Raw genomic sequence first — 144,179 nt, forward strand, 5'->3', positions numbered from 1 at the left:
CTTGTTTGTTCCTTTGTGCATTTAAGCCCTTAGTTTCCCTGTATCCTTTGTTAGTTCTTGCATGTGTTACTATGTTCTGTGCTAGGTTTCCTTTGTTTTTTCTTTGTCCTGAGTTTTCCCTGTTTTTATTAATAAAAGCTGCATTTAGATCCACATTCTCTGCCTGCCTTCGGCACAGATTAATTGTGATTAATCACAGAAAACAGTTTTTTTTTAATTGATTCACAGTCCTAATCAAAAAAATATTTTAACTATACGATATATCGCCCAGTTCTTTTATCTCTATCTCCCTTCTCACTTTGCCTTTCAATAAAGTGTCAAAAGGGCAAAAAATAAAAATCAGAAATGATGTAATGCTCTCTGCAGGCCGGATGAAACAGAAGTTGCATGGTGACTCTTTTCACTGAAACTTAAGAGTCTCCCTCAAACCTGAATGTGATGTTACATGAGCATCTGTTGTATATTAGAATGGGCACCCTGGGCTATAGTTTTGTCTTTTTGAGTAATCTTTTATGGGTGTGGTTTGTAAAACTGTATTTTTTTTTTACTTTGGTGTTTTCCTTGAGGTTCACTGAAAATAAATAAAAGACAATATAGTATTAAATGACCTTTTTTCACCCTGTCTCTGGCACAACAAGGTCTGGAGCCCTTATTCAACACATTTATATTTTCGTTGGTTAAAAGCAAACTACAGTAACATTAGTACCACTTTCAGAGTTTGAGTATCTCAGCTGCTCTTTCGGTCAGTTCACCGTAAAATGACGTTTGTTGTGGAGGCGTGGATATTCAAATGAACACCCCATTCCTACATCACTGTTGGGCCAATTTCATTGTCGTTTTTTGCAGGGTCAAAACAATAAATGCTCTTTTCAGATTGGAGAGGAAGTTTGAAGTTTTGAAACTTGAAGAATGTTTTTATTGTTCAATGACCTCATTCATGTCAATATATCAAGGGATGTCTGATTCCTCTTTTTTCTGTTCAGACTACAAAAAAGGAGCTTTGAGGCGCCCAAAAAATCTGATTGTTGTTGTGTGCAGCGAAGTTATCTTAATCTGTATCTGTTGCAATGGCAAAACCGAATGTTGGTGTGGCTTTAACCAGAAATGTGTCACAAATAAATGAAAAGCCCATTTTTAAATGTATCTCTATTCTATTTGTTGTTTCCATATAGCAAATATGAATGAATTAATATGTTTTTATTTTATTATTATTATTACTATTATTATCATTAATTCTTGTTCACTCTGAAATAATTTAATTGAATTACAGCTTTTTCCATTCAAATAATGACATTTGAATATCAATATCAATATCAGAATTATGATGACAGAATAAAAAGCGCATTAAAATGATTACAATATTCACAATATTGCTTTATTTTATATCAACCGCAAAATCATTGTGATGATATCCCAGCCCTACACAAAAGTCTGTGCTTGTTCTTTGTAGGCGACTTGCGTTCACTTTGTTTTAGAAAGAAATAACTTCACCCCTCCCTCACCTAACACACTGCCTGCTCGGCTACTGGTGGAGCGAGTGAAATACAAATGTATGTTATCGCTTATCTCTCTCAAAGTTTTTTCAGTTTCTGGTACATAACTAGTTGTTGTCTGAATAAAGCCTACAAAAAACATTTACCCATTCATGAAGTCAGCAACATCAGTTAGCAACATGCACATCCACCCTAATCTGGACAGATGTGTTTTCTCTCATCCTTTGGTTCTTTCTGTACTTTTTTTCTGTACTTCAGATGAAGAATTACACACCACGTTAACACTCTGATTGGGTTTAATGTTCTATGTAATGAAGTCCCTAAAAGATTTTTGTCTTCTTCTATTTTCAGGGCCTCTCACTCCTGCCCCTCTCTAGAGTTTAAAATCATTGCAAAAGAAATGTTTAAACACCGGAAGTGTGCTCAATGGATGGCTGGATATTAAGAATTATGAGTTATTCTGCCTAAGTGAAATATTGCTAAGCCAAAGCCTCTTAAAATGCTTAAGCACCATTCAGTCTACTGTGAATTCACCCTACCAAATTCAGAGGAGCCGAGCTCCTTAATGCATTTTCTATCTCGCTGCTCTCTCCATGACTGCAGAGAAAACATACTAAACATGCAGAACCCTCAAGCATCACAATGCATACAAGCTTCCAAAGAAAACATAACACTCCTCAAGTGCAATGCAAGTTTAGTGCAATTTATAAGGTAACAAAATGTGAGAGAACATACAGATAAAGCTGTGGTCTCCCCTTAAGAAATCCTTTTCACAGTAAATCATCATTGTTCTCTCAAAATAGCTCAATAGGACAAGTTATACACCAAAGTTTAACAAATGAAATCCCTAACCCCAAGTATGAGCAACAGTAATAGTGGTGCTTGCCTTAGCAAGCAACATTAATAAATATGCTGAGCTTAATAGCAGGAAAAATAGGTAGAAGCCTGTTCCTTGTATCCCTGCAAGGCAGTTCCAACAAAACTAAAGCCACCCTCTGCCTTTTTGTGCCCACAGCATTCATTTCTGTTTTTCTGGTGAATAAAGCAATCCAAGTGTAACCCTGTATAATTTTACGAATGAATTCTAAAAAGGAATTAAATAAAGAGTTGTTAAAACTAACCAGAAATTAGTAAAGAGTGTAAGAAAAATTATAAAAAATCGGGAAAAAGAAATGCATGTCAGTGTGATGATTGACATCTTAATGATTGTCCAATTGCGTGAGATTTATGTTGATGTCCCGCCCCACCACGTTAGTTGCTGTATGGGGGAAGCCATTTTACTTATCTGCGTTACTGTGAGACGAGCAGCAGCATAACTTTGATTGTAAGAGTTAAGATCGTCAGAGATGATTGAAAAAGAGACATTTATATAATCTATGTTCTTTGGATTTGGTGAGTACACATTTTGAAATGTGTAAACTTTCATAAATGCAAATAATTGTGTACAGATGTGTTAAATTGAGAGAGAGTGAAATCGTATTTCTTTGTCAGCATGAAATGCTGATATGATCTGATGTTTAACGATCTGATGCAAAAAGTAATGTAATGGTAAGAATATGTGTATATGAGTTCAGTAATGTTCATATTTTGTTGTTGATCATATTGAACGAGTGATTTTCCTTGTTGAAGTTGCATAATATTATCTAAGCTGTCGAATTACGATGGAAGTGCAGCACAATATATTCAACAGGATAACAAGTGCTACTATTTTCTGTTGTTAACCTAAACGCACTGAATCTAATGTGTTATTGTGAATTAAATACTGCCTGTTACATATGCAGGTCGGGTTTTTTTGTACTATGCTGGAACTGCGTTCATTTCAGCATGACAACCCAAGATGGCGAGCCTTCCCAGCGAGATGAACATTGAACGATGCAAGATTTGAGTTTCAAACGAACACCTGTGGAATTGGGTAGGAGAGTTCTGATTGCCTGCTAGTTTTTTAAACAGGACTGAGTTTCGTTTTTGCAAGACTGCTCAGAGTATTTTATTTCCCTGCACAACCGATTTTTTTTCCCTTTGGACTATAGAATCATTTTTCCATGGTTCTAAGGAACTTTGGATTCTCCGAACTGAATCAGTGAACCGAGTCTTTTGAATCGGATCCTCTAACGAACTTGAACTGAACTTTTCGAATTCAACCCTTTTGAACTGATTAGTTCAAACAAGTCTTTTGAACTGATTCATTTAACTGTTTTCTCTGAACTGTTGTATGCATCTTGTTCAATTCGGATGAGTTATTTTTGCATGTGATTCAGTGAGCTGTCAAATTTACAATTGTGACCATTTGTAAATGTTTATGGGGTCGTATTTGATATTGATATTGAAAGTGTAGTATTCTAGGATATCCTTATAGCCTAGAGGGTGCACCCAACTAATCGAACAAACAACTGAGTCAAGTGAAATTGTTAATTGATTGTGAATTGAATTGAATCCATATAACTGTGGTTTGATATCGAGCAAAAAACTCACAATTTGTTGATTTATTTTTATTTTTATTTTTTTAATATCAACAATTATTTCTAATAGTTTGTTTAAATACAAAGATTTACTTTACCATTTAACCAGTGTTGTCTTCATTACACCTCCATAGTCGAACCTACTGGCCTATGGTTAATACTAGTAACAAGTGCAATATTATTTGACACGTGTGCTACATACTAAGTGGCGAGCCAGCCAGGAGGTGTAATTAATAGCTTTATTTATGCTTTACATCTAAAAAGGAAAAAAATCAACAAACGAGAAATTTAAATCAGTTTATTAGTGTGGCAAGTAAATTGACTTTGAAAACATGGAAATAGTACAGAAGGAAAGTGTCAAAGTTTTAAATGCTCTTCTAGTCAGTGGACCAATTAACACTCTTGAGGATGAAAAAGTCCTTGATCTTCTAAAACGTCATGGTTCCATCGCAAGAGTCCTTCCCATTAACGATCCTGAGTCCAAGTATCATGACCACACCATTGTAGAGTACAACTTTGGATCAGCTATTGAATCAATAAGTCCTTTTCTACCTCTTAGCTACACAGATAAAGACGACCCAAGCTTAACTTATCAGATAAGAGCCCTGAGCAGTGTCTACTCTTGTGAGGAGAGTTTTGGTGCCACAACCTCTTACTTATCCACCCTGAAAACCATTGCTAAGCAAAGTGGAAAATCCTTCAATGCTTTACTACGAGAGGAACTCTCGCGAGATCTCAAGCTCCTTAATTCCAGATGAGGTGGATGCAGATGAGCCTGCGCTTGATGAGCTCAATTCCAATAAAGAGCAGAATGCATCCAAGAGGAATGTCCAGAGTCCTTGTTCCATTCACAATGAGCCAACATTTGATCAAGATGACTTACCAAGGTCTGAAAAACAGTTGTCAGGCACCATGAGTCACGTTCAGCTCAATCCTGCTGAGGTGCAGAAAGTTATTGTGGAGCATATAGTTAAGAGCTGAAGTCGCTGCAGCAATTCCATCCAGTGCTGTAGTTAGGCTCCGCCCTTTCTCAGGGAGAATTCCCCAGCCCAATAATGAATCTGATTATGACACTTGGCGTTGTAATGTTGAATTACTCTTTGATGACCCTTCTGTGTCTGACTTACAAAGAGTAAGGAGAATTATGGAGAGTCTCTTACCTCCTGCCACTGATATTGTCAAGTCTTTGGGGCCTCGTGCTTCTCCCAGAGCTTACCTTAACGTGCTTGATGCAGCTTATGGTGCAATCGATGATGGTGATGAGTTGTTCTCAAAATTCATGAACACATTTCAGAATGATGGAGAGAAATCATCTAGCTATCTCCAAAGGCTACAAGTTGCTCTGAGCAAGGCAGTCAGGGGAGGTGGAATTAAATCGTCTGAGGGCAACCATCATCTCCTACGGCAGTTTTGCAGAGGCTGCTGGGATGACATCCTTATTTCTGAGCTTCGTCTCGAAACTCGTAGAGATGACCCTATCGATTTCCAAGACTTACTGCGTTCCCTTAGAACCAGAGAAGACAAGAGTGCACAGAAATGGTTGCGCATGAGAAGCCACAGCAGTGCTTCTAAGCAGAAACCACAGCCATCCCTTAGATCTGCTCATGCTTATAGCCAAGATGCTGCCATTTCAAGCAAACTTCCTCATGAGTCAAAGTTGTTGTCTGAGACCGCTGAATTGAAGAAGCAAATTGCTGAGCTAAAGGAACAGTTAACTTCACTGACCCTCCCGAAGTCCAGAAAGACTGTCAAACCCAAGCATAAGACTTCACCCTCTCCTAGCACTCCTGAGTTTATTGCTAAACCACCGTTTAAGTCAACCGGTGGTCCTGTCACGAAATCCAGACCACGCCCTGGTTACTGCTTCAGATGTGGTGAAGATGGCCACATATCTGTAACCTGCGAAAATTCTCCGAACCCGGGCTAGTTGAAAAGAAAAAAAACAAACTGCGGTTGAAGCAACAAGAGTGGGATAGAGAGAACAGTCATGTTGGTGCAGCTTCTTTAAATGCCTAACAGTTCCAGTTGTGGGACAAACTGGAACTAGTGAACCTAAAGGTTGTCCCCCCAGAAAAAATTCAGGCCCACACCACAAATCTCTCTCAAACCACAAATTCCGTATTCAGCGTCTGGTCGGATCCAAGTGTACAGCGCAAGTCAAAATCTCAGGGACTGAATGTCATTGCTTACTTGACACAGGGTCACAAGTGACCACAGTTCCTTGGTCCTTTTACCAAGCTTGCTTGATCAATCATCCCATCAAGCCCCTGAATCTTCTGCTTGAGGTCAGTGGAGCAAATGGTCAGCCAGTTCCATACAAAGGATATGTTGAAATTCCAATAACTTTCCCAGAAGACATGGTTGGATCTGAGGTTGAAATTTCCACACTGGCACTAGTCGTTCCTGACTTCAAACCAGAAAACCAATCTCAAGTCTTAATTGGGATGAATATGCTTGATTCTTTGTATGCTGAATGTTCTAACTTGAATATCCTTGAACACCATTCTCCACGATACGGGTACAGTGCTGTGCTCAAAACTCTGCAATTACGGCATAAACAGAATGCCAATGGATGCCTTGGATTGGTGAGACTACAAAGCAAGGAGCCCGTAGTGATTCCAGCACAGCAGACCGTTGCACTCTGTGGAAAAGCAAATGTGAATTGCTTATCCACTAAAGAATGTGTTCTTCTGGAGCCCCCATCAAACTCCTCCCTCCCTGGAGGTATTCTTTTTCCAAGAGGTGTAGTTCAAGTGCCACCATTCCCAACGCAAAAGTTGACTGTCCAGCTACGGAATGAGTCGCATCGGGATGTAGTACTGCAGCCAAATGCTGTGGTTGCTGAAGTGCATGCCATCGAGAGTATCATCCCTCAAGAACGCGAGGTGGAATCTGTACCTGCTGGTCAAAGCTGTTCCGAAGCAGGGATTACCTTTGACTTTGGGGACTCGCCGTTGCCCAAAGAGTGGAAAGATAGAATCAATAAGAAGCTCAGTGATATGTCTGATGTCTTTGCGCAACATGACCTTGATTTTGGTCGAACATCCAAGGTCAAGCATCACATCAAGCTGTTTGACAAAACCCCTTGTAAGCAAAGGGCACGCCCTATCCATCCTCATGACCTGGCTGCTGTCAGACGGCATTTGCAAGAGTTAAAAGAGTCAGGAGTGATCCGGGAATCTGAGTCTCCGTTTGCGTCCCCAATCGTAGTCGCATCTGAAAGAAGAATGGCGACGTGAGACTATGTGTGGACTACAGGAAGCTAAATTCACAAACTGTGAAAGATTCCTATGCTTTGCCTAACCTCGAAGAGTCTTTCTCTGCCTTAACGGGTTCTCGATGGTTCTCAGTTCTGGACTTGAAGTCTGGTTATTACCAGATAGAAATGGAGGAGTCTGACAAATACAAAACCGCTTTCTCTTGTCCCTTAGGATTTTGGGAATTTAATCGGATGCCTCAAGGAATTACCAATGCACCAAGTACATTCCAACGCTTGATGGAAAAGTGCATGGAGGATCTACATCTCACCGAGGTCTTGGTGTTCCTTGATGATTTAATAGTGTTTTCCCAGACCCCTGAGGTCACATGAAGAACGGCTTCTAAAAGTACTGCGAAGACTAAGAGAGTATGGGTTGAAATTATCCCCAGAAAAATGCAAATTCTTCCAAACTTCAGTCCGGTACCTAGGCCATATCATATCGGAGACAGGAGTCCAGACAGATCCTGAAAAAATCAGTGCTCTTAAGACTTGGCCAAAACCAAAGAACCTAAAGGAGCTAAGATCATTCTTGGGATTTTCAGGATACTATCGACGGTTCATTTGCGATTATTCCAAGATAGTGAAACCCCTAAATGAATTAACTGCTGGTTATGCCCCACTGAATCGTAAGACCATGAACAGTGAGCTGAAAGGAAGTTATTTTAACCCAAAAGAGTCACTTGGGAGCCGATGGACAACGGCTTGTGATGAAGCATTCAACACCATTATTTCCAAACTTACCAGTGCTCCTGTGCTTGGTTTTGCAGACCCGACCTTACCTTACATCCTCCACACAGATGCAAGCACCATAGGTCTTGGCGCCGCATTATATCAGGAGCAAAATGGAGAAAAAAAAGCCATAGCTTTCGCCAGTAGAGGTCTTTCTAGAAGTGAGTCTCGTTACCCCGCCCATAAGTTGGAGTTTCTTGCTTTAAAGTGGGCAGTGACCGAGAAATTCTCTGACTACTTGTATGGCAATCACTTCTCTGTAATAACTGACAGTAATCCTCTAACTTACATCCTAACTTCCGCGAAGCTTGATGCCATAAGTTATCGTTGGCTATCAGCATTAGCCACATTCTCTTTCGATCTGACCTATAGAGCAGGGAAGCAAAACCAAGATGCCGATGGGTTATCAAGACGTCCCCATGGTGAGCTGATCAATGACATGGTATCACAAAAGGAACTGGAACGGATACAGCAATTCGCCTTCAAGCATCTGGGTGGAGATAAAGGTGTTGTCATGGACTGTGCTGTTGTACAAGCTGTGTGGGACAAACATCTGATTCAGCAAGGATGTGGAACTTCTGTTGCTCTAGTGGAGTCCTTGGCAATGGAACAGGAGGTTATTCCTGGTTGTTTTGCTCAAGACCTGACTGAAGATGAGTCTGCAGTCCCCTGTTTAACTGGTATAGACCTGCAACGTGAACAAAGGGAAGATGTTGTCCTGAACCAAGTCATTAGCCACTTAGAAGAAGGCCAGATGCCATGCCGGACGGTGAGGTATGAATGTCCAGACTTTTCTTTGTTGTTGAGGGAGTGGAACCGCTTAGAATTAAAGGATGGAGTTCTGTACAGACGATCGACACTTGGACGAACATACAACTTACCAATTGGTGTTACCTGTTAAATTCCGTGCAACGGTGCTGGAGAGCCTGCACGATCAGATGGGCCACATGGGAGTAGATCGCACCCTCGACCTTGTCCGTTCTCGCTTTTATTGGCCAAAGATGAGTGCTGATGTTGAGAGGAAGATTAAGACCTGTGAACGGTGCGTGATGCGGAAAGCTTTGCCAGAGAAATCTGCCCCATTGGTCAACATCCAGGTTACACGGGCCCTTGAGTTGCTCTGTATAGACTTTCTTTCCATCGAACCAGACCGAAGTAATGTCCAGAATGTACTTGTCATGACGGACCATTACACCAAGTATGCAGTTGCCATACCCACCACCAACCAGAAAGCCAAGACTGTGGCTAAGTGCCTTTGGGATGGATTCATTGTCCACTATGGGTTTCCAGAGAGGATATTAGCGATCAAGGAGCCGACTTTGAATCTAAACTTATCAAAGAGCTTTGCGAGATGGCAAAAATTCACAAAGTACGGACAACTCCCTATCATCCTTGCGGTAATCCCGTAGAGCGCTTCAATAGGACGCTTCTAAACATGTTGGGTACCTTGAAGGAACAGGATAAGTCGCATTGGCATGACTTTGTGAAACCGTTAGTGCATGCCTACAATTGCACGAAAAATGAGACCACTGGATTCACGCCTTATGAGCTCATGTTTGGGAGGCGACCCAGACTACCGGTGGATTTAGCCTTTGGGCTACCCGTAGAAAAACCTGTCCATGAGTCGCATTCCAAATATGTCCAGAGTCTCAAAGCCCGACTTGAGGAGAGTTACCGAATTGCCACTCAAAACGCTTCAAAGTCTGCAATGAGGAATAAGGACAGATTCGACAAACGAGTGAAAGAGTCAACTCTTGAAGTGGGAGATAAAGTTCTAGTGAGGAACGTTCGAATCAGAGGAAAACATAAACTCGCAAACAAGTGGGATTCTACTATCCATATAGTAGTGGAACGAGTAGGAGACCTGCCAGTTTATAAAGTTCGTCCACAAGATAAGGATGTTCCTCTACGAGTGTTGCACAGGGATCTACTATTACCTTGTGGTTTCCTTACTTCTTCTGAGGAGAGTGTTTCTGCGGAGAGTGTTCCTGATCCAGTAAACATCTCCAAGCCGAAGACACAGAGCCAAAGACAGCGAGAACTGTTAAATGAGGAACAATCGGATTCAGAGGATGAAATTTGCATATTCAGTAGAATTCCTACTGGAAAAACAAAGATTACCTATGCATATGACACCACAAAGTCAAAAGTGGATGATGGAAAAGAAAAAGACTTGCCTCCGAGATCTGACTTACCTCAGGAACCAGATTTTCCTCATGAAACAAAATTACCCCAGCCTGTGAACAGTCCAGCTTACATTCTTCCATTGGATGATAGTTTAGGAGAGGTGACAGAAATGTATGAACCTACAGATCCTGAAGTACCAGAAACCGTATCAACAGGAAATGGAATTGAAGGAGGATACTTACCATCATCCGATCCAGCTGGTGATGAGGAGGAAAAAGATATGTCCACGGATGCTCATGATCTGGAAGAAGAAATGGAACAAGTTAATGCATATGCAAGATTAAGTGTAGATCAAAATCTAAGAAGATCAAACAGGGTCCCAAAACCTCCAAAGAAATTCCATTACCCACAGTTAGGTAATCCCCTTACCTCAGTAGTCCAAAACTTGTTCCAGTCATTGAGTGAGGCAGTGGTTAATTCAATGAGTCTTGCTGATTTACCTATAACTGATTGAGTGCTGCCCTAGAGTTACTGAAGGGTCAAGTAAAGGACAAAACGCAAAGAGACTTGCTTATCTTTAAGAGGGAGAATGTAACCCTGTATAATTTTACTGAATGAATTCTAAAAAGGAATTAAATAAAGAGTTGTTAAAACTAACCAGAAATTAGTAAAGAGTGTAAGAAAAATTATAAAAAATCGGGAAAAAGAAATGCATGTCAGTGTGATGATTGACATCTTAATGATTGTCCAATTGCGTGAGATTTATGTTGATGTCCCGCCCCACCACGTTAGTTGCTGTATGGGGAAGCCATTTTACTTATCTGCGTTACTGTGAGACGAGCAGCAGCATAACTTTGATTGTAAGAGTTAAGATCGTCAGAGATGATTGAAAAAGAGACATTTATATAATCTATGTTCTTTGGATTTGGTGAGTACACATTTTGAAATGTGTAAACTTTCATAAATGCAAATAATTGTGTACAGATGTGTTAAATTGAGAGAGAGTGAAATCGTATTTCTTTGTCAGCATGAAATGCTGATATGATCTGATGTTTAACGATCTGATGCAAAAAGTAATGTAATGGTAAGAATATGTGTATATGAGTTCAGTAATGTTCATATTTTGTTGTTGATCATATTGAACGAGTGATTTTCCTTGTTGAAGTTGCATAATATTATCTAAGCTGTCGAATTACGATGGAAGTGCAGCACAATATATTCAACAGGATAACAAGTGCTACTATTTTCTGTTGTTAACCTAAACGCACTGAATCTAATGTGTTATTGTGAATTAAATACTGCCTGTTACATATGCAGGTCGGGTTTTTTGTACTATGCTGGAACTGCGTTCATTTCAGCGTGACAACCCAAGATGGCGAGCCTTCCCAGCGAGATGAACATTGAACGATGCAAGATTTGAGTTTCAAACGAACACCTGTGGAATTGGGTAGGAGAGTTCTGATTGCCTGCTAGTTTTTTAAACAGGACTGAGTTTCGTTTTTGCAAGACTGCTCAGAGTATTTTATTTCCCTGCACAACCGATTTTTTTCCCTTTGGACTATAGAATCATTTTTCCATGGTTCTAAGGAACTTTGGATTCTCGAACTGAATCAGTGAACCGAGTCTTTTGAATCGGATCTTTTGAATCGGATCCTCTAACGAACTTGAACTGAACTTTTCGAATTCAACCCTTTTGAACTGATTAGTTCAAACAAGTCTTTTGAACTGATTCATTTAACTGTTTTCTCTGAACTGTTGTATGCATCTTGTTCAATTCGGATGAGTTATTTTTGCATGTGATTCAGTGAGCTGTCAAATTTACAATTGTGACCATTTGTAAATGTTTATGGGGTCGTATTTGATATTGATATTGAAAGTGTAGTATTCTAGGATATCCTTATAGCCTAGAGGGTGCACCCAACTAATCGAACAAACAACTGAGTCAAGTGAAATTGTTAATTGATTGTGAATTGAATTGAATCCATATAACTGTGGTTTGATATCGAGCAAAAAACTCACAATTTGTTGATTTATTTTTATTTTTATTTTTTTAATATCAACAATTATTTCTAATAGTTTGTTTAAATACAAAGATTTACTTTACCATTTAACCAGTGTTGTCTTCATTACACCTCCATAGTCGAACCTACTGGCCTATGGTTAATACTAGTAACAAGTGCAATATTATTTGACACGTGTGCTACACAAGCTCAACAGGAAGCAGCTATTTGAGCAGAGAGTGCGCCTCTGGCCTGTATTAGGTTAGTATCCTTCCATGAAAATGGCAACAAGGTTTTAACCTTTAGCTCTGCTGTGTTGTGCTGTGCCATATTGAATTAGAACAGTCACATGGACATGGCTGAGCAGATTCACAGCACTTCTTTCCTGGTTGAGTGGCACCACACTGGCACAACACTCTGGGCATGTGTGTATGCATGTGTGTTTGTATACAGTGGCTCCAAAAAGGGTGCAATTAAATTATTTGCTTAATAGCCGTGTAATAAGTGGGACGCTTTATAGTTAGCTGGCCATTTTTGCGAAATAAACCATCTTTTGCATCAGGGTGCTGATCGCCCTGCTGGGATTTATTTTGCAAGAATGACTTGTTGACTGTACATTACCTCTTAATTAATGTAATAATCTATGCCTGTGGTTACTCTGCTAGGGCATCAAAGTGAACTTGAGGGGAAATTACTTTATACATCCACTAAAAACACCTTGGGATCAGTGAGATGCAGTCAGATACCACTTGGCAGGATATTTTCTTATCTATTACAATTTAATTCATACATTAAGTATGGGGCCATTGTATATGTGTGTCTTATTGGTTGTGTGATTTTTTTAACTCTTTTTAACTATTTTGTTCGTTTAGTTTTTCTAAACAATTCTTTTTCTATTTTGTTTGTGCATGTACGTGCTGTGCATGTATGTGTGTGTGTGTGTGTGCAATGACGCAGTGGCCAGGAATCAGTATTTATCACATGGGTCTCCATACAATGTTTATCTTGGGGCACCAGCCTTGAAGTCCGGATTAATCTGCCCTGCTTGCAGCTGGAAGCGATAGCGGAAAGAAGCGAAATGGAAGATAGCAGGAATGGCAGACACATGTGTATGTGTGAGAGATGGAGAAAGTGAGAGGGACGAATTCACAAAACATTTGGACCATTTTTGCATGTGGTACTTCAGTGCAAAAACAGTGCATATTTACTAACCACCTGCAATCCAGTTTAACCAGGCACCATCTAGTAAATACCTAGTAAGTACCAGCCGTATTTAAATTAAGTAATTGTCATGCCTCCTTTCTTTGTAATTGAGAATTATTTTAGATATTTGTGCCTTACAAAAGTGAAAATTATTTGACCGGCACAATTAACACAGCTCTATTAAAAATTTAATTACATTTTAATAGATGTTTATGTACATTTTATAGTAAACATGGCAGCAGTAATTCAGCCTATGATGATAAAATGATGAAAATAAGCATTATAAAAGGCCCAAAATCCCAGATGTGTGATGTAGTTGAGCACACATCAGCAGTGAGGGTTTTAAATGCAACAAACGAAAGGAGTTAGCTAGCCTGAAGATAAATTATTTAGAGATAAGCATCCAAACACTAGTGGAGGTCAGTGAGAAAGAGAAGCTATCATATACTATTTCCAATGCGACTCCGGTTCTGGCAGTTAAAGGGAATCAGGGGAAATAGGTGACGACTCTGCAGGATAGCTGCAAGGCAACACATCACTACACTCCCATACCTGTTAGGGTTTCCAACAGGTTCTCCCCACTCACATGCACACATTAATAATCCTGTTGAAAGTGCCTTTAATGTAAATGGTGTCTTTTATGTATAAAAACTCTTATTTTGATTGTATTGTTTTTATTGTTTCCTGTGTTCCTGTTTCTTGGCATTCCATGTAAACGTAGCGTAGTTCTTGCGGGAAGACTCGCAGCTGTACATCATTGCACCATTATCTAGGTAACTCCTAGCCAATCATGTGTCAGCCATCGCTTTATAAGTCTGCTTACAATCTAGCACATTGCTGTTTCTGTGTGCCAACATGGCAAAATCATTCTATAGCTCACTATGTCTGACCTTGAGACAGATTCGCTCCACGACGAGCTTAATATCCAGCTCTGGACATGGATTTAGTCACTTGCCCATTGCCTTTTATCCAGGATCAGCAGCTCCTCACATCTTGGGAAGCCTGCTTTCGCTGCAGCACGCTTCTGCAATTTTCGTCTCAGTGGGATTGTGACCCTCTTGGAATGATAATAGATATATTAATGGCATCTATGCCAATTCCGATCTCTCTAGGCCACAGGTGAACCAGTTCACATAACATTTTGGGAAGCCCGCCTTCCGTCCACTACGATGCCGCCGCTCCATCTAAACATTCTGCATTAAACACATGGGGAGTAAACGATCAGCAAATAGAGATCTTCATCAATATCTCAATAATGTAGGAAACCTCCCTCAGTCGATCCACTGCATCTACTGCAATCGGAATACATGACCTGGTGCTGGAAGGAGCGTGTTCCTCACCAAGTCTGTCAAAATCATCGCCTCAAGGCAGCAGCTGATTTCCATCTGAAATAAGCTAAGTTCAAAATCAAATCCATCAAATGCATTTAGAGGATGGTTTGTGGCTCTTAGGCTTTCTGTTGACAATGTTGTCTGTTCATCATAACCCACATCTGCATCTGCATCAATATCAAAGTCATGTTAAGTCAACTTAACTCAGTGAAGGTTCACAATGCATGATTCATTCAACGTGTTAACTACATAAAAAAATTTATAGTTATTATAGTCTTTGCTCCATTCACTTTTAATGTGCTCGCTACAGTTAATTTTCTGTTCCTGCTGGTAAGACATAAGCTCCCTCATAAAGCTTTCTATGTTATTTCTACAACTATGTTTGCCTAAACAAATTATTTATAATTTTTTTAAGTTACCAATGCATTTTACTCTCCACTCCATTCTCTGTAAATATATTTGTGGTCAGGGCAGGTTACATTTAGCAGTTGGTAAGAAATATTCCTTCACTGTTGGTTAAAACTGCAAGATTAGCATTTCTTGCGAAGCAAAAAGCATGCTGCTGTTTGTAAAGAACTGAATAAGAATGTAGATGAAAAACAATCCTTTTGTATATAATTTTATAATATTTTGAGAAACATGGCAAAACAGATATGGGTCTATAGTTACTTAAACAACATGGATCATCTGCCTTAAATATTGGCATAACTTTGGCTAATTTCAAATACGGTTTATGTTGTCCCTGATGGCCAAAGCCTACGGTGCCGCTGGACAAGCCATCTCCGCCCTGCACACCATGGCTCTCCTGCAAGTCCACCAAGCCAAGGTGCTGAAAGAGCTGCACAAGGGTAATTCCGCCCTGGTAATGATGCAGGAGCTGCGCTTGGCAAACGACTTTGCCTTACGAGCAACGAAGGTCACGGCACGGACTCTCAGGCGGGCTACGTCCACCTTTGACTTATCCTGGTAGAGATGAGAGAGGTCAGCCTTGTCGTTGCTGTGTCTGGTGCATGCTTTACGCATCTATTTGGCTCTGTCTCCAAGCAGAGGATCGCCCATTGGATCATTGATGCCATTGCTATGGCATATCACGCCCAGCACATGCTGCCTCCTGCAGGGCTACAAGCCCATTCTACTAGGAGTGTGGAGGCCTCCTGGGCCCTGACCAGTGGTGCCTCTCTAACAGACATTTGCAGAGCAGCAGGCTGGGCAACACCCAACACCTTTGCAAGGTTCTACAATCTCCGGGTTGAGCCTGTATCATCCTGTGTCTTAGCAGGAACGAACAGGTAAGTCCGGGGCAGTTGGCTGGGTATATCGCTTGCGCATAGTGCCTTTCACCTCCGCTGAGCTGAAGACATGCACTGGTGAGTCCCAGTAGTGTTCACAAATGTGTTCCCTGGATGACTTCCTCCTAGCCCTGTGGCAGACGGGTTTGCGGAGTAACTCGCTACCGGCTCAGTACACGTGATAACTAAGCCCTGTAAGGGGTAGGTGCTCCGCATGTGCTGGTTCCCTGTAGGTAACCCCATGCAACATATATCTTCCGCTAAAACATTTCCCTGTTGGTAAACTGCTTCTTCCTTGGGCAGAGGCGGGGTGTGGTCTCTGCCGTATCGTCCCCTTTGGAGTGACCCCCCCCCCCCCTCCCACTCCCCTGACGTGGACAATGGTGGTACCAGCCGGTTCACAAATTTTCACTCTTTTTGGGGAGAAAAATAAAAAAAGGGAAAAAAAGGGCACGACTGGGCTGGCCTGTCCCTATTTTTTGGCAGTCGACCTGTCCCCAAAGCGCCGTTCGACACTCATAACAGTGTTAGGTGAGGTTACGTGTCAGCCTGGTGCGCTGGCTACGAGGCACACAGTAGTCTGCCTGTCTCACACCACCACTTCACGTAACTAGCTAGTTGTTTGTGTTTTTGTAGGGACCCCATCGACACAACATCGAGTGAGTGACAGAAAGGGAGCATCCTGGTTACTTCCATAACCTGATGGAGGGAGCGAGACATTGTGTCCCTCCTGCCATAACGTAACACATGTAGGGTATCAAGGTCAAGTTTGGGGAATGTACAATTAATTTTAAATGATCATAATCAATGATTAATCATACGGTTTGAACCAGATAACAATACATACAAAAACGCCCCAAAAAGGGCTTATATAGTCCAAGAGTCTGCTTCAAACATATATAGATAATTAAACACAACGAATTATAATTAATTAGGAATATACATTATATGCAGACAGGCTATATTAATTTTAATAACACCTTAATGGAATTGACCCGTAGGCTACCGCAATCAGTCAGTTCGTCCAGCGAACCGCTTTGCTAAATACTCTTGACCAATTCTCTTGAAGGTTTATTCTTAGTTATAAGCCTACTCATCAAGGCACGTTAACTTACCTTGATAATATCAGCTCGTAGCTTTAGATTGCATATTAAAGAGGCTTTGCTTTATGACCAACAAACACAGACAATCGAGCGTATAATTGGGTTTAATACAAGGAACTAGGATATATCACTACACTTAACAAACAAACATTTAACATAGAAACATAAGATAAACAGAGTAGAAGCAATAAGAAAAATAAAGAGATTATTATTATAAGGATAGCCAACTTATTACTACAATTAACCCTTTAAGAGCCAGCACGGAATTTATACACTGTAACGCGTTTGAATTCAGATGAAATAATACTTGCACAATGGACCTTTGTGTGTCACTGAGCAAGACTGCGTGTATGTCGTGTCCTCGTGGCGTTCGTGAGATGGGCTTCCTGTCGGTGTCTCCAGGGCGTGGGTTGCTCGCTGGAAGTTCGAAGCGTCTTAGAGGGTAACTGTTGAAGAGTCGACGGGTGTTCCGGAGAGTTGCAGGGGAGTCCTAGGGAGGGGAGAGAGTTGAAGGGTTGTTCCGAAGAGGTCCAGAAGAGCGGGGGAAGAGTGCAGAAGAGAAGAGATGCCGGGAAGTGAAGATGCAAAAAGAGTTGAAATGTTCAGCAGAAGAGAGGGAGCAGCAAAAGAGGCCGATTCAATACCAGATCTGGACTTTTAAGGTAGGGAGGTCACACCTCCTTTGGGAGGAATGACCCAATGAGGCCCCTCCGTTTTGGCGCAAGATGGTTCCCTTTGTCTTGTCAAGGCTGGTCATTTGCCTTAATTGATGACAGAGTCCTGGATGTGGTTTGAATCACTCAAAAGATGGTAACACATAGCAGAATACATTTTAATGTAACCATATATTTATATTCAGCTAGGACAAGTCGTAAGGTTTAATTTGATACTAGGAAACTTGTATTTGGTACACTTAAAAGTGAATAAATATTTTAAGACCATTTATATCAGGCCTCAGAGTTTAACTACACAGCTAAAACAATCTTAATTAGTTTAATCTAACAGCAGACATACACAAACATACAGGGATTAAACGTATTTCCTTAAAAATAAACCCTTCTAGGTTTTAAATAAAAGACACACATTCTGTTGCCAACTTTTCACGTGCCTTGCTCACATGGTAAAGCACGAGGTTTTGGAGTGTGTCACATGGGTAGGGGGTTTTAGAAGGACGAGGATTCTCTGTCAATAGCGCATTATACTTCCCAGACTAGCTGGCGCTATTTCAGTGATTAGAGGAGTTTTAACAGTGGGTTCTTTGTATTCAGAATCAATGAGTCCATGATTCCCCTTCATACTCTACACACAGTTCACTACCCGCTGAAATGGCCGGGACCTTCTCTCTCGGCTCCTCAGCACAAAACCTGAATGAACGGTTCGCACGCCAGCTCCTTTATACCCGTATGTTCAGGGGAATGGCAAATGCAAATACCATTCGCCAATTCCCATTGGCCTTTTATCAAAGATCAGAGGTGTCTCGAGCTCCCAAGAGTGACCCCTAGTGTGACTTCATCGACACAACGTCTCGTTCCCTCCATCAGGGAACGGAGGTTACGGAAGTAACCAGGATGTTTCACCTTTTTGACAAGGAATGCTGAAATATTGTTGTGACCAGTTTAAGATGTTTTTAATGAATCAATAATATCACTTATTTCTTGGATATCAGGAGGCTCAAAATTTGAGATAATTGGAAAAAATTCTTGGTATATAATCTAATATATTTCCATGACAAGCAGAAATGTTGCACACTTATTCATAACCAATATTAATAAAGTATTCATAAAATGTATTAGCTATATCAAATGGATTGTTTAAACAATTTTCCCCATCCAAAAAGATTGAGGGTAGCTCTGATTCATTACGTTCCACATGGTTTTAACATCATCATCGTCAATTAATAGATTTATTTCCATAAGATTTATAAACACTGTGTATAAGAGGAGTAGGATTTGAAACATTTTCTATACAATTTATTCTTTTTCCTCAACTTCAGTAAACCAACTGTAAACAAAGGCTTATTTAAGTTGTGACTGTATTTCTTAACAGAACTGCCAATTGGAAAACATTCATTAAATCTAGAGCTGATAACGCTCATAAAATTTTTATATGCAATATCAACAATATTTTCCCATGATCCCATAGATCATCCCATGAATTACTGGCTAGCATATCTTTACATTTCGAAATATTTGACTTGCTCATAATTCTTTTGTGCATAATTTTTTACTTAATTTCTTTATATGTTTGACTCTACTAACCTTAAAGAATAGTGGAATATGGGAAAATTATCTGATAAGTCTAAATACAAGACACCAGATTTCATTCCTTCACTCAAAGAGTTGCTGAATTCCCTTTAGCTTGTGTAGATTTATGTATAAGAGTGTTAATATAAAGAATGTTAAGAAAATCCCTAGTAAGGGTATCTAATTTATAAAAAAAAAAGGTTTATATTGAAGTCTCCTAAAATGTAACAGCGTTTATCCTCATTGTTTATCTGGTCAAGAGTACTGGCCAAACTTTCATTCATATCTATGATTTTGAGTCAGGTGGTTGATAAATGTCTCCAACAATAACATTCTTTCCACCAGAGAGCTCTACAAAAACAGATTCCACCTCAGCCCTATCTAACTTTAGAAAGAGATTATAGAGGAGATCTAGAAGAGATCAATTTTAAATTCATAGTTACCATAAATAAACAGAGATACTGAATTATATTTAGGTAGTTTAAAGTTTTCCCTAGAGTCCTCTGATCCAGGTAGACAGGGATGACCTGCCAGCAGATGGGTGACACCCCCCCTCCGGCCTGAGAGAAAGGGGGAGTAATGTGGCAGTGCGGAGGGGCATGATTCCGAACACCCGGCCCCTAAATAGGCTGATTAGCCCGAGAGGGATAAGAGCCGACTGGAGATGGCAGTGCGACAGTGAGAGAGAGATTTACGGGCAGCTGCCCATCCCCTGTGTGTGTGTTTGTATGTGTCTTTTTATTGAATTAAATATTACTTATATTGTTAAGCCGGTTCTCGCCTCCTCCTTTCCCTTTAACCCCTTTACAAATCCTTTATCCACTCAATAGATGCCTCTTAAATGCCATTAAGTGCCCCCTGCTGCATCGCCACCATCCGACTCACATCTCAATGTCATCATCATACTCACAGGTAACTCTGAAGGTCAAAGTCAAACCTTATTGTGTATGACTGTTAATGACAAGCCACACAGAACTGCATCCTCTTGCTGATCCTATATCGCATGCTGGATTACGGGATGGAAACTGCAATTTTTGAGTGACGTGGCAAATGAAACTGTGTCATTTCCAGATGGCTTGAAGAAGGATGGAGGCCACGTCAGCACGGCTCAAGCTTGCGGCAAACAGCTGTGTGCGTTTTCACGAGGACCTCTGATTGAAACACAATAGGCAGAGGGAGGTCACAAGCACAAAACAGGGACAATAGAGATGCAGTTTTATCTGCAGTGTCCTTCATCTCTGGGATTGAGGGAGAGATGACGTACAGACAGGTGTGTGTGTGTGTGTGTGTGTGCGTGCGTGCATGTGTGTGTGTGTGTGTCTTTGACCTCTTCAGCTAATTGCATCCTTCAATGGTCCTCCAATATTCATCAGTGAAAACCTGTCCGCTAGTGTGTTGTCTCATATCGAACATGCTTAAACCATGTAACATCCTATTTTATTACAGTATCTTTGGCCATCCTGCTTACAAATGATTTTTTCTTGTTTTAAGTATGTTTCGATATTTTAACAAAAACACTGCCTCTGCACAAAACCATGCACACACACAACCTGTTGACCTCAGCCAGTCGTAACACATACATGTAGTGCACTTGTATTTTTAGTTAAATAAACCAGCCTGATCTCACAGTGAAATCAGAAAGAGTAGACCGTCTTTTCTTTCATAAAATTCGGTATACGTTGACTGAAACTTTTAAGCACTGACCCCATTGGCCAAAGCGGTAAGTGTTGTAGGGCATATGGGCATGTGTGAGATCCATTTATGTCCAGGAGAGATTGCCAAAAGCTAGTAGTGAAGCAAGTTGTTTTCAGCTTTACAGGACATTATAAAATTAAGAGAAAAGCATATAATTATAGTTATACCATGGTCTGGGTGAATACTCGATTCTGATTGGCTGCAGGGTGTCCGTTAAAAAGTGATAGAGGACACCTAGTAAAGTAGTTCTGGTGAAACTGCCTGTTTACCATTCGAAATTAATAAATAAATGCGCTGCCTACAACAGCTGTGAGTAACCATAGCAACAGGCAGTCAAAGTATCCGTTAACAATTTGCTCTATCAAAACAAACATCTAATGTTAGTTAGATATTACATAGCCTACTAATACAACAATGAGCGACTTTGTTATTTCTTTTAACATTTATGGAGAATATGACAACTTTGACGACTGGGATGCTGCTGAAGAAAGAAAAAATTTAAATAAAACGGAGAAACGACACAAAGAGATAACACCGGGAGAATTGAATCAAATAGAAGACGAAAAAGATGAGATCAACACGAAAAAAAAATACGAAATGGGCAGTAAATACACTCAGAGACTTTATTGTTCAAAAAGAAATGGACTCCAGCTTTGAAAATTACACCGCTGCTGCTCTGAATGAGACCCTGCGGGAGTTTTACGCAGCTGTCCAGACAACCAAGGCAGGAGGAGAGTACAGCGTTTCAAGCCTAAGGAGCCTGAGAGCTGGTATCAACCGCCATATAAGGGAATTCAATATTATAACTGACACCAGATTCATGACCTGTAATGCTGTGTTTAAAGCAATAATTAAGCATTACAGAAAAAGCGGTAAAGATACCAGCGTTCACCATCCACGTATTTCTGAGTCTGATCTTGAAATCATAAAGAATTCACCTGTACTGTCTCCCGATACGCCCCTTGGCCTGGTCAGAAAAGTCTGGTTTGACATCCAGCTGTGTTTGGCTCGACGTGGCAGGGAGGGCAACCGGGAGCTCTCCATGCAGTCTTTTAAAGTCCAGAGAGATGAGGATGGGGTTGAGTTTGTCACCCTGGCTTACAATCCGCACACCAAAAACCACAACGATCCGAATGACCCAGATAAGGAAAACGTCCGAGGTTTTATGTTTGCCAGACCCGGGGATCCGCTGTGTCCGGTAAAAAGTTTCACGTCCTATGTGTCCAAATGTCCATCTGACGCAAAAGCTTTCTACCACCATCCGAAGCGCACCGTGACATCCGCTTCCGAAGTGTGGTACAGCCGGGAGCCGATGGGTATCCACTACCTCGGGAACATGATGAAAAAGATCAGCGAAGATGTATTTACAATTTATGTCAATATAAATGTATTATTAGGCCTAGTAGACCTACTTTTATTATAATTATAACTATTATTATCATCATCGTATTATCATAGGTGGTGGGTCTTTCGAAGGTCTACACTAACCACAGCCTCCGAAGCACCGCTGTAGGTCGACTCTCCGATGCTGGACTGGAGAGCCGTCAAATAATGTCGGTGACAGGCCATCGATGCTAGAGCAGTCTGCGGGCTTACTGGGCTCCGTCAGTCCGTGAGAGACGAAGCTGGAGCAACGTACTGTCTGCATCAAGTGCCCATCATGGGCAGTACCCAGCTTTTGTGGATCCTCCTTCAAAGGCCCCTATGTCTGACTGGCTGACTTTTTCAAATTGCACTATAAATGGAAACGTTGAAATTAATTGTAAATAAAAAAGCTAGCATGTAGGCAAATGACCCTCTCTTTGATCTGATTAATTTATTGCCCTCTATAAGCGCAAATCGCTGGAGCGCAGAACTAATTGTTTTTTTTGTATGATTGTTGTTTGATTAATTGTTTTATGTGTAATAAAAAAATAACTATGCCTACCTTTGTGTTTCATGAAAAAAAAAAAAATGAATTTTTGAACCTGAAGGGTTCTACAAGCTGAGCGGACTATAAATATATCCGGTTGCTAAATAAACCGTCAGGCAAGTTATTATTTGTAAAAACTAGATTTAGCCTAATTAACAATATAAACTAATGTTTTAAAAATGTTTTATTTGGCAAGTGACCATGGTATAAGCGGGTTAATGCCCTCCGAGATGTCCATTGTCAGGTTTTAATGGCCTTAACATGTCTGATAAAAATGCTGCATGTCAGCGCGTCGGAATACAGTCACCGATCCTAGGGTACCGGAAACATCATGAGCGATCATGCTGACTTCACATGTGATCATGCTGAATAAACAGTCAAAGCAAGTCACAACAAAATTCCCCTTTGCACTCAGTGTTCAAACCCAATCCCAATCCAAACGAGCAACTTTCTCTCACTCTGACCGCTGTTGTCTTTTAATTTATTTTTTTAATAAATGAAGGGAATAAGCGAGTGATACAAGGGAATAAAATTTAACATCACTCTCTCCCAGCACACCCACTCCAGGGCTTTCAGTGCACAAAGTCACCCAATTAACGCCTGCTGTTTGTATGCGTGTCACTTGTGTTAGATGCTGAGAGCGTGTGTCTCAGAGCGAGAAATGGATGAATTCATTGGTCTTTTTAGGGCCCCTGCCATTTTCAGTGTTAGGGTCAAAGGCAGAAAAAAGGCAAGGAAGAGAAAGAGAGCAAAAGATAAAGGGACACAGGAAGGACAAATGAAGGCGATATCTGTGGAGTTCACAGATGAAAGGAGAAAGACGCAGATCGAGGAAATGAATGAGCATGAATGAAGGTGACGTGATCAACCTTTCCTCTCCTCTCCACAGAAGTTTTTTGTGAAGAACATTTGTTAATATTGTGGATCTTGGTAATATATGATCGGGTGAAGAGAGCATTGTGTTTTGAAAAAAATATTTAGGGCCTGTTTCTACTTGGTATTAAGATGCGTTTTGGGTGATCCGATCATGTGGTCAGCCCTTAATACAGGTCTAATCAGGGTCTAAACTGTTTTGCGATCGGATCACAAAAAACACTTACGAATGTGGTCAAAAACGCATGTGACAGCATCACATTTCAGGCGTAAATGGAAATCCATCCTGTATGTGTCTCGGCAGCAGTGAAGCTTTGAAACCGGGCCTAGATATACAGTATATATAGGCTTCCATATTTTTGACTCCTATTATGTATATTCTTGCACGTTGCATGTGTCGCTGCAGTTTCCTGGTGAAATAAACACTTGAAGCACTACAAAAACAATGGCTATTACTTCTTTTCACAAAAATCACGAGAAAAACTTCAGATTATCAGTTCATAAACACAGTTGTCACCCAGGGGCAGGTTTACGATTTCTGAGGCCATAAAGCAGCCGATCAACCCAGGACCCTATTTTGAAAATTTCTGCTTAAATTACATACAATTTATTTTAAATCATAATTTTTAAATTCATCCTATCAACCGTTGTAGCCACATACATTAAAAAGTTTTAATCAAATAAAAATCTAGTTAAAGATAATTAATGCACGTTTTCATGTTTTTCTACAATACAGTGAAAAAAGGCATATATTTTTACAAAACACTTATTTTTTGTGCAAAACCTACTACTTCACCCAGTAACATTTTGAAATTCAGTTGTTATTTATTAAACTTATAACCCAACAATTATTTATTGCTGTCCAGTTTGTCATTATAATATCATACAGTATTATTATTATTACTTTGACCGATTGTTGTATACAGTTTTAATATATTCCAGTTTTATTTACATTACATTCACCTGGAGCTTATATTCTGATGCTGAGTCTATATTTTTTGAAAGCATCATAGGCGACATTCATACTAGTATTATAACAGTCAACATACAAGGCACGGAGGCCCCTCAGCATACTAGAGCAGAAGAAAAAATGCTATTTATCAAGTGATGAAATAATGTTAAACATTGTAAAAGTCACCTTTTTGCAACCTGAACTCGTTCAATATGTTAAATCTTTGTGACACCTGTGCTAAAAACCATCTAGACATAGTGCAACGTATTAAACAGAACGCTGGTGTCTCGACATGCATTTTTCCGATTAACACTTTTTATTGATTCACACAATTGACAAAGAAAAGGACATATATATTCACAGAATCAACATTTAGCCCCCCATTATTCCCTTTCCTCCTCCCAAAATAGTACAGAGCAGGTGGTGCAGCTGTAAATACCTACAGAACTGAGATCTGGGAATCCCAAAATGTTAAGCCATATTTTCAAAGGATCTCAACACTCCACTCTCATTTAGATCACCGAGCGTATTAACCTCCCACTCAATCCACTCTGACCAGCAGAAAGGGGATTTATTAATACATAATTTTGGGTTCAGCCATATGCTCAAGGCTACATTTAACTAAATGTCAGAATTAAATACTCTGGACACTTTTGTCCATACCAAATGCAAATGCGAGATAACAGGGTGTAACTTAACTTCTCCGGTAATTTGATCGAAAGGCTTTGCAATGGTGAAATAGGAGCAAGAACTTCCTGTTTAATATAAAACCAGGGAGGGGCTCTCTCAAGTGGAAGCGACCAATGAGCCAAATGTATGTGACCAAATGCATAATAATAAAACAAAACCTCGGGTAGGCCTAGCCCACCTTTGTCAGTCGGCCTATGCAATTTACTGTAATGTAATCTGGGACATTCCAAATTAAGGATTCACTATGCTATCAAATTGCTTGAAATAATCTATAGGGAGAGATTGTAGCAGGTAGTTTAATTTTGGAATACAATTCTTTTTAATAACCTTAACATTCCCAGTCATAGATAAATGTAATGAAGCCCTCCTGCCCACATCGCTCGAAAAGCTTTTTATTAAAGGGTCAAAATTAACTCTAATAAATCACTAAAGTGGCTGGGATGCCCTGTTTGGGTGTCACGATCCCCTGTTGTCTACCCTGTGTTTTACTTGTCAACTGTCATGAACTACACTTCCCATAATTCCCTGCCCTCATCACTGCCAGAACTCAGTCATTGTTCTCACCTGTATGTTGTTTAGTCCTCATCAACCCTGTGTATTTAAACCCTGTTGTTTCTCCATTCTTTGTCGGTCGTTGAATGTGCAAATGTATGTTTCAAATGTTTATGTCTTGTATACTCTGGTCTGTGTTCCTGCCTGAGCCCGTCGTGGATGTTCTCCCTTGTTTATATCTTTTGTTTCCCATCGTGGATGTTTTATTTGTTCCAGTCTTGTTTGTCTGGTCATTTTTCAATAAAACCGCATTTAGATCCTCACCCCTCGTCTGCCATCGTAACAGAGGGACACTGGAAGGTGCCCAGCTGAAAATGTGTTACCAGGCAGTACGCTGTAAGAGCCAAAGCTTTGGATTTAGACCAATTAATTCTGTATCATGAGAACTTAGAAAAGGAATGAATAATTCTGTAGAGGCAAGGCATAGATCTAGTGGGGTCAGAGACGAAAAATTAAATGTCATCTGTGTAAAGCAAAAGCTTATTCGCCACACCTCCCGCCATCACCCCTGGAAAATCATCCTCCTTTCTTATCGTGGCTGCTAATGCTTCCAGGTCAAGACAGAACAATAATGGGGAAAGAGGACAACCCATGCCGGGTGCCCCTATCCAAAGTAAAATAATCTGAAATTAATCAATTTGTTTGTACTGCCACTACCGGGTGTCTATAAAGTAACTTCATCCATCCAATAAAAGTATTCTGTACATTTCCAAAATTTTAAAAAGATAATCCCATTTTACCATACCAAATGCCTTTTTAGCTGCAAGTGAGATGGCAGCAATCGGAGTCTCATCATTCGCCACTGACCACATGATATTGATGAAACACCTAATGTTATCAGAAGAGCTACAGCCCTAAATAAACCCCATCTGATCTATATGTATAAGAGATGTCATAACTTCACTTAATCTGTTTTTGACATTTTTGACAATATTTTAACGTTTAGCTGGATCAGGGAAATTGGACAGTAACTCTTACACTTGCTTGGATCTTTGTCCTTTTTAAGAATCCGATTGACCTGGGCTTGTGTCATGATTGGTGGAAGCTTTCCATTCTTTAATGATTCTGTATAAACTTCTAGCAAAATTGGAGCCAGTTCTGTAGCATAAGATCTAAAAAATTCTACAAAATGTGTTGCTCCTACAACAGTTACGGAACAGAGTGCATCGAATCTCAATGGTTTATGTCATAAAAGGTATAAAACTAGAAAAGTGTGCAGAGCTCGCCATTCACACGTCCGATACTCACATTGCGTCATGTGACTCCGACATCTGCATGCATTTTTGGAACCTGAAGCTCTTATTAACTTGACACAGTGTCCAAAAATTTGCTGTGTTACCAGAACAAAATGTCACCTCTACATCGGATTTTGTGGAGCATTCCTACAGCCCCCGACATCCAGGGCCCCAAACAATTGCTTGGTTTGCTGGTTTTGCCCTGTTCCTCAATGCTCCACAATGCTTTCTTAGGACATAAAAACACTTTTACTTTAGCACATGACTTTTAAGGCAATATATTTTAACATTTACAAAACCAACTACATTTATAGGCTTGTTCAAGTGCAATCAAATTCTGCTGTAGCTCAACTGCCAGAGCATCACATTTGCGATGCAGAGGACTGGGGTTTGGGGAACATCTGTGTTTTTATATCACTGTGGTGATGTGGGCATGGCCGAGCTATGTCTGTGGAGAGTGAGGCTGAGGGAGATGAGATGTGAATGATTTCCACCTGTACTTAACACCTGTCTTGTGTTTCTGTGAGGAGTGACAGGGGAATTTAAGGAGAGGGGATGGTGGCAGACGGGAAGAGAGAGTCCAGCCAACAAGCTGTTTGTGTGTTGGCCAGTTAAAGTGACTGCTGAAAAAGTTGACAAGTCGTTGTCATTGCTTAACATCATCAAGGAGATGTTTGAAAGGGCGGCTGGGTGGTCGGGCTGGCCCAAGACACAGTGGATGGTCTGCATACTGCCACCCTTGTCGGGAGGCTCAGTACGTGGCCCAACAACTACCTGTAGCTAACTTGCTGGAGTACTCTGACCTGAAGCGGGCCATTCTGCAGTGGGTCGGCCGGAATCCAGAGCAACATTGTCAGCGTTTTTGGGCGCTGACCTACGGGGAATTGGTCGGCCGTTCGCCATTGATCAACAGCTCAGGGATGCCTGTCGGAGGTGGTTGCTAGTGGAAGATAGTGACGTCGGGGGGATTGTCAAGTTGGTGGTGCTGGAACAGTTCATCAACCGGCTGCCAAAAAAGACAGTGGAGTGGGTCCAGTGTCACTGGCCCACATTGCTGGATGATGCAGTCTGGCTGGCTGAGAACCACTTGACAGTATATCCGGGAGGCAGCCAAGTTTCTTCTCTCTGTCTCTCTCATGGGCAGGGAAGGCCTGTCACTCCATAATGGGTGCATTCTTTCTTTCTTTTCAGATGTCAAGTGTACATGTTTTTGACTTCCACGGAGTGCACTTTAGAGGTTTCTTTTAGTGTTAATCATGGAGAGAATACTTGTATGCAAGCACTGAGAATCTCAGATGTTTTGAATGTGGAGACCTAGGGCGCAATAGGGACCCGACAATTGATCAGGCCATCTACAATCTGAAGATAAAGTAGTCAGTATTGTTCAAAATATGGAGCAACAGAGAATTGAGCAGGCTGGAGAAAATACTGGAGGTGATTGAGAACAGCTGAAAAAACTGCAAATGATGAACAACCTGGTTGTTGTTCTGTTACTTATAAATCCATGAATGCAACTGATATTGCTGGTAATGATGCCGTTCAGTATGTGAGTCTACAGAGGTAGTATTGGCATGAGGCTCTGATAAAGGCCTATACGATGGTGTTGATGTTTTATCTCAGTGTACAAATGACAGTTTAAGAGATGATACGTTTTCTAATGAGATGAAAATGGCTGAAAGAAAATTTTGGAGTAACTTTCCTTCAGGAGACCCACAGTGATAGAGATAATGAGGTAAAACTGGGCTTGTGGTGGGAGGGAGAGTGTGTTTTTAGTCATGGTTCTAATGTGAGTTCAGGTGTTGCTATGGTTTTTTGTTCTACTCTTAAGGTGAAAATATTATCAAAATATGTGGTAGAACCTGGGCGTTTATTAATCATAAGGGATGAAATTGATAATACAATTTTTATTTTTGTGAATATTTATGCTTCTAATAGAGGGCCTGAAAGAGTGAAAATTTTTAGGAAAATGGGACAGGTTTTAAAAACTTATATTTGTAAGGAAAACATTGTGATGGGAGGTGATTTTAATTGTACTTTAGATTTTACTATTGATAGAAATGGTGAAGAACCACATTATCAATCATCAGTTGCTCTGAGTGATGTTATTAATGCATTAAATCTCAATGATGTGTGGAGAGCAAAAAACCCAACTTTTAAACAGTATACATGGGTGAAAGTTGTAGAAGGACGAGTCCAGGCAGCAAGGCTGGATAGATTCTATATTTCCAATAATTCAAGGAATAGAGTGTGTAATGTAGCCATAAGCCCAAATATTATCTCAGATCATAAGATGGTTACTACTGACTATGCATTGTCAAAGCAGCATAAAAGAGGGTCTTATTGGCATTTTAATAAGAAACTTCTAAAATATGTTTTTTTTTGTGCAAATTTTAATTTGTTTTGGAATACATGGCAAACTCATAAGAGTGAGTTTAGAGATGTTATAGAGTGGTGGGAAATTGGAAAAACACAAATTAAGGTTTTTTGTCAGCAATATACATATAATACCTCAAAAAGAATGGAAAATATTATTCAAAATCTGGAAAAAGAGATTTCTGAAATTGAGTATAACATGCTGAGAAGTAAGCCTGATTTAATAACATTTACATTTATGCCTTTGGCAGACGCTTTTATCCAAAGCGACTAACTGCGACTCACTTATTACAGGGACAATCCCCCCGGAGCAACCTGGAGTTAAGTGCCTTGCTCAAGGGCCCAACAGTGGCATCTTGGTGGTGCTGGGGCTTGAACCCCCGACCTTCTGGTCAGTAACCCTGACCCTCAACCACTGAGCCACCACTGCCCCTAATAAGTGTTATTGCTGATAGGAAGTTACAATTAAAAACTCTATTAAGAAAAGGTTAAAGGTGTTCTTGTTAGGGCCCGTTTTACTCGTATTAAGGATATTGATGGCCCAACAACTTTTTTCTTTAATTTAGAGCATAAGGTCTGTCAAGAAAAACAAAGGATATATTTGAAGGATGATTCAAATGATAAATATAAAAAAATATAATCACTTCTGATCATTGAGACGAGCAGGACACACGGAAAACCTGAAAAATATGCAATTAGGTGGGTGGAAGTACGGTATCTGGGCTTTCACTTAGATCACGGACAAGTGCGTCCCCAAATTGATAAGACAGCAGCCATTGCGGCTTGTCCGAGGCTGAAGACCAAAAAGAGGATGATACAGTTCCTTGGCCTGGCTGGCTGTTATCGTAGGTTTGTGCCTAATTACTTGGATGTCATCAGCCCGCTGACTGATCTCACTAAAATGGAAGTACCAGACGGTCCGGTGGACGGAGCCATGCCAACAGGCTTTGCTGCAAGTGAAGTTTACACTCTGTGGCAGACCACTTTTGCATTCCCCTGATTTCTCTCTCTCTTTTGTGATGCAGACAGATGCATCGGACAGGGGGGGTGGGAGCAGTACTGTCCCAGATGGTGGAGGAGGGGGAGGAGCATCCCATGCTGTACATTAGTTGCAAACTCTCACTGAGGGAGACTAGGGACAGCACGATTGAGAAGGAGTTTTTGGCCATCAAGTGGGCGGTCCTCACCCTCCATCTGTTGGGCCGTGCTTTCGCCCTCTGTTCGGCCCACACCCCGCTCCAGTAGCTGGGGGGGGGTAAGTGACAGGCCGGATGGTTCTCCGGCCTGATTTGGGTGATGGGGGTATGTGGTGATGTGGCCGTGGCCGAGCGACATCTGTGGAGTATGAGGCAGAGGGAGATGAGTGGTGAATGATTTCCACTTGTGCTTAACACCTGTCTTGTGTTTCAGTGAGGAGTGACAGGGGCATTTAAGAAGAAGGGATGGCAGTAGATAGGAAGAGAGAGCCCAGCTGACAAGCTGTTTTTGTGTTCGCCAGCTAAAGTGACTGCTGAAAAGCTGTTTTTGTTTCTGACATTATTCTGGCTATTATCTGTTTTTACAGTGGACATTTCACCTTGACACTGCCGTCATACGTGTAATGAACCACGTCATGTGATTTTGTACAAATCTCACCACAGTCACATAATTTTCACAAGATTAGGCTGAAAATAATTTCTTTACCTTAGATTGGTTCCCTGGCTGACTTTCTCAATTTGGATGAGGCTAAGGCCTCTAAGGCTATTTAAGGAACTAAATATGAAAAGATGTTGTTTATTTATTTACCAGTTATTATATTTTACAGTATTGTTGGTATTATTGTTGGTATTTTTCCTTCCCCCTCTTTGTTTTTTTTTTCCTCTTAGTGTGCATAATGTAGCTTGACGAGACCAACACAACTCCACATGTCATTGCCGAAATAATAACAGCGGAGCACAAAATATGACAAACAAGGCAAAAAAACAATGAGTGTGGATATATTGTTTGCAATATCTGACTGAATGATCCATTCTTGTCTTTTACACTGCTATAAAACCAGAGCTTCCTTCCAGATCTCTCTCTTCCTCTCACTGCGCTAGCACATCTGTGTGGGTGAAGGAGAGTCAGGCAGACACACAAACACACACAGCTATCATTATGAGGACTCTCCATAGACATAATGATTTTTATATTGTACAAACTATAGATTATATCCCCCAATCCTACCCCTACCCCTAAACCTACATTTTCAATAAAACATTATTTAGTATGTTTTTTAAGCGATTTTAATTATTGGGACACAAGAAATGTCCTCACAAACCACACAAAAATACATTATGATACATAGACTCACACTCGGTCTTCTTCACACATACTGAAATGGCAACAGCGTCAAAACCTCAGCTACGTTTGACGTACTGGGAGAAAACTCAATTATTTTTTTCGAAAGAAAGAGAGGGAAAAAGAGGTCAAGACAGAGAGATAAGACAAAAGTAGCGAAAGTAAAATCTGCCAGAATGAAAGACAGGCAGGAGAACATTAGCAAGAGAGAAAGCAAGCAAGAAAAAAAAGAACAAAAAAATGAATAAATGACAAAATTAAAGAAAATGTAAGAAAGAAAGAAAGGAAGAAAGAAACAAACAAACAAAAATGAAAATTTCAGAACTTTTTCATTTCTTTGAAGAAGCTGTGCATGTTATGACAAAGATAAAACATAGCACATCAGACACCTCTGTACTTCATGAAATCATGGAGTAACACAAATGGGAATATGTTTTGAAATTAATCCCCATCACCAATTAATCCTGAGAGCATGGGCTCCCTATCCCTAGCATATGTAAACCATGTTTCGGGAGGACTGATTATCTAATCATTGTAATTAATGGGTAATTAAAGTTGCAAAATTTGCACAAGTTGTTTATTACAATGGCTTAACTGAACTTGGGAAGCTGTTTAAAGAACGAACCTAGGCACATATACTGCATCTTCTGCTAAAGAGTTTTGCATGTGTGGGGATCTACTCAGGCAGGCATGCAACACAGCTGCAGCACATTCAATTAACACCCGGGATCACACGATCTGTTGTAAGGTCACATGACTAATTAGGAAGTGATAAATGTTTCTGCCTGCAAGGCAGATTTCTTTTGTGTTGATGCTAGACACTGTTGTGTGAGTTGGGCTCCCTCTTTTTATGCAGGTATTACTGGTCATTTTAGAACATGTTTAATCTCTGCCATTTGGATTTTAATACTTATTTATTTCATTTTATTAAGGGTAATTTTAGAAGCGGGTGCTTACTATTCACGGAGGACACAGGCTTTTGTCTGGGGGTTTAACCTTTATGCGATCACCCCCAGTGTGACTCGAGCTGCTGGGCTGCACTGGTAAATGCCTCAATATGTACATTTTCCATTTAATGTTTTATACTTGCATTGAAACAAGTTTTAACGAATTTCTCTTGTCAGTAGCAACGGAACGTTCACCTTTTCTCTGCATGTGTTAATGCGCTGTGGGACAGTTGAGTATACTGAAAAGTAGGCCTATATTTTTAGTTATGTTTGAGCTGACTATGCTATGCTGTTTTATGAGGTTGGTAACTAACATGCTTGGTTTCTCTTGAAAAGGGACCAGGCCAGCCACTGTTTTCATGTGATTTATAAGCATTTCTTTATTGTTTCCTGTTGTTTGATTTTTGTGGTTGTTTGGTTTATTTTGTCACTCATGTGCCACATTCATAGTAGCATTTTTATTTTCTTTTTTTCTTGACCAAGTGTTGCCATTTATGCTGGTGGTTCTCCTCCCTAACTATGTTTTCTGCGTAGGTTATCCGTGTACAAGGCCGGATCCATACTGATGCTTTGCCCCTTCTCTTCAGGGGACCACACTGGGAGAGACACTGTATTGGTGTGTACTTATAACTACAACACAGTGTGATATTTTGTAGTGGTATCTAAAGATCTTAAGTGTGTAGAGCTTGCTGTGTTGCATGTGTCGACTGGTGCTGGGTTGCTGTCTCCTGTTTCTGTCTCCCCAGGGGCCTCCTGAGCAGGGGTTTTGCATTGGCCGATCCGACCTTCCTAGATTGAGGAAAATCCACCAGTCATTTAGCCCAGTATTTTTACGACTCATTTTAATAACTTTTCTATGTCTTCTTGCACTAAAATATATAATAAATTTGGAATACATTTACATATCTGCCTCTTGTTGACTGTCCCTTTGCGGGGATAAACATATTATTAGCCACTCTACATTCACGAGAAGATATTGAGGTTCCTCCTGCCTATCATCAGGGGGTGGCGTAGTCAGTCTTGAAATAAGGTATACTGCATGCCAGGTACCACACATGCAAATACTGTATATGGTCATATCAATTGAGAATGACAGAACTGATATAGGTAAATTGTAGGTAAATGTCCTGTAGTGGAGGTAAAGATGGGGGGTGTTGAAGTAAAGTGTTTACTGGACACTGGTTCTATGATGACGACCATTACAGAGTCGCTTTTTAAGGAAGTCTTTCAACATTGGGGTGCACCTAAGCTCAAGTCATGTGGGTGGTTGGCTTTAAAAGCTGCAAATGGCTTAGACATCCCCTATGTTGGATATTTAGAGTTGGATATCCAGGTACTGGGTAGAACCCTTCCAGGACGGGGGGGTTTTGGTGGTGAAAGATGCCCCTCGTACATTACAACAACATTCTATTCCTGGGCTGTTAGGAATGAATGTCATTGCTCAGTGTTATAGGGAGTTATTTGCACAACAGGGTGAAGATTTATTTGCTTCTCTATGTGCTGTTCAGGCAGAGGCCTGTTGGGAGTCTGCTCTCCGCTACTGTCGTCACCAAGATGTGTGCCATTTAACTCATGAGGGTCGGGTGCGGGTTCTAGAAAGGGGTGGGGAGTTTATACCAGCGGGGTCACTTAAGTTTATTAAGGTCACCTGCCCAAAAGTTCCACATACGCCACCTGCCACAATGTTGTTGGAACCTGGAGGCTCAGATCTCGCCCCAGGTTCGTTGTTGTCCGCGTCGTTACTCAGTGTTACTAATGGTGTGACATTTGTTCCTGTAGTTAATGTAGGAGCCACTGGTGCTACAGTCCACTCAAAGCAGGTGTTGGGGATGTTACACTCAGTAGTTGACATTCCAGCAGAGCAGCTGAGGTTTGAGGGGGAGAATGGAGAGGTTGCCCTAGTTAATATACATACTTCTGGTGAGCCACCTGCCTCCATCTCAGAAGCCCTTGCAGCTTTACACTGGTCAGAGCTTTCACTTGAAGAGGAGAGTCAAGTAAAACAGCTGTTAGAGAAGTATAGTGATGTCTTTGCTAAATATGATGGAGATCTGGGTTGCACTGATGAAATTGTACATGAGATACCTCTTTTAGATGATGCACCCGTCAGACAAAGATATAGGCGACTACCCCCTACACAGTGGCAGGCTGTGAAAGACCATATTAAACAGCTTATGGATAGTAAAGTGATTAGGGAAAGTAGCAGCCCTTACGCATCACCCATTGTCCTGGTGCAAAAGAAAACTGGAGAGCTTCGGATGTGTGTTGATTACCGCCAACTTAACGCCAAGACAAGAAAGGATGCCTACCCATTACCTCGTATTGAGGAGTCTTTGGACGCCTTGTCAGGTGCCCAGTGGTTCTCAACCCTGGACGTGGCTAGTGGCTATAATCAAGTTGCTGTCGCTGAGAGAGACAAGCCAAAAACTGCATTCTGTACCCCCTTTGGCCTTTTTGAATTTGAAAGGATGCCATTTGGACTATGTAATGCTCCCGGAACTTTTCAGAGGCTCAAGGAGCGTATATTTGGTGACCAGAGCTTTCACTCAGTTCTTTTATATTTGGATGATATCATAATTTTTCTTCTTCTGTGGTCCAGCACTTGCAGAGACTGGAGATGGTCCTTAGTCGACTCCAACAGAAAGGGCTCAAGGCAAAGCTGAGTAAGTGCCACTTTTTCAGGAGGGAGGTGCAGTACTTGGGACATCGTGTGTCCAAAGAAGGTGTGGCCACTGACCCAGAAAAGATATCTGCTGTGAGTAACTGGAGGAGGCCCTGTGATGTGACTGAAGTCCGATCATTTCTAGGATTTTGCAGCTATTATCGTTGCTTCGTCAAGGGGTTTGCCCAGTTAGCGGCTCCACTTCACCAACTAGTGGCGGACGTGATTAAAGCTGCAAAGATGAGTAGGACCAGGCCAGCTGCAGTCCTACCCAGTATGTGGACTGAAAGATGTGAGAGAAGTTTCACTGAGTTGAAGAGGATGTTTACAAGTGTTCCCATTTTAGCATTTGCCGATTTCACCAAGCCTTTTGTCTTGGAGATAGATGCTAGTCACCAAGGTCTAGGTGCAGTCCTGTCCCAGGAGAAGGATGGGAAATTGAGACCCGTGTCATATGCTAGTCGCTCATTGCTTGGTTCAGAGCGTAACATGGAGAATTACAGCTCCATGAAGCTGGAGTTCTTAGCATTAAAATGGGCAGTCTCAGAAAAATTCAGAGAGTATTTACTGGGCAGCAAATGTGTGGTCTATACTGACAATAACCCTTTGAGTCATTTTCAGACCCTGAAGCAGGGGGCTACTGAACAAAGATGGGTTGCTCAGTTGGCAGCCTTCGACTTCACCGTGCATTACTGACCAGGTAAAAATAATGCTAATGCTGACTCTCTCTCGTCAATACAGCACTCAAGCAGAGACCACAGTTTTGGAGACTGACCAGCTGAGAGATGAATCTTTCCAGCCGCTCATTCCCGACAGAACTGAGGAAGCTATGTCTCATCAAATTGGAGTCTTTCTAAGTCGATCCAATACTGATCTGGCAACGTTGCAGGGGGCGGACCCTGTTTTGAAAGACTTTCTGTGTTTTTGGAGACTAGGAAGATCTCCCAGCAAGGAGCAGCGGGGCGAACTCACCAAGGATGTACAGCATCTCCTCCGGCAGTGGGATCATATCCTGGAGAAGGACGGCCTGCTGTACCAGAAGACAACTGCCCCTCATGGGGAGCCATACATGCAGCTACTCCTTCCCCAGTGTCTCCACCAGGAGCTTCTCCGGGGCCTCCATGACCAACATGGACATCAAGGAGTATGGCGGACTATTGACCTGGTGAGGAAACGGGGTTACTGGCCAGGGATGGGAGCGGAAATTGAGAAGTACTGCCAGGACTGCCAACGCTGTGTGCTGGCTAAAGCTGTTCAGCCAAGAGTAAAGACTTACCAGGGGGTTCTGCTGGCCAGTCAACCATTGGAAGTACTTGCTATAGACTTCACCCTGCTTGAGTCTGCAACAGACGGAAGGGAAAATGTCTTGGTCATGACAGATGTTTTCTCAAAGTACACACAGGCAATCCCAATCAAAGGTCAGAGTGCCAGTACAGTGGCGAAGGTCCTAGTTGACTGTTGGTTTTATCGCTTCGGAGTGCCTAAACGGATACATTCCGATCAAGGGAGAAACTTCGAGAGTGCACTAATTGCACAGTTGTGTCAGCTATATGGAATTGAAAAGTCTAGAACAACAGCATACCATCCCCAAGGGAATGGCCAATGCGAAAGATTTAACAGGACCCTTCATGACCTCCTCCGATCACTCACTATAGAAAAAAAAGGGTGTGGCCAAAGTACATCTCCCAGTTGGTGTGGGCATATAACACTTCTACCCACCGCTCCACTGGTCATTCCCCTTACTCATTGATGTTTGGCGTGACACCTCAACTCCCTGTGGATTTCCTCTTGGGGGCTACTGACACAGAGGAAACGAGCTCTTGGGATGAATGGGTCTTACAGCATCAGGAACGACTTCAGGTAACTCGTGAACTGGCCCGTAAGAACATGGAGGAGGCATCAGATTACCGGCAGCGAAACCATAACCAACAGGTGTGTGATAAGGGTTTTACAGAGGGTCAAATGGTCTACTTAAAAGATCACCGTTGCCAAGGTCGCCGTAAGATCCAGGATGTCTGGTCACCAGTACTGTACAAAGTTGTCAGGGCACCGACTGACCCTGGTGGGCCTTACACCGTAACAATGGTTGATGGAACTGGTAATGCCCGGCAAGTCCACAGAACAGAGATTAGAGCATCACAGTTAGAGACTATACCATCAGTACCAAAGGTCCCTCAGCCATGCATACAATCTACTTGCCCAGAAAGAAATTTGAATTGCAGTGATGAGGTTATCCTTACCTGGATAGAAGAAGTAAGACCTATTCCAATCGTTGTTGTCACTACAGATCTGCCACGAACGGCTCCAAATGAAGTGTCAGAAGTACCGGTAGGAGAGGATGAGGGTTGGGACGAGGGTGATGGTGAAGATGATGACGAGGTGGAGAACTCCCAACTTCAAGGCAGGTCGCCAGGTTTTCGACGCACCAGACGGGCAACAGCTGGGAAACACCAGAATCCTCATAATTTGCCAAGGTCCACAGTATCCAGTGTCAATTTGGGGATGGTAGGGGCTGCTGCATTCCTTGGGGTTGATGTTTGATCGTCGGGGGCGACGACATCTTTTGGGAGGAGTGAGTGTGGGGATCTACTCAGGCAGGCATGCAACACAGCTGCAGCACATTCAGTTAACACCCGGGATCACACGATCTGTTGTAAGGTCACATGACTAATTAGGAAGTGATAAATGTATGCAGATTTCTTTTGTGTTGATGCTAGACACTGTTGTGTGAGTTGGGCTCCCTCTTTTTATGCAGGTATTACTGGTCATTTTAGAACATGTTTAATCTCTGCCATTTGGATTTTAATACTTATTTATTTCATTTTATTAAGGGTAATTTTAGAAGCGGGTGCTTACTATTCACGGAGGACACAGGCTTTTGTCTGGGGGTTTAACCTTTATGCGATCACCCCCAGTGAGACTCGAGCTGCTGGGCTGCACTGGTAAATGCCTCAATATGTACATTTTCCATTTAATGTTTTATACTTGCATTGAAACAAGTTTTAACGAATTTCTCTTGTCTGTAGCAACGGAACGTTCACCTTTTCTCTGCATGTGTTAATGCACTGTGGGACAGTTGAGCATACTGAAAAGTAGGCCTATATTTTTAGTTATGTTTGAGTTGACTATGCTATGCTGTTTTATGAGGTTGGTAACTAACATGCTTGGTTTCTCTTGAAAAGGGACCAGGCCAGCCACTGTTTTCATGTGATTTATAAGCATTTCTTTATTGTTTCCTGTTGTTTGATTTTTGTGGTTGTTTGGTTTATTTTGTCACTCATGTGCCACATTCATAGTAGCATTTTTATTTTCTTTTTTTCTTGACCAAGTGTTGCCATTTATGCTGGTGGTTCTCCTCCCTAACTATGTTTTCTGCGTAGGTTATCCGTGTACAAGGCCGGATCCATACTGATGCTTTGCCCCTTCTCTTCAGGGGACCACACTGGGAGAGACACTGTATTGGTGTGTACTTATAACTACAACACGGTGTGATATTTTGTAGTGGTATCTAAAGATCTTAAGTGTGTGGAGCTTGCTGTGTTGCATGCGTCGACTGGTGCTGTGTTGCTGTCTCCTGTCTCCCCAGGGGCCTCCTGAGCAGGGGTTTTGCATTGGCCGATCCGACCTTCCTAGATTGAGGAAAATCCACCAGTCATTTAGCCCAGTATTTTTACGACTCATTTTAATAACTTTTCTATGTCTTCTTGCACTAAAATATATAATAAATTTGGAATACATTTACATATCTGCCTCTTGTTGACTGTCCCTTTGCGGGGATAAACATATTATTAGCCACTCTACATTCACGAGAAGATATTGAGGTTCCTCCTGCCTGTCATCGGGGGTGGCGTAGTCAGTCTTGAAATAAGGTATACTGCATGCCAGGTACCACACATGCAAATACTGTATATGGTCATATCAATTGAGAATGACAGAACTGATATTTACTGCAATGCCAGACAGGGTGTTTCAGCTAACCGTATTTAAATGATAATTAAATCATCCTGTGAACATGTCAGCAGAAACAACCCAGAAAGGACAAATCTGTTAGCGTATGAGATTTAACACTGTATTTACTAACAGGTTTGACTTTTAGGTCGTCCTGTCCTTACTGCAGATAGGAGTGGACTTTATTCTGTGTCTGTATTTTCACACAACCAAAGTTGTCTGTTCTGTTTAATGTCTGCTCAAACATTAAACAAGACCTTTGTCTCACTCTCTGATCACACAATGCCCAGATGTTCTTACTGTAAAGCAGTGGGGATTTCTTTAAGACTGCAAGGGAAGCTCAGCTTCCCCTATAATGTCAAAAAAATAATGGTCAAATATGTACTATTGTGTAAACAATTTATTGACTAAAAATGCGTTAGAACATGTTCATCTCGAAGACGAGTTCGTTCAGAATCAGCCACATTACATATAGCAGGTCGGCTGACTCGATTTACTTCTCATACATTCCCGTAGCGTCAGTGCATTTCCCTGTTGAAGCCGAAGCGTCCATTGACTTCAATGGGGCTGCTCTGAACAGTTTTTTCAGTGCTCGAAAATAGATGATCATTGGATAAATGCTGCGATTATGTCCCGCCCACGGACGCTCAGCGTCTCTGGGGGTGAATGAGGAGTGGGCTGGCCCGGACTCCGGGCTTCAGCGTGATGATTGGAGGATCTGTCGAAAGACTGCATCTCCTTTTGATTGACAGCGAATCTGTACTATAAGAAGTCACTGAAGCTATTTTAGCTCAGTCCCATCATGGATTTCTCAAGTGTAGTCGAAAGACAAACTGCTGCAACCTATTTCTTTATATTTGTTTGGCGAAATTGCTAGTCAATTTGCATAATACATTTCACACAATTATACACCACATTTCTTGTTTCAGTTTTACCAAGTTTAATATATTTTGTTTTAGAGCGTTCGTTCGTTCGTTCGTTCGTTTGTTCGTTCATTCATTCATTCATACAGTAGACTAGGCTAGCGTCGTACGGGTGAAACTGCGCACGATGGCAGACGGTACTAATATTGTCGACCTGATTTTGGCGAAGCCATTTGAAAGTCTTCCTTACGAGGAAAAAATTAGAATTAAACAGCAGGGCAGATCAACACCTAAGATTGATTTAGTGCAAAAAATAGGGTAAATAAGTTTATAATGTAGGCCGAAAATTAGCTTCCCCTCTTTGAAAGACCAGCAGCCGCCACTGCTGTAAAGTGTTTGAATAATAATACTATAAATGTATGAAAGATAACAGTTGTTCACAACCTCATGTCATATGTAAAATGGTGAGACAAACTGATCATACTGTGAATTTTGCGAATTGCATTTGGTGAATTGATCTGTGCCTACCGAAATTTGAATCATTGCCTCCAGTGGTCAAAGCTGGAAGTGTTGTTGTACGTATGTCAACATGTGAGCGCCAGTTTCTGGGTGAAATGTCCATAGAGTGGTTCCAAAAGTGAGTTGTACTTTTAATTGTAAATGATGTAATACAGTCAACAGGAATGCATATTTATTTTACCTCTACCTCCAAACCCAAACCCAAACATTTTCCTAACCATCAGTGGAGTAATGTAGGAGTAAAATATAGTTTTAGAGTGAAATGGCAACCTCCTAATCACACTTGCCATTATTTATGTGAATGCAATTAGTTCCTGGTTTCCATGGAACCAGAGCTCATGTTTCAGAGGTTGCTTGTGGAACATATCTGTAGCACAAAAAGGAAAGGTAAACATATTTTAATTGATGCAAAAATGTCTAATGGGGGATCCTGCTCAGTACTTTGGTAGAATTGGGTCGATTTCAGGGAAAAGGAACATTCAGTGTTGCAAACACTAGTTATCGACTGCAGTTCCATTCATAGTACATATATCTATGAACCAAACTTACTCTCAAAATAACATTTGTGACTTTTATAAATTTCTGGTAGTCACTTTGGTTGTAGAATTCTGTGGTCACTCTGTGGCCCCATTTCCACCTGGTATTACGATGTTGTCAGGTGAGTCACATGGCTGTTTACACCTGGTCACTTAAATGTGTTTCCTGTGATGACTTGTGTTCGGTTTGGGAGGGGAGGGTCTCTGTTTCATGATAACATTCATCAATCACTTTGTCAGTAGTGTGTGATCATAACCAGAGTTGCACCAAAGCCTAGTCATCCCCAAATGTTATGACCTTAGCTTGAGACCTATGGGCGAAAGCAAATGTCCTTTTTTGGGAGGATCCTCTGTCTGATAGACTTCCAAAGTGTTCAGCAATCAATAAGAATCAATCAATAAGAAAACATTTTCTTATTTGTATTTGCTGGCTAAAAGTGTAGAGTAGGTATAGGCGTATTGATACTCAATACTAAAGTTTCATACTTTCGATACTGATGTTGTATCGAGAATATCGATCCTCATAAAATCCAAAAAAAACTTTCTAGTGATATTATTTTGTTAAAATAAATTACAAATAATATCATAAGCTTCAAGTGAGAAAAACAAGTATATATTAGCAAATGATTGTGTGAGATAGGAAATATTTTTTCTTAGCACAAGAACTGTAGAAAGACATGATAACCTTTTGAAAATGAACCATGTTGTGCCGAGGAGAGCATGGCCGGGCCTTAAGGATGGATGCCTGGTGCTGAGTTACCCCAATCTGCCGGGAGGGGGATTAAGAGGAGCCAGAGATGCCAGTTAGAGAAAGAGAGCGAGAGATGGAGGCAGCTAGCGAAAGGGTGTATTCTGCATTGGGCTGGATGGCCAACAGTGTGAGTGACACCTGAAGCTGTGTGTGTGTGTGTGTGCCAGTGATTTTCAAAAGCAGTTTTATGTTGTGTTTGGTGTGTTAAAGTCTTTGTGATTGTTCACCCAGTTCCCTCTTCATCCTTTATAAGAGAGCAAATAACCTGCCACACATGGTTTTCATATAGTTATATTGTAGTAATCAAGACTGTATTTACCACGGTTTTAAGGTGGAAACCATGCTTTTACAATTGTAACAATGTAGCAACCATGACTGTAGTAACCAAACTGTAGTAACTGTGTTTTTTGGAAGAAACCATGGTTTTGATACAATTAACAATGGTTGTTCTAGAGTACTACTGTAGGATTCATAAAGTGACCATGATTTAACTGATTTACTAGCAAACAATTGTACAGCCACTTTCCAATCTCTAGTGATTTCATCGCTGTCAGTTTAATAGACCAGAACAAGGGAGTGGAGTCAGATTGGACACAAACTCTACTTTCAAGGTTGTGGGTTGAGTCTGGGCAGGTATTACCTTGACAAATTAATTTGCTGGGAGGCACTCTGTTCAACCCACTCATTTGGTTTCTCAAAACCATGTGTATCAGATACACACTTACACCACCCATGTACACACACACATTTTCATCCTTAAAAAATCCACTCAAGGCTAAATAAGCCCAATTTTGTTTGCATTACTGGTTATACTTCAAGTCCAGGAACATTTACTGTTCTAAAAGCTCTGTCACGAACCCCGCTCCCTCGCTCCGCCCCCTCGAGCTTCCATGCTCGTTCCGCCCCCTCGAGCTCGCGCGCTCGTTTTGCGCCCTCGAGCTTCCACGCTCGTTTTGCTCCTACGAGCTCTCATGCTCGTAGCAGGTCTCCCTCCTCGGGCTCACATGCCCGCTCCCAATGGCCAGAACATTATGACCACCTGCACTCATCTCAATCACCCCTTTATTCGTTTCACCTGCACTCGTCTCATCACCTTTCATTGTTTACACCTGCACCTTCCCCTATAAATACCACAGCACATCCATTTCATGGGTGTTGGTTATTGTATTTAGTTTCCCCCGAGACTACAGAGCCTGCCAGGTCGTCGCCTCGGGGACCTCCCACGGCGCCACCTCCATTGGCTCCACCTCCTGAGCCTTCCAGGCCTTCCCCCCTAAAGCCTCCTTCGGCTCCACCTCCAGAGCCTTCCAGGCCTCCGCCTCTAGAGCCTCCCACGGCGCCACCGTCATTGGCTCCACCTCCAGAGCCTTTCAGGCCTTCGCCCCTAAAGCCTCCTTCGGCTCCACCTCCAGAGCCTTCCAGAACCCCACCTCCAGAGCCGCCTACAGTGCCGCCTCTGACGGCACCGCCTTTCACGGCTCTTCCCTGGCCCCTGACCCTGTCCGGTGGCCCCCTGACACTCTCCCTGTCCTGTGGCCTCTTCCCTGGCCTCCTGACCCTGTTCCTGTCCGGTGGTCACCTTCCAGACCCCGGACCCAGTCCCTGTCCTCCAGTCGCCTTCCAGACCCCCTGACCCAGCCTCTGCCCTATGGCTGCCCCCTAGATCTCCCGACCACCCGCCTGTCCGCTATGTTCCCCCTGACCTTGCCTTGAAACTGCCCATTGACCCCATGGACTGTCTTATTTCCCTCTGTGCCCCTTGGACTGCCCTCAATTTTGTTTGTGTGTTTTGTGGGTTGTCTGTTCAGGGTTTTTTGTTTGTTGGGGTCGTCCAGCACCACTTCCTCGCAACCGAGCACGGCCGTCAGGAGCCGTCCGTTTTAGAGGGGGGAGTACTGTCACGAACCCCGCTCCCTCGCTCCGCCCCCTCGAGCTCGCACGCTCGTTTTGCTCCCTCGAGCTTCCATGCTCGTTTTGCTCCTATGAGCTCTCATGCTCGTAGCAGGTCTCCCTCCTCGGGCTCACATGCCCGCTCCCAATGGCCAGAACATTATGACCACCTGCACTCGTCTCAATCACCCCTTTATTCGTTTCACCTGCACTCGTCTCATCACCTTTCATTGTTTACACCTGCACCTTCCCCTATAAATACCACAGCACATCCGTTTCACGGGTGTTGGTTATTGTATTTAGTTTCCGTGTCTTTGCCCCGCTAGTCTCGTCTAGTTTTGATCCCCCCTTGAACTCCTCTTGATTACCCCCTTAGCTTGCCAGCTCCTCGTTCACCTAGTACCCCTGTCTACTCCCTTTGTTAGTTTACCCGCCTCTCGATCCTGTTTACCCCGGCTTTGACCCTCGCTCCCCTCGACTACTCTCCCGGATTTGCCCCCTTTACTCTCTTTGATTCCCTGGCTTTTGACCCTACGCTTCCCTCGACAACTCTTCACTGGATTTGCCCGTTTGTACTTTTGCCTGCTTTTATTGTTTCAATAAAAGCAGTTTTTTGACTTACATTGTGACTGTCTCATCTTGTGTGTGTGTGTCCGGGTTAAACTCGAGCCAGACATAAATAAAAGAGGCAAACTAGGGTCACCACAAGGCCAGCCGCCACAACCCAAACAAACAGAACCTAATTGGTTGTTATCAGATAAGTAATGCAACTAAACGTTGGAGTCAAAGGAGCAGTCTGTTTCTTCCCTCTGAAAACAACTGAGGATGTTTATCAGTGAGACATAAAGGACATGCCTCACATTAGGACCTCCTGTCTTGTGCTCAAATTGAGCCTCACTGTTTTGTGTGTCAGAACTTGACGCCTGTTCTAGGTCATTGATTGTTCAACAGCTGTTCTGAGACACATCAGCTAGTGGGGGCTTAAGTCATTCATCTGGCAACCAATCACAGCTGTCATAGGTGTACCACAGCAATTAAACGTGGGAGAGACAGGGACGGAGAGAGAGAGAGAGAGAGGGGGAGGGAAATAGAGGGAGAGAAAGTGAAAAGAGAAGAAAGAGTGACATAGACAGACAGACAGGTGTAAAGAGAGCCTGTGTGACATACAAGCGAAGAATAATATAAATACATCAAGAAAGGAGTCACAAGGTAAAAAGAAGGGGGGAGAGAGAGAGAGAGCAACAGATAGAGAGAGAAGAGCATGTGGCACACACAGAGAAGAGGAGAAAGAATAGGTACACTCTTGAACCCAAGCTCCTTAGACAGCAGCTAATGAAATCAGAGAGAGATAGAGAGAGCGAGAGCGAGAGAGAGCGAGAGAGAGACAGAGAGTGAGTGAGAGAGAGCACATATAAAACCTGAAATCAGCTTCCTGAGGAAACTTTCTGACACATACAAGACCATCAGAGAAAATCATTAGGTGGAAAAAGACCCCAGTCCGAAGAAAAGCTTGACACTTCTCTCACGGAAAATGATGTAAATGCTCAGACAATTGGACATGGTTTTGACCTCTGCGCTGACACCTTTCGGATGAAAAGGCTCCTTTAATGGATTTCTCATGTTTTCCTTTTGACAGTTCTCACCCAGTTTTGACTTTACGATAAATGCAATTGAACTACAGGTAAGTGTGTTCGACTTTTTATGTGTATATCAGACTCAAATGTGTATATCGTTGGATAATATTAATGATCTAATCTGAGACAAATTAACAAAATGAGGTAAACATAAAAAGATTAGAAGGTTGCTAGTTCATATCAGATTTGACATCTTTTCATTTTGGGCGCAGAAAAATTTGCCTTTTAAATTATGTAAATGACAAACCAAATCCATGAATATGGATGAGCACAGAATTATCTACAGTTCACAAAATTGAGACAGGACTTGTGATGTATCAGTAGAAAGCTTTTCTGCTTGATTGAATTCTACCTCTTTTATATCTGTTATGATATATTTGATTGCAATTAAACACTCAATTAAAAACTCTTTAAAATGACAAGCAAATTATGTTGAAATCCACTTAGACTGTGCAAAGCTGCAGTTTTGTTCATGATATCATAAAAAAATATATATATATATATATGTCACATTTTAAAACAGTGTATACAAAATAATTGACAGAGAATATGCAGTGATGTCCAAATGTCTGAGACCACAGGGAAAATCTGGGATTCAAAATCTAATTTAAACCTGGAAATAAAAAGAACATTTTAGGATTTTGACGGCGTAAACTGAATGAAATTTTGGTAACACAATAGAGTTCCATTTGTTAACATTAATAAATGCATTAGGTATCATGAACAAACAATTCATATATTTTTTGACAGAATTTATTCATATTTGTTAATGTTAGTTAAATCAAATAAAAATATAATTTTTCATTATTCGTTCATGTTATTTCATAGTGCATTAACTAATATTAACTAATACAACTTTAGATTTAAAAAATGAATTAATAAAAGTATACATCATTGTTCATGTTAACTAATGTTGTTAACTAATGTTAACATATGGAACATTATTGTAAAGAGTTACTGAAATATTTAAGATTCTGCACCATTTTTTAGGTCACTAATCAAATGTAAGCTCATTTGTGACTTTGACCTTGCTAACTGTTTTGTACAAAAGTTCTGATTTGCTTACATCCATTGCGGCACACAAGATGCTCTTTGAAAAATTCTCAAATTATGCTGGATAAAAGGATCATACGTTTTTGTGCAAACTTGTGGAGTCAATGCCAGCTCAAGTCTATGTTGTCATTAAAGTAAAAGGGAGACATACCAAATGCTAAGAAATTCTGAACTTTTTCTCTCAAATTATTATGATATTAATATCATTTGTAGTCCAAATACAATGTAATTTGAGTTTAAAGTGAACCCTACTCTATTTACATAAATACATTTACATACATACATAAGGAGATAGAAAGAAATTAAAATGGTCAAAGAAAATTTGCTCACAAGAAATTAAGATAAACAGAAAAATTATAACCAAGTGAAACAAGAATGAAACAATTGTAAAAACAAAAAGCCATTGAAAACAGGTGTGCATTTGAAATGTTTTCTTGAAGCTAAAGCAGTTAAATCAGACATTTTCCCTTTTTCTGATAAAAAAAGTTCTATAGATAACAGGGAATCATTAGAGCAATAAATAAGCAAGGACTAAAATTAAAACCTCAAATTAAACCTCAACATATATTATTCACATCCCTGATACAATTACACAAAACACCATACAAAAAGCTCATTCTAAAATGACCATGAGTTTTGGAAACCATAGCAACTAATTTAATTCACGCATATGATACCCGCACACACTGTGTCTGACCATGAGTCCAGTACCAGCTCAATATTTCCTCTCTGCCCCCCTCTGATGTCAAGCTGTTGTTGCTGTGCTCACAGCTGGTCAGAGAGCCACATCTAGACTGTTGTTTCCTTCATTGATGGACGTTCAATGGAGTGAGTCCAACAGAACCAAGCTGGTGCCAGCAAGACCAGACAGGTGGCAGTAATGGAGCAAGAGCTATTTAGCACCTGTTGCTCTGTACGCACAAGCATCTTATTAAGAAGTACTCTGACAACATGCCACCATACACAAAAAACGATGACTTATACGCCTCTGCTTAGCATCTGCAGAACTGTGATTAAGTCTATTAATATCTCTATATATAGGAGAGACTTCTGCACAGACTTTCATATCAGAGAACCCTACATACTGTGGGTATTATGATTACCGAAAGCACCATGCCCATTTCTATGTGCCCCCTCAGATAAAAAAAAGTTAAAAGTATCTATGATAATTAAAGTAGTAGTACACCAACATTTTTGCCCATCATTGCAAGTTCATGAGCGTTATGAGAGAGCTCATTCAGCGCTAAAAACAACGCAAGTTTTTATAGTAATATTATGGTATTTTTTAAGCTCACTATCAACTGCCGTTATATTGAAAAGACCGCACTATTATATTTTAGATCTTTTCATTTGGAAAGCATCACAATCTAATTAAAATCTGCTAAACATCTTAAAAAGATCAGATTTACAATCATTCTATATCATGACATCTCAAAGACATGCTGGAAGTCTTTTTACATCCGAGACATACTCTTCCAGATGTAAACACACACACATCATATAGACATCTGGGTGATGTATGTGTGCTATCAGGGAATATGAATTACAATTGTTCCTTTTGGTTCTGTTGTTTGGTTCTGTGGTTCAACTGAGTTGGGGAGTTCAGCAAGTAAAGATGCTGACTACCACACCTGGAGTCGCAAGTTTGAATCCAGGGCATGCTGATTGACTCCAGCCAAGTCTCCTAAGCAACCAATTGGCCTGGTTTCTAGGGTGGCTAGAGTCATGTTGGGGTAACCTCCTTGTGGTCGTAATGTGGTTCTCCCTCTCGGTGGGGCACGTGGTGAGTTGTGCATGGATGCCGCGGAGAATAGCGTGAAGCCTCCACACACGCTAGGTCTCCATGGTAATGTGCTCAACAAGCCATGTGATACGATGCGTGGATTAACAGTCTCAGACTCGGAGGCAACTGAGATTTGTCGGAACAGATGACAGAGGTAAAACACAGGGCAGACAACAGTGAATCGTGATAGTGTGTTTGTTTACATACAATTTTTTTTTTACTGTTTGAGCATTCATCAATGCATGTCTAGGGGATTTTGGGGATTTTTGGGGAGTCTGAAGGCCTGTGCCAATATTGGTGGATGTAGCTTTAAAGCTGTAGGAGTTACTCTTGATAATTTTGGTATTTGTTTATGGATTTTGCATAACACTAAACCAAGTTGGTAGAATGACTGTATGTTAAATTTGTTAAGCCAACATAAATATGGAGTAACCAAATTTTCTTAAAATAAGGTGTTGGATGTAGGCAAACTAAAATTGAATGCCTTTATTGTATTGATTTGAAATTCTTTTCATTGATTGGTTGGTCTAAAAGTCGTACCTTTTCATATGAGACACGTCATACTATATCTTTCAATTTGGTCATCTTGTTTGAATTATTACGAGTTGTCATGAGACTTTATTGTCATGTCTTATTTCTTCTAGAACACTAAATGAGCCAGGACTGCCACTGGTACCACTCAAAAAACATAGGTGCATGAATAAGCAGTTAACATTAAATGAAGTGACCCCCTGACCTGTGTTTGAGCAGACCTGTGGCTTTTAATGATATCCTCCATGTCTTTTCATGGCACTACTCTGAGCAATTATGACTCTCCTCACACAATGGGAAAGAAACATGGGCGAATAAGCGCCATATGTCCATCTGGCACTAAAATCCACAGGTTGGTTGCTATGGTACTGTGAACAACAAGTGGGCGGACTTTTTATTTATTGTCCACCCTACGCCCACCTTTTCCCCTCCTTCCATTGTTCATTGTAATACTGACAAATCTCTTGAGAAATTCAGGAAGTAGATCATAATTCTATTTTAGTTAATTGGCGATAACTGTCAAATGCCTCTGCAGTTTAGAATTGATTGCATCATTACCACATGCCTGATTTTGAGTTTGTAAAACAATGGTCACCAATTTGAAAAAGAACAAATGAAACTTCAGTCATTGTGGGGAGACTAGGGCTGAGGTAAAGAGCAAACAACCATAATAATAATAATAATTCCTTGCATTTATATAGCGCTTTTCTAGGCACTCAAAGCGCTTTACATAGTATAGGGGGAATCTCCTCAACCACCACCAGTGTGCAGCATCCACCTGGATGATGCGACGGCAGCCATAGTGCGCCAGAACGCCCACCACACACCAGCTATTGGTGGAGAGGAGAGAGTATAGTTATGTAGCCAATTCAGGGATGGAGATTAATACGATGCCATGGTAGATAGGGGCCAATGGGGGGTATTTGTTATAACCAACAAAGGATTTGGACAGTGGCTGTGATTTTGCCAAGTAGGATGTATTCCAAGATCAACATCTTCTATTGGTCCTGGAACACTATGACTGTCGAACAACATAGTTCAGCACTGCAGAAAAGACCAGGTGAGACCGCAATGGCACTTTATTACTACATCTAGGCAGAGAGTGAATCAGTTCATCAGTTTACAAATTGTCACAGACTTGAGTGGGAAAGATTAAACTGCATCTGGGAATATATTCTAAAATATAGCTGAATCCAGATTCTGGTTAAAAGGGCAACTCCCATTGTTGGATGCCAGGCCCTTAAATCCATTGAGTAGTTGAGATCGAGCAGGAAAAGGTCAGTCATATCTTGTACTTATAAGCCACTTGGCTCTGTTTGACACAAAGCCGGCAGGGATGTAAAGTCCTGCCGCTGGGATACGTAGAAGAGGGGGTACTCGATTTTAATCTAGCGAAGGGAGTCACATGTGTGTTTGAGTGTGATAGGGCAGAACTCACTCATTCAAGAGCTATTCATGCAAATGGTACCAAGTACATAGCAGTGCCACTCTCATAGAGTAAAACGTATAGATGATTCGATGAAGAAAAGAAAATTGTACAAAAGGGAGAGGAAAAGTGACAAGATGGGTAAAATGAAAAAGAAGGAATTCAGGTCACTATTCTAGCCCTCCTATGGACCTTAGGCCATGTCCACACTAATACGTCTGAATTAGCAATTCATTTAGTTTCACCTTACGCTTTGTTTACTCCTCTCATCCATCATTTACTCTACCCATTTGAGAACACTCTCCGTTTCTGCATACCTTTGTAAGCTAGGGTGATAGCTAAAACTGAGTTTTCAAATGAAAATGGATTATTGTGGATGTGGCCTTAGTCAAGGTAGAGCCCATGTTTAATATGACACAAATGAAAATAAGGCTGCGATGGATAAATGTACACTCCGTTCTTGTATTGTCTTAGGGGCCGTTCACACCAAGCAAATTTTGTGTCAGACAGTGCTGTATTTAATTGTTGTGCTATGTCTGCGTGCTAGATGGACATCTTTGAATGCTATGTTTTACAGTGTCTCACTCAATAGCAACATGTTTTTTGATGCCGTGTGAAGTAAAAATACCTTTTAAAATACTCACGTTCTGTTCCAATTTTTCGCACTGCGTATGTATTTTTTAGTACAAGTACGTTTTCTGTCTGAAATGCCCCTCAAGGTTGTGGGTCAAGTCTAATTTTACAACCCTTTTTTTTTTTTTTTAAATGTGTCTTGACATACTAACGTATTCTTATTGTTTTGTCAGCTGAACAATCAATGTCATTGTTTACAACAGAATAAACTAATGGACTGTAGCTTCACAGCTTCTTATATAGGATTAAAATGATAACAAATATATTTCCCCAAATCCTACCCTTAACCTAACTGAAATCTTTTTGCATTTTTAGATTAAATTAATTAATTCATTTTTTTTTATTTTTTTATATTTAAGTCACTTTCCTCTTCCGTTGGCTAATATGTAACATAGATTATGCATCTTAAATCCCTCAGAAAACACAAACGTTTTTAAAACCAAAAGCACGTACACTCCTCTAATCTGGAGTCACTACTACCCTCACTCTGTGTCTGATTATATATTTTGGACCAATTCCAGCCCATATTATATCTAATCTCATCCTGCCATCAAAATAATTTTCTCATTTTAATATTGGGTTGTCCCATCATTTCCATCTCAGAGCCTCTAATTGGGTGCTAACATCTGATAGAGTGTGACCTCGCACTAATAGTGGCTGTGCTAAGTCCACTTAACGGTTGAGTTTATACATAACCCTAATAATATTTCACTATGTTGCTGCCAACATTGCTAAAATGTTCCTAATTGGTAGGGGGGTTCCTGTTTTACTTGTGCAAAACACAAAATACCAGTTATCTCCATAACATTAGTACTTAATCTGAATTGGCCCTGTTCTCTTACAAGTCTCGATTGTGTGTTGAATGCTAAAAGGCCACTTGAGAGAGAAGGAGATTGTGTGAGCTGCTCTAGATAAGCCAGCAGTTGATCTATAAGTATTAAGACATTAAATTCAATGGCCAAGATATCACAGCAGGGCAATTTTCTTGAAGCCCTAATGGCAGATGGTATTCATATTCATGTTGTGTTTCCATGTTTTATGGGGACTTTCCATAGACATAATGGTTTTTATACTGTACAAACTTAATATTCTATCCCCTAAACCTAACCCTACCCCTAAACCTAACCCTCACAGAAAACATTCTGCATATTTTAATTTTCAAAAAACATAATTTAGTATGATTTATAAGCTGTTTTCCTCATGGGGACCGACAAAATGTCCACACAAGGTCAACAATTTCGGGTTTTACTATCCTTATGGGGACATTTGGTACCCACAAAGTGATAAATACACGCTCACACACACACACACACACACACACACACACACACACACACACACACACACACACACACACACACACACACACACACACACACACACATGTTGTGTTTCCATGTTTTATGGGGACTTTCCATAGACATAATGGTTTTTATACTGTACAAACTTTATATTCTATCCCCTAAACCTAACCCTACCCCTAAACCTAACCCTCACAGAAAACTTTCTGCATTTTTACATTTTCAAAAAACAGAATTTAGTATGATTTATAAGCTGTTTTCCTCATGGGGACCGACAAAATGTCCCCACAAGGTCAAAAATTTCAGGTTTTACTATCCTTATGGGGACATTTGGTCCCCACAAAGTGATAAATACACGCTCACACACACACACACACACACACACACACACACACACACACACACACACACACACACACACACACACACACACAATACCATCCTACATACAGTACATATACGTGCACACACACACACACATCATGACATTAATCATCCTTCCGCAAGAATACATAGTGTTTGACATACACCATAGCTTTATGAACAGCTGTTTCACCTCATAGCTGTTACTATATCATGTATTTCATTATAATATTTGGCTGGAACACTATAATGACCAATCAACAATCAGGACTGGAACTATTCATTTTATAAGCCTCATTAAGGCCTGCTATCTTGTGACATGATCCTCTGTTTTTACCCTGCCTCACGTGTGCACACACATAAAAACACACTAATACACGTTCGACTCCCTTCACACAGATCATCCCTCTGGAGATTTTGTGAATTGTCACTGTGAATGTCTCTCCGTTCATCTTTGCTTGCTCCCTAAAATATTTTTGTGTAGAGCCCCATGGCTATAAATCTTCAAAAAGACATTCAGCCACCCAAAGAAAATGCCACAGGCCATCACCTGATCTACAATCTCTCAACACCTCTCATGAATCAAACCATTTAAGAGCGAAAAAAAATTTCTGTCAGGCTTTATCCAGAACCTTGACATAGAAGGACAAATGGCTCAAATGTTGAGATGCCTCAGTGTGCTACACCGTCTTTATGCTTGGCATTCACTTTAGACTATGGTGCTATTTAAAAGAAGCCAGTAGAAGTCACCATCCTAACCTTTACTAATAAGGAAAGTATTATGCTAACATTTATAGTATGCAAACATATTACTTAGTTATTGTTCTTTGAAAAAATTATCACAAAGACAGAAGTTTTTGAACACCTCCAAAAAATTGACTAGCTTTGATTAGCAGAGAGGAAATAACTATAATAAAGAAAGAGGAAAGGCAGTAATTACCTTGATCACTCTTCATTGGTTATGTTATAAAAGAATGTAGAAGCTCTGAAATTCTCTGTCTATAATTAAAGATGACTTGTATCGTTGGTGAGGAAACCTGGATGAGCTTGGAGTAGACCAGCTTAACCTAGCCTCAGATGGTTTACCAGTCATAGCTAGTTTAAGCTGGTCTAGCTGGTTTCCCAGCTTGGCCAAACTGGTCTTTCTCTAGTCTAGCTTGTCTGTCAGCCTGGCCAAACTGGTGGAAAGCTGGTTTAGATCTTTTTTCTTTGGATGTTCTATGAGGTAAGGCCAACCAGTATCAACTCAAGCACTTAAATTACAAGCTTGAAGCAGCCTAAGATGGTTTGCTGGTCTTAGATAGTGTAATTTTGTCTAGCTGGTCTCCCAGCCTGGTCAGGGCTAGCTTTCGGCTGGTTTAGCTGGTCTTCAGCTGGTTTAGCAGGTATGCCAGCCTGACAAAGCTTGTGCTAAGCTGGTTTAGATGTTCTACTTTTGGACATTATTATAGATGGCACCAGTATAAACCAGAATCTACCCTGCTTACTGTAAATAACATGCTTAAACCATCCCAAGGTCATTTGCTGGTATAAAATGGTCTACCAGCCCGGCCAAGCTGGTCTTTAACTGGTCTAGCTGGTCTCCAACTAGTTTAGCTGACCTGCCAGTTTGGCCAAGCTGTTGTCAAGCTGGTTTAGATGGGTTTATATATATATATATGCTGTCAAAGCTTGGAGACCAGGCTGGAAGTCTAGCCAACCACCTTTTGCATTTTCAAAAAAACATCGTTTAGTATGTTTACTAAGCCATTACCCTCATGGGGACCACTGGCTGGGCCCCAAATGGTAGGTGATTTCAGGTTTTACCATCCTCCTAATGTAGTATAAACATGCACACACACACACACACACACACTTTGAGAATGTCAAAGGATGTGAAACCCCAAATGGGCACTTCCGCTAAAGGGATAAATTCTTAAATCATTCCACCTGTAATTAAATGACCTTTCTGCACAAACCTAAGCTCAATAAGGCATCTCGTATCAGCTCATATCTGCAAAATTAAACACAGTTCATGCTTGAAGGTGCAGCATAATGAGATGCAACTTTCCAAGTCGTTCTGCTCTAGGGCAGACGTCTATGTGACAATGGCATTTCAAACTTTCTAATGAGATTATTGTCCATGTCCTCAGTCAACAAGACATGGAAGGTATTTGTGCTTTAACGAGTTTTGCAGAGAGACGTTTAGGGACAGCAGGGAGAAGGTTGTTTATCTGTGTGCCTTGTATGAAACGTTCTGGTCTGATAAACTTACACCAGGGTGTGTTGGTTGGTTTTTCCTTGTCTTTTGCCTGCTGCTATCTTTACACAGCGATGTTCTGCCTCAGGATGACATTTACAAGCAGAACTCAGGGTACGATTACCAAAGTGACAACTGCCAGAGACACGATGTGTTTGTGTCTTTGCTTACCATTTTACTTTGGGAGATTAAAAACCCAGAACACACAGCTTTTTAGAGTTCTTGCTTCATAGAATGTGAGTCATGAAGCAAGAGAAGTATGCAAAACTGCTTCAAATGTAAAAAAAAAAATTATAATAATGACCCTAACCAGAACAAAAATATATTTTTTTATATAAAAATCCAATTTAAACCTAGAAGTATTGTTTTATTTATTTTTTATTATTTTTATTATAAATGAATAGGAAATATTTTAAGATTCTGCACTTTCTCTTGGTGAATAGTCAAATAAGTAAATTAACATTGACCATGTTAGCTCCTATGTACAAAAGGTCAGATGTTCTTGCTTCCATTGAAGCTCACAAGATAATTTTTTGAACATTCTCAAATCATGGTGAATAACATGGAAACATTTATTTCACAAATTTGTGGAGTCCATGTCAGCTCGAGTGCATGCGGTCAGCAAAAGTGGAACATACCAAATACAAAGAAATTCAATATAATTAAAAAAAAATAAATTCAGTTCAAATTATTACTCAAATTGTTGCTGGTAATATAACTCATAATGGGGAAGAAAAACCTCTATTCAAATGCAAAATAGAAGCATTTTCATGAGTCTCTTATGAACCCCATAGTATATCAGCTGACAGCTAAAATGAATAGCTTTTTATTCTTACTACTGAAGCTCTAAGAGAACAACCTCTAGGGAGGAAAAAAAACGATAGCATCGACCAGAGAGGAGACTTCTCTAATTGAGCATTTTCATTAGTAGCCAAAAGGTGACGTGAACTGGAACAGGCTTGATTGGGTTTTTTATTTATGTACATGCTCAGTATCTCCGTTCTTTATTGTGATACACACACACACACACACACACACACACACACACACACACTAGAGGTTGCTATGGCAACCTTCACCTGTTGTTGCGAGAAGGGTGAATTTCAAACAGTCCGTTATCATAGAAGCTGAACGTCCTCTGATCCCATACTTCAATTTGTTTCGCAAGGAATATAATGACATGAGAACTTGAGATAACAGATACATTTTTTATCAAAAGTCGATATCTAAAAAATAGTTCAAACTCACTTAAATTGACCCAAAATTACAAATTTCTTAAGGAAATACTCTGATTTATTATAAGTACATGCTATAATTCTATATAAAAAGAAACTATATGGCTTTACAACACTTCAACTTCTAATTCCAGAATGAAACAAAAAAGCATCAATATTAAAAGTTGCAGACTAGAATGATGTTAAAAAAAGTTATATTCCCTTCTTAGCCCCGTCCTAAACTCAATCCACTGTTTGAGCCAATGTTGGGCTGGTCGGGATTCTTAAACAAACAGAATAACCTTTTGATAGCACTAAAATGCTGCAGTGTTTGTAGTAACTCTCTGTATATTAAGTTCAGAGAGTATAACAATCAACTTTTGATTGTGTCTTCTACTACGTTTCCCACAATTGTGATTCCTAAATTTCATCTATGTGACCTCTGTTCAGCATTAAATAGTCGGTGTAATCTTACCTTTTTTATGGTATATATTTCACTTCTGATTCAGCTTTTGTGCCACCTTAGACGTGTAAAGTTTACTGTGATGCACGACAACAACCGCAACATTTGCACATTGCTCAAGTGTAAAAACCAAGGCACACAACCGTAAGGCAAAAACACTAGCAAAATGTGAAGACTTCTCCAGTGAAGCTCACTTGAGAATGCATCTGCTCTTTTTTTTTATTTGATTATCACATTCATGGATTTCTAAAAATGCCTATATAAAGCATAGATAGAAAATTCAATTAGCACCTCTCTTCTCTTTCATCAGCTATATCAAATTGTATGAATGAAGTGATAACTCTTCGAACATGGCCACCGTGTACCTTGACAGAGAGACTCAACTGTATCCCACACATTTTCAGAATGTGACTACCACACAAACTGATGTCAGACAACACTACATACTCTATAGAATTCTACAAAACTCTCTGTTGTCGACATTTTCAAGGTAAGAACTTTGACAAGCCTTTATCAAACTTATATTCAGTACATCATACAGGAAACATGAACACATCTGTATCCTGAAATGAGAACATTTTGTAGACAAACAGAAGAAAGAAATGAGAGAGAGAGTCAAAACAAATGAAGAAACTGTCAAACTGTGTCTTTACTGTCAAACGAATGGGAAGACATATGACGGCATTTCCAAATGCTATGCATACGAATGACGTTCAAATGAGGCCATTTGCTTATATTTACACTGTCTCATCTTGTCATAATTTCCTAGAAACATATGGACAGGAACACAAATCCATTTTTTAGCATATACTGTAGTACACACACACACACACACACACACACACACACACACACACACACACACACACACACACACACACACACACACACACACACACACACAAAGAGACCATTTGATCTCTACAAAAAACCAACAGTGTGTCTATTGTTGTCTCTATGTCCTCCACAGATGTTGAAACTGGGTTGGCAGCAGAACTTTGGGGCACCATGGTCAATGTGACGCCCAGTATAGACCCAGCGACGGACCAAGAGGGGTACAACTACTTTGCCTTAATATTTGGCGTGCCTCTCATCCTCATCATTATCCTGGGTAATGTGCTGGTGTGTCTCAGTGTGCTGACAGAACGTTCCCTGAAAACTGCAACCAACTACTTCATAGTCAGTCTGGCTGTGGCCGACCTTCTGCTGGCCGTGCTGGTTCTCCCACTCTACGTCTACTCTGAGGTGAGAACTGGATACTGAAGATTATATACAATAAAGTGAGGTTTTCATCAGTTGTATGTCCAAATTGATGGACCATTTTCACACTTCTGGGTTTTGGAATGCGGAAGGAAGCAATTGCAGGGTAAACTTCTATAGCGGTGAATGGGAGACCATGGTAAATATCATTTTTGCTTACCCATTTGCTCCAACATCAAAAGAAAAATGCCACTATTATGTTCCTCCAACTTTCCAAATGAAGAAGAAAATAGAGCGATGAATTATGACAAATTTACTGTTACTCCCTCAGCAGCTGTATTAGAAACCTCATCGAATCTGTTGTAACTCGCATTGTGCGACAAACATAAATAATCCCTCAAAGTTGCTTGTTGAGAAGAGGTCTGCAGTTGCTTTTCTACGCAATCATACAGACTATTTTTACCTGGTGGATGATAAAATAGGCAAAAAAGTCTAGCAACAAACTTTGGAGGTTTACGAAAAAAGATTAGAGCACTTCTAGGTCTTTTTCGGGAACACAAATTGTTCTGAACTTAAGTTAGTACATAAAAAGAAAATTGTAGTTTAAGGTGCACTCAGTAATTTTGTACTCATAAAAAAAGTTTTACTCCTTAAGAAATATATTTGAATTTTGAAACGTATGAAGAAAGTCACGAGCACTCACAAATCAAATTGTGTGAATGAGTTATTCTTTCATAATTTCTGCTGTTTTCTCATGAGAGAATAAGCACAAAGTCAACTTTAAAGGCTTTTTTAAAGTAATCAAACTGTATTTAATACTAATTAGAGGGGAAAAGTGCTTGTAAATTAGGGACTATCCTGGTTTTATCAACCTGTCTGGTCAACCTATACTGAGTACACCTTTAAGAAGAATGTTATTCTTATAAAACATTTATGAATTCAGCCCCAAAATATTACAGAGACTTGGGAGTGGGCTCTTTTGACTTTGGCCACCAAGAACCACCAAGAACCCTTGTAACCAAAGGCGTCCCACTGTCAACCACCCACAACACCCAAGAATTGTGGCAGTAACCTTTGCATAAGCAAGCAGCCATTCACATTTTGTTCAGAAAATGTAAAAATCTAGTTCTCTCAGACAACTAATGTATTATTTAGCGGATGGTTTTATGTAAAGTGACTTAAAGAATGTACACTTAGTACAGTGACAGTCCCCCTTGAGCATCCTGACGTTAAGTGCCTTCCTCAAGGGCACAATGGCAACAGTTCATGAATCATTTGTTGTATGGTTGGAATCTACTTCTGTATATTATATTAATAGACCTTATTTATGATGTTCAAGTTAAGGGAAAGCATTTTGAATTATAGATAAATGTTCTCAAAATTCTTTAAATTACGGAAAACTCTTGGTTAACGCAAACTCTGATGTCAGCCGATGGAGAAGGGCTGCGTCATGGTTCCTCCCAAAGTTTCTTCCTCATCTACTTCAGTTCACCCAAAAATGAAAGTTCTGTCAACATATTTTCTTTCTATTATCAAGACTTTCTTACTTTTGTGGAACACAAGAGGAGATCATTAAATTATAATTTCATTCAGTCCTGTTTTCTGAATTTAAAACAACGGCAGCAGACAGTGTCTCACTTCAATGCTTAATTAGGCACCCACAAAATGCCATAAAAAGTAGTCTGTGCATATTTTCCTAGTTATCTAAAGTCATATGATCACATTTTGCTATAAACAGACCGTAATTTAAGTGGTTTTCACTCTCAAATCAAATTAAGTCATTGATAAAGTATGTAAACAGAGCTAAATACAGTATTGCGGCACCGCTGATAACATCAAACCTCATTGGTTCTTGCGTGTCAATTTGAATTGGGGGGTTTGCTCACTGCCACACCACCTTGTGGCTTCTTAATATGTTGCTTTCCTTTTGTAGAAACACCTCAATGAGTAATTTTCCCGGGAGTCTCTCTCTTTATTGTATGGTTAATGTGCTTCAACAAAGGATTTGGTTAATTGTTTTGATAAATTCAACCTTTAATTGCAATCAATCAAGTATGAAGAGTATTTATCAAACACCCATCTGCTCCCATAAACATGTGAGATAATGACTTACGATAACACCTTTGACCTTGGATGTTGGGTTTTCCTGGGGGAGATGTGGATGAGTGTGTATCAGTGAGGTCTATAATACCTGGAGATCTGTTATCTGCTAGCATTCCCATTCATCTCAATAGCAATTTCTCGGCTGGCACATAATTAAATATGTTATTTGAATTCCGCAGTCGATGCTCATGGAAGCTTTTTTTTTTTTTTTAGTTAGTCACCTGAGCTGTAAATCCCATGTGACCAATTACTCAGGTGAAAGACGCCTTTGTCACCAAATCTTGTAGTTACAGCATCTACCAGAAGGAGCTAACTTGACATTGCTAACTAGCCAAACCATGGCTTCTTGCTGTGTATACTATTCTCTAATGCTGTCTCTCTCTCTCTCTCTATTTCTTTTTTCTGTGTGTGTTTGTGTGTGTTTTAGTTCCTGGGAGGCATTTGGACACTGAGTATGTACATCTGTGATGCCCTAATGACTATGGATGTGATGCTCTGCACTGCCTCTATTTTGAATCTGTGTGCAATTAGTGTAGACAGGTGAGACACACACACCCACAGTCACACCTGCACACCCACTTGGTCAAATATCAAACTTTTGAGTTGAAAATATGACCCTGCCTGCACCACAAATGTACACCATGAAAATGCATTGGCAACACATAGACTTCAGCAAATTCTAAAGATTTTATCAACAGAATAAACATGGTCAGAAATGTCTTGCAGTGCCCTCTGAGTTCAAACACTCAAGTAAACATGGAAGTTTGAGAGCTTTTGAAAAGTGCATGAGGAGCATGTTTATGGCCCTATCTCTGAAATATTAAATGTATTTTTCCATATAACAGAGTGGTCTATGGACAGTTTCTCTCCAGTGATATCCTTGCTGGAAAAAAGACACCATAAAATGGTCTCCCAGCCTTGCCATTTGGTTGGTTTTACAGGGGTTTTAGGCACCAGTTGGGCCCCAACTTAACCAGTCCGGGAGACCAGTTTAAACCAGCTAAGTTTAGACCAGAAAACCATTTTAGGCTGGTTTAAGCTTTGTTTGTTTTATCAGCAGGAATTGCACACATTTTTTAGCATATAAAATATGTGCAACCTGAATATATTTCGTTTTTTTGTGGATAAATCAAGCATATGACCCCCTAAAACAAGTTCGTACAGTGATTCTTTAACATTCAGGTGAATTTTGAACATTCAGTAGGTCTGTTATGTTCCCCTCTGAGTGCTCACAATGTGAATCTTAACTCGGTGGTTACACATGATTGGTCATCCCGTGGGATGCTAATGAAACGTAGCTCCCTTTTACGCATCAGCACGACGTGGAGCAGAATTTCATTAATTACTTGGTGCAGCAAGCAGCACCGTATCACGTAAACAATATAAAACAACTTGAAGAGGTCCCAGACAGAGGGAAAGCAGGGTCACTCTGTCTTTTACGCATACTAAAACAAAGAGAGCTCGTCTCTGAAGATAAAAACAAAGGTTTATGTTTGAAAAGATGTAGCTGATTGAAAGCATGAATCAGACTGAATGCAATCTCATGCAATTTAAAATGATTGCTCTGGAACCTTCCATTGCCTCAGCATGCACTGTGATTAAGTATTAAATACATAACAAATTTAAATTGTGATTTTATTCATGAATATAAGCTTTTTGGAACAAACTGCAATAAAACTACTGCAAAAGCCAACAAATAAATGTACAAATATAATGTATGACTGAACGTTTCCTTGATGAAACAACCAGCTTATGAATTTCCTACTGGTCTTGATTGGTTGATGTTAGTTAGTGCAGGTTTGGTACTGGTCTACCTTGCAGACCAGCATAGTCTTTCTGGTGAAGATGCTTGACCAAAGAAGTCTTGCAGGTTAAGCTAGTTAAGAAACTTTTTGGGGGAACCAAGACACCAGAATCCTATGTTGGTGACCAGTTGGTGACCAGCTATGCTGGTCTTTTCAGCCAGATGCATAAAGCAGCACTCAACATCAGCAACTGGTACTTCTTCAGGGTTGATTCACCAATCAGAAAACCTTCTCAACTTCTCTGTTGCAGGTACATAGCGGTGGTGGTCCCTTTGAAGTACAACCGTAACCAGTTTAGTGTCCGTCAGTTGGCCTTGATCACAGCCACCTGGGTGCTTTCCCTGGGTGTGGCCAGTCCTGTCATATTTGGCTTGAACCAGGTGCCCAACAGGAACCCTCATGTTTGCAAGCTGGAGGACAATCAGTTTGTGGTCTACTCCTCCATCTGTTCTTTCTTCGTACCCTGCCCTGTCATGCTCCTCCTGTACTACTGGATGTTCAGGGGACTGAAGCGATGGAGCTCTGGTCGTAGCCGGTCCCATCTCCATCAGGCACCCAGGGGGCGTAGAAGCCTCACTTTGCACCTGGGAGCAGCACTGCAGAAGGAGAAGGGAAGGGCGAAGGAGAAGGTGGTGTACCTCATGCCTGGAGGTCTCAGTCCCACCTCGCTCTCCGCCACCCCTCCTACTCCACTCTCTTCAACCAGCCCAGTTACCATTACCACAGATGAGCAGGTAAAATGTCAGATTCCGATTGCAGAGACCGACCCTATGACCACCCAGATGGATAGTGTATCAGATGCAGAGAACCCTGACCGGCCTACGGATGATGATAGTGGTCGAGAGAATGGGGTGGGGAAGAACCATCAGTCTCATAAAGGGCGACGCCACAACAAGAGCAACAGGGTGAGCAGACGAGAGCGGAAAGCAATGAAGGTGCTGCCTGTAGTCGTGGGTACGTATAGTAATTTAATTTACATGTATTTGTATAGTGCTTTTTATTATACAAATCATTCAAAAAGACCAGCTTAGACTTGCATGAACTAGAATTAAATGACCAGGCTAACTCCTAACTACCTTAGCAATCGGATGGTCAACCATGATGAAAAATATAGCTAAAATGTCATGCACAGCAATATACAAAACTCTATGCCTCAATGTTACACCTGCTGCTCTCTGAATATTAACATGAGAATTTCTTTTCTAAAAGAAGTCCTCTCAAGTATAAAGTGTATCTGGCTGTTTCCAGGGCAATGAAATTTTGAAAATGGCAACCATATGGTCACTATTGTTTCCAATACCTTACAGAGCGATATCTTGTTGAGAGATTAGCATGATCCAATACAACAGCTTAAATAAAAAGCTTAATGAAAAAAAGCTTAATGAAAGGATAACTGACACATTGATTGAGGTGCCCAGAGAGAACAAAATACACATCGGACTGGAAACGGTTTGCTCTTTTGCTTACAGGACTCTATTCAATCTATGAACATGAGATATTTGAAAAAGAAAGGGAAGAATTAGCTATGTAGATCAAGAGAAAGAATATATGTAAACTCCTCACCTGACCTTCTCATTTACAGGTGTTTTTCTGGCTTGCTGGACTCCTTTCTTTGTGGTCCACGTGACTAAGGCGCTGTGTCATTCTTGTGACATCGGGCCAATGCTGATAAGTGTGGTCACGTGGCTTGGCTACGTCAACAGCGCTGTCAACCCCATCATCTACACTGCCTTTAATGTGGAGTTCAGGAACGTGTTTCACAAACTTCTCTTTTGTCGCTCTTAAGATTGAGCGATTGCTTGTAGGACATGGCCAAACTTATCAACATTCAGGACAGTAATTTACACCGAAACATTATGGTTCAATACAAAGGTAAATGTCCACAACCACCTGGATGATCTACAGCGCACAGTCAGGGGTGCCCACAGAATTCTGATCCATGGTACTTACAAAATTGTAATCATTACTCATATATAAACCCCAGCAGATATTTGTTTAAATTATGCTTTCTTAATTCAAATGGTTTGATTTAACTTTAATTTAAATATTCTAATTTAGTCTTAATTAAAATAATTGTATGATAAACTTGCATTTAAACCTCTTAAAGGTGCATACAGTAATTTGGGGCTAATTTAAAAAGTTTTACACATTAACGAATAAATTCTGTTTTTGTGAAGAGTGATATCAATGGTGAACACTCACATGAAGGCTGTACTCATAATAGTTTTTTATAAAAAAATATATATATTATACATGGTGCGGGTCACCCCCATCAATGTCTGTCTCCATGTTGAAATCACATGACCTGCGGTGTTTCACTAAATGTCGAAGAGAATCCTTGCGCTCATTGGCTGCCACCTATGTAGATAAGCTTGGCTATGCTTAAAAGAACTCAATGGAACATACTTATTTATCGTGCTTTAGCAGCCGAGATAATGGGAGATCCAGTAGCTGTACTGCAGAAGAAGCAAAAAAGGACTGAAGCAAGAAGATAGAAAGACCGGCAAAGGGTAAAAACTAGAGTAAACATTGGTACGGCATACACAAGATGGAAGGATTTAATGGCGGAGAAAAATCGAGTAGTGATGATGATGTTGCTTCTTTGTTGTTGGACAGGTAAGGAATAAATAATTGTTTAGACCACTCTCTAAAATAGTATCAGTGGAATTTACAGTAAGCGTGTGTAGTCAACATATGTTAGTAATGGATAGTTTTCAGCAGTGTTTACAAATGCAGCAGGAAAGCAACGTGCAATTTTATTTTCTTTGTTATCACAGCTATAGTAAAGGGGGCCCATCTACCTCCATCTCAATTAAATGTCTTAATTTGTTCAGTGCAAGGTAGCTTGGCACAGTGATTGTTGTGGATTTTGTGTAAACCATGACTTTGGTTGCTGGGAAACAAAAAAAGTTTGCCAAACACAGTATTCATGGAAATGCTAAATTTGATCATCAAAAACAATTCAAATTTTTCCATTACCGTGACATTCTCTGGCTGTGTCTCATTTGGAAGGCTGCGTCCTCTGGAGGTTGCATTTTTCGGCCGCATACGTCATCAAGGCTGTCTTGTTTCACTTTTTTTGTCTTTCCTTTTCTTATTTTTATCTGTTGTCAATGCCTTTTACGTATATGCACTTACATTTATACAATTGTTAACCTTTTTTGCATTCCCAATAAAAAATGTAAATAAAAAAATTAAACGAGACAGCCTCGATGACGAATGCGGCCAACAAATGCGACCTCCGGAGGACGCAGCCTTCCAAACGAGACACAGCCTTTATCGCAAGATAATGAGGTTCATTTTACGCTAAGCAGTTCTCTAATAAAGGTAACTACTGTCTTTAGAAATTACTTGAAATGTAGACAGTCTCCAAATATTATAGATATGAGGGACAATAATAATCTGTCCTTAACTGTCGAACTCTGGTCACTTGAATTCTGACATTTGTTTTTAGGCAAAGCAATTATATTATAGTAGTAATAAATAACTTTAGAAATTACCTCAAACTCTGACATTTTCCAGATGCAAATGAAATTCAAGAGCTGTTGGGGGAAGCAGAGACGGTCATGCTGATCCACGTCGCAAGATGGCAGTACAGCATCTAACACCACTGTCACATCAGTACTTAAAGTACACGAAGAAGAGCAATGCTAACGCAAGCTAGAGAACTACTGAATGCCCTTTTTGAATTGACAGTTATTTTGCACAATAATTTGTATGTGCAAGATCTGTCAATTGTCCTGTCATCACAATATACATTACTAAAAATGCAATAGTCTTACATTTCTGACTAAATTAAGAAACCAATGCCTAGCTTACATTGAAAAGTTCAACCTCCTGTTCCCTGACGTGTCAAATTAATTTGGTACTTTCTCTTTTTATTTCAAAGCCTTTGTGAATGTTCGTTAGTGCCACACCTGTGAGGCACGTCTCAGTCTTGCAGGATTTACAGTATGTGTGCAAAAAAGTAAAAAAAAATTTCTCTGCATGCCTGTATTATTATTTTTAAAACTAGTTGGGTTTCCATCCAAATATTTTTATATGAATTTTGAAATTGCGCATAAAATGCGATTAAACCCTCAAAATTTACTTTAAATGTAATGTGCTTGGCTGAGGTGGATTTTCTAGAGTTTCGCATTTGTTAAAATATGCATTAAGCTGATGAAAACAGATGAAAATTTTATTTGCAAAAGGATGACATGTTTTGACCATTTTAGTGCGTGTTATGAGTGTGCGATATCGTGATGTGACTAGCCCAACAACATGTCCGACCTGGGCACACAGTTCTTTGAACAAAGCCCTTGACATTCGCAAATGTTTAACCAAAAGTAGGTCCTCACAATCCACCAGAACAGCTTGAGCGTGGGCGCTCTCAGGTATGTGCAGGCTGGTAGCGTGTGGGTATCGAAGCCCATTTCAGCCCTCATTATATGAGATATTACACTTATTCTATGGCATCTCCTGACAGCATTTAATAAAACAAGGTAAAATTGCAAAGTAAAACTTTCCCCGAAGGAAGTCATTCAGCTGCACCATCATGACATGGGATCAAGGGGACAAGCGATCCATCAAGATAATGTGATGGAAAGATCAAGAAATTGGAAAGAAACACGCAAGGATTCATATTTTCCTTAGTCGCATTTTTTGGAACACGCTTAAAAATGCAAAATGTTTCAATGGAAAGCCAGCTATTGTTAAACGAGAGGCTGTCACAAAACATTATTACAATTACATTCTTCTTGTCATCTCCAGATTAACAACCAAATATTTGTAGTGTCCCGCCAATCACATTCTTTCAAAAACAATTTCAATGTGTGGTTATTTTACTCAAAGCATTTTAACATAAAAAAAAAAACACACATCACCTTTCATTTATAAATGAAGTAACATAGAATTCATATTGAAATTCTGGTAATGTTGGGGTATGCAGTGTGCATACTCTGCGTACAGGCAGGGGCGCCACTGCGCCAAAACATTAAACATGGATTACTGAATGGACCAAATGGATGTAGACAGCACAGGAGTATGTACCATAGAGGAATACTTCTGATGCCTTAGTTTACTGAACTTTGAAAAATATTTTGTTTTTATTTATTTTTTAAATTGTTGCTTGAATATACTAGATAACAGAATACTGTTGATTTCATAGCCCAGAGGCATAAAATATGTAAAAACGTCAACACTGAAAATGACAGTTGTCTGTGTTTGATATGTTATTGGTATTGGTGTTGATTTAATTATTTTCTGAAATGGACAAATTGTCTTTCATATCTTTTTTTTTAAGGTGATGTTTGTGTATGAATTGATATACAGAGTGGACAGGCAGCTTTTTGGATGGTAGAGAAAGTTGAAACATTTATTTGTGATCATTCAGCTGACTAGAATGGCTGAATGGCTATGTTTGAAATGGATTACTAATATACTGCTAACTGCATAGTACATACTGTATGTATACTGCCTACAATTTTTTAAAAGAGCATGTCAAATAGTATGCCATTTGCAATGTAAACATTTTGTCACATGACTTCACTATGTTGTATGTTTAATTATGTGAGTGGAGTCCACTTAACATCTTGGAAATTAAAATGGTAATTTTGTTTTTGTAAAAGTGTTAACTTTTGGCAATCTGATCAAATAATGAGTCAAAGAAGAAATTGTGTCTGATATTAATTCCAGTTCACACTGGAAATTGAAGGTGTTGGCAAGCAGGTCATCCAGGTATTCTGTGCTTTCAGGAAATGTGGATACTGTACACAGTGTACATATTATTTAGTAGAAATTGTATTAGGAGTATCATAGTATGATATTCCAATCATAGCCATTGACTCTTAAAGATCTACTTAAAGAAAACATTTTATTCATAATTAAAAAAAAAAAAAAAACATCTTTAAAACACACCAGATGTGTAAACCCTGTGCAGTCTGAAGCCCACCTTGCCAAGGAAAGAGAGAAAAGACATAAACAGCCACACTAATTGGAAGTTAATGCCCAATAAAAACCAGTATATAAGATTTTGAAAGCATTTTCTTGCCTTCGTGCTTTGGCTTGCTTTAAACTCTATCAGTTACAACAAGTGGTTTAGGAAAAGTTCTTTGGCTTCATACAAAGTGGGAAAATGCCAACTGATAGGAGTAGATATTCAGTTGCCAAATTCAATGGATTCCTTTCTCTGCTCTAATGCACACCATCTGCCACTTTTGTTTTGTTGCAAGTGGGATTCACAAAACATATCAGTCAACAGTGACTGATAATAAAACTGCATCATAGCATGGGGGATTATGGATATTAAAGAGTTGGATTATAGTAATTGTGCTTTCGATGAATCGATGTTGTAAAGAGACTCGTGGAATCAGTATTGCTGTTATTGTATAGGATCATCAGTGCATCTGTCACTTTCTGGAGTCTGTTATTTCCTTAAATTGTATATAGTAAATACACACAAATGCAAATATATGATATAAAATATGAAGTGTGTGTGTATATATATATATATATATATATATATATATATATATATATATATATATATATATATATATATATATAATAGATCATTCATAATAAATGTGATAATTTCATAAGCCTGGATGATTTTAAAACAATATTGCAGACCAAATGAGAAAATATATATATTTGTTTAAAAAAATGTGTCTTATACTGAGCAACAAATTAATAAATTAATCAGTGCTGGCATAATTAACTTTGAAAGTCTCCAAAATTGAAGCATTGAAACAGCCTGACTGAAACACTCTGCTGCATGTGATTATGACACTGATAACAGTCACACCGCATTCCCAAAAGCACTTCACTATATTCAAACCATTTGAGCTGAGACCTGATTTATATCTATGAGTCATAAACAGGGCTGACGCTATACAATGTAACATAATTTAGCCGGTGATGTAAAAATCATTACTGCAGTGCCGCAGATGATATCACCAAAAAAAAAAAGTGGGTTTGAACTGGTGGGTTGCAACCCAGAAATGGTTTGTTCCCATAAGGTCGAGGAGAGCAGGGAAAAATAATGCTATATCCAAACAATAAAATGATAACTAAAGGGTCATTCACACTGAATGTGTCAATGTATCTGTCTGTAGTGTGGATAGAGAAAATGGAGATATCTGAAAACGATGACGTATTTGTTGTCATGTGATGCTGTCATGTGATCCGTTCAACCTAAAACAATCAAGATGGCCCATGTTGAAGGGGTGTTGTTGTGCCTGTTAACTTTGATTGTGTTGTGTAAGATAAATGTTACTTTGTACAACCTTGACATTGCATTTCTTCAAAAGCGGTGGGAAGTTTACTTGGAATTGCTGTCCAGCGATGGAACACGAGGACAATTTCATTTCAGACTGCACATGGAATTTAAGATGTAGGCGAGTGTAAACTGGTTCTTAGGCAAATGTGGTCATCGTCATGGAGTGTCAGTAAGGACAAAGAGGCAGAAATCCAAGTATTTACAAGGGGTATACATACACATCTGAATGTGTGTGTGTGGTGCAAAAGGAGAGAAAATATATGTAAAAGATTACCAAACTACAATAAGCATATTAGCATGGTTGATATTACACTTATTTACAAATAACAATGTGTAGTCATATACATACAGTATATGCTACATGCTTGCAAAAGCTTATAAAGGCAATTACAGGCATGTAAACATAAAGCTTAGTATACATGGTGTACAAATATTCATTTAGACTTACATTACAATAAACATTGCATTCAACAGACAATTGCAGATAAATATGCAGAAATTAAATCCAATTAGCCATGTATTATTTTGAGTAGCATGGAATGATCTCCATTACATTTATGTCTCCTTGAAAAACACACTCAGAGGGCAGAACTGTGTTTCTCTTGTATATAAGAGTTTTCAAAGGTATCCGGATTAATGTGGACATAGCCTAATTAGACAGATGACTTTGACAGTTGCGCTGCATCTCGCAGTTATTTCAGCATCTCTTGAGCGAGTGCCATGCTTTTTAGATCAAGTTAAAAAGAACTTCAACTTTATTCATCATTTGTTGATTTGTGTGTAGGTTTTTTAACACAAGAATACATTTTGTCTTAACGGCACATAATCATGCATAGTTAGGATATCAATATACATATGTATATTGATATCCTATATGTATATGTATATGTTGAATTCGGTCCAGTGTCTGTTACATATGTTAGGCTGGTAAATCACATTCCCCGTCTGTCGGTCACTTCGATAATGTGTCGAAATTAGCAACACTAGGGGACTTCTTTGAGGGCCTCGGTTACCCCTGAACTTGAGAAAAGGCCAATGAGAAATTGGCAGACAGAATTTGCATGTCCCTCCCCTGGATATACGGGTATAAAAGGAGGGAGTGTCTGTCCATTCAGATTTCTTTTTCAGAGCAGAGCGGTTGTGCGATCAGCGAGCTGAAGTCACTTACTCTTCCTCTCACCTCTGTAGAGCATATGCTGTTGGATCTATGGCGCATATCAGCTGCTTTCTCCTTCTCTGCACGGCAGAGTTTATAGTTATTTTCTCTAAAAGAGCAATACACAGCTGCCGTTGAACGTCCTTTTCAGGACGCGTCTTTATAAAGATGCCCTTCCGCCCCTGTGTAGTTCCTGGATGCGGTCGATTTCTCTCCGCTTCTGACGGTCATAAGAGCTGCCTCGTGTGCCTGGGCTGCGATCACATGCAGGCAGCATTTTATGAATGGTTCATGTTCTCAGTGCGACAACATAACCATGGCAACATTGTGGTCGCGGCTTTCTTTCCTCCGAGAGAAAGTCACTTCAGCCACCCCCGCGCTGCACCTCCTTCCTACGGGATTCGGGCCGGTGCGGCTAGCGATGAAGGGGATTTTGTGCATACAGCGGACACGGTTTCGCCAGGTAAATCCCCACGAACCACCCACTCCCCAGCATGCTCATTTGCTTCCGTTCGGGCTTGAGATGAGAGCGACTCGCCTCACGGCCAGTCTGTTTACTCCCTCGGACCCCGCGAGCTGGATGATGATTTCGCCGCTGCATCGGAGAGCGTCACAGTGTTGTCTAATGCTGATTACACGACTGGGCTGCCACCTCCGGGTCTGCTCGTCCAGTCTGAGCCTGACGCGCAGATGTCCACTATGCTTGCCGGGCTGCCATGAGTGTGGGGCAGGACTGGAACCCTCCGTCCCCCCCTCACCCCTCACGGCTAGACAATTTGTTCACCAGGTCAGGGCGCCACTCACAGTCATGCCCCCCCTATTTCCTTTCTTCCCGAAGGTGCATGACCAGTTGACGAAGCCGTAGATGGCACCTTTTACTGCCTGAAACCGGCTTCCTCACTAGCCCCCCAGCAAATCCACCAGGCCAAGGCACTTAGAGATCTGCACATGGGTAGTCCTGATCCTGATGTGCTGCAGGAACTGCGCTCGGCGACCGATTGCAACCAAAGAACTACGAATTAAATTAGGGTAATTTGTCTGCTATAAAAAGTTACTATGATGAAATACATATTAAGGAGCCTAATAAAAACTATGGGTTGTGGAGTAGATGTTCTCCATTGGCAATCTGATAGCTGAAACAAATACACAGTGGTCTTGTAGCAATAGCCTGTCAGAAAAGATCTCAAGCTTACATGACAAGCTCCTTTAGATGTAAACAGTCAGCTGTCAGTTGATTTGATGTGGTTTTATTCATATTGAAAAAGATCCTGCAGCGAAAATAAGCCACAAGCTGGTCTGCTTAACCAGGATTGATGACTCCTTCATGCCTCATGTGCTAGGTGGGTGCCCACACTCTCAGCAGTACACAGAAATAGATTAAAAGGATTGTGTAAGCACCAAGTGTGGACCTCCGAGTAACCAGGGAAACGAGGCGGAGCGAGGTGGAGCAGGGGCCACTCTACATCTGAAGGGCAAGTTGGGGATCTGAGCGATCCAGTAAAGCACCTGCATGCAGGTAATTTACAATGCTTAGCAGCCGCTGTGCCAGAATTAAATGTCAAATTATCAGTTAATGAACATGGGTTAATGAGTGAGGAGTTTACAAATGATGTTAATTTACCAGAGCTTCTGTGCTGGACTGTTGGTGTCATAGATATTTTGGATTCAAGTTCGCTCCATTACACAGAACTGAATTTAACTCTGTGTGAGTTAAGATCCACAGAGGGGTGTTTAAAGCTGATCATTTGTGACTGTACAATTTAAGATACTGCTAGGCTCAAGACCGCAACCGAAATAGTCACAAATTTAACATACTTTTGCAAACTTGTCCCACAGCCTGAATCGAATTTGTCACAGAGCACCTTGAGATACTGCAGGCTAAACATTATAAAAAGTGTTTTGAAAGACCAAACCATTTCCTTTAATTCATCAGCGAATTCAGTGATGAGGACGCCAAAGAGAAATTTAGGCTGTATCTTGGCAATGTTATGGCCTATTGAAATGAAACTATGTAGTATTGTGGACAACAAATTCAGTAGTGTAAGCCTACATCAGTATGCTTCATTAGGATCATGATCTGGAGATGACAGCTTGGTGTTTGGTGACAGCACCACCTATGGGTCAAGAAATAAAAAATGGCTATTTTTGCCCATAACATTTGAACAGTTTTTGGAATATCGTTATTTATGATACCAATTTGTCCATCATCTGCCATATCACCTGCAATCAAAAACACAACTCTAGAACATTTTGTCTTAACTCGATTTCTTGATTTTGGTTCTATACAATTCAATTTATAAAAATTAAGTTTACTTAATCAATTTGAGTTAGGACTACATGAAAATAGCATTGATGAAACTGGGCAGGGGATTTCCTTTTCCCAGTATGCTGTGCAGGTGACTGGCTGGGGTGAACAAATGTTGAAACTAAGTGTTATTTTATGCATTTTTGAGTAAGACAAGAATAGGAGGAGATTTGTTCATGTTTAATGTTGTGTTAAATTGTCATTTAAAAATATATTTTTTGTTAGGCTGGAGTTCTTGGAATTACCATTGTGGTGAAGATTGGTGCTTGTTAGGTTGAGGATGGACTGATGGACTGTTTGATTTGATTGCAGCTTAGCTCTATAAGCAGTTGCTATCAAACTGACATTGCAACAATTTCTCTGTCATTACACGTGTTCGCCTTGCATTTACTAATAGGTAATACAATTATTCCAACATTAAAAATTAAATGAGATCTTATCTAGTCGGTCAGACAAAATTTATTTAAGTTTGTACAACTAGAACAAGAACAAGTCAGTTCAAACCAATTCTTTCTTGTTGGAAAAATTACATTGTATTGCATGTAAACTTCTCTCTTTATTGTTTAGTGTGTCCACCATTTAAAAATTTGTCCGAAAACGATGTACCTTTTCATCGATTTGTGTATCGAAGCAAAACTTGGGGCGTGCCTCAATCAGGTCCCTAGTTCAATAGTCAGGGCACTTATCAGGGAGTCAGCCATTTCTAGGGTTATCCCAATCGTAAGATCATTCCAGTGCGCTGAAACGTTCACACCCTAAATATTCCCAGAATGCACTGCAAAAACCAGGGAGCATCGTTGCTTACTATGTTTGCTTACTGGAAATGTTGCCATATCTTTTAAGTCTGCAATAAGTTGTTAGAAGACGAGCACAAGTGTAAAACTATTAAGTCAAAACCTTATTTTCTCTTTAAAAGAAAATGATCTTTCATCCACAATGACCATGAAAGAGAAACAATCTTTAAAATATTATAGTTATTAGAAAAAGGCTAAAAATACACTCCTTAATATTTGTATTTCTTTATTTAAGTCAATTATCTTTCATAATATCACTGTACATTTGGATATTTCAAATGAAAATGCACAACAGTGCAATTTATACAACAATGTTGTTGATTCATTACTGGTGTGTTTTAATCATGTCACAGGTGATTGAGTCATAAGTATACCAATGATCAGTGGATCAGTACCCTTACCAGTGCCAGAATATTTGTTCACGATAAACCGGTTCACAAAATAAAAAGCTAGGGAGCTGATTGAGATGCACCATTGGTCAATGTTATTAGCGCCATACTGTACATACAGAGAGGGATAAACTCACGACCCGGCCCGCCCTTTCACAGTACCCTTCCTGCAGGCTCATCCTGACATGACACTCCAGCTTGACAATGCCACCAGTCATAGTGCTCGTTCTGTGCATGATTTCCTGCAAGACAGGAATGTCAGTGTGCTGCCATGGCCAGCGAAGAGCTCTCAATCCCATTGAGCACATCTGGGACCTGTTGGATCGGAGGGTGAGGGCTATGGCCATTCACCCCAAAAATGTCAGTGAACTTGAAAGTGCCTTGGTGGAAGTGTGGGGTAACATCTCACAGCACGAACCGGCAAATCTGATGCAGTCCATGAGGAGGAGATGCACTGCAATACTCAATGCAGCTGGTTGCCTCACCAGATACTGACTGTTACTGCATTTACACAAGTATATTATGTAATCTTACTTGAAACCTGTAATATGCCCAGCTCAACCATTGTCTGTGTTTTATGACTTTGCAGGGTTTAAATTAACACATTTTGTCAAGTGAAGTGAATTTCAATAGATATCTTGTGCTCAGTGAGTAGGAAGCAGTGAGCAATGTGTAGGGACCCTACAAATCAGAACACAGTCTTGTTCTCAATCCATGTGAGCTCACTTATACAAACACATACATGCTGTATGATAGCTGTGAAGAGCAGGTATATAATTTAATAGTGAATAAAGGATGACCATGACATCTTATTGTCCTGACACAGATCAGCCCTATTGATAGAGCACAACAGAGAAAAACCCATCTCAGGCTAGATTATTCACACCACAATGTCATAATGACTCACTGTGTCAGTTCACTCTTCAGAGCTTTTTTTTATTATTATTTGGTTCCATTTAAAGTAAGACACATATAACCTGTTATCCTTAGAGCTCTGTTTTCCATTACTTTCTTTTTCTGCTTACAAAAAGGTTACTGTGGCAGAACCAGTGTTGGGTAATTTACTCAAAAAGTCATTAATTGCTAACTACTAACTACTAATTACATATTCTACAGTGTAATTAGATTACTGTACTAATTACTCTGTCTGAAATAATGACTTATTACAAATTACTTTCTAAAACTAATATCAACCTCGACCAGATGAAAAATATAAGGATAGAAATGAAATTGTTATTTTAATTTTTTCAAATAAATCATAAAAAAATCTAATAAATTACTCATGAACTGGCCAAAGAATTTAAGGGGACTACATTAATTAGAAAACATACATTTTAACATTACATTTCGATTTTAAATTCAGTATTGTTTTATATAGAATTGTCCCATAATCTACATTTGACTGTACATTGCTTTCAAGTTAACTCAAATAATATTGTTATTACTACAGTACATGTTCAGAGCAAAATGATATGGCCATTGTACCATGATCCTTTTAATTCATCATAGTGTTGATTGAATACAGTGGGGTACAAAAGAGACCACACTGAAAATGTATGACATAAAATGGATTATTCATATGTAAGATTTCTAGGTCACTAATTTTGTTGCAATTACCATGTTAACTCCTTTTTACAAAAGGCCAGATTTATTTGCTTCCACTGACGCACATAAGATGCTCTTTGGAATATTTGTTATGTGCCCATTTAGCTATAATGACAATATGCACCAGAGCTGGCATGGTCTCCACAAGTTTATGCAAAACCTGGTGATCCAGGAACATTCTTATTCAAATGCTGAATAACATGGATCATCAGGTTTTGCAACTTGTGGAGTTTATCCAAAATGAGGACTTACCAAAATACTAAGAAATTCTAAAGTTCATGTTAATTTTGCAATTCACATTTTCACTCCAATTTGCATGCCAATAATATTATTTTTAATGGAAAAAAAGAGGGAAAAAAAAAATTTATTAGAAAATTGCAAAATAGTGGTCTTAGAATTTTGGGGCCCACTGTATATTATCGGTTTAATTTTTTTAGGAGTTTTTCACAAATACTTTTTATATCTGCACAGGTGGCAAAGAGGGGAAATTATTTTGTCAATATTCTCTAGGTAAAACAAATTACTGTGTTTTAGTTTACTTCTTGGGTATCATCTAAAACTAGAGGGGTAACTCTTGCATTTTAGTACCTCTGGCCTTCATTTGGAAGTACAAGAGAGAGGTGGGGAGCAGAGTGGACGAGATATGGAAGGAAAGGTGGATAATAAAGGAGAATTAAATTATATAGGTGATGAGAGGTGGTCAGTTTGTTCAGTATGAAATCAGACCGCAGTTACATTTACATTTATGCATTTGGCAGACGCTTTTATCCAAAGCGACTTACAGTGCACTTATTACAGGGACAATCCCCCCAGAGCAACCTGGAGTTAAGTGCCTTGCTCAAGGACACAATGGTGGTGGCTGTGGGGATCAAACCAGTGACCTTCTGATTAACAGTTATGTGCTTTAGACCACTGCGCCACCACCACTCCCAGTTAAAATCTCATGTCTAAATACATACGTTGTTCTATTCTAAAAATCATATTAGAGTAATAAAATCTCATATTTAGATAAGCTGCAGGGAAGTCATACCTCATTATTGATATGGGGTCACCTTGTTTTGTACTGTTATAAACCAATCTATATCTACAAAAACACATTCTCAAATTTCATTTTATGTGCACACACAGATTTCTGCAGGACCAGAATCATTCCTGAATCTTTTTTGGAAAAACAGACACCAATCTTCTGGGGTGCACTCTAGGTACAATTCAATACAATACAATTTTTAAAGATTTCAAAACTCAGTGCCTGAATTTAGTGTCTAATTGTGTGCATTAATCACAGGTGAAGAGCAATCTATTCATATTTTTAACATATTTGATCCCAGAACTTCCCTGTAAAAAATTATGCAAAATGTTACAGTCAAAACATGTCATTATATATATGTTATTTTACTGTAAAATATTACATGTAAAAAAAACTTAAAATTTTCAAAATTTTGTGGGGAAATGGACATGTATAAAATAGATCACATATGTTAGATTTTATGTTACAATTATATATTATCAAGTCAATGTGAATTACATTATTTTAGTGTTGTGTGTTATCATGATGGGTTTTGTCTTTGTGTTATTGCTGGTCACAGTTGCTAGAAGGGCTGCTTAAATATAGTAAATAGATTGGCCATTAGAACACTGAAACAGAAAGTAAACGTACATGAGCGAAAGCCAAAATAATAAATAAAAGGCCTTCTTGACACTGTTCTGCCATAATAGACAGGAATCAAACAATTTTGCTTCATTAAAACATTTTTATTGATTTTTCAGGCACTTAAAGCTGCACAGTGGCCCTGGGAATGGGAGACCTCAGCAGGGACGTGTTATGTAATGTTCTTAGAGCACAGATAAAACTTTCTCTCTAACACTTTGTCCTGGTTATGACCAGATACAAACAGATTGCTACACAAGACACACCAATTGCATACTGTAGAAACAATGTTTGTTGGAGGAAAGAGTAAGACAACAAATGAGCACTGTCTCCACTCAAAACATCTCCTTAAATGGAAGTTTTGTGGCTTTAAGTTTGTCATTTAGCTCTTATAGTGTACCCTTAAACATTGACAAAATAAACTTTTAGCAGATAAATGCACATTTTAAATATGTAGTCTTTCTCTTCCGGGAAAACAGATTTTATAAGTAGTGATGTCCTATCTTGAACTTAGGGGGCATATCCAATGTTTTGACCAATAAAATGCTCTCTAGAATGAGAATGTCCCTCCCCCAAATTTCACCTGCCACCTACTAGCAATAGAGCGCAACAGTCTGGTTCTGGAAGTAAAAATCCCATTCATTCATTCATCCCATAAATGAATTGATTTTCAATGAAAACTTATAAACCTTTAAAGACAGATCTACCATGAGCTATGAGGTTGTTCGTCGATTGTATATGTGTCCGTTGAAGCCATCCGGAAGACAGCCTCCCCTCCAACCTCTCTTGCAGGAATGAAAGCACTGACTGAACTGCGCATCTCTGCGAGTCTTCAGACCGGGATGAACACCAATTTCTGAGCAAGCGGCACTTAAGGGCATAAAGCTGCCTGATAGAGGGAGCTCTGGCTTGATTGATCACATCTACGACCGCAGGTGGTAGGTCACTCAGATCTTCCGCATTCCATCCAAGGGCCAGATGTGGAGGTTCTAGATGTCTGGGCACAGATGCCAGAGGGTGCCCCGTCCCTGAGAAAGCAGGTCGTTCCTCAGGGGAATTTGTCAGGAAGGAGCTTGAGATCCGAGAACCAAGTCTGAGTGGGCCAGTAAGGAGCCACTAAGGTGACTTGTTCCCCGTCCTTCCTGACCTTGCACAGCACCAGTGAAAGAAGGGTCACTGGGGGAAATGCGTACTTGAGATGCCCCCGGGGCCAGCTGTGTGCCAGCGCATCAGTCCCGAGGGGGGCCCCGTTAGGCAGTACCAGAGCGGGCAGTGGGAGTTGTCATGGGAGGCAAAGAGATCTATCTGTGCCATGCCGAACAGGTCCCAAATCAGCTGGACCACCTGGGGGTGGAGCCTCCACTCTCCACTGAGCGAGACCTGTCGCGACAACGCATCCATTGTCATGTTGAGGTTGCCCGGGATTTGAGTGGCGTGCAGCGACCTGAGTTGAGTTGTTACATATGACGAGAGCGCACACCGCCTTGGCGATTTATGTATGCTACCGTCAAGGGGGCCCTCTCCAGGAGCCAGCAGCTGCATGCCCATTGCACACGGCGCCCTACGTCGAACGCAAACCATAGGAAGGGTCGATGTCGAGGCAAAATGGAGACGTGAAAGTACCGCTGTGAATGAATCTAGATGCCGAACGCAGGTTAGAATCTGTTTCTGCGTGGCTGAGAGCGGCGCCCTGACCCGAGGTACCAATCGGCAAGCCGTGAAGGATGTGGGGAGGACGGAGGGTTCCAGTCAAACCCGAGGGAGAACGCGGGCTGCACTCACCTCGAGCCCGGACGGAAGCAAGCGTGTATGCCAGGGGGCGGGTGGTTCGTGGGGACGTACCCGGGGCAACCGAGCCCGCTGCCATCCCAAAATCACCTCCATCTCTAGCCGGTTCGTCCTCAGTCCCGTGGGAAGAAGGAATGAAAGCCGCGACCGCAACGTTGCCATGGTCATATTCTCACAGTGTGTACATGTACCATCCACAACCGCTGCCTCGGTATGATCGCTGCCCAGGCACACGAGGCAGTGTCTATGACCGTCAGATTTAGAGAGATATTGACCGCATCCAGGAACTACACAGAGGCGGAAGGGCATCTTTAAAAAGCGTTCTGTGTATTGCTCTTTTTTAGTGAAAATATACTCTTTTAGAGATATACACTCTTTTAACAGAAGCACTGTTGAAGCGCCCAGGGTCGTGGACTGCACAGTGTGCAGAGAGGGAGAAAGCCTCTGGCAATGCGCCGTAGATCCAACAGCAATGCTCTGCTTGTAGTGGTGAGTGGAACAGCGAGGGAACTCAGCTTGCTGCTGCACAACCGCTTGGCTCCGAAGAAAAAATCTGACTGACAGACGCACGTCCGCTTCCCTTTATACCCGTATGTCTGGGAGCGGGACATGCAAATTCTGTCTGTCAATATCTTATTGGCCTTATCTCAAATCCAGAGGTATGCGAGGCTCTAAAGAAAGACCCCTTGTGTCACTACATTCAACACAACGTCGAGTAAGTGACAGAAGGGGAACTGTTATTTCTACTTTGCATATAAACTATGCTTGTGGATTTGCTTTTAATGCTTCAAATATTGAATGTCAGAATGAAAAGCATTCATAACTTGAAATGTAATTCACACAGCTAGATGCCTACAGCATTCACATGTGTAATGCTCTACAATTGCTCAGTATTAAGCACAAAATTGCATATCTCGAATGATGCTGTCATTTGCATTGTATATAAACTGACAAAATGCAGAAATCGTTCAACAACAAAATGCAATCATAATCCAATCACACTGCAACACAGGCCAAGCACATGAACTATCGACCCATATTTCACCAATTATGCTATTCATGATGGCAGCAAAACAAAGATTTCTCCACACCCACTGGCAGAGATAGCAAAATGTCAGCACAGCTGAAAAGCAAAGTGTAACTCCTTGGAAATTTTGCCTTTGCAAATTGCTGAGTGTAAAAGAGACAAAATGTCACGAAATGCCTAATAAAGGAGCGCACAAAAGGTTGACTGGAGATTAAGCCATTAGAAGTATACTGTTGGCACATGTGTGTCTTTATTGCAATTTTTAGCACATAATTCTCCAGGTATTCTATCCCAACTTTATACATTAGGTGAAAATCACATCAGTCATACAATAAAGTTGAGCCAGGTTGAAATTAAATTAAATGGCTTGTTTCCCTCATCTGGGAAGGCATGAGAGGGCTAGTTGTGTCAATTTTCCAGCGGCACAATTCCAGAATAATATTAGTAGCTTTAGAAGTTCTGCTGAAGAAAGAGACTTCAATCTTTAAGGTTTTGAAATGCTCCTGTCACACTGGGGAAAAGCACTAAATGCCTTTAAGTTTTGATAGAGGGCAAATTTCATGGAAAAAAGATCTGTTCCGAGCAAAATGTTCTTAACTTGTGTGCCCACAGTATTATTTAATTGCGCTGCCAGCTATGAAGGAAAGGTCAGTGGATCAGAACAATGGCAGAGCAGCCACTAAACCAAATCAAACCAAGTGAGGAAATTGGCCTTTACGGAGATAAAAGACAGGGGATAGCAGGAGACAGAAGAGAGTATAAGGAGAACAACAAAACAAATAAAGGAAAAGGAGAAAAGAAAAGGAGTAAAAGACAGAAAACAAAGAGAGAGAGAGAGAGAGAGAGAGAGAGAGAGAGAGAGAGAGAGAGAGAGAGAGAGAGAACCAACAGTTAAAATAGCAATGGACTAAAACATAGGATTATCCTATTTGAATATGTTTGTGAAGTGCCTCTGAAACATTGCTCTCTGGTGATAAATATATTGCTGCTAAGTCTGGGGGAGTAAGCCAGACTTTTGATTTGCAGCTTAAAGTCTATTCCTCATTGCATGTTATTCTGTCCAAATACTGCCTACTTCCCAGCAGGAGATCATTCCTCAATGATCAAAGCAGAATATACAGTTTAGTTTACTTACTACTATATACCTCAGACAAAAATTTGATGCCGCTAACTTTACAAACTTTGGCAAATCCAGTGATTATCTGTAGTTCTTTCCCAAAAGTTCAAATTATTTCTAATTGTACCTTTAACTTTCTTGTTAACTTTCAACTTTCTTTCCATGTGGACTGACTAAAAACGTCTAGGTTACGTATGTAACCTCTGTTCCCTGATGGAGGGAACAAGATGTTGTGTCGAAAAAGCGACATTAGGGGTCTCTCTTGAGCCCCGAATATGCCTCTGATCTATGAAAAAAGGCCAATGAGAATTAGGCAGACAGTATTTGCATACCCCGCCCCCGGACATACGGGTATAAAAGTGAAGAAAAATGTCGAGTTCATTAAGGAGCCGGAAATGGTCCAGCCACCACAGTACGTGGCGTGTACGTGTACTGCTGCCACAAGAGCGGGCAAGTATTTCATGTGCAAAGGCGACCAGTTGTGAGACTGCACATACCCTTCCCCAATGCCCCATAAAAGTCGTCGGAATCCTTCTGGTTACCCTAAACAGGGGAACAAGGCGACGCTTGCCAACCTGGGCCCCAGCCGTTTGGCTCTGTTTCTCGCATAGAGCCAAACGGCTGGGGCCCTTACACGCATCGTGGGAAGGGGGTCTTACCCAGTTTCCTATTCTTTCAGGGGGAAAAGACCCTGCAGAGACCACACCTGCCCAGGGACTGGTAGGTAAAAGTGGCAAAATACATCACATGTGCCACCCAGGTCACATGTGGAAAAATAGCTCATACCAGAGCAGCCAATGGGAGGTCTCTCGGGAGGAAAACAGGTCTACCTGGGCCTTGTCGAATCGTTCCCAAATCAGCTGGACTAACTGGGGGTGAAGCCTCCACTCTCCACTGGGCCAGCGTTGTCGTGATAGCGCATCTGCTCCACATTGAGGTCGCCGGGGATGTGAGTGGCGTGCAGCGACTTGAGTTGCCGGCTGAGTTGCGGCTGCGTGCCTGTTGCATATGGCGCCCCAACCCGATCTGAAGGCGTCGGTCATGACCAGGACGCGTCGGGACACCTGTTGCAAGGACACTCCTGCCCGCAAAAAGCAGAGCTCTGTCCAGGGTTTGAATGTTTGGCGTCAGGCGGGGGTGACCATCAACGGCGACCGCCGTGGAGGACGCCATATGCCCCAGGAGCCTCTGGAAAAGTTTTGAAGGGACCGTTGTTCCTGGCCTGAAGGTGGCGAGGCATTCCAGCACTGACTGCGCACGCTCGTTGGTGAGACGTGCTAACATTGAGACTTCGCAGCAGGGTGGAGCCGGTAGTACTGAAGGGTGAGGGTCAAAATCCCTTGTCTCTTCAGATATATCAATACATATACAGGTGAAACTCGAAAAATTAGAATATCGTGCAAAAGTTCATTAATTTCAGTAATTCAACTTAAAAGGTGAAACTAATATATTATATAGACTCATTACAAGCAAAGTAAGATATTTCAAGCCTTTATTTGATATAATTTTGATGATTATGGCTTACAGCTTATGAAAACCCCAAATTCAGAATCTCAGAAAATTAGAATATTGTGAAAAGGTTCAGTATTGTAGGCTCAGAGTGTCACACTCTAATCAGCTAAACACCTGCAAAGGGTTCCTGAGCCTTTAAATGGTCTCTCAGTCTGGTTCAGTTGAATTCACAATCATGGGGAAGACTGCTGACCTGACAGTTGTGCAGAAAACCATCATTGACACCCTCCACAAGGAGGGAAAGCCTCAAAAGGTAATTGCAAAAGAAGTTGGATGTTCTCAAAGTGCTGTATCAAAGCACATTAATAGAAAGTTAAGTGGAAGGGAAAAGTGTGGAAGAAAAAGGTGCACAAGCAGCAGGGATGACCGTAGCCTGGAGAGGATTGTCAGGAAAAGGCCATTCAAATGTGTGGGGAGCTTCACAAGGAGTGGACTGAGGCTGGAGTTACTGCATCAAGAGCCACCACACACAGACGGGTCCTGGACATGGGCTTCAAATGTCAAACGTCTTACCTGAGCTAAAGAAAAAAAGAACTGGTCTGTTGCTCAGTGGTCCAAAGTCCTCTTTTCTGATGAGAGCAAATTTTGCATCTCATTTGGAAACCAAGGTCCCAGAGTCTGGAGGAAGAATGGAGAGGCACACAATCCAAGATGCTTGAAGTCCAGTGTGAAGTTTCCACAGTCTGTGTTGGTTTGGGGAGCCATGTCATCGGCTGGTGTTGGTCCACTGTGCTTTATTAAGTCCAGAGTCAACGCAGCCGTCTACCGGGACATTTTAGAGGACTTCATGCTTCCTTCAGCAGACAAGCTTTATGGAGATGCTGACTTCATTTTCCAGCAGGACTTGGCACCTGCCCACACTGCCAAAAGTACCAAAACCTGGTTCAATGACCATGGTATTACTGTGCTTGATTGGCCAGCAAACTCGCTTGACCTGAACCCCATAGAGAATCTATGGGGCATTGCCAAGAGAAAGATGAGAGACATGAGACCAAACAATGCAGAAGAGCTGAAGGCTGCTATTGAAGCATCTTGGTCTTCCATAACACCTCAGCAGTGCCACAGGCTGATAGCATCCATGCCACGCCGCATTGAGGCAGTAATTAATGCAAAAGGGGCCCAAACCAAGTACTGAGTATATATGCATGATTATACTTTTCCGAGGGCCGACATTTCTGTATTTAAAATCCTTTTTTTTTTTTATTGATTTCATGTAATATTCAAATTTTCTGAGATTCTGAATTTGGGGTTTTCATAAGCTGTAAGCCATAATCATCAAAATTATATCAAATAAAGGCTTGAAATATCTTTCTTTGCTTGTAATGAGTCTATATAATACATTAGCTTCACCTTTTAAGTTGAATTACTGAAATTAATGAACTTTTGCACGATATTCAAATTTTTCGAGTTTCACCTGTATATATATATCCTTTTATATCAATATCTATCTGTATTCTGTTGCTTAACTTCTTTAATAAAGTGATGAATTAACTATATGCATGATCACATAATCAGTTCTATTTTCTTATGCATAACTGAAATATACTTTGAATCATATGTGTGTTGAATGCTAACTAGTCTCTTTTAGGAACATTCCAGAGTCTTTCTCTCTGTCCTGCACGTAGGCTGAAGGTCTTTTGGGGATAAGCTTATCTGTGATGCTTTCCAGCCTCTCAGGGGAGGGGGCAGGGGGAATGCGTTAAACATAGGTTCCAGATGTATTCTGTGTTTGATTGTTACCTTTCCATGACTAATTATATGGTTTAAAGTCTTATGTAATAATACCTGAATAGTAGAAGTGTGATTTTCTCTTATTATTTCTTTAGGGAAGAAATGTATGTTATTTCTACCCTCTCCTCTGCCCGAGGAGTGAATATTTTATCTCTCTGTTTTGGTTTAAATGGCCTGATAACGTTGTGCTCTGGCTCTCTTGTGCCCAGAGAAGAACTGTCGCTCAGTCAGTGTTTTGTGTGTGCGTTTGACCTTCTACCCAGGTTTTGAACCCAGGGATGCACACCAGGCCGACTCGAAGACGCCCCGCGACCATCTGCGAGGTCACTTCAGATGTAAATCTCGGGCTCGGACGACAAGTGCACTGATTAATGTTGATAGGCCGCATAGCTGTCTATATGTTGTGACTTTATGGTCTTTTAGCCAATCAGGAGTAAATAATGGAATGTACGTCCTTGCAAGTGGTATAATTGATGTAAGGTACGAGTTGGCTTTCGATCTCCTCGTGAGACTTTTCCGCTGGCTCTACCAATTTCACTGCAGACTATACTTCAGTAAATTTTTGATTCTTTAATTGAACTTCTCGACTCCTGGTCTTCTTTCCCCATATCTGGTCCGGGTCATAACTGTTATACCCCTAACAGTACTGTGTTGGGAGGCGCGGACGCATCCCAAGGCTCTGTTGCAGAGAAGAGACGCGAAGCACTTACCTTGCTCCGCACACCCGGCAGGGGGCGGGTTAGTGACTGAGGAGGAGGTCCTGTAGCGGTGTCCTCTTGACTCCTCATAACCTGTTGAGGTATGGTGGCAGAGTGCCGTGAGAAATGCATTTTCGGGCCAGGTGACCCAGATACAAAGGAAATAGCTCTTTTACTGAGAACGTGGGTACCGCAGCCCTGTCTAGGGATGAAATAAATTAAACAAACGATTCTCCTCCCGGCCCTCCACCGGGGGACAGAGCAGTCTGCTTACCCGCTCCAGAGCCAACATCTTGGTCCCTGGGTAGATCGTCTCAGGAGCACCTGGGAGCCTTGCTGGTCCTCGAGGGGGTCCGTGAGGCGTCGATGCGTGGGCTGCATATCGGACATCTGCGCGTCAGCCTCAGCCTGGGTGTGCTGGCCCGAAGGCCAGGGGAGTCATCAGCGTTAGATGCCATGCTCTCCGATGCAGCGGTGAGCTCATCCACCTCAAGCTCTAGAGGATAGGCAGGCTGGCTGTAAGGCGAGCCGCTGCACGGATGGGAGTCAACGAGCGTGCCGGGGGGCGGGTGGTCCGAGGGGGCATACCCGGCGGAGCTGCACCCGCTGCCATCCCCAGATTGCCTCCATCGCCAGCCACACCATCCTCAATCCTGTGGGAAGAAGGAGCAATGCTGGGGCCGGCTGGAGTGGCGTGCTTTCTATTGAAAGTGAGCTGCGACCGCAAATTTGCCATGGTCATGTTCTCGCAGAGAGAACAAGAACCATCCACAAACGCTGCCTCGGTGTAATTGCAACCCAGACACATGATTAAAAGCCTGTGGCCATCTGAAGCGGAGAGCACTCTACCGCATCCAGGAACTACACAGGGGCAGAAGGGCAACTTTATAAAGACGCCTCCTGAAAAGGATGTTCAATACCAGCTGTGTATTTGCTCTTTTAGAGGAAAATACTCTTTCAGAGAAAATCACTCTTTTAAAATAAACTCTTTTAGTTTTTGCGCTGTTGAAGCGCCCAGGGGCAAACTGCACTCAGTGGTCTCATTGACTGGAGATCAGCCTGGACTTGTGTCCAACAGTGAATAAAGTTAGAGGAGTGAGTGAAAGATTGTGTAGGCCAATTGCCAGGAGACAGACAGACAGTTTCAAAATCAGAGAGAAAGAGAAAGGGAAAGTGGCTGGGTAATCCTTGTCAAAGGTAATTAAAGATGAGTCACCCAAACGAGCAATAATACCACAGCAACACTTTCTCAGGGAATGCCAAAATAAGAAGTTTGTTCTATTCTCTAGTGCACACGGTCTTGTTGCATGGCAACAGGTTCTATACGGCATGACAAAACTTGTTATGAAAGGAATAAAAGCAGCGTTGCATGCACAATGAACTGTATAAACAGGATAAACATAGTACTGCTAATCCAATGCTGAATCACCCAGTGTCTCTTACACACTGCTCTTTCTTTGAGAGGTTCCATACAATTCTCAAGGCAGGGATCATTTAAAACTCTTTTCTTTACTAGAGACACTTATAAAGGGTCTTTCAGTAACTTTGCCATGCAAAGCCAATGTAGACTTTAAAAGTGTTTGTCAGCCCTTCAAAATCTGTCTGCTGCATGTACTTGCTTGATTACACACACTGGCATGTTTGCAAGCAGGCCTGTGCGAATCTGTGTGTTTACATGTGCATGCATGCTGAGCTCTCTCGTCATCAAGACAGGTACACCTGTCAAACCTCGGCAGGAGCTCTAGAGCTGAGCTCAGTCTAAGATCCATCAATTCCAAAACAAACAGGAAAATCTCTAGTGGCCCCTGCCGCCCTGCAAATCATTACCAGATAACGTGCCTGAGAGGTGAGGAGCCGACAGGGAAGGGCAAGGATCAGAGAGCTGTGCTGAAGGCTAATTAACTCCTCCACAAGCCTGCCAATCGATGCAAACATCCCCTTGATTGATTCTAAGTCTGAGACCAGAGAAACTCAAGGGTTTTTCTTAGAATTTACCCCAGTTCTCAACCACCTACCTGTATAGTTGCTTTGCCTCTGTCCAATTATGGGAGGTGAATGTCAAATGTTTAATCCGTGGTGGTGCACATTCACAGAACTTGTGCCTAAGCCATTTATCTCCCCTTGCTAAGGAGTGTTAAGGAGTGGTCTCATTGACAGCAGATCAGCCTGGACCTGTGTCCAACAGTGAATAAAGTTAGAGGAGTGAGTGAAAGATTGTGTAGGCCAATTGCCAGGAGACAGACAGACAAAGTCAGAGAGAAAGAGAAAGGGAAAGTGGCTGGGTCGAGTCCCCCTTCAAATGGAGAGGAATAGAGAACAGTCTAGCAAGATATGGAGTGGATATTGTTTTTCACTCAAGCTCAGAGATAGAAGCAGGGAAATTCAGTTGATATCAGTTATCAACCAAACAGTTATACTACAGTTACACTTAACATACACTGAGTTACTTCAATACACAACTTCAATACACACTGGTGAATCTCACAAAATCTGCCAAGAACATGTCCAGGTTACTGGAGCTTTTATTGCATTGTCTCACAACAATTAAGCACATTTCCCCAACAATTCTCATTACCCTAATGCAAAAAAAATTATGTATTATTTAAATGGTAAAGTATTTATACATCATAGTGGTATTTGTAGTACTGCCTTTAAGCTGATAAAAAAAAATCATTATTTTACAGTAATATTTACTATAAAATCTAACGATAATCTAATTAAAAGGAATGAATCAACCTGATCACACGGGAAATCGACATGTTGCTTCTGAATTTTGTGTATCCTGTAATCAACTATTACTGCTAAATTACTTACAAGCACCACAACAAACAATTTCACCTTTCCTTGTGGTGTTACTGATAGCGAGGGAAGCACTCCCACAGGGAAGTATCTTGGCGCCAGTGCTGTTTAATCTGTATGTTTTGGACATTCCACCCACAAAGGCGTAAAAGTTACAATATGCAGATGATTTGGCACTAGCATACCAGGCAAAGACTCAGTTGAGTGTGAAAAGGCCCTGGAGCAGGAACTGTACATCTTGAATCAGTCCTTTCAAAAGTGGCGACTACAACCAAATCCAAGTAAAACAGAAGTATGTGCTTTTCACCTGACCACATGAAATGCACATGCAAATATTCATGTGAAATTTGATGATGCAGAAATCCAACACTTAGATCACCCTAAATACTTAGCCGTTATATTATGTAGATCGGACACTGACATATAAACATCATCTTGAAAAGTCACCTCCCATGTTAACCTATTAAGGAAACTAGTGGGTACAACATGGGGAGCCAGTGCTCAGACTATTTGCACTGCAACATTAGCTCTTGTCTATTCAGCTGCTGAGTATTGTGCACCAGTGTGACTAAACAGTGTACACACAACCAAGGTAGATGTTCATCTGAACAGCGCTATGTGCTTGATCTCAAGTGTAACCAAGTCAACTCAGTTATCTTGGCTGCCAGTACTCACCAATATTGCTGCATCTAAACTGAGGTGTGAAGCTGAAGCCATACATGAATATGAGGATTATAGAACTCCCTCCTATATCACATACTTTTAGATCTTCCGGATATTAGACTCTGCTCATGGAGACCAGTCTGGATAATTTACTGGGTTCAAGGAGGAGCAGAATTCTGTATGGAAGAGAGGTGGTGAGAGCAGTGGAGAGCAGGAACTCTTCCTTGTCAGTAAATGGCCACCTTGTTGCTGACCCAGTAATGAGAGTGCCTGGCTAGCTGTAGATTCCCCAGTGTGTGACTGTGGTGCACCTTACCAGACAACCGATCACACTGTAAATGAGTGCCCAATAAGATGCTTTATTGGTGGTCTTTGGGCGCTACATGAAGCAAGTCCTGAGACAGTGTAATATCTAACTGACTTGGACTTCAACTTACGAATACTTTCCATGCAGTGTTCACTGTGTTATTTTACAAATACTTTAATGACATACGGAATAAAAACAAAGTGATAGCGAGTTGCCTCCGCAATCTCAATGACATGAGTTCGGGCCTCGTGGAAACCAGGAAGTAATCAAATTCAAATAAAGAATGCTGAGTAAGATTTAGAGGTCAAATGTATTTTTTGCTCCACTAATAGTTAGGTCTAGGGTTGGGGGGTAAAGTTAATCAAATAAGCATTTCTGTTGACTGTATTACGTCATTTGCTAATATAAATACAACTCACCTTGGGCACCACACTGTGGATATTTCACCCCAACAACACTTTGAGTTTCAGCCACTGGGGGCAGTGGTCTGAATTTTGGTAACAGACCTATTTCAGCTGCAGAACTTTCAACATCCTGTCATTGAATTCAGTCTGAATTAAATGTCCAGACATATGACATTAATTAGAATATAGGGAGGAAATTTGCTTAATTGAAAATGGTGTCAAAAGATCTTAATGGTCTTAAAATTATAATTTTTATTGTGCAAAATTGTTAGACTCTCGGATCCGTTTGACCCCACACAGGATAATCTGTATGAGTGTAAAAGGCCCTTGGGCCCTTGAACCCCTAGAGTTCTGACAAACTTGCTGCAAATTTTCCATTCAATATTTTAAAATAGAAATGAGCTTGCGATATGCTGCAAATGTTTGCCCGAAGTTTGCAGCTATTCATCGGTTGTGGCGAACCTGCAGCAAACCTTTGGCGACAATGAAGAGTTTGCCACAATCTTTTCCATAATATGGCATTTAGTTTGCCAGAACTCTCAAGTATAATGAGAGACTAGAAGAAATTTTGCACACCTTGGACTGTATTAGTGCTAGTGCCTTAGCTAACATTCTCAGTTTAACCTTCCACCCAGCAGCCAGTTATCCTGCTCTGAAAATGATCTCTAAGCCCTCATTCAGCTGTGTGTGAGATCTCTTAATTCTCTCTAGCTAAACACATTCTCTCTCTCTTGCTCTCTCTCACCCTCTCTCACCAGCCCTGACTTTACTAGCTGGGGAAATCTCTTGCGGTTTGCACTGTGGCTACCTGCTGTCTTGTCTAGAACAGGATTTGGGACCCCACACAGACAAGACATGTGGTGTAGGATAGGAATGGCCACCACATAATGTGATAGCAGGATCTCATGAGCTGAAAAACAAAGGATAACTACCACTGAGCTACGGTGAGGACAATCCTGAAACTGTAGATGTGTGTCTGTTGTGTGTGTGTGTTTTCTAGAATGTGACTGTGTTTCTTACACTTCATAGAACATTTACAACTGTTGCTGTCTTGTTGACTGCTCACTTTTCCAGCATGCTGAGGCTGCCCTCTTGTTTTGGACCTTTAAATCACCCTGAAACCATAGAATGGTTTTCTGGGATAAATTCAATTTTTGAATCAAACACATAAGGGTAGGTGGTATGACCAAAATCTTAAATAAAGGTATTAGCAATTTGATTTATGACATACATATATCTATACAAGTTATACATTTTTATATATTGAATATATAGTACAAGTTTTATATTATATTTTGCTGCAAATTCAACTCAATTAAATTTATAATTCACTAGATTATAAAAAATAGACATAGTCCATGGTTATGTAATATATAGCCTCACAACCTCCCCTCTAATGGGGGTATATTTTAGAGCACTGGCCAGAAGTGGTGTTTTAGTGGTGTTATAGATAGCTGTATAGATGTGCAATCACCTCTTTAGATCAGTCTCAAAGCAATTACTGAAGCACCCATGAAGCACTTGGGTTTGATTTTATAAACCACGACAGAGAAAGCGATAAATGGCATTTTGACTTCAACAAGACCATTGCATCTATCTTTACTAATTATTTTAACCAAGCCAAGACAGTCTGTTATACAAAGACTTCACTCTCATTACCTCACCATGGTTGAGTCAATTTCCAAAGCTGTTCTAATGAGTCTGATAGGCTAGCCTCCTCTAAAGAGACAACTGGGGTAATTGTGTTTCTAAACAAGCTCAACTTTGTTTGGGTTGCAGGTGTCTTTCTATTGTGTTTCCAAGTTTACTACTCCACAGATTTTACATTTGACATTTAAATAGATTTTATTTTACGTTTTTGACAATTCTGTCATCATTTAGTATCTTTAAGGATTTAAGCAGACGTTCTTAGAGTGACTTACTGTACAAAAGCGCTTTAGCATTGTGTTTGACACTGTTGTAATCGACCGATGGCAAGCATGTTATTTCGATTGCTGTCTGCTAGGAAAGAAGTGATATAGTACAATAAACTACAGATACAACACAGCCAAGTTCAAATAAGCAAGCCAATGCAAGATGTCTAAACAAATCTTTTAACACTCTCTTAAAGTGTACTGTCAATCTACATTTTGCACACTTTCTCCATTGCAGATGACAGATCCATATCGAATGCTCTCAAGTGTGAGATTAGACTAATCAAATCAAACCAACATAATGAATTTAAATTGCATATATTTGTATACTTCTGCTAAAATTCATAAGAGCATTAATTTGGCAAATGTTTTCAATTTGCACTCACAATCAGACTCAGACAAACTTGCATGTTAAATAGCAAGCTGAGTGTACAGCAAGAATATTAAATCATATTGCATTGTAATCCCATAATCTTGGCTGTGGCAGAGACCTCCTTCCTGTTCCATTTAATCCCTAATCACATTGAGTCTTCATACAGTCATTCTTAGTGTATTCAAATTTAATAACACACTCATTGATTATATCTTGGCGAGGATACACAATGTGGAGGATACTTTGATTTTTAACTAGGCATAGGCAACTTGATAGGTTGAGGGCTGGGGTGAAGGTAAATGAGGATGATTCATGGTGGACAGAGTTGGGGAATGGGAGGTTGAGTTGTGGGGCGAAGGTAAATGAGGCCATATCATGGTGGACCGGGTTGGGGGATTGGAGGGTGAGTTGTTGGGCAAACATAAATGAGGCTGACTCACGCTGGGCGGGGATTGGGGATGGAAGGTTGAGTTGTGGTGTGAAGGCAGGGCTGGACTGATACTCTGGCATATTGGGCATTTTTCCGGTGGGCCGACGCACTTTGGGGGCGATCAAGGCCGGACTGGCCATCAGGAGAATCGAGCAGGCCGGTGGATCCTTCATCCAATGGGCCTTGATAAGCTAAAATGAGACGCCGTGTTATGCAGAAAAGAACAGCGAACACCCCCCTCCCCCCACCCCGCTCAACAAATTTTGGGCCCGTTGCTATGTAAAATCCCAGGTCAATTTATCTTCCCAGTCCAGCCCCACGTGAAGGTAAATGAGGCCAACTCATGGTGGATGGGGTTGGGGGATGGGAGGTTGAGTTGTGGGGCGAAGGTAAATGAGGTTGCTGTAAGGAGGGCCAAGTGATAGTCATGGTGGGCCAGAGGGTGGGGGAGGCTTGTGATTTGGGGTGGGCCAGGCTCGTGATTAGGTGGGCCATCCCAGCTCTGATGTCAGAGATGGACGTCCATGGTGGTAAACAACTATAAGCCAGCTAAGCAGTGAACTTGACCATAGCCAACTTAGTCTCCAGTATTTAGTGGAAAAGATGGGAATAAGATTACCCTGGATCTTATAGGGTCGCAAGGTGTATTTTTGACCCTAACCAGTTTAAGTACGATTGTCATTAATAATCTGACCAAGGAAGGAGTGAGTGATGGTGCCCTCTAGCAGCCATGTGCTATAACAACATTCCCGCAAATGAGTTTCTGTCCAACTGAAAAAAGTCTAATAGACTAAGAATATACAATTATGTTGTAGCATAAAAACAATCTGCAAGATTATATGATCCTTCTACTCAAATGACAAAGTTGTTTGGTTTAGTTCCGCCTGGTCAGGCAGCAAAACTTGGGAGGAAAAACAGCTCTTAGGCAGCTTAACAGGTATTATGAGGATTTGAAAAAGGTTTTATGTGGTGTGTTTGAGGTGGAAGGTCGCAGATAAAAAGAGCAACCTGGATTTCACATAACACATCACTGCCAGGCGGGTGACTTGACAGTGGCTAAAGACACCATAATAGGTACTAGAAAAGGCCCTGAAGTGAAGACTAAACAGGACTAAAGCTTAAACACAAGCAAACAAACGTGTGAGAAGAGAATGTGTGAGATTCTAGCCATTCTGTGTATTAAACTGTTTGATATATTACTGACTTATCTTAATAACTTAACTTATTGATATCAAGTCAACATCATGGCAACAGCAGCTGGTGAGACTCAACAGAACAATGGTGTGAAAAAGTATTTGCACCCATCTTAATTTCTTCTGTTTTTGTGTATGTCTCATTCTTAATTGTTTCAAAAATTCAAACAAAATCTAACATAAAACAAAGGCATCTTAGTAAACACAAAATATAGTTTTTAAATAATAATGTTATTTATTGAATAAAATAAGTTATGCAATATCAACTGGGCCAGTGTGAAAAAAGCTTTGCCCCCCTTGGTTACTAAACACCCAAATCTATGAAACTGCATTCATAATGGTGCTGGACTAGACACACCCAGGCCTGATTACTGCCAGCCCTGTTCAATCAAATCAAAAACACCCAAATAAAACTTTTTCAGCAGCATGAAGTTGGCTAAAAGATCTCACTCAGTAGCACACTATGCATAAGTCAAAAGAAATTCCAGAAATAATGAGGAAAAATGTTATTGAAATACATCAGTCTGGGAAGGACTTTAAAGGCTCTGGGACTCAAAGAACCACAGTGAGAGACATTATTTCCAAATGGAGAAAACTTGGCACAGTAGTGAACCTTCCCAGTAGTGGCCGACCTTCCAAAATGTATCCAAGAGCACAGCGACAAATCATCCAGGAAGTCACAAAAAGCCAAGGACAACATCCAAGGAACTGCAGGCCTCTCTTGCATCAGTAAAGGTCACTGTTCATGACTCCACTATCAGAAAGACACTGGGCTTAAATGCAATCCATGGAAGAGTGGCGAGGCAAAAACCACTGCTAATCCAGAAGAACATTAAGGCTCAAAATTTTGCCAAAACACACCTTGATGATCCTCAAACCTTTTGAGGTGTCCTGTTGCATCTGGTGTAAATCAAACACAGAATTTCACAGAAAGATCATCATACCTACGGTCAAGTATGGTGGTGGTAGTGTGATGGTGTGGGGATGATTTGTTGCTTCAGGGCCAGGGTGACTTGCAATAATTGAGGGAAACATAAATTCTGCTCTCTGCCAGAAAATCCTAAAGGAGAACATCTGATCATCAGTCTGTGATTTGAAGCACAAGGGCAACTGGATTATGCAGCAAGACAATGATCAAAAGCATAAGGGTAGGAGTAAAGTTTTGGAGTGGCCTAGTCAAAGTCCTGGCTTAAACCCGATTGAGATGCTGTGGCAGAACATTAAACAGGCAGTTAATGGTCGAAAATCTTCCATTGTGTCTGAACTAAAGCAGTTCTGTGATGAAGAGTTGGCCAAAATTCCACCATAGCGTTGTGAAAGACTGATCTCCAGTTATCGGAAGCGTTTGGTTGCAGTTGTTGCTGCTAAAGGTGGTAAAACCAGCTATTAAGTTTAAGGGGGCAGTTAGTTATTTACATGGGTGATATAGGTGTTGGATAACTTTTTTGCTTTAATAAATGTTTACTAAGTTTGCCTTTGTTTTATGTTATATCTTGTTTGAAAATCTAAAACAATTTAGTATGAAAAATGCACAAAAATAGAAGAAATCAGGAAGGGGGCAAATACTTTTCACAGCACTATATATATATGGTTTGGCAATCTTATGATTTCAATTGATCTTTGACTGAATAAGAAAATCTGTTCTTTATTAAATGAAATTGGAGCACTTTAAATCCTTTTGAGTGATTTACTGTCAGGGTTTGGCTTTTTCTTCCACAGTTGGGAGGAGACGGGAGCCCAGGGGAACATTAGCCATGCTGACGCCATGGAGATTGTTTCTCTGCCAGATGGCTCTAAACATATTCTATCACATCGCAAAAGGTAAACACATCTTTTAAAATCAGAATGTTACAACAGCTACATGACTCTGAATCTGTGCTCTGGGATAATTTGACTGTTAGTGAACTAATATATGTGCTACAAATGTTTATGAGGCTTGAACTACTCTATTCTAGTATTGAGTATTATTGAGCGTCCACTCAAATGCCTGTAGTCTTATATTATTACAGATGTTTTTTTTCTTTAAAATGTAGCTGTACAGTCTGTTATGGATTGATTTTGTGGATGATTTGTGCTGTTCTAATAATCTAATCAGTCTCTTGTCTGAATGGCAGCCAGCCTATGCCTTGGTGGTCAGGATATATTTGCCACGGTCAGAGAGAATAGTCCTACAGGAGAGTTCATAGCCAACTTCAGTATCAATGGAGACCCAGGAGCCAATAGCATTCATCTGTGTCTCACAGGAGAGAGTGCTGATTGGTTCTACCTCGAGGGCCGAACAATCAGACTGAACTCATCACTTTCTAGGACCTTAGATCGAGAGGTGATTAAAACAAGTGTTGTGATATCATCATATGGAAGGACTTTTTAACAAAGCAGGAAAGCAGTAGAGGTGTTATGAGCCAAAGTGTTTGTTGAAATCCAGTGGTCATTTGTTGATTATATTTTAGTTAGAAAAGATGTTAGTTTAGTAATAAGTATAATTATTGAAATGATTAATTCTATGCAAAATGTACACTAACCTGTCCATGTAACCTAATAATTTTTTGTTGTTGTTGTTGTTGTGATCTACTGTATAGGTCCTTGGATCAGTCCTGATAGCTGCTTTGGCATGTTACGAAGATGAAACAATACGGGTACCATTCTAAAAAGTCTGTTTTATCAACTTAGTATACTAGTATACTAGCCTTCATATTCTAAAACTAATGATACTCAGTTATACATTAATTAGTAGTGTATCCTGATTTTGAAAGCCTATGGGCAGATTTTGTTTGTTTTATTGTTATATTTAACCATATTCAAAAGAAGCACTGCACACTCAACCAACAAGTGTCCAAACTTTTGACTGGTTGTGTACATGAAGCATTTTTCCAGTAAAAAAGTAACTAAAAACACTTAGAGTATTGCTGTTATTATGTTATTCTTATTCTTATTTCAGAGTCGATACAGAATCATGGTGGAGATATTGAATGAAAATGACAACATGCCACACTTTCTTGAAGACACCATTCAGCCGAGATACATAAGCGAAGTAAAGTAATTTCTGTCCATCTTTATGGTGTATTCACATCAAGTCAGAATTACCGTAATTACAAGATTCCAGCTTATAAAAAGTGTTCACGTCTTTGTAGAACTCGTAATTACGTTGTAAACTCTGAATTATATGAAAGCTCCGACTTCACAGTCATGACCTGATACTCGAACTCACACAGTCACTCTTCCCACAGCTGATGGCTGTAAATTCGATGGTGTTCACAGTGAAAGCCAAAGATGCTGACGGAGACACGATCACTTATATGACTGATAAATCCTCAGTGAGTGACACATATAATAAGAACAAAATTACAGGGGACAGGCTGAGTAAAAGCTCTGCAGTAGCCTAGAATCAATCTATCTGCTCAACAAAAGCAGATAAATACAAGTAAATATGTAAAAAAATAAAAAAACAGGTGTAGTTCATCACATAACTGTGCTTATCTTTCTTTAAAATAACTGCCACTTGACTGATATTTTTGCAATAACATTTTTAATTAGATTAAGTGTCTAAATACCTTTCAGGCCATGAACATTTGCCCTTATGCTAGGCATTCTCATTATACTGTACGTATACATGATATACATTTGCTGTGAATCAATATATTAGCTGACTTCACCTTTAGTGAATTTGACTCACCACAATCCACGAGAACATTGACAGCACTGTCTCTGTCATATAGCCTGATGCCAGCTACTTCAGAATAGATCTGCCCAACAGTGGGATAGTGATTCTGGACAAACCACTAGACTTTGAGACCAAAACCCAGCTGCAGGTGGTCATATATGCTCTGGTATGTGAACAATATATGAATCAATTACATATGCACACACAAGATATTCGTGTGGTTGACAATAAGTTTGATTACAAAACCCCAAAAGGTGGTACTGTTTCTGGATTATTTTTTATTTTTTACATTTACCATCAGGAAATGAACACAAAAGAAAAGTACAGCACAACAGCTACAGTCACAGTGAATGTTCTAGATGGTGATGACCAGTATCCACACTTTCTGCCCTGCGCTCCTGTTTATGAAGATGGTGATCATACCATCTGCACCAACCCTGTCTACACTGTCAACATCACAGAGACAGATGAGGTATATACTCTCATTTCATTATCCAGAACAAAGCTTGAAGGGGGTAATGTAACGTTTGAGAGGTTAAGTGTGGGTTCGCTGAAATGACTTTATATCCAAAAACAGAAACTGTATGTGCATTCAAATGTAACGTTTAAACAGGCTATACGCTCTTCATGTTGCAGGATGCTGTTCTGTATTTCTCACCTGGTCCCATACATGCTGAGGATGGAGACAAAGACATCCAGACTCCTCTGGTCTACTGCATACTGTCTGGTGAGTTAAATATCACATGTGAGCTCTAAGAGCTCATTAATGCTCTCTATTTACCACTTATATATTGCTATGAGTTATTATGGGCCAATCAACTTGTTATTATTATTATCATTATTATTATCTGGCTGGGAGTCTGTGTCAGCCCATAGAACCCTTGTGAGGAAAGTTGTGAAATTTGGCACACTGATAGAGGATAGTCTGAACAAAAACCAAAGCAAAATTGAACTCTCTAACTCAAAACATCTAACATCACCAACAGTTCAAAGTTGCGTCACGTTTTGGCCTATACCTTTTAAACCATATCCTAAAAGCTCTGCCCACTAAATGTTCTGCCATTTAAGAATTTAATTCTTTCTTAGGCCGTATGACCGACTTACATTACATTTTTCCAAGTACCATCTAGGGGTTCTGGTGAAAAAAGTAATCAAAAGCTTTTTGATAGACCATACCATTCTTGAATAACGCATCAATGAAGTCGACAGTGAGTACACCAAAATGGACTTAAGCTGTATCTGTGCAGCTACTGGTCAAGAGATATGAAATATGGCTATTTTTGCTTATAATTTCTGAATAGTTTGGCCTAAAATCATGCAATTGGTCTCTTTAGATTCCTTTGGGCATGCAGAGACAAATTATACCAGATATTCCTAGGTCGGCCATATTGGGTGTCAGACATGTTTTATTTAGTTGCAAATTGCTGTATTTTACAAAAGAAATGGCATATTGTTACAAAACTTTGTTAGCTTCATCGGTATAATGCCCTGAATGTATCTGCAAAGTTTGGGGCCAGTGCCACCTTGTGATAAAAATATATTACGAAATGTATAAACATGCTTATAACATTCAAATTGTTTGGCCTATTGCCCTGTGACTGCACTCTATAGATTCCTTGCATCATGCCGAATACGGTGATATCCAATTTGTCATGGTCATGCATACTTTCTGTCCAAAATTTTAAATGTAAAACCTACTTAAAAACCTTTAAGTTTCAAAAGATTTTGTATAGACAAACGCATCAACGAAGTAGATGTCAAGATGCCAAATAGGATCTGAGGCTGTATCTCTGCAACACTTTGGCATATTGAAACGAAACTTAGTATTTCTCATCGCCACCATGCCCTGAGGGTTACTGAGCCGTGTGGGCGGAGCACCACCCAGTGGTGCAGAAATTTGGAAAATTGCTTTTTTTGCTTATAACTTTTGTATACTTTGCTTATAACTTTTGTATACTTTGGCTAAAATCAGGATACCAATAACAAACCTCACACAAACCTTGACCTCATGATGATGCACTGAGATATCATTTGAAATTCCAGGATGGCGCCACCTAGTGGTTAAAATGTATTAAAACAAATATAAAATTACCTTCAAACTGCTTGATTTAAAATGATGATTTGGGTCTCACTGGATTATTCCTATGCTTGCTTAGCTGCTTAATCTACTGTTTAAGTACTTGGCCCCAGAAATTGCTGCTTGGAGCTACACTCACCTAAAGGATTATTAGGAACACCTGTTCAATTTCTTATTAATGCAATTATCTAATCAACCAATCACATGGCAGTTGCTTCAATGCATTTAGGGGTGTGGTCCTGGTCAAGACAATCTCCTGAACTCCAAACTGAATGTCAGAATGGGAAAGAAAGGTGATTTAAGCAATTTTGAGCGTGGCATGGTTGTTGGTGCCAGACGGGCCGGTCTGAGTATTTCACAATCTGCTCAGTTACTGGGATTTTCACGCACAACCATTTCTAGGGTTTACAAAGAATGGTGTGAAAAGGAAAAACATCCAGTATGAGGCAGTCCTGTGGGCGTAAAATGCCTTGTTGATGCTAGAGGTCAGAGGAGAATGGGCCGACTGATTCAAGCTGATAGAAGAGCAACTTTGCCTGAAATAACCACTCGCTACAACCGAGGTATGCAGCAAAGCATTTGTGAAGCCACAACACGCACAACCTTGAGGCGGATGGGCTACAACAGCAGAAGACCCCACCGGGTACCACTCATCTCCACAACAAATAGGAAAAAGAGGCTACAATTTGCAAGAGCTCACCAAAATTGGACAGTTGAAGACTGGAAAAGTGTTGCCTGGTCTGATGAGTCTCGATTTCTGTTGAGACATTCAGATGGTAGAGTCAGAATTTGGCGTAAACAGAATGAGAACATGGATCCATCATACCTTGTTACCACTGTGCAGGCTGCTGGTGGTGTAATGGTGTGGGGGATGTTTTCTTGGCACACTTTAGGCCCCTTAGTGCCAATTGGGCATCGTTTAAATGCCACGGCCTACCTGAGCATTGTTTCTGACCATGTCCATCCCTTTATGGCCACCATGTACCCATCCTCTGATGGCTACTTCCAGCAGGATAATGCACCATGTCACAAAGCTCGAATCATTTCAAATTGGTTTCTTGAACATGACAATGAGTTCACTGCATCTTTGGGATGTGGTGGAACGGGAGCTTCGTGCCCTGGATGTGCATCCCACAAATCTCCATCAACTGCAAGATGCTATCCTATCAATATGGGCCAACATTTCTAAAGAATGCTTTCAGCACCTTGTTGAATCAATGCCACGTAGAATTAAGGCAGTTCTGAAGGCGAAAGGGGGTCAAACACAGTATTAGTATGGTGTTCCTAATAATCCTTTAGGTGAGTGTATATTTGACTAATTCGTTTAGTGAATTTTCATCAGACCAAGTCAAGTTTTTTTATTTGTTGTAATAATTAAGATTTACATATATACATTTGGCAGACGCTTTTATCCAAAGCGATTTACAGTGCCCTTATTACAGGGAAAATCCCTCTGGAGCAACCTGGAGTTAAGTGCCTTGCTCAAGGACACAATGGTGGTGGCTGTGGGGATCAAACCAACAACCTTCTGCTTAACAGTATAGTGCTTTAGCCCACTACACCAGCACCACTCCACTAGATGACTAGTGCAGTTTTCTTTTCTGTGTCGAAGTATGATATGTTGAAACAGGACATTTTCCAGGAATTCAGTATTCAGGATTGGGGGAACCAAACCTAAAATTGTAAGAATTGAACATTGAAAGACCCATCCCTCTCAATGTCTATAGTAGCTATGGCCCTGGAGGGACATATCAAATGGGTTGTCCCTTCTTTTTTTCTTTTAAGTAGACAATATCTTTTAAATTGTGTGACAGACATGACAAATGATTTGCTACTTGCTATTGAAAGTCAGATGTGCATGATATTAGGGGGAGCTGATGTTCTCATTCTAAAGAGCATTTTATTGGACTATAATTTGGTTGATGAAAGATATGTAATGTATATTTTTAGTTTGTTTTCCCAGAAGAGAAAAACTATATATTTAAAATGTGTGTATCAGCTAAATGTTAATTTAGTCACATAGCATTCTGTATATGACCTCAATGCTACTAGCCACAAAACTCCCATTTTGAGTTCACCTAGTCTTTGAATTTACTCTTTAATATTGATCAAGATTACAACTTAATGTATATATTTTTTCACAGGTGATGACAATGGGAGATTTACAATTGACCCTGAAACGGGAGAGATCACTCTTCGGCAACGTGTGGAAAACAGACTCCTCACCCCTTCGTTCAGGCTGCGCATAATGGTATGGTAAAGATAAATGGTAATTTTAACACATAAATATATCTTATAATTTAATGTGTACAGATAATAAAAGGAAATTGATTTGAAAAATAAATGTGCTATATTAAAGTGTCATATTGAGTGACTCATAATTACTGTTGATGTAATTTGCAAATCCCAACAGGTTGGGCAAGTGAACGACCCCAAGAAATATTCTGTGGCAACAGCACTAGTACATGTGATTTCTGAAAACCAATTTGCTCCTTACTTCAACAAGACCATCTACAAAGGGTTCCTCATCGAGAACGCCAGCCCTGCTACACTGGTCACTACCTACAGGAATCAAGTCCTGGTTGTCCAGGCCATCGATAGAGACTTCAGAGATGTACAGTCAAATTCTTTTTAAAACATATATTAAAATAACCTTCAGAAATATTCTTTAAATAGCATTAAGATGTCAAAGAATCATTAATTAAATGATAGTCTTCACAAATATGTTTTATCTGTCTCCAAACCTTCATTTAAAACATCATTTATCATTTGTATTGCTGTTTTGCAGGGAATCAACCCAAAAGTCTACTACACAGTGAAACCCATGATGGGCACAGATAAACTGTATCACATCACCCAGGATGGCATTGTGATTGCAAAGACTGACCACCTTAGAGCCTTTGATCGACACATCATGGAGGTGACAATGGCTAAATAGAACAATAGGTCCTCAAAAACTACACAGGAACTGTTCACAGCCTTAACCATATACAAAATAGCAAGACAAGAGGTTCTATTAATATAGTCTCCATTGATAGGATTACTCATTTCATGGTATCCCTGATGATCAACCTTTACCACAGGTGATTGCAATAGATGAAGAGTCAGGTGAGACTGCCCATGCTTCAGTAGACATAGAAGTTCTACAGATGGGGCAACCAGGTAGGTAAATAGAGTGAAAATATATCTAAACACCCTTTAGAGACATTCTTTGTTAATTTTAAAATTTCTGTTTAATAAAGATCAAACCTTAAGATGGATCATTCTCAGATGATGGTCCATCTGTTTGATTTGATTATTCCTGGCTGATCTGTAAGAGACTTGAAGTATGTTAAATTAGATTTACTCTCATTTTGTTCTCATTATTACTCTGCCCTCCTTCAGTTCTTTACTGCCTACCCTTTTGGCAGTAATTTGGTTTAAACTAAATAATACATCGCTGGAAGGTGTAAGACACAAAACTGACAAATAAGGAACAATATAGACAGTCTACCCTACTTAAAGGAACAGCAAAAATGTCCATGTTTCCATGGTTTAGTCCGGGTCTAGTTGGTGGACATCATCTTCTTTTTCTGCTCTAAACTCTCTGGCAGTTCCCAGAAGTCAGTTTGGAGAAGAACAGCCATCTGGAGACATGAATGTGGGTATGGCTGGTGGCATTGCTGCTCTTGTTCTGATAGCGGCCATGACAACACTTTTTATCCTCCTCTGGCTGGCAAAGCGACGGAGAGAAAGACAGGATCCAGAAGACAGGGGCTCTGTACCACTGGGAAAGCACCCTAATGTAGTAAGTGCTGATTTATATCAAAGTAACTGTCTTCTCAGAGCATACTGTCAAAAATCAATAACTGTATACACATGTGTAAAACAGTACTTTATAAAACAGCCCACTAAAACAGGTAAATGTGTGAAAGATTCGAAACTGATCAGTGCTTTTTATTATCCATATAGCATTGGGATCAATTTAAAACTGATGTTTTTGGGCGACCTGCTTCAATGTACAGTATGAAAATGTATTCATCCTAACAAAGTTCAAGTAAAACCTTTGCAGTAACTAATAACTAAATTAACTAATAAACTATTAAATTAATTAACTTAAAATTAACCAAAAGTTTTTGATTGGAAGAATTGTTGCAAGACTTTCAACAACAAATGAAATACTAAAAACACTATATCACTGCCAAACAATAAAAAAACTCCTCCTGTACTTGTCAGCTTCCCCTTACATCCCTCTTTAATTCCTCCTATGTAGAGCTTAAGATGGTTCCAGCAGGTAAGTACTTGACATTAAGTAGCTAGACGTGTTCTGAAGTGCCACTGTCCCTTGTGAAGGTGAGATGTGCTTGCTGGGAAAGTGATGTGCACTCTTTATAAAGGCTGGTTTAAATGAGTTTTTTAATGTGATGGATTTTGAAAAACATCATTTAATTTGGTACAACATTTAAGCCGGTCACTATACAGAGCATGATCCCCTGTGTTTGATATGTGGAATATTGCACTTTGTAATTGGTATTGTATATGTATGCAAATTGAATTGTGTTTCATTTTCAAGTATTTTTAAGTGATGTTGTGCAATTGTTATCTAGAAAAGGAAAGTTTGTCAGGACAAACTTTGATGTTGGCTTGCCAAAATCCTTGCCCAAAAGTTGGGATGGTTCACAGAAAAATGAAAATTACCTCATCATTTTTCTCACACTCACTCCATCCTAGATGTGTATGACCAAATTCTTTCTAGCAAGTCAGTCCACTATCGTCCATCTTTGCTCTCGGGAGGCTATTCGGGAGGCTATTTCCAGTCATGCTAGTGCAGCTCCTATTTACTTGAATAGAGAGACCAAAATTAAAAAAAACGGTTGGTCAAGATTACATAAAATAACTTATATCAAATCAGAAATAAAATCTGACAACACAGTTATCACAAATTGTGATGCTTTACCTCATATTACACTTATAAAACACAATTTTCCTGGCTTGTATAGATAATACGCATACTTGTTCTATAATTGATTGCTAGGTGATGTTTGTATCTAAAAGCTGATTGGCTTTTTTACTGTAAGGAGGGACTTCCCTTCTACATCCGTTTACAGTTGGGGGCTCAGAGCTCCTTGGATGAGTGTTCCAATTTCTCCCATTCATTTTAAAAGAAGTGGTCCATCTATGCTAAATAATCTCTGGACGACTTTCTTCTGCTGAACACAAACAAAGGTTTTTAGAAGAAATACATTTCTCAGCTCTGTAGGTCCTCACATTGAAAGTGAATGGTGGCCAGAAGTTTGAAGATCTAAAAAGAAAATAAAGGCAGCATAAAAGTAATCCACATGACTCCAGTGGTTAAATCCATGTCTTACGATATGATAGGTGTGGGTGAGTCCTTTTTATTTCTAAATATTGATCTGTTTCTCACCCAAACCTATTATATCGCTTCTGAAGACATGGATTTAACCACTCTTATGGATTACATTTATGCTGCCTTTATGCTCTTTTTAGACCTTCAAATGTCTGCCCACCATTCACTTGCATTGTATGGACCTACAGAGCTGAGATATTTTTCTATAAGTCTTTGTTTGTGTCCAGCAGAAGAAAGAAAGTCATACACATCTGTGATGGCATGAAGGTGAGTAAATTATGCATGAGATAATTTTCATTTTTGAGTGAACTATCCCTTTAAATTATTTTAAAAGCAAATTTTAATTTTGACATTGGGATTTTAGGTGTTAAGTGTTCCTAAATCCATATTTGCAGAATAACAGTTTATTGGCTTTGTCAAGCAAACATTTTATATATATGTTTATCAATTTAGACAAAGGAATACAGGTATACATTTACTGTAATCAGCACTGGACCTCATCAGATGAATTGCAAGGTTATTCAAGGAGACCTTACATGCCCTTTCTCTGTGGTCAACAGGTCAATTCAGGATGTTCCATTCCACTCATAGAGGACGCCTCCTACCACAATGAGGCATACGTCGGCTATGAATTCCCAAGTTCCAATGGTTTGACTGGAAAATATGGACTGTACACTAAAAGAGATGAAATCCCCTCTCCACCAACCAGAGCATGCGGCTCTAGAGAGTCTGATAGCCCCATGCCCCTCCAAGTCATGCTACCCATCCTGGTGATTCCAGAAATAACATCAATAAACAACTCATCCTCTGTTTTGACCTATGAGAAAGCAGCTGAAACGTCAGTTTCTTTTAAGAATGAGGAAGGTCAAGAGATTTTGCCCAGAAAAGAGGAAGGGCAGATTTTGATCAGAGATAGTCAAATGGAGACAAGAGAGGATCCTTTCATGCCTGTCTTACAGCAGTCTACTTTCATCACTAAAGCAATGGTGATAGAAAATACTGCTGCAAATTCTGAGAAAGTTTCAGGTAATCACATCTGTTATCCAAATCCTTCTGTAGGGTCCAGAGAAAAATATATACTACAAGGCGTTGCAAATTATGGAGATGACAGTGATGATGATGGAAATCCATACAAGGACATGCTCTCTGTCATATACAGCAGCGTTGATGAAGACACACTGGATGACGAGCCTAATGAACTAAGGGACTATCACAAACATGGACAAAACCAGTTTACAATGGACCAAAAGAAGGAAACTGATTGGAAAGAGAAGATTCAATAAATCATTTGAACAATTGAAATCAAATGATGAACCCACAGAGCAGATGAATCTCAAATCTGACTCCTCAACCACAGGAATGTTAACTTTTGTGGATGATTCGATTGAATTTTAATATTTTAAACATGTTGCTATAATGAAAAAGCCAAATCCTTCTACATATAAAAATATGGAAAAGGATCCAAAAGGGAAATAGCAAAAAACTCATAGAAAAATGGTAGTGTAGATATTTACGCAAATTACATTTTATATTTCTCTTCTCTTCATGTTGGACTGGTCAAAGAATGCTATGTTTTTTGTGGACTGCACATGATCAGCCTTAATTAAGCACATGATCGAAGCTTGGGCAACTGCCATTAAGGAAAAATTGAAAAATGCTCTTGCTACAGTAAATTTGCATTGACATTTGAATATTGTATCCATCTCTTGTATTTTACAGTAGATTAAGATATTCAGATTGACATTTCTGTCAAAAATGTAAGTAGACGGAGTACATAATCTAAATAAATTTGTACTATGACTGGAATTTTCTGATTTAACTTGACATTGATTTAATGAACAATAAGACTCAAACAGATATGTTGTAGGTTTAAAGAGTCAAATGTTGCAGTGACCAAATATGCGGTTAACAAATGTACTGTAATTTTTCCTGACACAATGAATTGTAGCATTAGGAAAATAAATACTTATAGAGTAAAAAATGACAATAGAGTAATATCCATGTTTGACCTGCCCAAAAGGTAAAACTTGTAAAATATATTGCAATATGATTCAATTGTAGTTTGGTTGTAGGACATTCTGGTGCGTAGGGCTTTTGGAGATCTTATGATAGGTACAATGGCAATCTTAGTATCTCCACATAATCCTGGAGCTAATCTGAATGCTTTTGCTGGCTAAAGAAATCCCTGTATACTGTATATAACTGAACAACATTTTCTGACTGTAATGAAATGAAAGTGTTCTTTGCAATGATTTCAAAGATGTGAAATAGCCACACTATAAACGATCTCTTGTGTTTTATTTTTCTGTCTGTCAACATTACCCACGTTCCATGGGAATGAGGTAGCAACATCACAATCATAGTTGTGAAATGTCTCGGTTACTGTCGTAACCTCCATTCCCTGATGGAGGGAACGAGACGTTGTGTCGATGTAGTGACACTAGGGGTCGCTCTTGGAAGTCCCAAAACACCTCAGATCTTTGATATAAGGCCAATGAAAATTGGTGAGTGGAATTTGCATGCCACTCGCCGGGACATACGGGTATAAAAGAAGAAGGAATGCACACTCTCGTTCAGGTTTTGTGCTGAGGAGCCGAGCCAAGGTCCCGGCCATTTCAGTGGCTAATACAGCATCATGGCAAGAGGGAACTCGACGTTGTGTCAACGTTGTGTCGATGTAGTGACACTAGGGGACCCTATAGAAAAATGCCACAACAGCTGAACCGTGTTACGTGAACTGCCTATGCAGGTGCAAGCAAGCTGCTGCGTGTGTAATAGCATGTGCATCTGACTGCACGTAACCTCCCCCGATGCCCCAAATGACGTCATGTAGTTCCCCGCATCCCTAAAGGGGGGAAGCGACTTAACTAGTATGGGAGTAGGCCGTGCTAGCCATGGCCTTTTCTCTCTATGTTTTCTCTCCACAGAGTATTAGATTCGGCTGGGGCCATCTAATGCTATTATACGCATCGGGGAAGGTGTTCTTTTCCTTTCCTATTCTTTTATGGGGAAAAGACCCCGCAGAGACCACATCCTGCCCTAAAGGGGAGGTAACACGTGGCAATATGACATATAGGCTCACCAGCCACACGTGGAAGAGGAGCAGTGGTAGGTCCTGCCTCGAAGGGGAGGAGCTCTACAAACACAGCAACCGGGGGCAGAAAGAGCTCTGCCAAGTGAGATGCGGGTCTGCCAACAGGGAGACCATACCACGGAAAATATATCACAGGGGGTTACTGGAGTAATCGTCACCTCTGGAGCACTTATCCCAGTACAGTTCATATTAGACACCGTAGTGGGGCTGGCTGCGAATTCGTGAGCCACAGGTCTAGGGAGGAAGGACATACAGGGTCCACGAATTCGTTAACTCGACTGGGGGTAAAAGAGCACGTTTTGCCTCAGGGAGAGGAAAGGTGCAGCTGTTCCGTATTACCAAACTCTACCTGTTCGTACTTGAAAGAACATGGGACGAAACCGGCTCAGCCCGGAGATTGTAAAATTCTGTGAAGGTATTGGGTGTTGCCCAGCCTGCTGCTCTGCAGTTGTCTGCTATAGAGGTGTCATTGGCCAGTGCCCACAAGGATGCCACACTCCTTGAAGGGTGTGCTTGAACCCGCAAGGGCAAAGCAACGATAAGGCTGGGTCTGCCTCCTCCCGGGGCAGCACTTCCCGGCTCACCACCTGATCTACGTAAATTGGGATAATTTCTTTGATTACACATACTAAAATTCCCATATATTTTGCTATAGCTGTTAGGGTAAACTGGTTAATACAATAAAATCACTCTGGCATGTACTCAGCCAAGGGTACATTTTAAAATGAAGGTAGATTTATAAAGAATTATGAAGAGAATACTGGTTGTCCATTCCACACGTGCACATTACAAGTCTCTGAAGCCATATGAATTGTTTTCTTTCTAGAAAACTATCCTTAAAGAAATAGGTTCAATACAAGTTATGATCAAGCAAACGTATTTGTGGCGTAATACTGATTACCACAAAAATGAGTTCTTCCTTTTCTTTTTCGTTTCAGTGAGGCACTTACAATGGAGGTGAATGGGGTCAATCCGTAAACGTTCAAATACTCACTGTTTCAAAAGTATAGCCACAAGACATAAACAATATGTGTGTTAACATGAATTTAGTGTGATATATCACTTACTAACCTTTACTGAGTAAAGTTATAGCCATTTTATAAACTTTGTTGCCATGACGATGTTATGTCTACAAATCCTAAAACTACTGTAAAATGACGATTTAAAGAACTTTACAGCTCTAATAATACATGCGTTTAAACAGAAGAATTAATGTAAGTGCTTTTATAAAAATTATCAGCTTCACATTTCTGCCTTTAAACCCTCCAAAAATTGCCCCATTCACTTCCATTTTAAATTCCTCACTGTAATAATTTGTGATAATCAACTGTGATAATCAACATTATGCCACAGATGCTGCTTACTGACCTTAACTTCTATTGAACGTGGAATATTCCTTTAAGGATGCTGTTGGTAAAATGCTAATCTGGTTGAAATTTGTGGTATAGTATTTTTGGGTATGTACATCATGTTAGGAAAAGCTGACAACAATATGCTTCATGTTTCACCTTAAATGATCTGTGACACTCATTTACTTTGTGTCTGGGGTCATTCCTACTATGCAGTACATTTCTATGTCCCCATTGTGTATTATTATATCAGATAAAATATTACACTCATGGTGCATATGTAGTTTCTACAATGATTGTTAAAAAGACCAGAAACTAGCAAACAATAATAGGTGGCCATAAAAGATGTTCCAGAAAGCTGTGAATAACCATGAGAGATACCAAAAGATGTCTGCTGCCCTCATGTGACTGTGAGAGGAAACAAGCATTTTCCCCATTCTGCTACAGGTGGTAAGGTAATCATCTAACTTATTTTTAAGACATTTTTTACTTAAAAGATGTGCTTGCATTTCTTTAAAATAATTGCCATGTGCTTTGATATTTGTATATAAGGCAATGACATTCATACATTTATTAAGTGACCAAATACTTTTTGGGGCCACAGACAGACAGCTAAAATTTTAAATGCAGCAACATATGTTTTCTAGTTTATTTAATATTTTTCATATTTTCATGCAGTGGTTATAAAAATTGATGCACATGATTTTGATTAGTTGTCAACAACAATAGTAGCCAATTTAAACAAAAAATCATGCTTATCATCATGTCTCTAGATGGTGTGAATATTTGAACTTTTAACAAAGGTTTTATTTCTTTTTATTAAATATAACCTTAACAATATATATTTTTTAACTTCTAATAATATCTTGTTTTCAATTACAATATTAATCGTATTTGTAAAAAAAAAAAAAGCTTTGTCAAAAATCAGAGCAATATAACAACATTCCTTTTCTGTATCAAACAAAAGGACATTGTGTCTCCCTAATGAACACTTTAAACACAATGTCTAGGTTACTAATGTAACCCCCGTTCCTTGATGGAGGGAACGAGACGTTGTGTCTATTGTAGTGATACAAGGGGCTTCTTTCGGGAGCCTCGGATACCTCTGAATATGAAAAAGTCCAATGCCAAATTGGCGAACAGAATTTGCATGTCCCACCCCCCGAGAAAACAGGTATAAAAGGCAGGGATCGTGCATCTGTTCAGTAAGGTACTGCACTGAGGACCGAGAATAAGGTTCGGCCATCACAGCGGCTTGGTGTTGTTGCAAGGGGCACACAACGTCTCATTCCCTCCATCAGGGAACGGGAGTTACACTAGTAACCTAGACGTTCCCTTTCTTTCACTCACTCGACGTTGTGTTGATTGTAGTGACACAAGGGTTCCCTATTCAATAGCGCCACATACACTGAACTGTGTTATGTGATCTGCTGATACTGGTGCAGCAAGCTATAGCTTGCCAAAAAGTATGGGCATCAGACTGTACGTAACCCTCCCTGACGCCCCACTAAGATGTAATATTGTTTTCATTAGGTTCCCGGCATCCGACCAAAGATTCTTTTGGGGGGTGGGAACACACGACCTTGCAAGCATGGAATATCTCTCTATATGTTTCTCCTCATAGAGTGTTAGATACGGCTGGGGCCATTTAACGCTATAATGGGCGAGGCGTTCTTTTCCAACTCCTATTCTTTCAAGGGGAAAAGACCCCGCGGAGACCACATCCTGTCCATACTGGGGTGAGGTTAAATGCGGTGAATACGTCACATGGGCTTTCAGGCCCCATGTGGAAGAGGCATAGTGGTAGATCCTACCTAGCGAGGGAGGAGTTGCTACAGACACAGCGACCAGGGGGAAGAGGGGGCTGCCTGAGGGAGACGTGGGTCCACCTGCAGGGGGACCGTACCGCGGAAGATACACAGAGGGGGATTAATCTGTGATGGCCAAACCCTGTGGAGCACCTATTCCAGTACAGAGTAGTTAGTACCCGTAGTGTGTCTGGTCGGGAATTCCTTTGAATTCGCTGGCCAGAGGGCTAGGGAGGAAAGACATCCAGGGAGTGCGAGTTAGTTGACTCACCAGGGAGAAAAAGCACACGTGTTCACCTCAGTGGAAGGGAAATGCGCTAGCGCAAGTTGTACACCCGGTCAGTCGTCCAAAACCGACACAACCCGCAAATAGTAGAATCTCGCATAGGTATTGGGTGTTGCCCAGCCCTCTGCTCTACAGATGTCCACGAGAATGCCATACTATTTGTAGAGTGTGCAAAGGGGCGGGCACCGCCTGGGTCTGATGGCATCGACTACCCAGTGGGGAAGCCTCAGTTTGGAGATGGTGTTCCCTTTATGCTGTCCACCAAAGCAAAGAAAGTGCTGCTCAGAGAGTCCAAAGCTCTTTGTTGATTTTTGACAAAATTTTGGTTCAATTAGGTGTGCAAAGCACGCACGGAACACAGCAATGATAAGGCTGGGTCTGCCTCCTCCCGGGGCAGTGCTTTCAGGTTCACTACCTGGTCCCTGAAAGGTGTCGTAGGAACCTTGGACACATAGCCTGGTCTAGGTCAGGTGCAGGTCTCTGACCCTCTTGATGGAATCGAGCGCAATCAGGAGGGCTGTCTTCTGGGAGAGGGCACTTAGCTTGACTGATTCTAGAGGCTCGAAGGGGGTTCTCTGGAGGCTGCAAGGACCACGGAAAAATCCCATCAGGGGAACAGTGATGGCCTGGGATGGTTCAACCTCCGGGCGCCTCTTAGAAACCTGATAATCAGGTTGTGCTTTCCTAGGGACTTACCGTCCACCGCATCATGGTTGACCGCTATAGCGGCAACATATACCTTTAAGGTGGAGGGGGACAGCTGCCCCTCCAACTTTTCCTGTAGGAATGAAAGACCACCGGGAAGAACACCAATTTGCGAACAGGAGCCACTTTAGGGCCTAAAGCTTCCTGTTAGAGGGAACTCTGGCTTGGTTGATGGTGTCTACAACAGCTGGTGGTAGACCACTCAGGGTCCCAGTCCAGCCCCATGCTCACGGCAGCCCGGGCAAGCATATCGGAAAATCTGAGCATCAGTCTCGAACTGGGATGGCAAGCTCGAAAGCGTCAGATGCCGTGATGCTCTCCGATGCAGCGGCGATGTCATCATCCTGCTCCATGGCACCGACGGAGACATCAGACTAGCCATGAGGTGAACTGTTGGAAGAAGGAGCAACGCGGGGGGCGGCTGGAGTTGCGTTTCTTTTGGGAAAGCCGAGACCACAACTGTGCCATGGTCAGGTTCTCGCAATGAGTATATGAACCATCCACAAATACTGCCTCGGTGTGATCGCGACCCAGACAAACAAGGCAGTGCCTATCGCCGTCAGAAGCGGAGAGATATCTGCCGTTTCAAGAACAATGCAAAGGCGGAAGCATTAACTCTTTTATTTTCTTTGAGGTTAATACTCTTTTAGAGGGGTTTTGCTCTTTTAGAGGATAACTGTCGAAGCGCCCAGGGGCGTGGACTGCACTGGCGTGCAGAGGAGGGAGAAACTCTCTTACAGAAAACTCTCTTAGAGGTGAGTGGAACAGAGTGAGTTTTCAGCTCGCTGAACACACACAACCGGTCGACTCAGAAGAAAGAACAGATGCACGATCCCTTTTATACCCGTATGTCCGGGGGCGGGACATGCAAATTCTGTTAGCCAATTTGGCATTGGCCTTTTTCATATACGTATCCGAGGCTCCCGAAAGAAGCCCCTTGTGTCACTACAATCGGCACAACATCGAATGAGTGACAGAAGGGAACCTAAAATAATTGAATGTTTTGGATAAGTCCTTTATTTTCCTTTGACTTAAACAATTCCAAGACAAAGCTATACTGCATTTTAACATATGGACCCATGCTGCTAAGAAAATAATCCAACAAAATAGTAAGTAGGCACAATAACATCAGAAGAGTACCTCAATATCTTATATAATTTAATGTAAAAGAAAAAAAATTCACTATTAATTAAAAACTTTAGGTTGATTAAAAATATACACATTTAAAACATATGTTAAGTGCACTTTTACATTTACATTTATGCATTTCGCAGACGCTTTTATCCAAAGCGACTTACAGTGCAGTTATTACAGGGACAATCCCCCCGGAGCAACCTGGAGTTAAGCGCCTTGCTCAAGGGCCCAACAGTGGCATCTTGGTGGTGCTGGGGCTTGAACCCCCGACCTTCTGGTCAGTAACCCTGAGCCTAAACCACTGAGCCACCACTGCCCCTTTGAAAACTTTGAAAAGTTTTAAACCCCCCAAAAAGAACATGGCAAATAATTTCTTAGATAAGGGCAAACGAACATCACATTTCTGAAACCCTATTGGAAATTCTTTAGGGAACCCAAATAGCCTTAGCACGTTACTAGTCAGTTGTGTACAAAAATTAAACAATGGATACGTTACTGGAAATGACATTTTCATGACATGTAGCATTTAAGACATATATAGAGAGAGATTTTACTAAATTCCATTTATTTTCCAGTACTGGTGAACACTGTTGAGCATTAGATGTAATTGTACTAAGAAGATGAACGTATAAAATACACTCTCTGACCACTTTATTAGTGTCACCTGTACACCTACTTATTCATGTGCTTATCTAATCAGCCAATCGTGTGGCAGCAGTGCAGTGCATAAAATCATTCAGATACCGGTCAGGACCTTCAGTTAATGTTCACATCAACCATCAGAATGGGAAAACATTTGATATTTACTTTTGCGTTCCGCAGAAGACTGAAAGTCATATGGTATTGGAACAAAATAAAGGTGAAAAACAATGACAGAAGGTTAATTCTGTTTTATGAACTGTGACCACAAGAGGGTGCCATTAGATTGTTTTCTTCCTGTTCTGACTGACACGTCAACTTCTGGAGCTGTGTGAGCAATCGTCAGATATTAATTAATGTCAGAAACTAATTTTAAAAGAAGCAGTCTAATACTCATTTAGCTTGCGGTTCTCTGTGTGTAAAATATGTAGGGTGTTTTGCAACAAGTAACGTTTACAGGACATGCGCATGCTCACAACATCTAGAGATGCTATGATCTCCAAATGTCGTAATAATCCTGAAGCTACTATACACGCTTTACGCCCCTTTGCTTTTGTCCTGTCTGAGGAAAACACTGAGCAACTTTTACTCAATGAGTGATACCAGTCAAGGTAATTAGTGGTTATATATGAATAATTTGGTTCAGAGACTTAAGAAGCTACAAAAAAAATTACTGAGTGCACCTTTAAGCCTCAGTGGTCAACCAGATTAATTAGAAAGATCATGGCTGATCCACCAGCTAGACTGCAATAATAATTCATGCAATTGTAATTGACAAATATACAGTATTTAGAGATGTTTATGTTTGTATGCTAAGTAAATATTTCTGAATTTGTCTGGAATTTATTTATTTTATATTTGGATAAAGAATTACATGTATGTATTTTGGTTTTTATGTGTTATACTGTTTTCAGAAAGAGAGAGATAGAGTTCAGTTCAGGGGCATTTAGTGGTGAACTTGAGAAAGCAAAGACTGAAATAGTATTACAAATTTGAGAAAATAGAGATGGAGAAAATACTGTAAAAGAACTCATCAATGTCCATGGATTTTATTTTTGGATCCACGATATCAACCCAGGACAGAAGCCCCCTAAGTACCCACACACAGCTATAAAAAAAAGTCATACAGATTTAGATGAAATATGGGTGAGTAAATGAAGACAGAAGACGGCGATTTAAAACTCAGAATATACTTTTTTTTTTAAATAATAAAACACATTCGCTCAACAGTGCAACGATACAGTTCACTTTACTCAAAACTCAGTGTTTTTCTTTCCAACACTCTGTAATGGCAGCGTCTCCTTTAAAGCCCCTGTTACTTCTCACTAAAACACAAGACAGGTGTTAAGCACAGGTGGAAATCATTCACCTTTCATCTCCCCCTGCTTCATTTTCTACAGCATGGCACTTGGCAATGCCCCCGCCTCCACATAAGGACTTAAATATTGATCTGTTTGTTACGCACACTTATTATATCCCTTCTGAAGATTTAGATTTAACCATTGGAGTCTTATGGATTACTTTTATGCTGCGTTTATGTCCTTCTATATCTTCAAAATTTGGTCCGCATTTACTTGTATTGTGAGGACCTTCAGAGATGAAATAATCTTCTTAAAATCTTTATGTTCAGCAGATGAAAGAAAGTCATAAACATCTTAGATGGCATGAGGGTGAGTAAATTATGAGATTTTTAAAAAAAATCTTTGGGTGAACTTTACAACTGGGTAAACCTGACATGTTTTTGATTCTACCACTAGGGGCAAAATTTTCACAAGTTTTGTGGACAGGCGCCAGAGATTTTCTCCAACAGACAGACAGGTGTTAGTTGGAGCTCTGGGTCTGCTGGGTCTAGAAGATTCTGTGGTGCTCTCGCAAAGTGACAGATGCGTGCAAGTACCTCAGCAGGACATCAGTCTGCCAGGTGGCCATGATGGATCACACCCCTTTCTCCACCTGCTGTGGGCCAGCAAGCTTTTCTTGTTTATGCGATGCATCTGCAGCTGGAGAGCTACACCATCTGTCACCATCAAAGTCTTCCATGATCTGGGGAGCGATGTCTGAAATTGTTTAGTCCAAAGTAAGACTTAATAATAGTCCCTCAACTACAAATGAGACCTAATTATGTATAAAGATAGAATAGAATGTGTTTTTAACTATTTTTTTTTGCCTAGAATATGTTATTGCCCAGAGCATTTTGAATCTCACGGAAAAAGTGGGAAAGAGAGTGAGCGTTTGTATATGTGTGTTATCTCAGTTAGTATGTCTATGACACATACCCAAGAGAGCCAGAGGGAGATGGCTGCTTATGCAAGACTGTGATTCAGATTCAATCTCGTGTTATTCAGTGTCATATTCATCCATTGTCATACAGGAAATTGGTTTGTGCTGTATATCCACAATTGTACGATAAGGCTCATTTGGTGATGGCAACATCCTGTTATAAACAACATTTATTTTAGAATAAGACGCTGAGATCTTTATAGCATGTCATCTTTAATTCAGAGCTTCCTCTGCTGGTGTCTGCCAGATGAGGCACATCTGCTGTTGCGAGCTGAGAGACACAGACATCTGTCTGCAATCTTGAACTGAAACAGTCAGCCATATCATTTGTGTCCTAACAGGGGACTGGAGTCTTACAACTGTATTTTATAAATGTCATCAAATGTCAAAAGAAAAAGAAAAACTAAAAGAACATGGTCAGGCTATGTGTTTGATGTTTCCCTTTTATTGGTCTAAAAACATACTCTACACAATTTTCAAATGTAGACCTGACTGCTTGGGCCACACTTTGGGGTATGGTCCTGTTCATTCTTGCATTGCTGTGGTAGTAAAAAACCTCAGAACTCAAGCGGACGACAGAGGTCACATGTCTGTTCCATTGATCCAAGGACGCTAGCTGAACATATAGATAGTAGCTGTGTTTCCATCAAAATGTTTACCCTTATTTTAAACACATTTCTAAATATTTTACTAAATGTGAATTATTGTGGGAGTCCATCCACTGCGTCATTCACATTATCTTGAGGGAGTCCGTGTTGTCATGATGGAGCATCTGAATGAACTCCTTGCATCAGGGAGAGTTGTATTCGTTTTATTAAATAGAATGAGTGTATTATCTCATATAATGAGGGCTGAAATGGCTGGTTTGCCCGTATGTGGCCAGCCTCCATATCTGGGAGCGCCTGCGCTAAAATCTGTTTTGGTGAACCTTTAGCTGCATAATTGTACGAGGTCTTCATTGCCGTATGACGTGCTATAGAATAGATAATATATAGTAATATAGAATGTGCGCCACACATTCTCAAGTGGAGATGGTCAGGACTGCAGGCGGGCCAATCTAGCACCCACACTCTCTGCTTACACAGCCATGCACTTGTAATCCGGGCAGTATGTGGTTTGAATTTGTCCTGCTGGAAAATGCAGGGATGTCCCTGGAAAACACAGTGCTGGATGGCAGTATATATTGCTCCAAACTTTTACATATACTGTATATTGTTAATTGTTTGTTCATGATACCTAATGCATTAAATAATGTTAACAAATGGAACCTTATTGTAAAGTGTTACTGGCTAGTCTGGACGTTGCCTGTGAATGCAAGTTGTACTTATGTTTCGTTATGAATTGCATTCTTATATATTCGAAATGCAGCAACATTTCAAATTGAGTTGGCGTGGTTAGATATTTTTGCATTCATGTAATAATATAGAATATGTTTTGGAACTCAGTGCTGCTTTCTAATCCTCTCTTTTTCTAGAATGGGATTTTCAAGAATGTTCTTGCAGGGCATATTCAGGGTTGTGACTCAATGAAAGACAGTAGCCTCTTGATTTATTTTCATTTCAGTTATGTAATACTGTATATTAGATTTGTCAGAGATGGCAGGAGAGGCAACAGAGGATGAAGGAGATTTGTTGGGTGTCCACTTTGTTTAGGGGACACCTGTCTGTCTTCTCCTCTCTCTCTCTCTCTCTCTCTCTCTGTCTTTCATCAGCATTGCGTCTCTTTTCAAAGGTTTGTATCTGGACTTCTAAAGGCTGTTTGTTTTTCAAAGATCTGCATTGATGCTGTTCGGCTTTGATGAGTCAGACTCCCAAAACCCCACACTTCTGACAATTAAAGGCTTGTTCCTCTGTTTACGCACAAATTACTGTATTGGCCAACAGAAAGGTACCAGCATTGGACAGAGATCTGCATGTATAGATTGTATAAGATACATTTTTAAGATAAGTAAGATATACTGTATTTGTAACCATATTTCTCATTAACTGAGGTATGTTCAAAACAAGGCCCTTCCTGCTCAAAAGACCAGCTTAGACCAGCATTAATTACCAGGCTGGTTTGGTTTGGCGGACCAGCAAAACTAAGCTGGTGAGGCTGGTCAACCAGCATGCAATTGTAAGCCTGATAGAAAAGAAGGGGTTTTGTGTGTTGAATCATACCAATATGATTCACAACCTCACCAGACACAGCTTCTGCCGTGCATCATGATTATTTAAAACTAGCAGCCAGCCTATATCTGGCTTGCCCACTCCCTTGCCTGCCTGTCTGCTCTCCCTCTTTCTTGGTATGTGACGAGCCATATGAAGTGAGCCATTAGACATAGTAACACAATTACACCACAGCTGCCTGGATAAACAGCCTGCCCGTTTGAGCTCTTATTGAATGAGCAAGTCTATACTGATGGGCTCAATGCTTTGAGACAAACTCAGTCTTAAAGGTACAGGTGTCAGATACTGAGGGCTGTGCTTTTTTTTTTTTTTAAAGCGAATAATGTCAAACCAGAGAGGCAGGAGAATGTCAGACAGATCCACACATCTCAGAATATGCTTGTTCTGACTGATGTGAGTGTTTGTGTTTGAAGGTTTTGTTTGGTCAAGATTGAGATCTGACAGGTGAATAGACAAAAAATTGGGTAAATTCAATAAACAGTTGCACCAAAAACCTGCAACTTCTTCATTAACTGAAATCTGGTTTAAGCGTCTTGAGAAAGATATTGTCATTCCTTTCTGTGCAAACACGCCTCCTTTCAATGTAAATTAAGCTTATTGTAGATTGCGCTTAATTCGCAAAAATGTCCTTGCACAACTTAAATTGCGCTACTACCGCCAGATGAAAACAGGCGGTAATATTAACTATATAATCAGCAGTAATTCATCAAATAATGATAAAATCATGTAGAAGAGCATTATAATCTGGATATATCCAGATGCATGTTGTAGTCAAGAGCACTTTCTGCTGAGTGTTTACTCGCATGTTACATCTTTTTAATATATAAATTAGAGGTCTTAACTCGACCCAGGACTGACTGGACCTGAGAAACTGACGGGTTTTGGGCCGGGTTCAGGTTTAATTTTAAGGCCAGTGCAGATCAATAATCTGTACTGCTTCTCCAACGAGATTAAATAGAGATCAAATGCTCTCTTGTTTTTAAGATTAAGACCCTGCTAATCTTACATGTGTATTCAGTGTGTTTCAGATGAGATCACAACAAGTGTCAAGATACCAGGTCTGCAATCAAAAGTCACCAGTCTCAGCACTCAAGCATTTCTCATTATGGGGCTTTCCACTGCACGGTACAACTCGACTCAACTCGACTCACTTGGGGGTTTTCCACTGTGGATAGTGCCTGGTACCTGGTACCTGGTACTTTTTTTGTACCACCTTGGTTGAGGTTCCAAGCGAGCCGAGCCTATACTAAATGTGTCGTCAAAACCTTGCAGATCACTGATTGGTCAGAGAGAATCGTCACTGCCAGCGTCACTGGATTTGCGACACGGGATATCAAAAATATTTAAAGATAAAATCATTTAAAGTTTGTAACAGCTATAGCAGTATCTTTTGTCCACGCGACTTTTGAATTGTAAAAAGAAATGGCTGTGCGCAAAACCACGCCGTGGTCAATAAACGAGGTGCAGTTGTTCCTCTCTTTAGCGACGAACAAAACGACACACAACAAAAAAGTATTTCAGGAAGTGTCTAAGCTGTTGGCCGCACATGGCTACCATCAGACCTAAAAACAGTGTAGGGAAAAGATAAAAAAATCTTAAAAGTGACTACACATCAAGGAAAAGTGGAAGTGGTTCGACCAAATGGACGCTATCAAGACCATCAAGCAATGGGAGGGAGAGTACCCTGGCCCATGATGGAGGATGGTACGTAACGCTATACTCAGCTTGAAAGTTGAACCATAACGTGCAGTGGAAAAATGCCATTAGATTCCTCCAAGACCAAATTATCTGAGGTATTCTATCCACATTCATTTTTATAGCTCTATACTCTTGCTGAAACAAGTGTCTCACTTGCTTCTATTTTTATTTCCCCTAAAAATGTTTGAAGAAACTAGAAGAAACATCTGAGACATTGTTGTAATGGCCCCTTGGCATCAATAAAGGGGACACAGAGTGTTTCTGATGGGTGCCTTTACCATTATTTTGATCATATAGAGCACCATTAAGCTACACTTCCAAGTTGCAGCACTGTAAAACTGCACAAAGATATGACAAAATAAATCTAAACGAATAAAAATGGACATAAAAAGGAATTAAATCAAATCCATAAAAATGAACACAGAATGTTAAAAAAAAATCACAACAGATGATTTGGACCATTTAAAAAAATGCTCAAATCAGTAATGCAAACAAAGCTCAAACCACAATTAAATAAACAAAAAGGACACAACACAAATTGAGATGATTTACTGTACCTCGCTCCAGTTGCCAAAGGGTGCCAAGTTATATTATACAAATTTTAACCATTTCCAAAGGATTCTTCGAACTCAAAATCAGGAACATGGGGAAGCTACACAAATTACTCTTCAATCTACTGTGACGTCGCTAATTTACATTACCCTCGTTTCATCTTTTGTATGCAAGGTTTGTTAAATAAATTTAAAGTGACTAAGTGGGAGGTCATTTACAATAGTTTGAAACGTAGGATAAAGTCAAAGTATTTCTAGCAATCACACTGGCAGACATCTTTGGAACGCTCTATGGAAGCTATTACCAGTTATTAAAGTGCAGCTCCTCTCTACTTGAATGGGGGAACAAATCTAACTGAAATCTAAAAAAAACGGTTGGTCAAGATTGCGATCAAAGAACATACACTAATTTAGCACTTTATTAGGAACACCTACACCTACTTATTCATGCAATAATCTAATCACCCAATCATTTGGCATCAGTGCAATGCATGAAATCATGAAGACATGGGTCAGAAGCACAAGTTAATGTTCACATCAACCATCAGAATGGGGACATTTTTTTATCTCAGTGATTTCGACTGTGGCATGATTGTTGGTTCCAGACGGGCTGGTTTGAGTATTTCTGTAACTGCTGATCTCTTCGGATTTTCACACACAACAGTTACTCCGAATGAAGAGAGGTCAATGGAGAATGGCCAGACTGGTTTGAGCTGACAGAAAGGCTACAGTAACTCAGATAACCACTCTGTACAATTGTTTTGAGCAGAATAGCTTTTCAGAATGCACAACATGTTGAACCTTGTGGCGCCTTTCTTTCTACATCCAGTTGGGCGTCCATCTCTGCTAAATAGCCTCTGGTTAAGTATGATAATATCTTTGAACAACAACAACAACATCAGCACTCTACTTATTACATTCACAATTCTGTTTTTGAATTTTTTACAATACAACTCTCATTACTAAGATTATCTGAACATGTTACAGTACATATCGACAAAGCGGCATTAAAGACACCTGTTCAACATGTGCACCTGTCATATGGTGTATAGTCACAAAAACTGCTTTAGATTAGCCATATGAGACAGATAACAGAGTACCTTGTGCAATGAGATCACACAGCAGCTTCTGTCACTGCTAATCTTGCAGTACAGGGAGCTCACAAGCTTGTTTTTCTCTTTTAATGAGATAAATAGCATTGTGACTCTTGTAGTGGTCTCTTGCAGAATGTAATTGCTGAGGTATTTAAAAATAAATGTGCCTTTCCTTAAAGTATCAGTGCTTTCTGTTCAGCATTTTGCCATGGGCTATTTTGCATTTGCCATCTTTTTTGTGGTGAATAGTGAATGGATCATAAGCAGAAGGGAATCAGCACAACATTAGCCAGGACAATTTGATTATCTTTCTTCTTGCCCAGAAGGTTGCAGTCAGAGCTGTGTGACTGCAACCAGGTCACACTAAAGATGCAGCTTATTCTATGTGTGTGTGTATATATATATAATGGCATTTTATTTAAAAAAAAAAAAAATTTATTCAAATTTGATGGATTAAATACAGTATCTAATTTCATATGACATTTTAATCTTCTGTGACATTAGAATTAAAATGATTTGTATTGGCCAAGTGTGCTCATACACACAGAAAAACCACAACTTGTCATGGAATTTCAAGAACAACAAACCTGTCAGATAACACTCAAAAACTCTTATATAACTTATGGGACATTAAAATGTGGATGTCCTCATTTGCCTTAGAAACAATCACCATGGGACAGATTAATTAATAAATTACACTTGGCAAGCCATGAGTAGAGGAAAGGCATGTTTTTGCACATCATTACTTTAATATTATTTTAATCTTCAATTGGATTAAGAGAAAATGTGTTGCAGCAACAAATGCTGTAAACATACCAGTAAATGTTATGATATAAAAACAAATAATTATCTGTGGTTTTAAGGTTGAATTTGTCCCAAATTATACGCTACAATCCTGAGGCCTAAAATTCCAAGAAGGGCAGCCAATTAAAAGGACAGAGATGCCCTCCATTATATTCAACTAAAGTGTCTCTGACATGCAAACAGTTCTAGTCCAAACATTTCACATTGCCTTCTGACAAAAGTTTGCTTTCATATGGTTTACAATGCATGGTTTACTATGTACCATCAGCATTGAAAGCAATAAGACACACACACACACACACACAAAGATTTCATTTATTCTGGTTTAAAAAGTCTTTTGACAGAACAACATACATTTAAAAAGAACAGTTTCAAAATTATTATTATTATTTACATTTTACTGCTCTGGTTTTAGACTCAAGCAGGAATAACACCAATGCCAAACCAACACAATGGTTTTCCAAAACATTGCCTTAATATGTTTATCATAATTTGTATCTATAATCTGACTACAGCTCCATTGCTAAATGAATGTACTCACACCTAAAGCACTAATCAAGGACATTTATTAGGCCAGTATTAATTATTAATGCACAATCATTAGTTACTGGGACAGAGACAGAGCACAAGGTCTGGCCTGCCAAATGACTGTGTTAAAAATTCAAGGAACACATACTGTCTAAATATATACTGTACTTATTATTATCTTCATCAGTGTAGGCTACAGATTATAATTTCAGTTAACTCAATAATACACATACTTTTTCAGTAAATACACACTTTTTTCAGTAAATATCACAAGGGGCCCTAAGAAGGTAGACTATTAATGTGGTTGCTAGGGGTCAGATGTTATTAAAGAGGGAGGAAGTGTCATAATTATATTTGCCAATCCATTTTCTCTGCCTCATTTGCTGGTTTTACTGAAAGTACACTAGATTATTTTTTCAAAGCCAAACAAGCACATGGTTTGCACACGCAGTCCTGTGTATTCGTTCCATGTCTAAATTCATAATTAATGACCGCATAATATTTCAACAATCATCCGAACAATGAACCAAAATGTACTGCAGTTTCTATCCCCTGAGGTTATATTAATAAACCAAAGGCTGGGATCGGTGGGAGTGCAGCATTATGGGGACTACAGGACAGATTGTTGTTAAGAGCATGCAGCGAGTATACAGCAGAGCATTAAATGAGTAGTTAACCCCAAAATTAAAAGGATAATTCTGTCATTATTTACTCATATTGTACATTTTGCTGTTCTTTCTTTCAACAAAAGTTGAATTTTGAAGAATATTCACAGACCTCTTTTCCAATACAATCCAGTTCATACTGATAAACACGAAATAAAACTCCAAAAGTGAAAAACAATAAAAGTCATACCATAAAAGTCAATTTTAGCCCACATGTTTTGTTTGAGGAATGACTGGAATGTAAGTAATTTTTCACTGATGATCTTCCCTTCCATTCATAAATGGAATGACAGACTTGACATGAAAATGTGCTGTAACCGAACACGCCAGTTTGAAAATGTGGGATGGTGAATGAGACATTTGCTGCCTTCAAGTGCACCTTGGCCTGAGTTGGAATTTATTATTATGACAACTCATGCATTCAAGTAGGAAACAAAATACAGAAGAAGCCAAACTAAAGCAATTACACAATGAACGATAGCAAAAGCAAATTTTTCTATTGAACCAGTAGAGAAATATAAGCAAATACACCTGAAATAACTTTACATATATGGTTTATTTAATGCATGCAGAAAATGATTAATTATGATTTAAATAAAACAAACTGCAAAGTGCGAGAGAGGAAAATACATTCTAATAAATACTTGAATCTTCCAATCAAGTTTGGAATGACATGAGCGTGAGTTAATAGTGACTAGATAGAGAGAGAGAGAGAGAGAGACAGACAGTCAGACAGATAGACGGACAGACGAACAGATAGATAGATAGATAGATAGATAGATTGATAGAAAGAACGAAAGAGGTGCCTGTCTTTAATTAGAAAAGAGAAAAGAAAAGCTGGGATGTTAATAGATTTGTAATAACTTTTGCAGGTTAAATTCCTCCATAGGGTAATGATTTCTGTTTTATGAAAGGATATGCATTGTTTGCTGTCTTGATACAGCTGAGGGTAGGTGAGCTCACCGGAGCGTTACATTTACTGAGCAAATAAGCAGCTAACTTTGATCTCAGCAAATATGAGGATTTACACTAGGGCATATTTGAGGAACTGTGTGTGAGTGTGTGCGTTGGCACCTTAAAAACGTGAGGTGGTTTATTCATTGTGAACCAAAAACAGAGAAGCAAAATGAATAATGCTTAATGCAAATAAAGAGCATTTGACACATTATCCTACAAAGTATCTAATATAGAGAGAGGTGATTCTTAAGACTGAATGACAGACATGATTGTCAATAACATGAATTTATACTCATCACTCATCTATTTAAATTTTTCCCCTCCTACTTTCTGTTGAAGTGTTTTCAGTTTCTTCAGTGAGACACACAGGTCGCTGTAATACAGACATAATCTCATTCTCATAAAAGCATCTTTGCAAATCCAGCAGCACCCTCATAACCTCATTTTAAATGGATTACAGGGCTTTAGTTAGATTAGGTGGTATAAGCAAGAAGCAACACAAATGAAAGCAAAACAGCAGTGTCAATCAGTGACATTGAGAACCGTATCAGGAGCCATAGTTTACACTGAGAAAAGCTTGACATTAACTAGGACAATTAAAAAAAAACAACTAGATTTTATTGCATTTCCTGAAGAAAATAGGATTGGTGCCTATGCAAACTCGCCACAATGCTAAAGTGGTCTGAGTGGTTTGTTAATGTGTTGCTAGGATGTTCTGGGTGGTTTCTATATATCTATTTACCAGTGTTGGGTGTAATCTGATTATAAAATAATTAGTAATTGTAGTGTAGTTGAATTACTGTTTGTCTACAAGTAGTGTAACATTTTTGTAATCAGATTACTGTTGCTGACTTTCAATTAAGGATACTAGAGTTGTCAGGATTAATGCATTACAGAACAAACGCATGCAATTGATTTAAAATTTTTACATATTATTATTTTTTGATCGGGATTAACACATTTACCATTAATACAGCATAAACTAGCATAAACACTTGTTGGAAGGGTTGAACCTTTGTAATGTGTCCACCCAGATTCAATTACACACACTTCACATCACACATAACAGCGCTTCCCTTTCAGTGATAAAATGATGAAGAAAGGACCTCTTAGCTCTATTTGATGTATAACACAAGCCCAGATGGGATTTGTGATAGAAATCAAGCATTTTTCAGCCTATGTAAGGCACATTTGAATTACCACAGAGCACTATCAACTATCAACAAAAACGCAGAATGGACATTTTGGTCAGCAAGCGCTTTTCATGTGGAGTTCAAAGTGACTCTTGATGCTGGCATAGATGCTCTAACACAAATCATGAATGCAGCTTTGGCAAAATTTGAAATTTGGACAAACAGACAAAGGTACAAGACTGTGTACTTTCATGAGGGCACAAACTACAATCCCATGCAAATGGGTAATTACTATGGGTAATGTAGTTGTTAATCATGAAGTCTTCAATCAAACACATTTTGCTTGAAAAGTAATCATGTACCTCTTCTCTCCATGACACATGATTCGAGGTATCATTCATGTCTGTAGCACAAACAGTTTGTTCAAATTCCTAACCATAATTATGTGCAATTGTAACAGTGCTTTTGCAAGCACCACTAAAGAATTTATTTTAATATCACAATAAATTGCAATAATTGATGAAAGGCCTTTTTGATGCCAAGAATGATTTTTGAAGTGTCTTTCACTGTGCAGGAAAAGACCAGCATGCCTTTTCTTTCTTTTTTTATGTGCATGCCGTGGGGTCATCCAAAGTTTGAAGTAAGCCCCCCAGGACGTGAGTTAGAGAGAAGGCACAGGTAGAGCAAATGCTGTATAGACTATCCACAGATTAACTGATCTCAATCATCACCTAGCAACACAACACCATCACTTTACAGCCACTGGAGTTGCTCTAGTCAGCCAGACTAACCAGATGAGGACACAGTCTTAAAAAATTAGATGTATGAAAGATGGAAAAATAGAGAAAGTTAGCATGAAATCACAGGAGCAAGAGAAGCAGAGTGAATTGTAGGATGAGTATTGGCATTTATGTGCAGGGAAAGTGGATAAAAAAGCCAACATGCCCTCTCAGTTAGTCTACTCAACTTCCACCAAATGACCTCATTCAACCTGGCAGGCAATGTCAGAGAGAGCATGGTGCATTTACTCTGAGATCAAGGTGTGTAGTGCTGCTGTTATGGATCCCTCTGTTGGGATTACACTGAGTGATGCAGGTGGGGGTTATTGCCGCTTGGGGATGATGCAATACGTAGATGCCTCATTCGGCTGGTTCGGATACTTCAACCATGCCGTCATCTTGGAACGGTCAACAAGGAAAGCTTTTTGAATGTTAAGTGAATGGAGAACAATCCTCAGACCGTTTGCCATGGTGTATTCATTTGAAAAGGCCTTTATTTGCAGTTTGCAAATAAGAGTCAAGTCAGGATTTTTTCATATCATCTAAAATACAATGTTTATGGAAAATCAGATAATCTGAAATTTGTCTGGAAAAGACAATACACTTTTGCAGACAGTATCTGTCAATTGACGTGTGGATCTTGACCTAACCGATATGGCGGAAGTGCCAACATATTGCGGTCCATAGAAACAGCTGCTAATAAGGTATCTATGTATAAATATCTATGCAGAGTGCAGTCTGTATAAAGATGATAGCGTAAAATTATGTTTTCTATCTACTTTATCTGTTTTTAGTCATAGCAACGAAACGTCAGTTATAGGTAAAACTTTGTAACTTTTACACTGGGTTCACATATCCTCTGTGAGCGTGGCATGAGTGTGACATTCACATTGGCCGTGTCTCTTCCATGAGAAACTGCACAGACAATAAAGTTATCTATGGGGCCCTATGTCAATTTTTTTTTTCTTTAAAAATGACATAATAAGCTGAAGTTATTGCTGTTTCAAGGACAGTCAAGCAGTCAGGTGCACTTCATCTTTATCAGCACACTTGTTGTGATTGGTTTATTATGGTGTGTCTATACACCTGTATACACAGAATGGCAAAAGGTTCGGAAGTTTAATATGTTTACTTTCATAAAGACATATACACTGTAGTGTACCGTAAGTTCGATTTGAATACTTTTTATTTGCTTTTGTGTCTTTTCTATAATCTCTTGATTATTTTATTGTTGTATGGCACCTAGAGCCGCTGAGCTCACCTTGAGCCGTGCAGCAAAAATAGGCTCAATGCTACACGCGACTCACGCTTGCAGTGTGAACGGTGCAATCTGTTAATATGGACGCAGAAACGAAAATCCGCCGCTCACGGAGGATGTTCAAAGACAAACGCTCATTCATGCCTCCCAGACTGTATCATTGTATGTCTGAAGGCGGGAGGCTCGACCACCTTGTATGGAGAGACGCGCGTGATCGCGCGCAGATGGGGTGGGGGCGTTTGGAAACTGATATGCTACAGAGCCCACAGTCTGAAACAGAACCGGAGAGAAACGCCCCTCGCCGGATTTCCACTGACGGTCTCCACATCTCTGCAAAATTCAGCTGTGAAAATAAAGTTAACGTTGAAGTGGCTGAGAGGGACTAAACGCATCTGTTTGTGGAAGTGGCGCTGATGGCGGCTGGGTGGCTTCTTTAGGAGGGTCACTTCAGAGTATTCGTAGATTTTGCTGGGAGAATATAGCGTGTTGGATGTCATTCAGAATAATGGATACGCTCAGACTGTCCACCGCTCTTCTCATACTTCTGTCTTCTGTCATCAGCTGTGGAAACACTATACAGTTTCCGGACTCTAAACTGTAAGTAGCTTGCAGAAAACGTACAATTATTGTTATAGTTTTTGCAGACGTTGCAAATTTTCTGTTTTAAGTTTTCATATAATTTAAAGACAGCCCTGTGGTGTAGATAGACTGGCTCTTTTTCAGCCACAAGTTGCGTCTGAAAGCACTGTGTGGGGCGTTCACACATGTTTTTGCACTCGTCTGCGCTCATTTGTATTTTAAGTCAATGTACTGTACACATTGTGCCGCGTTTTAAGGTGTCGCATTGAGTTAAAAGTTGTTAAACTTTTAAAAACGCGTCTCGAGACGCCTGCGTTCAGTGCTAGGGGGCATTCACATCGAAAGCGTCTTTACGCTAAAAAGGCTGTAGCAGGGCCACGAATAGAGCAGAGCAGGTTTCTCGAAACGCGTTAAAAAAAAAACAAGTTCTTTTTAACTTGACAAGGCGTCTAAAAACGCGGCGCTCCTATTTCACAAAAAACTAAACAAAATACAGCGCGGACGGACGCAACTCCGTTGCAATGTAGCGTTTTGTAAACGCAAGAACGCATCTTACGTAAACGCCCCATAGCTTTCTAATCCCGAAACGCAAAAACAGTAAAACAATTAAGTTTTAATATCACGAGTCACGACAAAAGTCGGAATAAGTAGGCTATATTCTCAAACGAGATCAATTAATGCATTGAAGTATAAAGGTGTGTATTGAATAAGACCGATTTAGCCTACTCTTCTCTAAAACGCAATGCGAGTCCTTCAGCAGTGGTTGCGCTCGCTTTGCGTCGCGTCATATTCAAGCGGAGACCTTGACGTGCGCCGTATACGACTTCGTTCTTGCTGCGTTCTCAGCTGCTGAAAATGTTCACAGATTCTCTCATTTACTGGCCTTAAACAGTTGTTAACTGTCTTGATCCTGGTGTTTAACCACATCTTCAATCTGACATAAGTGCTCCATATGACAGAATCAACCCAAGAAAAGCTTAAGGCTTATAAACAATCAGCTGTTAAATTCAACAAATCAGACTCCAGTTAGCTTGAGATTATTTTTGTTTGTTTTGTCTGTAATTCACAGTCTTATGTCTTCAGGATCGTGTCTGATCTGTCTACAATATAAATGCATTATTACATTTTTAAAAGGTTGTACCTGATCTAAAAAGTTAATTAAAATGTCTATTAGGGGGTTTCATTTTTACAGATGTCACTTGGTCAAATGCCACATTGCAATTTTCTATATTACTGTTCTCTGTTCTTTGCATCATCCCCTTTGCCTTTTTTTTTGTTGCTGTTTTGAGCTCCTCTTCCTCCCTGGCACTAATCTGTGTGACTACATCTTTGTGCCCAACCCCTAACCTCTTAATGCCAGAGCCTGTCTGCTTCAGCTGTTCCATGAAAACACTACTCTCTCTCCTTTGCAATCAACCCACCCCTTCTTAGTGTCTTGTTGCTCTTACTGTGCTGAGAGGCAAATGATTAACGTCCTCTAGATCAGAGTGTCCATCAGACCTGAGTCTGATTTCACCCGTTCCAGCCCTGAAATCTTCTTGAGAGAATCACAAAGCAGGTAGCGCATCCATGAATATTTGCCATGTATTTGCTGTGGATTATCATCTTTGCCTATTCTGATGGTTTGGGACCTGTCATCGTCTTGAAGCAGGGATTTCAACCTCTACTGAACACCAAGGCAGGCACCCCTCATACAGACTCTTTGCAAACACATGGACCCCCAGTATAAAAAATACAATATATAAATATAAAACAATATAGCTGCACAACGTAAGATTTATTTGTTAAAAATGAACAAATTGCCAGTATTGACAATACATAAATAATCAGTGTTCAAAACAATTTCCTTACCTTACCCCAATTCACTAAGGTAAGCCTATAAAAATGACTTGTATTTTGAGCTGTTGGTTCAGATTTGGCATAAAATCGCTGGTTTATGTCGTTCATCCTTACGTCATTACGTCATGCCCGTAAACACTGTAAAATAGTACCGGCTGTCTCATGTTTTGCCTGTCTAGCAGCACGTGGATAACAAATTGAAACCATATTGATACTATAGAAGGACATTTTTAAAATTCTGGTATCAACTGTCCTTTTGAAATTCCTAATATAATGCTTAACAGATCATTAATGTTTCTTATTTAGAATATTTATATATTTTAAAGTGTCACGGTCCTGTTACCTTGTCAGGTTGAGGTTCTATCTGATGGGACCGTGTCAATATCGGCCTCACTTTGAGTTTTGTGTTCCCCCTTTGTGTGAGCTCACAGTGGTCACAAACAACTGGACCCATGCGCTCGCACATAGGGGGAACACAAAACACAAAGGCAGTGTTACCACCGTGCACCCTCTGGTGATGTCATGGTCCTGTCAACCGGTCAGGTTGGGTTTTGTCTGACGAGGACCTTGACATCATAATCCCCTGTCTGTCTTGTGTTTCATGTTTGTGTTTTGTGTGGGTGCATGGGTGTGGTGGTGGGTTATTACTGTGCACGATTTGCCACTGTGCGTCCTCCGGTGATGTCACGGTCATGGCTCTTTGCCAGGTTGTGTGTTTCGCCTGTGGAGGACCGTGGTATCATCATCCCCTTTCTGTCAAGTGTGTCGTGTTTTGCGTGGGCGCACGGACCTGGCGGCGGTTTATTGCTGTGCACGATTTGCCATCGTGTGCCCTCCGGTGATGTCACGGTCATGGCACATTGCCAGGTTGTGTGATTCTTCCCTTGTCTGTTTTGTTAAAGCATGTTTACTTTTTGCCCTCATGTGTTCAGGTGTCACTGGCATGCTGAATCAGTGATTCCATGGGAACCCTGATTGTTTCCATGGGAACGCTGATCATTATTACCGTCAGCTGCAAGCGTCATCTGCCCCTTCTTTGTTCCTCTTATTTAAACCCTGCGTGTGTCATGTCCGATGTCGGATCATTTTTGTGTGACAGTTACTGTTTGCTGTCAAGTCTAAAATGTTTCTCTTGTGTAATTTATGTATCAGCTGGTTGTCTGTCTATTGAGGTGCGGTTACCTGTCTGCTTGAATTTACTCTCACCAGTTGCAGCCCAGTACTTTGGAGGAGGATTACTCGAATTCTGGCCATGTACTGTTTGAGTTGTAATTAAATTCCCATTGAACTTTCCCTCTGCTTATGAATCCTGTCTTCCTCGCACTGTGACAAAAAGGAAATCCTATGTGTTTAATCTGTCCACGGATGTCTTTTTTCCCTGTGCTTTATGCTAATGCACATACTTTTCTTTATATAAGATCTTGGACTTTGGTTTAAGATGTTGTTTCACAGCCCACATGAATATTGTCTCAGTCAAGCTTGATTGCTGATTGCGTCCTGTCATGTTTTTTTGGACCTGGAGCCTGTCTCATGTCTCTGGGCTTCAACCCAACATTGTTAGATCAGTTCGCCTTTCCTCTGCTCAGAATCTCACATCTACACCATTCCTGTCCGTGTATTCGCCATGTTCCACTTTGACTACAAGCGTAATTAAATTTCATGCTTAAGCAGTTCGATAGATGGGCCTTTCCCGTTACAAGCCTTATTCATCCCATGACAGTGTGCAGAGCAAGGGTTATTTGCCCTCTGGTAATCAGCCAGCTCATACCCTTTTTAGCATGAGTTTAACTCAAGAGTTTTTGATCTTCTAAAGAAATAAAAGTTTTGCTTGTGTATTAAGTTCTTCTGCTGTGAATGTGTTTTTTTTTTAAAGTTGAAGTTAATTTTAACTTTACACATTGTCTGAAAAATGCGGATCTTCAGTGTGAGACACTGAAAAAAACAGCAAAATGTGGTGCAGTGATCCAGGACATCCATTAGCACATGTTTACGTAGAAAAAACATTGAAAAACAGTGTAGCCAGATACAAAAACATTTTAAAAGCCCCATGGTTGTTTAAATGAGGACATACCATAGACTTCTATTGCTTTTACATAAAGTTCCTTCCACAATACTAACCCATGCCCACATATATTATTAGCTAATTCTTCAAAAACAATTTCCTGTTCATTTGATTCTCATAGTTGTAATTTCAATGGGTTTAAAGCATTTCATTTGTAGCAAAAACTTGAATCTATAAATATTAATGGAGTAATGCTTGCAGTTGTAATGTTTTAAAAAGGGGTTACAAACTTAAAACCAATAGAAATATTAAATGCTCTTGGATTTAAGCTCTTAGTTCCATCATAGGACATTACTCTAAGCCACGTGTAGGACGTTCCTAGAAGAATTAATTGATTCCTGTTCCCCCCAACAAGCTAGCCGGAAACTTGGCAAATTGCTTAAAGATGGTTTTCTTTTTGCTTACATTCTGAATTAATGTCCACCCCTTTCTCTACTGGAAGCACATCTACATTGTTTCCACCACTAATATTATAATGTATGTAGTGCAGAACTCCACAGGTGGAGAAAGTGGCCCAACTTTTCAAATGCATTTACAGTTAGTGCGTTGTTTCTATGAGCACTAATGGAAACTTGCTCTGCGGGCCCATATCCCAGAACCCTTTCCACATGTGTGCTGATGAGAGAATCCATTATACTTATAATAACAGATCAATGGATCCTCAGGCTTTTTGTGAGAACTTGTGGCTTTTGAATAGAGGCAGATATATAAGTGTTGATGCCCTGCAGCTCATTAGGAGTACTTTAGAAATATCAGTGTTTATTCTCTTGTGTCTTGCTCTTAAAAATGGTTGTCATGATTAAACAGGTGTAGATACAAACACAAGTCAATTTCTTTCCATGTAGACCACTGTAAAGTTGGGTGATATTTTCTCCCACATATCTGTTTTATTCGACATGCTGATTTAAATTCTTCCCTTGAAATAGCTGTTTAGGGCCTTGGCCCCTGTACTGCTGAATTAAACTCACTAATTGTTTTGGTATTATCAGAAATCAGGGTTGTTTTGACAGAATGTGTTTGACTCTGTGGGATGTCTGCAGAAGAGCTTCACCACATGGAAATGTACAGCCAGCATTCAGACAGCACTCAGTCTGTGCTTGGCCAGTGTTCAGTTAGCATCCAGCTGGTGCTTAGCCTGTGCTAAGCCAGCATTCAACAAGTGTTCAGCCAGCGTTCAGCTTGTGTTCAGCTAGTTCTCAGTCAATGCTCAGCTAGCGTTTAGCCAGTGTTAAAACGCAAAAGAATGTGATTTTATAAATAAATATGCTATCTGCATGTTCTGCGCTCTTTATAGTGAATGTGTGAAGCCCGCTCATATGCTAAAATTGCTGCATCAAGAGCAACTTGAGTGATTTGAGTGTTGTAATAAATAACAGAACAGAGTGGTTATTCACTGTGAAGTGCGTAGTGCCTGCAGAGTATGTTTATATAATTAAATCACAGCATTTTCAGCTACTATTAAAAACTAAAAAAGCCTTAATGTCAAAATAAAAGCTTGATTTAACTTCCGACAGAAATACAGTATCTTAATACTGTATAATGAACTGTAATATTTACTAAAATGTTAATTAAATAACAGCCTAATATTTAAGAAATATCTCACAAGCAAGAGTGATGCTATACTGAATAAAGTTTTTATCAATGTTTTCAATTATAATGAGATGCATTGTGGTGCAATATTTAACAAAGACCAGTGTTGTGTTTTAGATTATGCTGTGAGGATTTTACAGAAGCACTTCCAATGGTATGTTGAATAGCAGTAGTTTTATTTTAATAATAAAAACAAATGTTATACATTTATTTGGTTAGACACCATTTTGATGCTGAAGTTGAATTAAACTTTAAAACATGGAATTCAGAAAAAACTAAATTGAAAACACAATGCTAATGTTTAGCAGGTGATCAGTTAGTGCTTAGCTAGGGTTAATCTAGTGTTTAGCTGGTGTTTAGACAGTGCTTAACCAATGTTCAGCTAATGTTCAGCCAGAGTTTAGCTACCATTCAGCCAGTGCTCAACCAGCATTCAGCCAGAGCATATCCAGCATTTAGCCAAATCGCAGCTAGCATTCAGCCAGAGCTCAGATAGATTTCAGCTAGCGTTTAGTCAGTTGTCAGCCAGCATTCAGCTAGCGTTCAGTCAGTGCTCATCCAGTGTTCAGTCAGTGTTCAGTTAGTGCTCAGCCAGTGTTCAGTCAGTGTTCAGTTAGTGCTCAGCCAGCTCAGCTAACATTCATATAGCATTCAGCTAGTGTTTAGACAGTGCTTAGCTGATGTTAAGCTGGTGTTCAGCCAGTGTACAGCCACAGTTTAGCTACCCTTTTCAGTCAGCGCTCAACCAGCGTTCAGTCAGAGCATGGCCAGTATTTAGCCAGACCTCAGCTAGCATTCAGCCAGAGCTCAGCAAGAATTGAGCTAGCATTTAGCCAGTGCTCAGCCAGCATTCGCCATCATTCAGTCAATGCTCAGCCAGCGTTTAGCCAGTTTTCAGCTAATATTCAGCTACTGTTAAGCCAACGTTGAGTTATTGTTCGGTTAGTGCTCAGCAAGTGTTCAGCTAATGTTTAGCAAATGTTCAGCTGGTGTTCAGCCAGTGTACAGCCACAGTTTAGCTACCTTTCAGTCAGCGCTCAACCAGCGTTCAGTCAGAGCATGGCCAGTATTTAGCCAGACCTCAGCTAGCATTCAGCTAGAGCTCAGCAAGAATTGAGCTAGCATTTAGCCAGTGCTCAGCCAGGATTCGCCATCATTCAGTCAATGCTCAGCCAGCGTTTAGCCAGTTTTCAGCTAATATTCAGCTACTGTTAAGCCAACGTTCAGTTATTGTTCGGTTAGTGCTCAGCAAGTGTTCAGCTAATGTTTAGCAAATGTTCAGCTGGTGTTCAGCCAGCATTCAGTCAGTGCTCAGCCAGCAATTAGCCAGTGCTCAGTCAGCATTTAGCCAGTTTTCAGCAAATTTTCAGCTACTATTAAGCTAGCATTTAGCTAGTGTTCGGTTAGTGCTCAGCCAGTGTTCAGCTAATGCTCAGCCGTAGTTCAGTCAGTGCTCAGCTAAGGTTCATCTAGCATTCAGCAAGTGTTTAGACAGAGCTCAGTCTCATCCAGTGCTCAGGTAGCATTTAGCCAGCATTCAGCCAACATTCATCCAGAGTTCAGTCAGTACACTTCTAGCATTTAACCAGTGCTCAGTCACTTTGCCTGGGCTTCCCTGCAGAGGTGGAGAGATTGATGTTTATTGGACATTTTCCCTACAAGGCCAATTTTTCTATTTATATAACTGGAGCAGGACAAGCTGTGAGTATTCACACAGAGTAAAGGAGATGTGTCTGTGTAATGTAACAATAAGAGGGATGAAGGGGTTCAAGAGGAAAGAGTTAAAAATAGGAGAATCAGAGTAGTTTGTCATGAATTTTGCATAAGTCTTGAATTTTGAAGTCAAAATGTCTTCAGTGATGGAAACACTTTATTTGCAAAACAATGTCTTTTGACCATTTGTGAATGTGTTATGGGTGTGCGATATCTTGATGTGACTGGCCCAATGAAAGTTCAGAATTCTTTGAACATAGTGTGGCGGGGTGAGCAAGAGATAGACACAGTGGGTGTGGCGTCAAGCCTCGGAGAGGCATTTATTCGAAATAATAATAAACATAAAATGTCAAAAAATGGGGAAAATAAAGTGTCCGGGGGAATGGAATTAAAAAAAAGAGGGAATCTCACATCCTCATGGTGAAACAGTTACTCTGTGAAGGTGGGGATGTGTCCATGGGCGGGTCATCCTGGGCGGGTTCTGTGATGCATCTAATTTGGCCGAACACTCCCCGCTCTGGTCTTTGGCGTGCGTGGATGCCAGTGTGTGCACACATGGAGATTTGAAGCTGCCTCCCTAGGAAGAGGTACGCTCTGCGTTTTAAAGACAGGGGTGATGAAGCATTATTCACATTAGGTGTGCTTCATCCACCACTGTCGAAACGAGGCTGTAACACAGTTGAAGGATGGGAAAGGAGGAGGCGAGAACCGGCTTGTCAACATAAATTATATTTTAATGAGAAACTTAAACTCAAAAACACATAAACAAACACACATGACGGACATGTCCGTAATTCTCTCTCTCTCGAACCATCGTCACCGGCCGCCTTTATCCCTCGCGCGCCTCATCAGGCTGATTGGGGACCGGGCGCGCGATATTCCGACCGGCCCCGCCCCCCTCCGCTCCACAGAGGCTTATTAACTATGCACCTCTTCTCGCTCTCCAGCCCACTCCCGTTGTGAGCCTGGCTGAAAGATGTTCCTAAGAGGCGGGGTGACGATGAGGAGAGTGAGGTGCAGATTCTTCCGCCACAATAGCCTTGACATTCAGAAGTGTTTAAACCACAGCTTGTTGTTAAAATGTGTCTTCACAATCCCCCAGAAGAGTTTTGAGTGAGGGCTCTCACAGATATACTGAGGCTGGCAGTGTATGGGCATAGCAGCCATTTTAGCCTCATAATATGAAATATTACACACATTCTGCAGCGTTTCCTGACTGCTTTTAATACAATTATACAATTGCTCCAATAACGCAAATACAAGTTTTCCCGGAGCAAGGAGGTCATTCAGCTGCTCCATCATGACAAAGATGGGCTCCCTCAAGATAATGTGCATGATGTAGTGATTGGAAATGCATAATGATTCATGTTTTATTTAGTTTAATTTTTAGAAATGTGCTTAAATGTGAAACATTTGGATGAAAGCCCAGCTTATGTCTCTGTGTTAGTTGCAGTGGTTACTGTTTAGGGTTAGGGTTTAGTTCGGTTAGTATTAGATCATCGTACAAAATCATACGAAATAGCCAATTCTTAAAATATGTATGAATTTTCATGAGACTGGGTTGTTTTCTCAGACTTGTGCTGGAGAGACAGACAGATGTACTGACCATGAGTGAAGGAAGGAGAAAAAGGACAGAAAGGAGGAGAAATATATTTGTGGAGACAGCCAGGAATGCCAGAGGAGATTACTAATGTGTAAAGAAACCTTACACTCTCTTCTTGATGGACACACACACACACACACTTACATTTTTTTCATGCTCTCAATGGATGCACAAAGAGCGTATTTGGATTTCTGCCTCAGATTTTGCAATGCATTCTGACACAAATCATTTTTAATCAGAAATTTCAATATCAGCACCTGAGGGAAGTTTAGTCAGAGAGGAAGAGACTGAAAAGGAGAAAATGTTAAAGTTCCTTTCTACATGGAAAATATATTTTTGTCATTTAATTAATTCCTTCTCTCTGTATTTCCATAGAACACTCTACATTAGGCTGGCATATTTGTTGGCAAAGCCACATAGTCTGACAAATTACCAGATTTTATTACCATTTACATGTTCTGACCTCATTTTATTTTTCTTCTGCCAGAAACACAAAATGAGATGTTAGGCAGAATATCATACCATGAAAATGGCTGTATAGCTATGGTTGAAGGGAAGATTATCAGTTAACACTGGCTTAAATGTTGGTCTGCTCCTCACATAGAGCTTCAGAAGACTTAGAACATAGGACCTGTCATTTGGACTACTTTTATGACACAAACTGTTTTTTTTGGTGGATGAAGGTTGGCTCTGTTTCAACAGTTTCTAATAATACAACAGACTGTAGTAGGTGGGAATCACTGGTCATTAACAATGTCACAGTGACTTTGTCTGGCTCCTAGCCCCTCCCTCACCAGCACATCAGGAATGAGAGCTGTGTTAATCGTGGTGATGGTACTGTGCTGAATAAAGCGAACGGAATTTGGGTTGCAGGTGGGTCACAGCACCGTACCTAACATTTCACAGCATTCTTTTATTTCGGTTGTCATAGCTAGTTACTAGAGCATGCAAATACATCCCACACTTACACACAGAGGTGTTCACACTATTCTGCTGGCTGTAAGGTGTGGAAAGGTTAGAAAGAGCTAGATGCGAATTGTCAGTCTTTTAACATATTCTGAAGCCAGAGCAGTGCACATTCTGTACACCTGTGATTTATATTTTTTGGTAAGTGTTAGAATTTTTTAGATTCCCTAAAACTCCAATAATGTTCCTGCTCGGTTGCTGGCAAGGAAGGAGTTCAAATGAAATATTAATATGCACTGTTAATTAAATTCTAGAAAAATGTGAAAATGCTAAATTATTCTCTTTGTCATTGTGGCAGGCCCTCTGCCTTTCTATGGAAGGAGGAAGCAGGGACCAGGTGAACACACAACAAACTTTAATTGTAGCAATTTTTCAGTGTACATCAACATAAACATAACCGTGCTTTTCAACACACCAACTAAAACACAGTCCACATACAACAGCTGTGCTTTTCAGCAGACACCTTGACACACACACACACACACACACACACACACACACACACACACACACACACACACACACACACATGTTGTGTTTCCATGTTTTATGGGGACTTTCCATAGACATAATGGTTTTTATACTGTACAAACTTTATATTCTATCCCCTAAACCTAACCCTACCCCTAAACCTAACCCTCACAGAAAACTTTCTGCATTTTTACATTTTTAAAAAACATAATTTAGTATGATTTATAAGCTGTTTTCCTCATGGGGACCGACAAAATGTCCCCACAAGGTCAAAAAGTTTGGGTTTTACTATCCTTATGGGGACATTTGGTCCCTACAAAGTGATAAATACACGCTCACACATACACACACACCCAGCTCTGTGCGTCTCTCTCCCGTCCGCCACTGTCTCCTCACTTTAAGTACTCCCGCTGCTCCTCACTGGAACGTGAGGCTGGTGTTAGGGATGGACGGACCCTTGTGAGTGGGGTGGAGCCGAGCGGCATCTGGGCAGAGCGAGGCTGAGATAATGAGTGGCGAATGACTTTCACCTGTGTGCCACACCGGTCTTGCGTTCCAGCGAGGGGCGGCGGGAGTACTTAAGGAGAGGAGATAGCGGCAGATGGGAGAGAGAGATGTCCGTGTGTGTCAAGATGTTTCCGTACTGCTGAAAAGTAGTGTTTTTGAATGTGTGTTGTTATGCTGAAAAGTGTTGTACAACAATAAATGTTTACGAGTTTGTCAAGCCGGCCCCAGCTTCCTCTTTCTCACGAACTGTTACAGTAAAACTCTCCCATTTAAGGACAATTCCTTTAAAGAGGAATTCTCAACATTTCTCTTCTCTAGATTAAATACATATTTTGAAAACTTTCCCCCTCCTCTAACCATTTTCTTCTTGATCTTTATGTTCATAATTATGATCTTTCTCCAACTGCAATTTAATTTATAATAATCCTATCACATAGAGTTTTCTTTTCATAAATATTGGTTTTTGATTCGCATTATAATTTCCTGTTTTTATTTCCTAGCATTAGCTATCTCCTTTTTCCTCCTAACAGCTAGTTTTCTAATTTCATATTTCATAATTTACCAATGTTTTCCATAGTGGTGCACTGATCAGGAAATCTGATACCGATACCGATATCTAATTGTGTAACACTATCTAATTTTAGTAACTAACATTACAATTAATAAATGCTGTAAAATATATTGTTCATTGTTTGTACATGATATCTAATGCATTACCCAATGTTAACGAATGGAACCTTTTTATAAGGTTACCAATATTTTGCTGTAACACAAATCACTAATTATTAAGCAAATGTGTGAAGACATTTAGCCATTATGGTTAAAATGTAATTGCTGTGATTAGTGGTAATGTGACCAACATTAATCGGATTTAAATTGGGATCCTCACAGAATAGCGCTGAGATGAGTTACTGATGAGATGTTGAGAGTACCTGGAGAGTGTGCATGTTTGATTGACAGCAAGAGCACTCAAGTTGAAGGGAATGAAGCTAAAAGCGCTCATGATGGCTCAAACAGTCTCTTATGCTCAACACGATGTCGGATTGTCACAACCCACGTTACATTACGTGTACTCAGATTTGTATTTGCATGTTTATTTGTTGTTTAATTCATTTTTATACCCGTTTACAGCCTCTTTGTCCTCTTCCTGCTCACTGTGCAGTGAGTCAGAATTGCTACTGTAATGACTCTAGAAAATGGGCAATTAATATTCATACATGTGTAATTCTTACACATTTTTAAAAACAAAACGGCATATTCATGTGAATTACATCATGTCTGAAAGTTTACATTTGTGAATGCTTAGAATTGCCAGTAACTCACCCTCCAAAGGCAACACTCTCATGCATCAAGGCCTGAGAAAGTGCTCATTCATTAGAGTAGCAGTGACTGTGTGATTCCTTGCATGCTGCAAAAAAGATGGCCCTAAATCTAGGCATGATCGATTGGTGCCCCCCTGGTTCCCCTTCTGTCATTCACTCGACGTTGTGTTGATTGTAGTGACAGAATTTGCATGCCCCGCCCTGGACATATGGTATAAAGGGAGCGGGCGAGCGAACGCCAGACATATTTTTTCTTCGGAGCCGAAAGGTTGTGTGATCAGCAAGCTGTGTGACAAACGACTGCTTCACCCACCTCTGCAAGAGAGCTTGCTGTTGGATCTGACGGTGCATTCCAGCGTCTTTCTCCTCTTTGCACGCCGTGCAGAATCTGCCCCTGGGCGCTTTGACAGCGCTTCTCTTATAAAAGAGTTGACTTCTCTGAAAGAGTTTATTTTCCTCTAAAAGATTTTGATTCTGGTAAAAGAGCAACATACACAAGCGAACATTGAACGTCCTTTTCAGGACACGTCTTTTTAAAGATGCCCTTCCGCCGCTGTGTAGATCCTGGATGCGATCGATTTCTCCACTTCTGATGGTCATAAAAGCTGTCTCGTGTGCCTGGGCTGCGAACACACGCAGACAGCATTTTATGAATGGTTTATGTTCTCAGTGCGAGACATTGCGGTCACGGCTTTCTTTTCTCACGAGACAAAGCCACTTCAGCCGGCTCCACGTCGTTCCTTCTTCCTACGGGATTGAGGACGACCCGGCTGGCATTGAAGGCAATTTGGGGATGCCAGGTAAATCCCCACAAACCACCCACCACCCTGCACGCTTGCTTGCTTCCGTACAAGCTCGGGATGAGTACCGCTCTCTTCGCGGCCAGCCGGCATTCTCCTTCGAGCCCCCGGAATTGGATGACGATTTCGCCGCTGCATCGGAGAGCGTCACAGCGGCGTCTGTTGCTGATGACTCACCTGGGCTGCCACCTTCGGGTCCACTCGCCCAGTCTGAGCCTGATGCACGGATGTCCGCTATGCTTTCCCGGGCCGCCGTGAGCGTGAGGTGGACTGGAAACCTCTACCCCCCCTCACGGCTACTCGATCTGTTCCGCGGGCCAGGGCGCCACACATAGTCACGAAAATAAACTCTTTCAGAGAAATCAACTCTTTTATAAGAGAAGCACTGTCAAAGCGCAGTCAGATCCAACAACAAGCTCTCTTGCAGAGGTGGGTGAAGCAGTAGTGTGTCACAAAGCTCGCTGATCACACAACCAAAGCCTGCTTCCTCAACGCCAGTGTCTCCTAGTTTGGTCTCTTCGGCGACACCATCGACAACTTTGCCCAGCAGTTCTTGGCAGTGAAGAAACAGACAGAGGCCATCTCCCACATCCCGCCGCATCGTTGTAGCGCAGGCCGTCCCCCGTCTGCTCGCCGTGGGCGTCCTGAGTTAGACTCAGTCTCAATATCAGCACGCCTCACAACCAAGCATGCGCAGTCAGTGCTTACGCGCCTGGCTCGCTTCAAGCCATGCACAGCGGTTCCTCTCAAACAGTTCCAGAGGCTCCTGGGGCATATGGCATCCTCGGCTGCGGTTGCGCCGCTCGGGTTGATGCATATGAGACCGTTCTACCACTGGCTTCAGACTAGAGTCCTGAGATGGGTATGGCACCACGGCACATACCGTGTGTTTATCACCCCTTCCTGCCGTCAGACTTTCAACCCTGGGACAGACCTCTGTAGGAGTCCCCCTACAACAGGTGTCCAGACGTGTCGTGGTCACCACAGATGCGTTGGCACATCAACTGCCTTGAGTTTTTGGCTGTACTCCTTGCCCTGCAGAGGTTGCCTCCCAAGACAAATCCCACTGCCCGCTTTTGTTCTCCCTAACGGAGGCCCCTCTCGGCACAGACGCTCTGGCACACAGCTGGCCCGGGGGCTGCACAAGTACGCATTTCCCCCAGTGAGCCTTCTTGCACTGGTGCTGTGCAAGGTCAGGGAGGACGAGGAACAGGTCACCTTTGTGGCTCCTTATTGGCTCACCCGGACCTGGTTTTTGGATCTCACACTCCTCGGAAGGACCTCCTTTCTCAGGGACTGGGCACCCACCACCTGCAGTCGTAGACACAATCAACCAAGCCAGAGCTCCCTCTACCAGGCAACTTTACCAAATTTAACTTTAAGACCCCTTGTGTCACTACAATCTACACAACGTCGAGTGAGTGACAGAAGGGGAACGTCATGGTTACTGTTGTAACCTCTGTTCTCCGATGGAAGAAACAAGATGTTTTGTTCCCCTTGCCACGTCACTATCACTACCACTGTAATGTGCCGTAACCGTATACTCGGCTCCTCAGTGAAAACCTGTCTGGCATTCGCTCACCCGCTCCCTTTATACCCGTATGTCATGCAAATTCTCTCTGCCAACTTGACATTGGCCTTTTCTCAAGTTCAAGTTCAGAGGTACGTGAGGCTCTCAGAAGAGACCCCTTGTGTCACTACAATTGACACAACGTCTCGTTCCTTCCATCAGGGAACGGATGTTACAAAAGTAACCATGACGTTTTCCATATAGTTTAGAGACCTAGGCTTTACTATTACAACTCTTTATAATAAGTTTAACATTGTTTTTAAAGCAATCATCTTCAAGAAGTGCATTATTTAATTTCCAGAAATTAAAGCCAGATCTTCTATTTCCCAAGTCCCCCAGGTAAACTACTAAATAAATGTCCCTAAGGTTACAAAGTACAGACGGTATAATGTTAATTTCTTGAACCCAAGTTCTTGTGAAAGCAACCAAAAATCAAGCTTAGATTTCTTGGATCCATCCTTAAATCTCCAGGTGAATTGTAACTTATCATTGTTCCCGTGTCTCCATTCATCACAACAATGTAAATGAGTGCACAAATTATATATATATCAGTGTATTGGTTTTGTCTAATGACTCGTAAAGGTAAACAGTCTAATGTAGGGTTATTACTAGTGTTCCTATCACCTCCTAGAATTAATTTAGCATTTACAAATATTTGTAGAAATTAAAAAATGTATTCATCAAATCCCTGTAATAACGGCATATTTTCCAAATAATCATTATTACCATAAATGTTAATAATATTATGACAATATCCTCAGTTTCTACCACTAAAATCAGCCATCTCCCAAATACATGAGCTTTACTTCTTAGAATTTTCCCTTTAAAGTTCCCTTCAAAACTGCAACCCCTGAGCGCTGACATAAGTGCTGAATGCAGAAAGGCAGCCTTTAAGGTTAAGTAATCGCTCAATGCTATATTGCGATTTCAGTCTTAATTTGGTCAATCATGTAGCATTAATGGATATTATCCTGATGTCTCAGAAGTCAAAGTCTGCTGGTTTCAAAGCGTTTTGAAAGTTTTTTCTCATCATGTAGCCTTTACTTGTGTACTTGTGTGCCGCTTTCACAACTGTCACATCCCTTAATGGCGTATTTTTACAAAAAAATAAGAGCGCCAACCCTTCTAAATAATGTGGCATTGAAATCACAGTTTCTATAAAGTGTGTTACATATTGGTGTTTTCGTGTTTGTAACCGATATTCCAATGGTTTTAATTTGGTCAATAAAAACAGGAAAATATGAACGTCTGTATGTGCCTGATCATTGGTACTTGCTCTTATGTAGAAACTATTAGAAAATATTACTAAACAATGAGCAAATTGGCAGAACTGGCAATACATTAAATAAAGTCACAAGTTAAAGCTAGTGTATACTTTTTCTCTGTACCATGCGTACAGGTACACAAGGTTACAAAAACTGTGCTAGAACTTTTAAGTGCACTGTAAACAGGCATAGCTGTCTTTAATGTGGGGCAGCTAATTGGGACAGCTCAAAACAGGACCTCAGAGGCATGAGGTTGTTATGTGAAGACAGCATGTGGTGTATAGAAACCTTCCCGTATTAGTGTTTGTTTGTACTCTTATTACACCTAAAGGTTCTCATAACAACACAGAGTCTGTTTGCACTGTAGTAAAGGTGACTACATTTTTCCTTTTTTTTAAGACAATGTGAGTGGTGGTTGCCTGGACAAACCTCACCACCACAATGTTAGGGTGTTGTAGGCTGTTGCCAGGACATTACTCTGTAGTGCATGGTTGTTCTGGTTGGTTGCTAGATGGTTGCTTACTAGCCTGTTTTATTGCTCACCTAGTAAAAATCTTAGATAAGTAGTGGCACACTTTTCATCAATAACCCACACGATGTGAAGTGTAATTCATGTTCATAGCACAAACTGTGCCATGCAAAAGTTTAATGAGCAATAGTAATGCTTGCCGTAGAAACCACCCCTAAATATTCACATCTCTGCATTAACAAGGACTTCCAGAGTTTCATAACCATCTATTCTTAAACCCCTTTAAGCTATTTTACATAACTCAGTCTTTAAAAATTCTATACAGTATGACTTAAATTATTCTCATAGCACCATAATGCTATTTTGTTTTGTGGTTGAGTTGGACATGCAAGTTGATAAATCCTTTTTATTATGTAATTATGACGTTATTAGTATTATTTTTTATTCAGAATATATGTAATTTTCCAAAGTGAGGTTTACAGCTGACCATAACAAGGGAGCAGCTCACTGAACTACATTAAGATGATGAAAAGTGTACAGTGATGACTACTGGGCGGCAATTTGTGCATGTGTTTTTTTGTAGGGGTGGGGGGA

The 144,179-nt window shown here is 40.4% G+C and overlaps 4 protein-coding genes across 4 annotated transcripts in view; all 4 read left to right on the forward strand.

The window, feature by feature from the left end:
- Nucleotides 1-5,096: 5,096 nt before the first annotated feature.
- Nucleotides 5,097-5,879, forward strand: LOC127637251 (zinc finger CCHC domain-containing protein 18-like). Its single transcript, XM_052118202.1, has one exon. It carries the CDS (start codon nt 5,097-5,099, stop codon nt 5,877-5,879), a length of 783 nt encoding a protein of 260 aa, XP_051974162.1.
- A 39,545-nt stretch (nt 5,880-45,424) lies between these two features.
- Nucleotides 45,425-64,481, forward strand: LOC127637578 (D(4) dopamine receptor-like). The gene is made up of 6 exons (XM_052118699.1): nt 45,425-45,634; nt 56,904-57,083; nt 57,564-57,838; nt 60,324-60,436; nt 61,952-62,655; nt 63,284-64,481. Exons 2-6 carry the CDS (start codon nt 57,020-57,022, stop codon nt 63,484-63,486), a joined length of 1,359 nt encoding a protein of 452 aa, XP_051974659.1. The 5' UTR covers nt 45,425-45,634; nt 56,904-57,019; the 3' UTR covers nt 63,487-64,481.
- A 7,020-nt stretch (nt 64,482-71,501) lies between these two features.
- cdhr5-rs (cadherin-related family member 5, related sequence) lies at nt 71,502-105,984 on the forward strand. Its single transcript, XM_052118695.1, has 16 exons — nt 71,502-71,634; nt 89,664-89,849; nt 94,534-94,635; nt 94,929-95,137; nt 95,394-95,450; nt 95,753-95,845; nt 96,042-96,128; nt 96,531-96,641; nt 96,777-96,947; nt 97,112-97,202; nt 100,697-100,803; nt 100,966-101,166; nt 101,341-101,472; nt 101,636-101,714; nt 102,146-102,339; nt 104,460-105,984. Exons 3-16 carry the CDS (start codon nt 94,569-94,571, stop codon nt 105,180-105,182), a joined length of 2,322 nt encoding a protein of 773 aa, XP_051974655.1. The 5' UTR covers nt 71,502-71,634; nt 89,664-89,849; nt 94,534-94,568; the 3' UTR covers nt 105,183-105,984.
- Nucleotides 105,985-127,075: 21,091 nt separating this feature from the next.
- Nucleotides 127,076-144,179, forward strand: part of LOC127637570 (voltage-dependent calcium channel subunit alpha-2/delta-1-like) — a 137,140-nt gene continuing 120,036 nt past the window's right edge. Inside the window, exon 1 of the mRNA XM_052118689.1 lies at nt 127,076-127,426. Coding sequence (XP_051974649.1) covers nt 127,320-127,426 — 107 coding nt within the window. The 5' untranslated portion in view covers nt 127,076-127,319. The remainder of the gene's footprint in view (nt 127,427-144,179) is intronic.

This window comes from Xyrauchen texanus, chromosome 45 (assembly GCF_025860055.1).
Source record: "Xyrauchen texanus isolate HMW12.3.18 chromosome 45, RBS_HiC_50CHRs, whole genome shotgun sequence".
NCBI lineage: Eukaryota > Metazoa > Chordata > Actinopteri > Cypriniformes > Catostomidae > Xyrauchen > Xyrauchen texanus.

Coding starts and splice junctions, on each gene's coding strand:
- LOC127637251 (XM_052118202.1), top strand. CDS start 5,097: ATGGAGAGTCTCTTACCTCCTGCCACTGATATTGTCAAGTCTTTGGGG.
- LOC127637578 (XM_052118699.1), top strand. CDS start 57,020: ATGTCAGACAACACTACATACTCTATAGAATTCTACAAAACTCTCTGT. Junction 57,084..57,563: donor CTGTTGTCGACATTTTCAAG/GTAAGAACTTTG, acceptor TGTCCTCCACAG/ATGTTGAAACTGGGTTGGCA. Junction 57,839..60,323: donor CACTCTACGTCTACTCTGAG/GTGAGAACTGGA, acceptor TGTGTGTTTTAG/TTCCTGGGAGGCATTTGGAC.
- cdhr5-rs (XM_052118695.1), top strand. CDS start 94,569: ATGCTGACGCCATGGAGATTGTTTCTCTGCCAGATGGCTCTAAACATA. Junction 96,642..96,776: donor AGGTGGTCATATATGCTCTG/GTATGTGAACAA, acceptor ATTTACCATCAG/GAAATGAACACAAAAGAAAA. Junction 101,715..102,145: donor TCTACAGATGGGGCAACCAG/GTAGGTAAATAG, acceptor ACTCTCTGGCAG/TTCCCAGAAGTCAGTTTGGA.